Here is a 144,179-nt window from a genome sequence, read left to right on the forward strand (position 1 = left end):
ATCCCTCTACTGTTTGCGCGGCGCTTCCCTCTAGCTGGGCTTTAAGATAGTTAAACTTTTGGATTGGCGTTAATGTGTCGTTGTATTGTATAGATGACTCGAAACAATCCCAAAATGTCTGCCACTTGAAAATTTCTCCATTAAGATACGGAGTCTAACTTTGGAAGCCTATGGGAATTAGTTTTTGAAGATCTCGGTTCTGACGGGACTTGAAACATGACATTCTCTGACGGACGGGTATGCACTGCAGGGGCGTGAATGGAATACTGCTGGTTCATAGAATCTATTGCACATGTGTTCATATCAACTCTAGCTTCGGGTGTGAAATTATATGCGTCTGGGTTAAGTCTGCTCGTTGAAGGACCAACAGTATCATGCGAAATTATAGTATTTGTTTCAAAGGACATAATAAATTTCCGAATTCGTCTAATTTTGCAATCAAGTTCGTATACTCATCTGAATCGGTGGTTTCCTGCTCCAGATTTTCCTCCGATGTCTGTTCCAAAAGTCTGTTATTCAGGTCAATCAATGTTTTCTGTTTCTGCGTGACACATCATCAAGGGCTTTCACTTCGTCAACTTCTGTGTCTGTTTTTGACTTTAACTCGTCGAATTTCACCAGTAGCTTCTTGACGGCTCCTTTGTGTCCAGCACGAACTGACTTCAGCTTTGAATCCATATATATCCAAAGGTTACGGCACCATTTAATGTTGAAATATCTTAATAAACCATGCGTTGTGTTTTCTATACGTTTAATCGTCGTGATAGCTAATGCATATAATATAACGTCACAGAGTAAAGCGTTATTGTAACAACGTTGTCATAGCGTAATGTTTGTACTTCGCGTATTTTCCGACAATGTCCCATGTTAGTTTGCGTTTCATAGGTTCAGTACGAGTTGGCTGACGTACGAGTTGAGATGTATCGTGTGACATATTGTAGAACGATTTAATTCTTGACTTTTTAAACTTCTTGGTATGTAAAACTTCTTGATATGTAAAACTTCTTGATTTGTAAAACTTCTTGATTTTGTAAAACTTCTTTATAGGTAAAACTTTAGGTTGATTTTTAACTTGCAGTTGTTATACACAAAAAAAACATTTCGTATTGGCTGGCACATTCTCCAAACACGCGACTCAAACAAAGAAATCACACTTCACAAATTATGAAATGTAGAGTGTTATGTAACGAACGGAGAAAATACGTTAACAAAATAATTAAAACAATTTCAAAATTTCACATGGGCAATGTTAGAATACAGGGTTGAAAATTCAAAAGTATGTAAGAATTAGTTTCACAAAATAAAATGACCAAATATCCAGCCTTATGTAGACTTATGAGACACTTATGTACAAACATTTCTAAAATCTAAAAGTTACAAGAATTCACTAAACAAGTCTATATGTGTAAACTTCAAATTCAAAAAATCTAAAAAAGATTTAAAAAGATTTACAAAAATTTAGTTATCATCACACTGAGCTTTAAAAATAAGAAATAGAAATAGAAATATTAGTTATTACAGTTAAACTTACATAAAAGTTAAATGCTTATAAAAATGACTAAGTTATTTGAGTTAAAATCACTGTTTATAAATATAAATAGAAAAACATTGAATATTATTGCTTGATAAATTCTCATGTGCTAAATAGTTTTCGTCTCTGAAAAGATTTTAAAATTGCATATGACAAAGAAGTTTGTATATCTTCACAAGACATTATTCCGATAAATTTACTGTCCATATCAAGAGTATCAAAACCATCAATTAAAGTTCTAGCTTTGGCAAACAAGTTAAATCTAATATCGTCATATAATGGGTAAAACAACAAAAAATATTTTCACTTTCAACATCGTTCCTATTACATAGTCGGCATAGTCTTTCATCGGTCGGGCATATCGTCCTGTCTCGATCGCCAACGGTAGAGACCCGCTACGGAACATAATGATAGTTGATAAGTATACAAATAAATTAATGTACTGTGCAACCATGTACTGTTATATCGGCTGATATATACTTTACTTATTACTTATAACCTTTATTGCTAACAAAAAATGAGTTTCACTAAATTACTTAAATGATAGAAGAAAATAGTCAGTTTGTAAGCAACGTTACTGTTGTAGATGTGCTTAATCAATTTTTCAGAAAAAGACATACTATAGATTAATTATTTTCGCGGGTACTAATTTTCGTGGATTAAGAAAAAATCGAGGATAAGAGTTCTCGGATATTTAATTTCAATTCGTGGTTTTCCAAATTCTGTGTTAAAATCTATAGAAAAATATGACATTCGTTGAACATTTAATTTCATGGTTCACTTGTTCCAACGAAATCCACGAATATTGGTTGCAACAAATAATAATCAATCACGGATTCATTATCATTTGTTGCAACCAGTTTTCGTGGATTACGTGTTTTCTTTTATCCACAATATCACACAAATTGTACATCATTGTTTTTATTATCATATTCGATAAAATGAAATAAAATTATATACATAATCCGAAAATATATTTTTTTTTTCAGTGGCCCTGACAGCTCATCGTTCATCCAGTAAAATGATACAAGGCATTATAAAGTTTGACGACATCAAGTTTAGTGTTGGCATCAACAATCTACCAACATTTAAAAGTACCGGGAAGTTTGTGGTGGAGAAGGAGGGACTATACATAATAGCAGTTTCAATCTACTCCAAAACCAATAATGCTCACTACCACATTTACCTGAATGGAAATACGATATCGTCCACAAGGATTGCTTATTCCAGTAATTCTCCTACTTTAATGGAACATACCGGTACTGTTGTTCTAGTACGACAGTTACATCCTTATGATAGTATGTGGGTATACTATCCTAAAAACTATTATATACAAGGCGGGACTTATTCAACACTTACCATTGTAAAAATCAAATGAAACAATCACTAACATCCTTAATAAGCAAAATAATGTCCGTGTTTACAGACATAAAATAGATTGTAATTCTTAAATCACATTTATATGACTTTCAACACTAAAATTATAACCATCGCTATATAGAACTAGAAAGGGTGTTACAATGAAATACATGTAGTTGAAATTATGACATATATATCATGCTATATAGAATTATAGAGTTCGTGAAATATATTTCTGAATTAGGTTAAAAAAAAAGACAAAATTAATGTGAATTTTGTTATATTTATGTAGTTGAAGATCATGGCCATATGTTAACTTTTTTATGTATTTTGAATATGTTGTTTCGTTGGGTTGCTTTTTTGGGGCACAAATTCTCTCACTTTCTTTTGTTGATTAATCATATTATTTTTAAAAACTATACCTTGATTTCGTTTTCGCAAGGTAAAGATGATCCCAAATTCCGGTCATAGGTTTGTAAATACAGTTGTACTTCAAGAAATGAAGTTGCAGAAAAAGGCTGACATGGTTAACCAAAACAGGAAAATATGCTTTCTTCTCGAAGACGCAATACATTCAGTGCTGATCGTATAAATATTTTAATCATTGGGAGATTTGGGAAATTTGCTGTATTACTGCTTTTCGGAAAATTCAAGAATATTTTTTTAAATTTTGTGTCAACATCGCCAGCTTTGATTTAAATGTAAGCAAGACAACAATTAAACATGAGAGGACAATGTCAAACATGAGAGGACAATGTAAAGCACGATATGTCAATGTCAAACATGATTGGACAATGTCAAACAGGATAGATCTATATCAAACATGATAAGATATGTCAAACATGATTGAACAGTTTTAAGAAAATACAAGCTGATTCACGGAGTTCCAGTAAAACCTTCAATTTTGTTCATATTTTTTTCCATTTAGAAAAGAGGGACGAAAGATACCAGAGGGACAGTCAAACTCATAGATTGAAAATAAACTGACAACGCCATGGCTAAAAATAAAATGACAAACAGACAAATAATAGTATACAGAATACACAACATAGAAAACTAAAGACTAAGAAACACGAACCCCATCAAAAACTGGGGCTGTTCTCAGAAGCTCCGGAAGGGTAAGCAGATCCTGCTCCACATGTGAGGGCCCTCATGGGGTTTTTGATTATGTGATTACTTGGCGGTTTTTTTAATGATTATTTGATTATTAAGCCAAATATTTCATGATTATTTGATTACCTAGAACTGTATTTTTAGTTTATGATTATTTGATTACTAAAGATAAGCAAATATCTAATGATTATGTGATTATATTGGCAAAAAAATGGTGATTATGTGATTACTAGGACCCCCCCATGAGGGGCCTCACATGTGGCACATGTCGTGTTGCTTATGTTATAACTTATTAACTTATTATAAATGTGGTAAATAGGATAATTCGATAGGTCAAATTCGTGAAAAGGGAATGGTATTGTAGTAACGACATAAGGAACATATCCAATATCATCTGTGAAATGGTTATTCCATAACGGTCAACCAACTCATGATGGCGTCCGTAAAATTTACGAAGGGATGATTTCAACTTAACCATTTGGAACTCTTGGTTAAATACTGTAACTTTCTTGTAATACCGCAGTCCCACTAGGCCACGATCGCACTACGATCTGTGAAAAAAATGCAAATTTTGACGATCATAGTGCGATCGTGTAGATCGCAGTAAGGTCGTAATACGGTCGTGGTGAGGTCTTCAAGATCGTGATGAGCGTGGCCAACTTTGAACATGTTCAAAACAATCGTGATGCGGTCGTGGCGAAATGAGGTCGTAGTAGAAGCGTAGTGAGAGCACAGTAAGGTCGTTGTAAGACCGCGAAGGTCGCTGTACCATCGTAGCGGGAGCGTAGCGAAAGCGTGTTTCTATTCGTAGAGACCGCGCTACGATCTCACAGCCACGTTACAACGACCTCACTACGACCATCACGTTCTCACTGCGACCCATCTACGCTTCTACTACGACTATACCACGTTTACACCACGCTTTTCAAGACCATAGTACGATTCTAGCACGCCCATGCCGTCCTCCGCACGCTCTTCTTACGACCGGACTACGTTCATACTACGTCCATCATGCGCATTGTCTTTTTCACATGAAATTTATAAAAGCTTTCCATGTTTTGTTTGTCTGTATGTAATCTTTTTCTCCAACCGCTCAACCATGCTTGACACATCTGTGTCATCTTTGCTATCGTTTATTAAAACATCGTCATTTGAGCTTGATGGACCAGCAGTAGGTTGTGATTCAGGTTGCATTGGTTGGTTTGACATCTCTAGATCAGAATTCGTTACTATAAGAGCTCCCTCTGCCTCTACATCTACTCTTACCACCACGCCCACGTATTCTGGGAGATTTTGGTGGCATAACTGTGTTGTTTCCGAGAAATCTACGTATTAATCAGAAATATAAGGAATGGAACAGTATTTATATGGAACACGATGTTGACGTTATTGATGGGAACATAGTAAGATCGCGGTATGAATGTAGTATACTAGTGGTAAGAACGTGCTATAATCGCAGTAGAAGCGTGGTAAGATCGTGTTGCAATCGGATAACTCGTGGTATGGTCGTAGTAAGAACGTGATGAGCGCAGAAAGATCTTGATAAGCGTAGTGAGGTCGCAGAATAAGCGCGGTGAGAACGTAGTATAATCGTAGCGGGATCGGTGTAGAAGCGTAAAGCCTCGGTCACACCCTACCGGATAGCTCGAACGGACGCCTAATGCGGGGTTCACATATTGCCGATTATTGCTTCCGTTTGAGATCAGACAGCGATACGACACGAAAAGTGAAAAAGTCGGATTAGTGTCCTCAATTATCTGGAATGTCCTATTATTGTCTGAACGCAGTCGTTTTAGTTCGTACCAGATTCCTACTGGTCGGGAAGGGTCCGAATAGTTCGGCAAAGCACCCCGACAGTTAGGTGCGTCCCGTAACATTCGGGGAAACTCAACCGATTTTGTCTAGTCGGATTACAATCGTGCCTATGTCGTGACAGATTCTGCTGTATCGGATCGAATTCCTAACAATGTTCTGTGGATTCGGGACGGTGTCCTGTGGAACGGGAATGATCTGGAGAAATTTTTCATTGCTGTTTTTCTGCCGATTGAGTCCAGATTGCATCCAGATCTTGTCGATTGCGAACCGTTTTTGCCGAAACCGTTCCGAAACAGTCCCGTCAGAGTCCCGACAATTACAGAGTATAATATACAATACGACTGAGACCAGACAAACAGCCGTTTACAATGCGATAGAGCGGACCGTGATAGGATTACGTTCCGACACTACCTGATCATCCCGAGTATGCCGACAGTTTTCGAACGGATAACTTCCGTCAGCGTCGGTTCACTGTCTTGTCACTATCTGCTCTCTGTCGGATTTCATTCGGTAGAATCGGGACGCAGTCGTGATAGACTCGGTCGAATTTTACCTGGCGAAAGATACAAATCGGATTAGAAGCGGATTTAGAACGGGATTATCGGGATAAATTCGCTTGGAAACGGTTGAATATCGACGCTGAACCTGAACAATATCTGATTGTTGTCGTGATTAAATTATTTTTTTTTTACAAATTTTAATTAAAGTTTGAATTTTCATCCACGATTCATAGGATCTTGAACAGACTTTTAATAAATCTTAATCGGGAATGGTCCTGTCAAGGACGGCAGAAAAAATCGTGAATGTGTGACCCCAGCTTAAGGTGTGTTTGCCATGTGTTTTTTTGTTAATTCGATTACACGAAGAAATTGGAAGTTCAATATTCGTAGTATATTATTGCAATTTTAATCTTAATTAATACCAAATAAAGTGTATAAAATTCAAGATTCGTGGGCCTAATAACTGTATGAAATTCTTAATTTGCGATTGTTGAGATTTATTTTTATATGAATAGAAAAAAAAAGAATATGTCAATGAGACCACAACCTATCGACACAAACAATCTATTATATTTAGAGGTCACTATGTTGTCAAGTGTAAATAATACATGTATTTAAGGTGGTATGGATGTCTAAATTAAAAATGATAGAATTTGTTCATACTTTGCCAAAATGTAATTTTTATTGATATTTATTCAAAAATATAATAAAAATGATAGGTCACCGCGCATTTTCTCAAGCTACAGGTTGTGACAAAATTATACATTTTATATGAATTGTATACAGAAAGAAACATCATTATGTAATTAAAAGCTAACTAAATGATAGAATTGTAAAATAAAATACGAGAATATAGCTTTTGGTAATTGTTTTGGGAATATCAAAAGAAAAGATAGGGTCACCGTACGTTTTTTTCTGGCTACAATACAAAATAGCAAAATTTCATGCAGATTCCTACAGAAAATGCACTGTTTTAGAGGTACTTCCCCTGAAATGCCAATTTAAAAAAATCAAGTAAAAATAATATACACTTTTACCGATATTAATATTTAAAAGTTATAATCATAAACATTTGTTCTTTTAAATTAAAATTCACGTTAGATGTATGCATTCCTGGATCAAATTTTGCTAACATTTTTAAAAATCTGAACCCTAGGTTCTCTGTTCTTTACAATCCAAGATGGCGAAAGACAACCTTAAGGAATTACGGTAATACTACATTTCTTTCTATGAAGAAATAACATAAAAAGAAATGTGGTGCACACTAAATAACCCGCATAGAAGAGTATAATAGATTATTTCAGATTTGAGGTCTATAATATTCTTAAAAAATACTCAAAGAAAAAGAAAGTAAGGTACATATAAAACTGAATGCACGCTCAAAGGTACATAACCTTCCACATAATATATGGAATAATGGCAATCGTTCAGTTCGCTGTAATTCTCTTCTTTGAATTTGTTGACTTGGTTACCATCTTACACTCTGAATTTTGCTTGCCAATTTCCATTCCATTTTTGATAAACAGTAAAGCGTTTGGTATCTTTCAATGAGACATTCACCCAACGGGAAAAATTTAAAGGCGACCGAGAGGGCAAAATACAGTATGTAACAATATGCAGGTTTCTATAAAAAGCTTTAGCTCAAAATCGTTTCCGAGTCTATAAATGTGGTAAAAAGTAAAATCACAAAAATACTGAACTCAGAGGAAAATCAAATCAAATGACAAAACACATCAAAAACGAATGGACAACAACTGACCAACAACTGTAATATTCCTGATTTGGTACAGGCATTTTCAAATGTAGAAAATGGTGGATTAAACCTGGTTTTATAGCGCTAAACCTCCCAAATTAGATTTCCAATAACAAAAAAAAACATTAAGATAAAGCATACGTCAACTACGAAGAGATTCCAAAATGCGGACTTGTACATGCAAAAATTAATGTTGTTAGAATTGACTCAGTCTGACTACAATCATATCGTTCACTTTATTCCTTTAAGATATGTGTGTGTCTCTCGTGTTAGACAAGTTTAATAGATCTGAACATATTCCATTACGGGATCAGTAAGTAAGCATTCACTCAAATTTTTCCCATACAAAAAAAAATCGTTATTTTTACTAGTGACAGTTAAGAACATCCAAAATACAGCAACTTATAGTCCAGTAATTCGATATTCAAACTATTAAATTTCTTGAAGTGGCATAATTTTAGTCCTTACTGTAAACATTAAAAAAGATGGACAAAACAGTTTCATTAAATTGCATTCAAGTTCTATATTATATTTCGTACGTTGATAAAAAAAACATTTCATTCATTTATCACGTTGAAATTTTTATCCAATAGCGCTAAACTATGTATGAAAGGAAACCCAAACTCAATGATTGACTGATTTAAATTTGCATGAAGGTTAGTATACATAAATTATGTACGAGTATGGCCATTTATCCAGTTTTTATGGCCCCGCAACGAAGTTGTTGGTGCCATATAGTTTTACACTTGTCCGTCTTTCCGTCTTTCCGTCTTTCCGTAATTCCGTCATTCCGCAACAAACCATTATACGGAGTTTTTTTCTAAACACCTTCAGATATTGGGCTTATTTTTGGTATGTGAGTTCACTATGATAAGTTACAAATCAAGTTTTAGTTTCGTTCCGCTCCACTAATTTTTGCCGAAATTACGGGCTTTGGACTTTGAAAAATTGTTGAAAATCACAGTTATACAGACTTTTTTCTAAACGCTTCAGATATTGGGCTGATTTTTGGTATGTAAGTTAACCATGACGAGTTATAGGTCAAGCTTAAGTTTCGTTGCGCTCTGCTTATTTTTGCTGAAATTACGGGCTTTGGACTTTGATAAATTATTTAAAACCACAGTTATACGGATTTTTTCTCTATTCCCCTCCAGATTTTGAGCTGATTTTTTATATGTGAGACTACCATCATGTTTGTGTCCACATGTGTTTATATTGAAATTGCAGATTTTTCAACTTTTTGGGACGGGGCCATTCGTGTCGCTTTGACACATCTAGTTTCAGTTCTAATACGTGGTACAAATAATTCTGAAGGAGTAAGTATTTTCTATCAGACTGGGTCAAACTGAAATCGTATATAAAAGAACATACAAATAAATCAGTTAACTAAACAAAATGGTGCAAACACACAAAACTCAAGAATAAAAGTAATTACTTACAGCAAGCTCAAAGCATATCAAGTAAAAACGGTCAATTGGAATTTAAAACCACATCATCTTATTCTAATAGCAAAGAGCAAATTCCTACAGATTTCAGTTTCCCCAATTGTGAACTTTCTATTTAATGTAGCAACATTACAGTAGTGCATGCATATGGAGTATATATCCCAATATATACGATATTATGAGTTTGCGTTTCCTACTATGATTTATGGATATTGGTGTTTTCTGTGAGAAAACGATTATTTCAAAGACAAATTTAGGAAGTACAAAACACTTCATTTATATGTCATATCACAAATATTTCTTATGTTCTTTTATGATTTCAGAGGAGATGCGGCTCAATGAAATCGGTCTCTTCCTTTAGTAGTATAAAGACTAATAATAAAAAAGCAATGCATTTGCATTATATACAGGCTATATTCGTTTTGCTCTTCTCTAGGTAAACTCTAAAGCATTACATTAGGAAAAGTCTCCTTGCATTTCAACAAAAATATTTTTCTAAAATAACACTAGGTACAGTTCTTGGTGAGGATGAAAAGATGCAAAACAATAAGGTTTATTTGAATAAATACAACAAACCATATTCGCTAGCCAAGGGTTCCTCTCCACCCTTAGCTGATTAACACATTAAGCAAACATTAGTTATAACAATGTTGTGCCATCTATCGGTAGATTAAAGTCACGCCCATTCCGAATACATTATTCTTGACCAATGGTAGCACTTGAACTCTTCCATTTGGAGGTAAAACACGGTAGTATCTAGATTCTTCACACTTGGTAAAGCAGGAAACGAAAATATACGTTGACATTCATGCATTTGTGCAAGAAACATGCATAGAAACTTCAATTAGTCGATTAAAAACATTCAAATTGTCACTAAATATAGTCGTATGTTTCGGGATTTAAAGACTTGTTGCACAATAAGCACGTGGTAATTGTTTATATGCACATTTCTACATTTACACGTGATCATGTTCTAGGCATTTTTTGATTGGATGCATCGAGTTTCGACTGCAACCAATGAAAATCATTACCTTGTGTCTCCGAAATTCTATCTCAATCCGCCTGGAAAGGAGGGAAGTGGATCGTAACCCTTGGCTAGCAACGATGACAACACACATGCAGAAATAAGTTTTAAAAAGTGTATTCGCAAACCTGATATTATAACCGAATAGATAAAGGTGTCTGTCAACGCTGTGTTAACCTCAACAAATTCAAACTTTATATTTGATTCATAAATATTAGGACAATATACAAGCATATTCTACTAAAAATCCAACTTCCTCAAGAAAAAGCTTGAAAGGTATCACAGTTGCTAGGACTTTCATTGAAATCATGGATTCCTCGTTCACAGGTTTGATCAGTCATTATATGTAACGTACATGTATGAGCACCAATCAGCAAGGATGCGTACCCAAAGAAGTATTTAAATTTTAAACGGTGAAGAATGAGAAAAATATTTGCGTGGTTAATAACTATTCAACATTGATTTTAACTGACTTGTGCAAGAATGATAACACTATATATTCTTTCAATTTTAAAAGCAAACAAAAATTTAGCAACAATCTTTTGGTTATCAGTCAGCGGTCTTGTGTTCGCGTATTGCTTTATTTTTTAAAGAAAGCAACTTGTTTTTTGTTTTTTTTTATTAAATAAGTATTGTAGGAAACGAATACATAAAGGGAATCAACTGATCATAGATACCAAGCTTTAAAATGTGTACGATAGACACGAGTTTAATCCACGAAAGACTCATCAGGGACGCTCGAATTAAAACAAATACCAAATAAAGTACGTAGTTGAAAAGCATCGAGGATAAAAAAAAAAAAAATGCTAAAATAATAAATTCTTACGGATGTTAATGATGAAACGTTATCTTTTCGGAAATTTCCACAGTATTTCATTTCTCATTTATATCAAAGAACTGTTTCATCTCCTAGCCTTTAACACACCAACACCAACAAGTGCAATGCCCGCCCTTTCCCCCCAAAAAGATGCAATTTGTTCATTATATTAAGCTCAGATAACAACAGTTATATAAAATTAAACACAGAGACTGATTAAGGATGAGGGGGCGCGCCCTCTTTTTTGTACAAATTTGGTATCACTGAAGCATGACTGGAGCGGGTCCCTTCTCAGGCAGGCAATGTCATCAAAATCATCGCCGCAATATAGCCTTTTTTGTGCTAATGCGGCGTAAAGCAACCAACAATCAATCAATCAATCATCAAAATCAATTATGATTTTTAAAAAGAGTGATTACATGTACTTTTAATATTGAAGTAAGTCTAAAGCATCAATTTTGACAGTGTCATTTTTATGTGTCCATTGAGGAAATTTATATCCGGATTATTTGCGGTATTCGCGGTTTAATTTATTCAAAATCCGTTAAGAGTTAGGGGCGATCAGAAGATTAAATTGTATTATGGTACTCTTTGTTTGTCCATAATCAATGACCGTAGTTTATCTTTTGACGTCTTCTTTAAAAATAATTGTGGTGACGTTCAGTGGTTGTGGTTTTGTTGATGTGGTTCATAAGTATTTCTCGTAATTTTCATAGCGATAAGACCGTTGGTTTTCCTGTTTAAATGGCTTCATTTTCGGGGACCTTTCTAGCTTCCTGTTTAATGTTAGTATTGAAGCTCGTAACCCTAAGTTAGCACGCGGATTAAATTATTGATTTCAATTGCCTTTTTCTCTTTATGCTATTTAAAGACTGCAGGCAGTTACAAATGAAAATAAACCCCGATGAAACAGTAAACCAACAATATTTCTTTTATACCAATAAAATCAGACAAGTCCAAAGAATGTTAACATAAAATTCAGAACAGAAGTCCCTAATGAAATGGCAAAATCAAAAGTTCAAACGCATTAAACAAATGGATAACAGCTGTCATATTCCTGACTTGGTACCGGCATTTTCTTAATAAGTACAAAATGGTGGATTATACCTGTTTTTAAAGCTAGCTAAACTTCTCACTTGTATTACAGTTGCATCAAATTCTATTATATTGACAACAATGCGTGAACAAAACAAACAGACATAATAGGTAAAAATGTTAGATAAAATAATAAGTAGTGGGTTTTCCCAGGTTAAACCGTGTAGTTCTTTATTTGTTTTTACACCAAGTTGTTGTTTATATGATATTTTATTTAAGTAGTGACATGTTAATTCATTTGTATCATTAGTGTGGTACGCCTTCTTTGTAGTACGTATATTGTGTACTCATGCGCACCGACGCAAATGGTTATTTTATCACTAGATTATGAATTTGTTTATTAATGTAATAGGATAATTTGTTGCGCTTCTTTGTAAGTACGGTTTTCTTATTTATTGTTACAAACTTTTGTTTACATTTTAAACCAAATATGGAAGTAATACAAAGAATAGTTTTAAAAATTAATTTTATTTTTTCAAATAAGTTTACTAACAGAGACACATCAATTACTTTACGACTGCCTTACGGTCAATACACACCTAGATAAATGAAAAACCTCGATAGAGCCCGTTTATCAATTGTTAGACTTTTTATATTCAGTGTATACATATTTATCACACTTGTTCACTTTTCGTTATTGTGCATCACAGTAGGATTTGAGACACACTGTTTTAACATCTTTCATTCTGCATTTAGATAAATTGAGAAACATTCAATTACGTGTGTATGTATACACGTTCTTGTACACATTATTTTCATTTATTTCCACATTTTAAAAAAAGTTTGATTTTCTTAAAAACTTGTGTTCGACTAACCTGGACACTTTTTTGTGCAAGTGGTCGTAATTTATGTAAGATCCTCTCGTTATTTATGTGAGTGTGTATCAGTGAAAAGGTGCCTCCTTCTTTAGTTTTTATTGATCTCTGTACGTTTACCACCTAAGCCCTCCTTGTTTTTCTAATAGTTGAAAGTATTTTTTGTATTTCACTGCATTGCTTGTCATTTCAGTCACCTTTGTTATTCTGTTTATAACCCATCGATTCCGTTCAGCAGGGTTGTCCATTTAATGCTTATTTTTTTCAACCGGAAATATGGATAGTTCATTTAGTCGAGCTGCTTGACTTTTCTTTAAATCATTTAGTTTTATTATCAAACTTGGACTGTATTACAGTGTTACATTTATGTCAGGTTTTAAAATGTGGTAACTAAGAAAACGTTAAAAAAAGGAAGGTTACATTATATTTCCAATTTTTTTTTTATACTGTTGGAGTTCTTGTGTATCAATAATTTTCGATGAAGTTAATATTTACATAATTTGTATTAATGATTCACGATGTGACCGCTACGAAGAGTAAACAAGTGATGCGTCATGTGACATTTTTTACATATTAATGTCTTCTGATTAATGTTAATTAATGAGTGTTTTATTTCGCATGGTGGTAGGATTGTAAGACATACAGTTACATGTAACCACTGCGGTTATTTTTATGATATATATATAAATACAAATTATTACGTAACAGTTGTGGGTTATATTCCGCCTAAAATATATGAAAAACCACAATTCTATTGTTATATTAATAAAATTATAATACGATGAAATTCTTCCGCCACGTACATAAATATATTTATTTTCTAAATTCTCTTCGTTCAAACAAACATAAATTATTTATGTACTAGACTATATAATTTCTATATACCTCGGCCCAATCTGTTTCTCATCTCATTCATAATAGAAATAACTAAAACTTGACACTAGTTTTAGAACTTGTCAGGCACGATGAACATTCTCTTTTATATAATAACAAATAATTGCAATACATGTTTATCAAATGATAACAAATAACAAAGGTTTGTAATTGTGTAAATACAGTCCACTTCACAGAATAAGTGAATAAGGTTGCACTCAAAAATCTACAAAAAACAAACAGAAAATGTTACAACAAGTATTTAATACTGTTTTCGAATATATATGTGCTTAAGTATACTAGTAACTAACAAAGACTACGTGTGAACATGCGAATGGTCAACGCTCTTATCGATAATTTCAAATCGAGTCCACCGTATTTAAATCCACTCAGGTTTATAAACCGGTTACAATTCTATTGTTATTGTTTTCGAATATATATGCGCTTAAGTATAACTAACAAAAACTACGTGTGAACATGCGAATGGTCAACGCTCTTATCGATAATTTCAAATCGAGTCCACCGTACTTAAATCCACTCAGGTTTATAATATAAATATATTCTTTATATCTCAGCCCAATCTGTTTCTTATCTCATTCATAATAGAAATAACTAAAACTTGAGTGGCACGATGACCATTCTCGATTGTACAAAGAAAGAAATTGCAGTAATAAATGATATAAACCTAAAGATTTTGAAACTAATAAGCGTTTTTTTTCAAATTGTCGCTTATGTAACTGTCTTTCGCAATATAAGATTTCCACCTTCCGTGAATCTTCAGTAATCTGTCAGAGACACCAGAGTTACTAGCGGCTGAGCAACCGCCTGCCCTAAAACTATGTGTACCAAAAATTCTTGCGTTTAAACCTATTTCCGATAGAGCCCTTTCACAATCTCTTTAGTCCTAGTATAAGATAGTTGTATATTCTTTTTTTCTCAGCTTACAGTTGTTTGTACTTTTACAATACGATAAATCTCTGAACACAAAATCATCTGAGGACCTGTCTATTTTAGCTTTATCTAAATAATCACTTAAAATTTTAACAGGACAGTGTGCTTGATCAAATTTAGCTATCAAAACGGTTTTTCCTTTTTTTATAACAATCGGTTTTGCTGCTTTTAATATAGATATCAATATGATCGTTTCCGAATGTAATGTTCTTAGCTCTAATCTGGCATAATTCACTGTACCTTAAAAATCCTGAATATAAGCCAGAAAACACATATAGCTAATAATCTTAAGATTTTTTAACGAACTATTTGTACCGCCAAATTTCTTTAAAAAACTGAGCATGATGTTTGCATTCATCGGTTCTTTTTTTCTGAATAGGCCTATTAAGCTTCCTTTTAGATGCCTCCACAATACATTTTACTATATCCGAGACGCATGGGTCTTCAATCCCAGCTAAACTGTGAGCCCATTTTATAGCGTAACATGCAGCTTCTATAGTACTGTAGTGTTTAGCAATTTGCATTAGATATTGAAGATATAAACTGACATAAATGTCATTGGCAGGAAGGACAGACTTGATTTCTGTATACTTATCAGACCACACTACAAAACGCTTAAAACTGTATGCATATTTAACAGTTGTTTTTTCTGGCTTTTCAATAACTGAATTCTTCATTTTTATGAACAAAATCTTAAGTTCTGTGTGCTTTACTTGTGTGTCATTTTTCCAAAATCCTGTTGAAAATATTTTCTGTAAAATAATCATAAATTAATCAAATATTTACCTTGAAATATGCGTAACTGCTCAGCATACAACAAACAGAAAAAAACAGGTCCAGTTAACATTACTATACCCAGTATACTTGGTATCTACAGGCCAAGTGGCCCCAAAACTATCGTCAAGTGACACACTTTATACACCAATCGGCTTCTGTAAGCCAACATCTCTGAATAGAAAACCTCCGGCGAGTAAAATCTGCAAACAATAATAAAAAGTTATCACAAATATCAATCAGTAGTAGCTTTCAAACGAACAGATAAAATTCTACCCTTGAATTTTCCGTTCACAAAAATAGAATTTAAATTGTTTCCAGAAAGTAAAATTTTGTCTACCTCGTTAAATTCGAGCACGTCTAACACGTAAGATCTGTACTCTGCATTTTCATCAAAAATTAATGACCAGTAAGGAGATGACGGCCAACTCGGAACTACCAGTGTTCCCTCTGCTTTGCATCTAACCAAGTGGTTTATGCACTTACAAACTGAAGACACAGGCGGTACTAAACGATTGTTTTGTTGTGCTCAGTGGCACGAGAAAGCGTCTACTGCTGAGGAACCAGGGTTCCAGTACAACGAACTAAATTTAACTTCTTTCTTATTGTCCATATTGTAGTCATTGTCGTTAAAAATAAACTCGTCACAAAGAAAATCCGACCGTGCAAGACCATCATGGGTAGTCAATGTCGTTAAAAAATAAACTCGTCACAAAGAAAATCCGACCGTGCAAGACCCTCATGGGTAGAGTCAATGTCGTTAAAAATAACTCGTCACAAAAAAAATCCGACCGTTCAAGACCCTCATGAGTAGTCAATGTCCTAAAAGCCTTTCCCCTTTTACTCTCGTAAAAGTTTAAGTGATAGGACCTTTTTATTTTTATTTTATTTAAATTTTTAGTTTTAAAGATTTTATTTAAGAGACAGTTTTATTTATTTTTTCTCTGTGTTTTACTGGTTAAATTTCTACCTTATGTTTTCTCTTAGACAAGTGAATAAATCCTTTAATGCAAATTTTTATAGAGGGTATTCATTGTGATATATATTTCCCCTTTAAATGCTCTTAATTTACATCATTATTCTATTTAATTTCTGTTTTATTCTTATGTTCACATATATATATATATATATATAATTGCTATTATTGTATGCATTGTGATATATATTTTCCTTCAATTTTATATGTTAAGCGCTTAGAGTATTATGTTATTAGATAGGCGCTATATAAAAGCTATGTAATAATAATAATAATAATAATAATAATAATAATGTCCACAGGCACTCGTCTCAGACAAAAATAATCCTATACTAGTATACCTTTTTTATATAAAGGTATATAGGACTATTTTTTTCTGAGACGAGTGCCTGTGTCAATGTCGTTAAGGTTTATGACCCCCTCTGTAGCCATGCGAATTTCGAAATTTTCAAACTGCAATAGTATCAAAACAGCAAAGATAATGAATAGTAGAGATAGGTCATTTTGTACATATACCGAGGGGAAACGTCCTGCAAAGCTTGAGTTTTTATCGTTTAGTTGCATTTAATAGATCTTAATAGTAAATTGTGTTTTTGTGGCAAATACATCCAAGATTTTTGTAGAAAATCCACAGCCTTTCCTCTTTTAATTTAAGATATATTGTAATTCAATTTTATGTACTTTTCATCTATATGTTTATAACACACCAGATAATATTCTATTAATTGGACGGTAGTGACGTAAATGTAACTTAAATAACAGTAAAATTGCATAACGAAATGACATCCTGCATTCTTATGTATGTATAAGCTGTATCTATCGTAACCAAGTACATGTACATATAACTGATATGAGGGTCTAATTGGGGAAAGGTGAAGACAGTGACTAATATTACACAAGTTCTATAGTAAATTTAGGAAGAAATTGTGAGAGAAAAATATTATAAAGAATAATGGGCAAAGTAATGAATATGGAATATAGATCGTAAGAATTTATAAGGGTTCAAATATGAAGACCCCTTATCAAGTTCCTCTATATGAATAATACAGCTGTAGACATTTATATTTTAATTGATATAAAAATGTATTAATCTTCATAGCGCCAATACATGAACTTTTGGTTTTTACCACAGTCATTATCACTAAATGGAGTATTCAGTATAAATCTAACAAGTGTAATTGTTTTGAATTATACTCATATTAATAGAAAAGTTTTCTAACGCAATATATATAGAAAGAAAGTAAGCCATTGTCAGTGTCGGATCCCGAAGTTTTCATAAGTGCATGGGGACCCACTAACTGCCTAAGAGGGACCGGATTCAGTCATGCTTCAGTGATTCTCTATATAATCTACCACATTTGTCGCACAAAAAGGGGACGGGTCCCCTAACCACCTCAGTCTTAAATTCGCCTCTCATTGTAATCCTTCACTAAAATGGAGAAATAAACGTTTCTAGGGAAAATGACAGATATATAGTAGAATTATCGAAACATCTATTATAGACAAATATATTTTAAAAGTAGGTCTGACCTAACCTTAGTATACCTATTACAAAAAAAAACAAAAAAAAAACAGCCGTAGTCTTGACAAAAATCATACAGACACGTGACATGTGTGATACACACTTTTTCAGAGGATCTCAAGAAAGTGTCCTCTTTTTTTCGGCATAAGAATAGCAACTCCAAAGTAATGACCTCATATGGAACTTCCTTTTTCATTTGATTCAGTTGAAAACTAAGGCTTTTCTACCTCAAAATCATACAGACACGTGACATATGTGATATACACTTTTTCAGAGGATCTCAAGAAAGTGTTCTCTTTTTTTCGGCATAAGAATAGCAACTCCAAATCATGACCTCATATGGAACTTTCTTTTTCATTTGATTCAGTTGAAAACTAAGGCTTTTCTACCTCAGGAATAGATTACCTTAGCTGTATTTGGCAAAACTTTTAGAAGATTTGTATCCTCAATGCTCTTCAGCTTCGTACTTTATTTGGCCTTTTATAACATTTTTAATTCGAGCGTCACTGATGAGTCTTTTGTAGACGAAACGCGCGTGTAGCGTAAATATCAAATTTTATTCCTGGTATCTATGATGAGTTTATTTGACTGAATGATTGGTCAGAACTGTTTAAATATGCTTCTCACAGATTTACAATGTTTCAATTTACTTGAACAAGAAATTTGAAACATGACATTAATTGAGTTGATAGATTGGTTATTAGTTGACACCAATGAATCCACTTTGACAACAAATTGCAAAATCAAATGTTATACAAGTATGTTCGGTATTTTTTCAACGTAATTTATTTGTTTTAATCTTCAATGAACCTATATAATCTACCGTAGTGACGCAGTGTTCGCCCTTTTTTAATGTATATAGCAGCTAGCTGATTCAAAGAAGACTTGCGTTTCTTTATTGGTAAATTTTTATGCTGCGTCAATGTGACAAGTGTTTATCGGTCGAGGAAATCATACGTCCGTATTACAAAGCTGTCAAACTAAGTCAATTAAGATCGTAGTCAGTGGCGGATCTAGGTGGGGAAGATTTCCGAGGGTTCCAATGATGAAACAACTTTTTTTCACGATCAATACATTTGCATGGGGCATATATTTTGGTCCCTCCTATCTCCTAAGTAATTGAACCCCCTGAATTCGTCCATGGTAGACGAACCCACTTTGTCGTAGCCTCGAGGTCATAGCAGTTCTCCGAGATCACACATCTTAATGATACCATGGATACGAAAATGTTTGTAAAAGAAAGTCAAAAAAATTCTATGTAGATCATTGTGCATTTTGTTTAAGCCATTTTCGTCATTATTATCATGTCCAAAGCCAATTACATTTTCAGAATTTCATGTGACCTCTGATGCAAAGAACAAATAAGCACGTGACTACTGGGATCCATCATTTTTTATTGATATCGATTATCTAATATGATGAATTGGTCATAATTGTTATGATTGTCCGGAGGCGAAAACAAATCATTTGATAATTAAGGAAGTAAGGAACGAGATGTCATTCATCGTATCATATGAATAATAAGAGAAATTCAATGTTAATTCATAATTGTTGTCTGATTGATGCAGCAACCAAACAAAAAAAGTAAAGACATCTAAACAAAAGTGGTCTATACAGGGTTAGAAACAAATAACAACAAATGAAAGTTTTTAACGACCTTGACTGGCTATACAGCACTTGCACAATCGGTAAAGAAACAAATGTAAATCAGTTGGAGCCTTTTATAGCTGAGCTTTGTTCATTATTGAAGGCCTTACAGTGACCTATAGTTGTTAATTCCTGTACCATATTGTATCTTGTGGAGAGTTGTCTCATTGACAGTCTACCACATCTTCTTTTTTTCATATACATAAAAATAAAAAATAAAAGTCCCAAAAATCGAAACTTTAGAAACACTTGTAAACAGATATATATATATATATATATGCATCCTTTACTTGACAGATGCTTATACTTTGCTATGCTTAGCGGGTTACCATGGTTACCTGTGCAATACTTTGATTTGACAAACATTTATATCATTTTATAGGACTTCCGACACCATTCAATTATTGTGTTACGTAATTAGATGACATGAAATTACTTCTCTAATTCAAAATATTACAGAATACTAGACCTTCTTATCTCTATTGAAACTCTCGTGACGTCATGTACTTTTGAATAGATTTGGAGCTAGATTATTCTAAAATGGCATCGGACATTATTTATATATGGTTCAACTATTGATTCATCTGGCGTAAACTATGTATTTGTACCAATGCGATTAATATTCTTTTTTAAAACATTATTTTTGAGTTCATGTAATTGATTAATTGTTGGTTGCTTAACGTCCAGTGGCAAATATTTTATGCATGGTCAGGGCGATTGTTCAAGCAACAATAATGGTGAGCAGTTTAAAAAGTAAAATCACAAAAATACTGAACTCAGAGGAAAATCTAATCGGAAAGTCCATAATCACATGGCAAAATCAAATGACAAACAACATCAAAAACGAATGGACAAGAACTGTCATTCTCCTGACTTGGTACAGGACACTTAAGTGTCATTAATGGTGCGAAGGTTACGGCCAACATTTTTCTATCAATTACATGAACATCCGCCGCTTTAATTGGTCAGATGGGGTATACAAATATGACCTCTCGTGCTGATTGGTTACATAGGGTATACACATATAACCCCTCGTGCTGCCTTTTGTTCAGATACCGACCGTGCAAGGGCTGTATAGCCAATCAAGGTCGTTAAAAACTTTCATTTGTTGCTGTTTAGGTGGGAAATAAAAAAAATGCATGACACTTCGTGCTGATACGTATTTATTTTCTCTTTGATAAATGTCAACATTTTAATTGCACGTTAACCCGATATTTTTTTCTTACCTTTGTTTCTGCCAGAAATTATACGATTGTTCAGAATAAGTTTCTTAACTGAAGTTTCTATTCATTATGGAACCGATCACATTTATTTCATGCACTTAACCAAAGGAGTCTCCCTAGCTTGAACATTAAACTAACGATTTACAGTCTTCTTTTAGTTCGTCAAAGTTACCCGATTCTTCATAAACGTCTATTTATATTATGTATGTCGTATAATAGCCAATGAGACAACTCTCCATCCAAGTCACAGTTTGTTAAAGAAAAACCATTATAGATCAAAGTACGATCCAGAGGCGGATTTAGGGGGGGGGGGGCAGGGGGCCCGGGCCCCCCTTTTTTGGGAAAAAATTTGGTTGCTTATATAGGGAATCACTGAAACGTGACTGGAGCGGGCCCCCTCTTAGGTCAGTCAGTGGGCCCCCCACTTATGAACATTTCTGGATCCGCCACTGCGGTCTTTAACATTGCACATTGGCTCACAGCGAACAGTAAGCTATAAAGGGCCCGAAAAATTACTAGTGTAAAACCATAGCCTGGTTCTGTTAAGTCCATGTTAACATCCGGGGTGTAACCATGAAATAGTTGCCACTAAAAATTGAATAATCTACAATGAAGCAATTCAGTCGTTCCCTATCCCTGATCTATTCACTGTAGCGTAATCATCTACAAAGGTCGGACCCAGGATTTTTCAAAGGAGGGGCGAAATATTAAAAACTCGCCGAGCGGAGCGATTCGAAAAATCTTTTGGGACCTTTTAAGGCTAAAAACCCTTAAATAAGTGTAAAATGCACTTCTTCAACCGGCGGTTACTTACGTGGGGCTTGTATATTTTATTGTTCCTGTAAAGTGTAAGGGTGGGACTTTTTTATGCTGTATTCTCCCTATTAATTGTCTATCATATAATGATAGTATGGATCCAAAGGCATGTACTGATATATTTGATGTGGGACTTGTCAGTAAAAAATAGACATGGAAAATTTTCGTTTGTTGTATGTTAAGTTAGAATAATCTCACAGATTTCTTGTTGTAAACAAGATCAACGTCGGGCTATTAAATGAAATTTAGAATGCGACCGACACGATTAAATAAAGACAAACAAGCAATTGTTATCCAAATGTTTAGTTGATATGTTCCACCGAACAAAAATAAGGGAAGTGAGGGGTTCCAGATCAGCCAAAGGCTTATACGAATGCAGGTTGCAGTCTTGTCTTGAAAAAGTATAATAAACTGTATTTAATATATCAATTCGCAATTTCGGCATATGAAACAGACAGTCACGTGCTGCGTGCACATTCCGGTCAGACATGCAAACCCCTGCCCCTCCAAAAAAAAAAAAATACACCCGTTTTTTAATCATCATGTTCATTTAATGCTTCATAATTCTGTTGGAAATTTTCGTTTCTAATAGCAAAAAGGGGACAAGATTATTGTTTTCAATCCAGATACGGCCAGAATTTTAATTTAAGGCAACAATCAAAGTCCGTTTAACTTTTTTGACAAACTGGTCAACTCCACCGTAGCGAATTTTATGACTTTGACAAAATCAGTTTAAATACCAGCGAAAACTATCATTATAAGTAAAGAATTGTGAGTTCACGAAGTCTAGTCTGATTAATCATTTTACAAAAAAAAGGTCCACTGAAGCAGAGAGGGGCGTACGCCTTCTACTTTCCCTCTGGATCCGTCACTGCTACATGTACATGTATTGACTGTAGCATAATTAGATCTTTCTCTTCCTTTCAATCGAACTGGAAGTAGTAAGATAGCTTGTTAGGAGATCGAAAGTTTCATCCAGAACAATTCAAATCTGGGAACAGTATATCTATATATATGCTCCTGGTAAACCAAAAACTTTAAACAGATTTCTTAAAGTTTCTTCTTCACTGTCGAGTAATAAGGAGTAGAAACTTGAAGAAATATGGTCAACTGCAATAAAAGAAAAATGTCAAATGACGAAATACTTTATCTCTCTTTTGACTGTTATCGCATGAATTAGCAAGTTTACAGTTCGACTACATGGGGGCGTCAATATCATGATTACAAAGCATTGTTGATATTTATATCATATAATCATGTTCTTGTCCAGAATGTACATGTATTGGTCATATATACTATGTGTTTCTATAATCTTAAACACAGGTAACACTAATAGATACTTTAGTATCAAAATCGAGGTACTTCGCATGTTAAAAGCATTGGTCATAATTAGCCTTAGGCCAGCCTATATTACATGTTTTGACATTCTTCGTATGTAACATTCATGGCCTACATTATGTAACACGACATATAATTAATACAGAAAAAAAAAGAATATATAATGTACTAAATGTACCAGGATAACAATATTATAAATACAGAGCTTAAATAAAACTTTTAAGAAAAAAAACTAAATATAGTATACTAATAGTACCAGGATAACCATATAAATACAGGGTTTTATTTAATCGTTGAAATATATACTTTCATACTGTGCGTATTGATATGTGTTCTTTATTCTACATTGGCTAGAAGTATAGGGAGGGTTGAGATCTCACATAGCATGTTTAACCCGTCGCATTTTTGCGCTTGTCCCAGGTCAGGAGGATCTGGTCTTTGTTAGTCTTTTATGTTTTTCGATGTAAGCTCAGTTTTATTCAGGTGCCAGCTGTTGGCCACCTCCGGGTGCGTTGAAGACCAACTTGTGGCCTTCTGCTGTTGTCTGATCTATGGTCGGGTTGCTTTCTCTTTGACATATTCCTCATTTCCATTTTCAATTTTATTTATATTTCATACTGCCAGAAGAAATACCTGTGTCAGTGGTTGTCCTTTTGTTGATGGGGTTCTGAAGAGTTTCTCGTTTCTCTATCGTTTTTATATAATACATTAGACGTTGGTTTTCCTGTTTGAATTCATTCATACCAGTAATTTCGGGGCCCTTTATAGATTGCTGTTTGTGCAAGCGAAAGCTCCGTATTGAAGGCCGCTGTTTACTTTTTACACATTGTGACTTGCATTTGGATGGAAAGTTGTCTCATTGGCACTCATACCTCAATTTCTATAAATTATACATAATTATGGAGCGTTAATTACTAAAACTTTCAAGACAGAAACAACAATACTGGTAGTGCCAGGATAACTGTATCACAAAATAATGACTTTTTTGTCGAACGTCAAACAAGCAACCATTAATCATTCTTTATTGTCAAATACACACGTGCGTTTGTCATAATATTTTATTTGTTGTCATTTCTGTTTGTCATAGACCGATTCTCATTGAAAACAAAACTATTGTTTTTTACAAGTCGGTTCTCGTTTCCATTTTATCACATTCAATTATGCTATGATTGTTTTAACTCATTACCTTTATGAAAAGATCCATCTAAGCAGCTAATAAGTTTTTGTAACATAATATATATAACCTTTCGACATTTACCTTTGCAATATGTTAATTTAACAAAAACAGGTAAATCCTTTACGACTTCCGACATCACTAAATTCTTTTATATTATATAATGAGATGACATGAAATTACGGGCCTGTGACAAAAACAAATGTTGTATTCGGAAACAACAATGATATGCACAATGCATTCGTCACAACTCGGCCAATTCCGTATCTCAATCTAACGATGTATGGAGGAAGCGGAGTCACCCGAAGTCTGCCGATTGATGCACACTGATGCTATTTTTTTCTATTTATTAAACTGACTCTCCATTGCCGAGTTAAAACAAGACATGTATCATTGTCCCGCGTAGTAATGTATTGCCGACTATATAATATGGGTCGTACGGTTATAGTTTCTTACATGAACTTTGTTTAAATGTTGGTGAATAGTTGCCTCATTAGCAACCATACACAATCTTCTTATTTGTAAATCAAATATCTGTTCCTGATATTTATAGTACACCTGTTCGCTATCTAATCCAATCCGCAGAAGGAGCCTCGGTGGCCTAGTGATCTAAGTAGACTAGTTACTACTGTTATCACTAATCCGTCGACACTGAGGTTGTGAGTTCGAACCCCGCTTAAAGGTCGGTGGTTTTTCCCCGGCACTCTGGCATCCTCCACAAATAAAATCTGGCCGCCACGAAATAGCACAAAAGCGGAGCTTAAAAGTGGCGTTAAAACACTAAAAAATCAATCCGGATAAGTTCTGGACAACTTTATCATCCGGTTGAAGCTATACGGGGCCCTGTTTCAGCAATATGTTTTAAATGCATAAAACTTTGAAAAGAAGCCTGTATAAACTATCGTTAACACTTCAAACAACACATTTTTTTGATCGTATTTTGTGTTTTAATGGATTATATTCTATCAATGTTTGTTGCTTAACTTTTCCTCCCTCAGCTCGTAACTAATGACCTTTGTTTTTTAAACACTTGCCCCATACAGGAGTTGTCCAAGTATAAAAAAAAGATGTGATGTGATTACCAGTGAGACAACTCTTTACAACACACCTAATGACATAAAAAAAAACTATGGTCATCGTACGGCCTATATTCCTCCACCGATCCCACCCCACCCCACCCCCATCCCTTTCATTAAAACGTGTTTACCATAGAATTTAAGGCACACATTCCGATCGGACGATGCCTGTCATTAATGCACCCCTTACAAAAAAAATCGGAACACACCTCTTTACCATAGTGATTTCACGATTATCTTGTCTTGACTAGGAAGCTTTCATTTTTCGTTGTACAAAAAGTATAGAAACCTTTAATACAGATCCATCTGTTTTTCTTATTGAATATGCTATTTAAAAATTACTGTACTAAGTAGGAAACTTAATAGAAATTTCTGTTTCTTGTGGGTTAAATACACTTTTACACTTATTGAAACTGGAATCTTTGATGAGTTTGATTGGACCAATACCGATCAACGTTTCGTTTGCGTACCCGACGGCATCACCAGCCAAACATTTGAAGTGTTCTGGTGTTGATGACAGCGGTATCATCCTTTTCTATACACTTACCGTTCATTAGGCGTTATAGCTTTTCTAAGCTAAGGTTTCTCCACTTTAAGTTAAGCTATACTTTGGCACAGCATTTTGTATGTTTTTAATTTTTCAATGCTGTTCAATTTTGGAATTGGTTTTGTTTTGTTTGATTCGAGCGCAATTGACGAGTCTTGTGAAAAGAAACTCAAGTCGGACGTATAAATTTTATGCCCCGTGTTCTTTTGTCTTTTTAGTTCTTACTTTATTATTACATATACTAGTATAGTAAAGTTGTAGCGTTAAGCATCATCAAGGTCGCTTACACAACCTGACATTTGTCAAAAGTTATAGCGTTTAAAATAAATTGTTTTGCTATATAAAGAACTGTGTTGTTAAGTCAACGCCCGACCTTCTTGTCAGTGATACTACTTTTAACTGTAAAAAGGTCCTACGGACTTTAAAACGCTACATATTTCTGGTTTTGAAATGTTTAATGCTTTGAAAGTTCTCGAATAAAATCTGTAGTTTAATCTTTGATACCTTAGAACTGATTTTATGATACTATGGCACTAGAGGATCTGTACTTGTTAGGATAAATCTGCAATCAGTACTCACACAAGTTTTATACAACACTGAATATTTATGAATGCTGTTGAACGTCTGTCGTAATATATAATACATTTTTAATAATACATGTACTAAGAAGTGATAATATATTGTGCCGTAAACCGGGTATTGCAAAAATCATATTTCATAGTCTTGTAAATAACCAAATAGGACGATTGAAATTCGCCGTTTCAGAATCTAATGCATCCTGGGTAACGTGACGTTGTTTTCATTTTTGGGTACGAACAGTGAAATTACCCATGATGCTTTAGATTCTGAAATGGCCAATTGGAATAATTTTTTAAAGTAATAAAAGCATACAAGTAAGTTGAAGATGGGAGTAATAATACTGAGGAGTTGAATCAGTGCAAATAATAAATTGATTGGAAATAAGAAAATGTGGAATGAGTGCCAATGAGATAAACTCCATCCAAGTCACAAAGTGTAAAGAAGTAAACAATTATAGGTCAAAGTATGGTCTTCAACGCGGATCCTTGGCTTAAACAGAACAACAAGTTATAAAGGACCCCAAAAATTAATAGTGTAAAATAAATTCAAACAGGAAAACCAACGGTCTTATCTATATTTAAATACGAGAAACGAGAAACACTGATGAATAGCATGACCATACAACAACCACAGAACAACAGGTTCCCTGAAAAAGGAAAATATTTTAAAACGCGTTATTAAAAGTTTCATTTATTATTCTGACTGTTCGTCTATAGGATGAAGATATGTGATTTTAAGGACGTTTACTGCTCTTTGTATTGGTTTTTTTTTATTGGTCTTTGTTTGTTTTTCAGATGGCAATTTTAAATGAAGGAAACATAGAGAGAAGCGTTTCCCGCAAAATTTCAAAGGCTTATCTATACATGTACTATTAAACGAGAAGACCTCATTTTGTGTGTCGCTTCTTATCCTTCTACAATAAATGAATCATCATGCCTCTGTGTGTTCTTCAAGTAACATGCATAGTCGCATTTGTCATCCATTCTTATGATTATTCAGTTTGAGTTATTATGGAGAAAAACGACAAAATAGGTGTCCGGATATTGTTTCCGTAATCAGACTGACTTTTAGTCATAGATAAGACTTCCGGTTTTAAACATGCACAAGAACAACCAATCGTATGATAGATTACAAAAATGAAAAATAAAAAGGCCAATCAGAGCGTTCTCCATATGATGGTTTTTAGATCGCAAGAACCAAAACTATTATACCTCCTTAGAGACAATTATGTTTTCGCGTTTATCCACTATAATATACAGAGACTCTCTGTATTCTGTCTATTTTTTTCTGAAATAGTTACTATCTAAGGGGTCATACCAGTTGCATATATATTGAAATAAGTAAAACATATGTGGAAACAAGAATGTGTCAATAGTATACGGATGCCACATCGGCACTATCATTTACTATGTTTAGTGGACCGTGAAATGGGGTAAAATCTCTTATTTGGCATTAAAATTAGAAAGATCATATCATAGGGAACATATTTACTAAGTTTTGAGTTGGTTGGACTTCAACTTCATCAAAAACTACCTCGACAAAAACTTTAACCTGAAGCTGGACAGTCGAACGGACGAACGAACAAACGAACGAACAGATTAGAAAACATAATTCCCATAAATGGGGCATAAAAATTTATTGTTCAAAGTGAAAGTAGTGATTTGGCCAAAATGAAAATAGGGTACTACTAGAGATTAGACGGAGACAGGACTTATTCGGGACGTCGAGATCGGGTGTTTTTAAGCTCGGGATTTCGGGATTGATCTCTATGGGATGCGGGAATATTTTTTTTTTTTAATTTCGTGATGTCGTGATATGAATTTCGTTGAAATACGCACCTCGGGATATCATGTTTTTACGCCAGGAATTTCGGAATCAGGGCCCCTCAGACCACCCCTCAAATGAGCCTTAGTCATTTATACGATATTCCAATCCTACCATTGGCATGTTAATAGGGCTCTCAAAAGGAAAAGCACTGATGGATTGTCCTAGAACATGTAGAAGCACATTTTATTAGAATAATAATGGTCTATAAGCAGTTTCATTTATTTCATGTTGAAGCGGTGCAAATTTTAAAATTTAATTTGACTTTTACCAAAAAATGCATTGTAGCACAGGGGAAGAATAATTGTGGTAGAAGGCCAGAAACACGGGAAAAAAATGAATTTAACGGAAACTCAAAGGAAACACATAACGGACTTTGGAAAAAAGGGAGAGAGCTTTTGATACCTTATATGAAATTCTCCAGTCATAATATCTTTTACAAAAAATCATCCTACAACAGTTTACAAGCTGTTTATGCCCGCGATTTCGCGGGTGTGTTCTAGTATCCCTAAAATAAGTACACGGACCATATTTTTTTCCTGCTATTTTAGTTCCTTTATTTATATAGTTACATACTATCAATTTACAACAGTGTTTTAAATAGCCTGTTATTTTGAAAAATAGTAGCAAACATCCTTAAAACGAATAAAGATGTTTGCAATCATCCATTTTAGGATACAAATATAAGTATACTTATAAAAACCTCAAGTTTCGAGGTTGGTCTAAATAATCTCAGGCAAACGTTTGTTTTAATGATGTCGATGATATTTACACATTTCGCGGAATTTCGTTTCTTTTTACTCTAGTACACATTGTGTGTGGTTTAGTTACATTGTCGGTTATCTAAATATTGCTTAGGAATCAACCATTTCACTCCAGGGTGTTCTGTTTTTAGCTCACCTGGCCCGAAGGGCCAAGTGAGCTTTTCCCATCACTTTGCGTCCGGCGTCCGTCGTCCGTCGTCCGTCGTCCGTCGTCGTCCGTCGTCGTTAACTTTTACAAAAATCTTCTCTGAAACTACTGGGCCAAATTAAACCAAACGTGGCCACAATCATCATTGGGGTATCTAGTTTAAAAAATATGTGGCGTGACCCGGCCAACCAACCAAGATGGCCGCCATGGCTAAAAATAGAACATAGGGGTAAAATGCAGTTTTTGGCTTATAACTCAAAAACCAAAGCATTTAGAGCAAATCTGACGGGGTAAAATTCTTAATCAGGTCAAGATCTATCTGCCCTGAAATTTTCAGATGAATCGGACAACCTGTTGTTGGGTTGCTGCCCCTGAATTGATAATTTTAAGGAAATTTTGCTGTTTTTGGTTATTATCTTGAATATTATTATAGATAGAGATAAACTGTAAACAGCAATAATGTTCAGCAAAGTAAGATTTACATTCAAGTCAACGTGACCGAAATGGTCAGTTGACCCCTTTAGGAGTTATTGCCCTTTTTAGTCCATTTTTAACCATTTTTCGTAAATCTTAGTTATATTTTACAAAAATCTTCTCCTCTGAAACTACTGGGACAAATAAATCCAAACTTGGCCACAATCATCATTGGGGTATCTAGTTTAAAAAATGTGTGGCGTGACCCGGCCAACCAACCAAGATGGCCACCATGGCTAAAAATATATCATAGGGGTAAAATGCAGTTTTTGGCTTATAACTCAAAAAGCAAAGCATTTAGAGCAAATCTGACATGGGGTAAATTTGTTTACAGGTCAAGATCTATTTGCCCTGAAATTGTCAGATGAATCGAACAGCCCGTTGTTGGGTTGCTGCCCCTGAATTGATAATTTTAAGGAAATGTTGCTGTTTTTGGTTATTTTTTTTAATATTATTATAGATAGAGATAAACTGTAAACAGCAATAATGTTCAGCAAAGTAAGATCGACAAATAAGTCAGCATGACCAAAATGGTCAGTTGACCACTTTAGGAGTTATAGTCAATTTTTAACCATTTTTCGTAAATCTTAGTAATCTTTTAGAAAAATCTTCTTCTCTGAATCTACTGGGCCAAATTTAACTAAACTTGGCCATAATCATCATTGGGGTATCTAGTTTAAAAAATGTGTCCGGTGATCCTGCCAACCAACCGAGATGGCCGCCATGGCTAAAAATAGAACATGGGGGTAAAATGCAGTTTTTGGCTTATAACTCAAAAACCAAAGCATTAAGAGCAAATCTGACAGGAAGTAAAATTGTTGATCAGGTCAAGATCTATCTGCCCTGGAATTTTCAGATGAATCGGATAATCGGTTGTTAGGTTGCTGCCCCTGAATTGGTAATTTTGAGGAAATTTTGCTGTTTTTTTTGTTATCTTGAATATTATTATAGATAGAGATAAACTGTAAACAGCAATAATGTACAGCAAAGTAAGAACTAAAAATAAGTCACTGTGACCAAAATAGTCAATTGACCCCCCTAAGGAGTTATTGCCCTTCATAGTCAATTTTTAACAATTTTCTTAAAATTTGAAGATTTTCAATAACATTTTCCACAGAAAGTACTGTTATAGATAGAGATAATTGTAAGCAGCAATAATGTTTAGTAAAGTAAGATCTACAAACACATCACCATCACCAAAACACAATTTTGTCATGAATCCATCTGTGTCCATTGTTTAATATTCACATAGACCAAGGTGAGCGACACAGGCTCTTTAGAGCCTCTAGTTTGTCTGAGTCACAATTAACACTATAAAGTAAAGGGGAAATCTGGATAAAGAAATTCCTCAATTTGGGAATCAGAATATGTTGGGTTTTTTTTATGAAAATACCATACCCCCCTCTATCCCTTACTAAACAACATAGCTGTCAGATTTTAAATTCTTAAATTTAGAGTACATATATGTGTTTTAGAAGGAATATGTGGTCGTTTCCATTGACCAATCCATGTCTGTTTTTATGCATTAAATTTTCACACTTTTAAACACAAAGATAAAAACATTCATGCATGACTCATTAAACAGACTTCAAGTTGTTCAACCTTTTTATCTAAGGGTGTTACCATTTGATTTTTTATGGGATGTTGGGGGGGGGGATTGAAATTTGACAAGATGGCATGACAGGATTTTTTTTCATTAGAAAAAAGGATGAAGCACTTGGCAAACATAAATGCAGGATGATAATTTATTTTTAAAAAAAGTTAGAATTATTTTTTAAAAGAAGGCAGTACCGTAAAGAGTGAAAATAAAAAGGTAGGACAGAGATTACAACTAAAAAAATTGCAGGAAAAAAATGTACATCATAACGCGCCACCCCCACCCCTACCCCAACAATCCAATGGTGGCTCCCTAAAAACGACACATACTCATTAAACATTTAGTTTGAACCACATATAGATATATGACATACGTATGACTTATCTTTAGTACTTTACATTCCTAATAAAGATTTAAAAGAAAATCTTGAACAAGTGAATATAACACTTTATAAATATTAGGCGCACCTAGCGGAGCTTTTCTGGGTTTATCTTCATTAGGAACATTCAAAGCTGACTGTTGGAAACCATAATATGTATGTTAAAAATTTGCCCTGCATTTCTTTTTTTGTTGTTGTAATATCTGTACTGCCTTTTTGTTTTTTAACTCTATTCGGTCCTGACTTCTTTTTACATAAATTGTCAAGCTTTTTTTTTTTTGTTTTTTGGCAAAGTTGCTCATCCTGGCCTCACGATCATAAAACTTTTGAGCAAGATTTTTGTTATCAGACTCGAGAATCAACCAATCAAAATACAGGATTTAGTGTTTCGAGCATGATTTGTATGCTCCAAGCACTGAGCAAAGTTTTATGACTTCAACCCCAGTCCTCTTTTACTTGAAACTCCTGTCATTCCTTGTTTTCAAATTCCATCATACCCTCCCCACCCCTATAAAGATCAAATGAAAGCTTCTTAATACACTAGACGAGTGTTTCTTGTAATTCTAATTTGTTACCTGTTCGTTTTGTAATTGATGATCTTACAAGTTAAATTCATCTTCATTTAACTTTTGCCCTTTCATATTTTGATATTCTAACATTTTACCTACATACCTGTCACATTCTTAACCTTGTAAAGTATATATCAAAACATAAATCAAATTAATCATACATAGTTTGTTTAGTATTATTACATATTAATTCCAGATGGCTCTGATTGGTGATGTTTAATGTGAATATAATGTTATGCTGCATGAACTATTTGGATTATCAGAAGATATTTGATTGGTAAGACTATAGAACTTCTATGTAAATGTGACACGATAGTATTTCATGGTCCATAAGGGATAATGATAGCCTTTTTAGAATTTTCACCACTTTCTAACACTGCAAAAAAATCTACATTCACAGTTAACTGTTTTTCAAATGGTTTTGAATGTGTATCATGACCGTTTACTTTTTGTGCTATTTTTAAAAATCTAAGGCCACTTCATAATTTTCTACACCTGATTCATCCCTCAGTTTTGGAAAGTTTGTTCACTTGATACTCTACCTTTTGTCCAATCACACTGTTCAGATACTTTCATTGACTTAGGTACACAAAGAGCAACCTAAATTCTGGAATGCAAATACTACCGTGCTACCTAAATGCTCGCACACTTGTACGTCGATAAAATAAAAAAAAATATACTTGGTACAAGAATTTATACATCAAAATAATAACATACCTCTTAAGCATTTAACCTCAACCATGGTACAAATATGGAAAGGAATTTTATGTAATTAAACCAGAAAACACCGAGAGAAAATCAAAAACGGAAATTTCCTAATCAAATGGAAAAATCAAAAGCTCAGACAAATTAAACGTATAGATAACAACTATCTTATTCCTGACTTGGTACATGCATTTTCTTGTGTAGAAAATGGAATTAGTACTTCTATGTAAATGCTCGCACACTTGAATGTCGATAAAATATGAAAATATAACTGGAAGAGGAATTGATACATCAAAATAATAACATATCTCACAAGCAATTAATCTCAACCATGGTTCAAATATGGACAGAAATTTTATGTCATTAAACCAGAAACACACAGATTTTAAATTTCGAACAATCACACAAAAAAGTAAAATTATAAAAATACCGAGCTCCAAGGTAAATTTAAACCGGAAAATCGCCAATCAAATGGCAAAGTCAAAAGCTTAATATAAGCACATCAAACGAATAAATAACAACTGTCATATTCCTGACTTGGAACAGGTATTTTCTTATGTAGAAAATGGTAAATTAAGCCAGGTTTTACAGCTAACCAAACCTCTGATTTGTATGTCAGTCGCATAAAATAACATTATTTTGACACCGATGTGTGACCAAAACAAACGAACATAAAAGGTAAAAATGTCTAAATAGTGGTACAACTGTCCACAAGTTTTGTAATCAATTCACCTTTATTGATATATGAACTTTCACTAACTTATTCACTTATACATGTTATTCTCTGAAGCAGAAATTATTTTAGTTATATTAGATTAAAGACATAATATGTAAAAAGTAAAATCACAAAAATACTGAACTTCGAGGAAAATTCAAAAACGGGAAGTCCCTAACCAAATGGCAAAATGAAATGACAAAACACATCAAACGAATGGACAGCAACTATCCTATTCCTTACTTGGTCCAGGCAATTTCAAATATAGAAAATGGTGGATTGAACCTGGTTTTATAGCGCTAAACCTCACACTTGAATGCCAGTCGCATAAAATAACATTATTCTGACAACAATGTGTGAACAAAACAAACAGACAAGGTTGTCGTTTGTTTATGTGTTACATATTTGTTTTTAGTTCATTTTGTTATATAAATAAGGCTGTTAGTTTCCTCGTTTGAAATGTTTTACATTTTCATTTCGGGGCCTTTTATAGCTAACTATGCGGTATGGGCTTTGTTCATTATTAAAGGCCCGGTACGGTGCCCTATAGTTGTTTATTTCTGTGTCATTTGGTCTCTTGTGGACAGTTGTCTCATTGGCAATCATACCAAATAAAGTAGGTACAAAGGTCTAAATAGGGGTACAACAGTCAACATTGTGTCCTAATCTTAATCCCCACCAAAACAAACAAATATGTTACAAAGAAACACAAAAAGGCATATAGACAACGCACATAAAACCCCACATAGAAGTGCACACATTTTGTAATCAATTTACTTTTTTTGTTATATGAACTTTCATTAACTTATTCACTTCTATATGTTCTTTTCTTCTTTTGTTCATTTCATTTGGCGAACAAATTAACTATAAAAAAAAAATACATTTGTATTTATACATATATGACACGGAAACAGCAAGAAAAGCTAAGAATTTAAAAATAAACACTAAATGTACGCTACAGACAATAAGATTGTTAAAATTTAAAACAAATGTTGAAAGATTACAAAGATTAACGTAGAATCCGATCTCAAAAAATCGTAGAGAGACCGAGAAAATTATGATAAAACAAAAAAAAAAACTATGAAAAGATAAACACCAGTCGACAAAACAATGCATAGAAATTTAGACGAAGCAACACGAACCCTATAAAAAAACGGTGATGATATTAGACTAGATTAGAAGGAATATCCTGTACCCATCTAAAGCCTGTCGTTTTGGATTGAACTACGCACTTTTTCCGTAAAATCTAATTTTGTTTCGGGTATTCATGATGGTTTAATAATTCCTGTTCTACATGCAGCACCCTTTTAAATACTCAATGACATATTGTCTGTACATGAAAATAATATAAAGTTGTGAATCTAGTCACGATATACATTTGTCAAGTTGGGAATCTAATTAAGAATTGAATGCTCTTTTTTGTAAATTTATTGGGGTGTAAAAGCGTTGACCGAAGTACATTTTGTATGAAGCGGCGCTTCATACTAAAAATGTGCGCACGGTCAACGCTTTTACAACCCTATAAAGTTACAAAAAAAAAGCATTCAATACTTATAATTACATTTTTACCTATAGGATCATGAAAACACGCCTTTTATCAAGTTTTTATTTCATTTACCTGTGCACTTTATTGTGGGACCTCGTGTCATCATGAATGAAAAGTTGCATTGTGTAATGCAATTGATTAAGGAATATCACGAGATTGGTAGATAGCCAATCAGAATAACGTATTATAATGAAACATACATTTAATGTAATTATTTGACTATGAACATTTTCCAAGTAGAGAACCTACTGACTGTATACATATATTTTGGTCAGAAAAGTAGTTGGACGTTCGAAGTACTCATAATGTCTTTAACATTAACCGATTTTCTATTTTAGAGTACAATAAAGTTTTTAAAATAATGCTGGTCCATGATCATAAGCCTACATTAGCTGAAAGTAAGTTTAAATAATGACCAAAAAATTCTTTCTTCAAGGGCTGACGGTATTGACTTTGCCTGACGGAATCATTTGTGCCTGACGGATTTACAACATTTATTTTACTTGTTTAACTGAAAGTATCTTGTTTTATAGATTCGTTTTATTCATGGAAGTTCGTTGACTTAATTTTGTTTGATTGTTATATCATTGACACCCCACGTGATCAAACAATTTATTTTGCTTCAATATCAAAATAAGTTTGAAATGTGGTAATAGTAAGGGGGTTATAATTACCACCAGTCTCGAACAAACAGAAAACACAAAAATATTTGCCCAAGAAAACATGCCGTGGAAGAGGTTTACATTTTAATGTTTATATATAAATGTAAGTAAATACGGACTATGGAGATGCATTGGACATCTGTTTTTCATTGAATGTATTGCAATTTATCAAGTCGCAAAACTTTCTACTAGTATGATATAAAGAAGTATAACAACAATACCAAACTCCAAGGAAAATCAAAAAAGGGGAAATAAGTAAAACTGACACATTGCAAGCGGTATCAATTGACCGTACAAGTGAAAAACAACATCTATATGCCTGACTGGGTACAGGCATTTTCGAAGAAATTGGTGAAACTAGCCTGGTTTTATATCTTAGACTAGCTAAACCTCCTGCTTGTTCGACTGTTGTTTATAAATTCCGTTATACTGACAAAATTAGGTACCGTAATTGCAATCATAACACCTCAATTTATTCTATATTGATATATAAAATGTTTTTATTTCTGTTGTCAAAACCTGTCATAATATGACATAATATTTTATTGCGACGAAAAAAATTTAGAACGTTGAAATTTAAAGATGATATTTTATGTACATGTATTATTTTGTCCTTGAATGTACATGGTATTATTGCACATTTATGTTTTGTGCAAATAGCAAAACTATTTTTTATTTAAACCTTCATGTACTATTCTCATCATCAAACCATTTCGCTCAATTTTTACACCATGTTTTTAATACATCACATGTTTCTTTCAGTCTATGGTTATGGTATCTTAGCTAATGCAATATGTTGCGTATGTTCTATTGGTGGAGCAGTGATTCTGCCATGCGCAAAACGTTTCTCAAATGCATACCACGTGTTTTTGTCTGTTTTTATGGGGTTGGCTGTAGGGACATTATTTACGGGAGCAGTAGTACATTTGATCCCTGAGGTATGTCAGTTAATTTGCAAAATTAACTAATTAAAGCAGTTCATTGTTTTCAAACTAAGTTTGGTTTCCTCCGTAAAATAACCAATATCCCTTCTTAATATACATATAATAAGACTTTCAAGAACGGCCGGGTACCAGTCTAATTCAAACTAAACTCGTATTGGCGCAAGAAGATAACTTTACATTACGAAAAATAGTCCCAGTGCCTCGTGTTAATTTTAATTTACATTACACATTTGACATAAAGAAGTATATGCGGAAAACTGTCGGCAATTATGATTATTTTATAGACATTTGAGGGATAGCATTTATTATATATACTAATTCAGGATGTGAAGAATATTCGAATTTTAAAATTGCTGAGATATAAGATAGAAATATTCAAATACAAAAAGTCCAATTAGATATTGTTCACATTGTTGGCACTCATACTACATCTTCCTATATCAACGAAAGTCCACTTGGATTGCAGACAAGAGTTTCAACTTCAATTTGAAAAGGAGGGCGACAAAATTTCGGTATTCAACACGAAAGTTCCGGGTATGGTCCCTCAAGAATTGCTACAAGGGGTTTTGACGTATGGATATCGAGGCACTTGATTTACATGAGGCATTTGTTTTACGTTCACATCCTTGTCGCTGTAGCATAAATATACACCCATAATAGTCAAAAGTAGCACGCCTCTCCTAAAAATTGATTTCAATTACCATTTTGGAAAACTTCAGATATTATTTATCTTTATACCCAAGTTATGACCATCAATTAAAAATGATTGGTATTGTAGGCTTTAGGAATGCACAGCCACGGTGCACACGAGCACGAGCACGGACACAACGAAACAGAAATCCACCATGAGGAGAACCATCACAAGGAGTACCATGTGGAGGACTATATATGGTACTGTATGGTGATCTTGTTGGGTAAGTTGTAATTTAAAATGGACATTACACATCTCTCTGCGTGCGCACAATACAAACGAGTAAAGGCAATTGCATTTGAAAAATGATGTACTGGTAAGACAACGAGACGACTCAAAAGAAGTTGTAAAAATTAAATAATGTTTCATATAAAAATAATCCTCGGAATTATAGGCAATTTGTTCAATATTGTGTTTGCGACACAATACAAACGGATAATCATGTACAATTTGTTGATTAATATAAATTCCGAAATTATAACGTGCATTTATTATTGCGATTTTTAAAGAAAGAACAAAAATATGGACTATCTGAATACAGATATAGGAATCATATATATTAGAATGCGAGTTTTTATTATTGCGGTACTAACCAAGTAACATTATTTGCATTAATAAAACATCTCGCAATAATTTCAAAATTTACAATATACGAAATGATGCCATCAATTATTTAGAAAATAATTGGATATATTAGATATGGGACAAAGTTGCATTCAAGTGTAGGCAAATTATATTTCATTGTATGTTCTGTGATTTTTCTTTCAGGAACGTATTCATTTTATCTTCTTGAAACAGCGATGTCTATCATAAAAAGGAAAAAGGTAATATATCAATTCATCATTGACTGGAGAACTGTAAATAAAAAAAAGTACTTTTATTTATTATTATATGACTTTGTTGAATTGTATTTTTACATGTTCGGGTTTCGTATGTTCGGTTTTCAGCGTTACAGCTGAAGTTCAATCCAAAAAAAACGCTCGAAACTTATAGCGTGTTATTTTCATTTTCGACCTCTACATTAATACCTTTCGCGGTGGAAATTGAACTAAGTATCCATGGAAACCATCATCCCAGCTGACACCGTCTTCCCGCGTATTCAATTAAAGAGAAAGAACATATGTATCGACTCATGCCAAAAAATCACATATTTTTATTTGAAAATCCTAAGTTAAGAAACGGAGCAATAACACAAACGTGTTTTTAATTAAGAAATGCAAAAACGTCATCACCATGGAGCAAAGACTGCCACTTTCCTGCATGTTCATGACGGCCCTTTTAGCTCTGGTTTTGGTACATTTTGAGAACTGTCGGTATTAAACATTTGTAAAATGTGACATAACGAAGAATTCATTCAATTGAATCTAAATCTAAGTAAGGATATCATCTAATGCCAAACCATTGTTATTATGATTATCATTAAAGGGACACAAGCTACGAGATATAAACAAAGTTAAAGTATGATTTTGTTTCGTTCAATCATTTATAAAAGTTAAATACTGAAATATTAATTCGGTTTTATCAGCCAATTTAGTTATGTTTTGTCAAAATAAGCAAAAAAATATCGCTGCTGAATTATTCTCTTGCAAGTGAATAACTCGACCTCATTCATCCGTATGCATGTGACCTTCTATTTGACCCATGAAAGGGACACAAAAACATAAAAAATTCTTATCCATGTAAAAACGTTAATTAATTTATTTCTTAACCTATTACATAAAATTAAACAGACTTGTAAAAATCAAATTGCACGAGGTCTTGATAAATCTACATCTATGTTATGATATGTCAGGTTATATGACTGTCGGGAGTATATGGAGGTCATCTCTGCAGTTCACTAGAAGTCGTCTAGACTAAATAACACAAGAAATTCTGATATTTATTTTCGAGAAAATGCTTTAACTGTTCATTTCAAACTTATTGTAATTTGGATATGCGTTTAAGTATCATATTAATTAAATGTGAGAATGTGCGTAAAATCGGCGAACATGAATTTGACAGCTAGTGCCCCTTTGAAATAAGTTAAAGAAGAATACTAGTATAAAAGCTCTATTGACATTTGGGATTAAGACTAGGGTATAACATTTGTTTAAAACATGTTTTTTTCAAAAGTAAAATGATATTGGATTATACCGCAAATTATTATGCTTTTGCATGATTTGTAAAACAAGGATATTTTAATTTACAGTTAATAAGTTTATTTACGTATGTGATTTCATTTCTCAAATGTGAGTAATGCAAAATTGAATTGAGAACATTCAAACTGTGGAACGAAAGAAAACCCAACTATCGACCAACTAATTTTACGAAAATATGTTTGTGTAATTTTCAAATACTCGAAACTAATCACCAAGTATATATTTGCATTATGATATGACAACTGGTTTACTTATTCATCATTTATTCTATAGGGCATTGTAGCAGACCCTGACCCAACACCAGAACCAGTTGTAATGACAGTTAACAAACCAAATGGGGATTTCCATAAAATGGAGGAGGTACTAGTAATAAAAATGTGTTTGTTAAATTGTTTTTAATCACATTTATTTGCTTTTTTTTGTAGTTTAGTGTTTCTGTTGTTCTGTTGTCGTGCTCTTATATTAGAGGGACGAAAGATACCAAAGGGAGAGTCAAACTCATAAATTTAAAATGAACTGACAACGCCATGGCTAAAAATGAAAAAGACAAACAATAGTACACATAACACAACATAGAAAACTAAAGAATAAGCAACACGAATCCCATAGTAATGTGTTTCCCTCGGTTAAAGTTTGTTTTCGCACGCATTTGTCTTTTCTGAATCAAACAGCAGTATACTGGTGTTGCCTGTTATTATCTTCATGCAAACAAATAATAAATTAATATTCATTGTACAATATCAGCACAACAGACAATCAACAGCACACAAACTACTATATATATGTATAACTAAAGACTGAGTAACACGAACCCCACCAGACACTGTAGGTGATCTCAAGTGCTCCAAAAGGGTTCGTAGTAGATCTTCTTCCCCTGTGGTACCCGTCGTAGGGCTTATATTAGTACAAACCAACAGATAAGTCTAATTCCGTTGTTCACATGCGTGGAAAAGTTGACGGGACGACATTTTGAACATATCCTTGTCATCTGTGAAACATATTTTCCATAGTGGTCAACCAACTCGTAATGGCGTCTAAATAATTTTAAAAAGTATACAAACATACAGTTGAATATGCTAAAAATATTATGACTCAACATCTAGAAATTGACAAAGAGTATCAGTTGAAACCTTTACGACACAAAAATGATTTCAACTTTCAAATAGTAAATTTTCTTTTTCTATGTAACACAATGTCGGCAGTGCCTGCATACACCTTATTCATCACTTACCTGATGTATAAAGCTTACGTTCATAATCATGATTCCCTTTAAAGCGTTTTGCTGATTAGAGGTTTGCGGACACCACTACGAATTGTTTGACTGATACGATATGTGTGTATCTCAACTCACTAGCGAAATGTTTCGACGTCTTAAATCTTTAAAATAGTCACTAGGTCTGTATACCGATGTATGTCCTATTCACGCTTGTGATATTTTTCCTTATTGTTTATTCGCATGGCGATTGATGCATGCCTAACAGGATACGCATCGTTATCGTTCCCTTTGGATTGCATGCGATTTCTTCTATTTGTTTTGTTACCTTGATATGGCTTCTATATGATATTTAAACATCGATAAACTACTGTTACCCTCCTTTTTTTTGTGTATTTTCAGTTGGTCAGTTACTTGTCTATTCTTCTCCTTATTGTTTTTAATATATTTAATTGTCTTCTTGATACATGTAACTTCTGTCTGATTTGCAAAAATAACATTATATTTGTTTTAAAACAGAGTTCAAGTTCTCATTTGATAAAACCTGTCTTATACAATGGAATATATATTAAAACAAATGTATCAAATTACCCCCTTTTCCTCACAAAGTATAAAATCTTAAAATTTCACAAAACGAAACAAGAGTTATTTAAAAATCTTTTTTGATTATGTGTGTCTCAATATGTAGAATATATAAATTTAAAAATGTTTTAAATTACCCCTGTTCTTCATTTAGATAAGTTCGAGCGACTCAAAAAGTATGAAGTCTACAAATTCACAAAAAGAATCAGGTAAGCTAGATTACATTTGTATGCCTCGTGGTTTGTTTTTTTTTTTTAATTCAGAATAGTTGATAGAGAATTCGATCATAGAAATGAACTCTACGAACGCATCAAATTTAAAGATGGTTAATTTTGTTTTACAAATGTTGAATGACTTTATACATTTATGGCTCTTTACGTTAAAGTCAAAGAACTAGATTGTTAAAAATTGCCTATCCACGTGAATGGAGACATGAATTAATGTGGATACTTATCAATTCCAAACATCAACTAGCAGACATTTGCTATAGTACTTTAAATGTAAGTCTTAGTATGAACACATTTGAATTATTCACCCGTTACACTAGAATTCCTCATTCAAAACTTTAATGAAGATTGAAAGACCAAGTCGAACTGTGTTTCAATAAAAATGAAATGGGCAACATAGATAATCATATATTGTATGAGGAAGGGGTAAATCATGCTTCGTAAAACATTATGTTTCAAGCAAACGCAATATCACCAAGATGATTGAATTGTATTTGATAACGTTTGGAAGACGTAAATTTTAACAAAGAACCTGCATTCCTATTCTATTAAGGAATAAATCATAAAAAAAACGATGATGTCGGCACGTTCACATGACATACTTATGGAGATGCTAGATAAAATACTTTCATCCAATCAGAAGACGTGTTACATCCAATAATTGAATTATAATGAATTAATAATACCGTATAGCGGGTTATTTTCGCGGTTGTAAAATTTCGCGATTTTCATTAAAAAAGGTACAGTTGTATACGAAATATTTTGGCGGTTATTATTTTGGCGGATTCAAAACTGTTATCAATACCTTTGCATGTGCACTTCAAAATTCGCGGAATTTATTTTTACGATTTTGTTCTTTTCGCAAATAAAATAAGCGAACATTTACACCCCTCGAAAATAACCCTCTTTACTGTATGTTTTCTGTCTATAGAAAATAACATTAAACGTTTGAATAAAACACTACGTGGATTATTCAGTGAGCACCACATTGTTTATATTATTTCTTCATAGACAGAAAAAAATAATTCATTCCTTAAATAAATTAATAACAGTACGTTTTTCCATCGTTTTATTTTTGGACTGCGGTAAATCAAAATAAAATAAAAAGTCCACGGTATACCTAAATGTCTTCCATAAAAAAAACATAGGTGCACGACAGAATTACATTACTGTGTCGCTTGAAGAGGGGTGAAAGATACCAGAGGGACAGTCAAAATCATAGATCAAAATAAACTGACAACGCCATTGCTAAAAAAAGAAAAAGACAAACAGACAAATATTAAGACACAAGACAAAACATAGAAAACTAAAGACTAAGCAACACGAACCCCACCAAAAACTGGTGGTGATAAATAGCCTCAACTTTATAACTGTGTCGCTAATACACCTCACTCAAATATGACGAATTATTTGTAAAAATAAGAATATTTATATTTTCATTTTGTTTGAATTTGTAGGCAATACATCTTTAGCCCTTATGATTATAATTGGTGATGCAATACACAACGTTACCGATGGTCTTGCTTTAGGAGCAGCCTTTTCCAGTAGTATAGGAGAGGGAATTTCCCTCACCATCGCAATATTTTGTCATGAACTGCCACAAGAGTTAGGTAAGACTTTTTTGTAATCCTTGTTTCGTAAAAAAAAAAACACTAGAGAGCAACCATTTAACTTTCAAAGGGGGACGGGTTATGGGTTTTTTTTTGTCATACTCAGAATTGTTTTTTTCTGGTTTTTCGACGCAATCTATTTTTGTTTTAATTAAACACTATAAGGTATGGGGAAATCTGAATTCAGAATATTCTTTTTGTCATCTGGTGGACAACAAAATTTTTGATTCATCAAATTTTAGATCAGAGATTTTGAAAACATAAAGTTTAATGGTCGCTCCGTTTTCAAAATGCCTGCGTACAGAAACAGGATCCTCTAAAAAAAATGATGAATTCTAATATTGGAAAAAAAATGAAACTTGTATTATCTTTGACATTACTTTGTTTTGAAAAGAAGATGCCTCGCACCTGTAAATTACCTCAGATTATAAAATATGCTATTTTATCTACTTATTGATTTCCCGTGATATAAAAACTGGGGATTTTCATACACAAAATTCTTGAGATGAACTGTTTTCTACGTCCTTTCCAAAATTGAAAAGATAAATAAATCAATACACGTGCTATGAATTAGTCGAGAAATTAGTGTCATCGTGAAAAAGATGGTTCATAGAATCTTTTAACATAAAAATAAGAAAATGTGGTATGATTGCCAATGAGACAACTGTCCACCAGACACCAAATGACATACAACTTAACAACTATATGCCACCTTACGGCTTTCAACAATAAACAAAACCCATACCGCATTGTTAGTACATATAATCTGTTAAAATAGACATGGAAATTCTGAGTTTGGATGTTTTTTTAATTCATGTCTTAACGAAAACCACTTTAAGGTCATTTTAAGCTGCCATCATTTATCTATGAAGGACTTGCACTTTTTCTTTGTAGGTGATTTTGCCATTTTGCTGAACAGTGGAATGTCATTTTGCAAGGCAATATTAGCGAATTTATTTGCGTCACTGTCAGCTTTTATTGGATTTTTTGTTGGTGTACAAGTAGCAACAGACGAAACAGCAGTAAAGTGGATTTTTGCTTTTACAGCTGGGAACTTTTTATACATATCTTTAGTAGACATGGTAAGAAATATACACTACAAGTGAGAGGTTTGGTTAGCTATAAAACCAGGTTAAATTCACCATTTTCGACGGAACCTGCCAGACAGAAGAGACATGAAATTCAATTCAGAACAGTAATAGACATCGGATCATCGATTAATTTCTTCCCCCAATACATGCAATATTTGCCTTAAGTGTTTCTCAACATTTTTGCATAACCGACTTGCAGATTGAAATATTGAGTTTAGCATCCCAATTCCATATCTTTGATATTTTCTATACAGTGAGAATGTTATTAATTTTGTTTCTTCTGGTCTATCAACTTCGTCAATTTCGGAGTTTTTGGTTCTCAATGCTCTTCAACTTCGTACTTTATTTGTTTTGTCTAAGCGTAACTTTTGAGTCTTTTTTAAGAAACGTGCGTCTAGTGTAAACAATTATAATCTTAATATATTCAATGAAGTTGTTTTATATAATGTATTTAAATAGACTGAACGGCCGTGGTGTATTAAAACAAAACAATCGAACTAAATAATTAACTTTCAATCTTCAATGATATGGAGTCACCAAAATCATACTCTATCTTCTGCATCTCTCCAATTATATTTAAATCTTTCTTTTTTCTATTTTTGTTAAAGCACGAAACAACTTGTGATAAAATACCAATACAGTAGATTAAACGTACACGATATTATAAAAAAATCAGTTCATCAAAGGTCCTCAGTTCCATTAGGAATTTAGTTGGTACAGCTTGAAACAATGTGCTGGGTTATATGTTGATAGGTGAATCTCATAATTTTAGTAGTTTGAGATCCCACTTTTCACAAATAATTGTTGGTTAAATTTAAATCTTGTTCACAACGACGGAAGAAATGAAATTCCTAATCAATTCAGCATTTGGTAAACAAAACCAAACTTTTTTGCATCAGCTATTCGTTCTTTATAAATACAATGGAATATGTTTTTACATTCTATCTTGCTTAAATTGTATCCAGGGTCCGTTTGTTTTTAATGATACTGAGAAAATAGTTGTTTACATACATACATGAACAAAGACTGCTTACAAGAAAACATTCATATGTTTTGCAAATAGATGTAGACAAATACATAAACAGATCTGAAACTGATACTCAAAAAAGAATTGTTTACCCTTGATGAAAAAAAAATGGTGTTTATAATTGGTTTCCTCTTGATTTATTTACTCGTAAACAAATAGTATTTCAATAATTATTAACTGTGTGTTATCATTTATGAAACTTATCTTATTCCATTTATGTTTCAGTTACCAGAGCTAGTCAGGCACGGAAGTGGAAGTATAAAGACAATTTGTTATCACAACATTGGGATGATATTTGGGGCCTTTATTCTTGTTGTTATAGCAGTTTTCGAAGAGCATATAGATGTTCATTGATATTGAGATAATGATTTAAACTGGTACATTCGGATCTTAAAACTATACAGTTCATTGTAATAGCAAATTTTTCAATGCATTTAAATTTGTTGTAAATACTATTCTTTTATTTTACTTGTCTCATTTATCGTCGTTCGTAAACAACATTTTTTTCGTGTTTTCCCCCTGAAATACAATAATCTGTCAGATTTTGTGGATTAACGAAAATACAAATATGACAACTTCAGCGCATACAGCAAGCGTTTTGTAAATAACTTTATCAGGTGCGATTGAAATTGAAAGTTAAGGGTCCTAAACAGAGGAGGTCCCTTATGTGACTGACAACTTAAGTTTGGTTATAATCATTTAGTTAATAAAAGGAACCATTTATGATAAGATGTAATAAAGAGTTGACAAATTGATGGTAGATGTTGATAAACAAAACATATAAGACGAAGGTATGATCTTAGTTTGTTTTTGTTTATTTACTGTTGGAGTTAATTTTAGTTATGTTTATATGTAATCACTTTCAGGTTAAACTTTCATTATTGTCTTTAACTCAAAACAATAAGTGTATTAAATTGATGTTTTGTTTTGTTTTTATGTTTATTGCAGTTTTTTGTTTAAAATCAGAATTGCTTAAATGATTAAAAGATGATATTTTTTCCAATAGAAAAATGTTTTGCTATCAAATTTCGATTCATTCATTCGATTTATTTTAATTTTTGAGGACACAAAAATGCTTATTGCAAATGTCTCCTTTCACATCGAGTTGTAATATGAGCTATTAGTCAGATTAAAGAATAATGTCAAGAAATCCCCATCATACAATTGAAAACAGTTCTTACCCAGCCATTTAGAAATGTATGAATATATGTTTGCTCGATTTTATTTTAAGTTGTTTGTTCTCTGTCTCTGGTAACGTCCGATTTCTGCAACTGTCTATCTTCATTTTTACAATAAATTTGTTTACATACAAGTCCTTTTGTTTGCTATTTATTTCGATGCAACAAAACTATTTTAAAGCAGAATCTGCAAGCAATCATTCAATATACAACAACGGAGAGTTGTCTTATTGGCACTCATACCACATGTTCCTATATCCATATATGCAACATCCAACATCCTATCATATATACTTATGTACGTTAACGTTAACCCAACTATTTTAGTAAAAGCGAGACTGAAAATTTTCAAACTTATAATTCGAAGTCCAACTGATTAACGGCTTGGCAAAAAACATACATTAACACACAACAAAGAGTGCCAAAGAAAGAGCAAATCAACCCTACAAAACACCGCGTTGATATCGAGTGCTTCGTGGATTACTAATCCTGTTCCATGTGTGTAGCCCTTTATGTTGCTTGTGTTGGTACAAATTGGAACATATCCGTCGTCATCTGTGTATTTTAACAAAGGTGAAAAAATTCAAAAATGGCCGATTAACTCATGATGAAAGCATACTGAAATGATTGCAAACCAATTTGTGGTTTAATAAAACTAAATTAAACCCAACACTATCATTCGAAATTGTTTCTTTCCTAGTGGGAATTACTTTTTATTGGAGAATTATTTCTAAGACGATTTTGTTTTAGTCAAAAATATGAAAAACGTTTAAGGACCTCCTTTCATAAATTTTATTTTTAGTCATAAATATATATATATAAAAAAAAAACAAAAAAAAAAAGCCTGTTTAATGACCTTCTTAAATCAAAATAATGATTATGATGGCACCTTTTCATATCAACGGATTAAGCTTTCCAACTGTGTTGTTCCTTCGACATAGATTGTATTGGATTATATATCTTCCAGTTGCTATGATATAACAGACCTTGTGGATCGTCGATTGCACTTCATTATTCCATTGTGTTATACTGCAAAGAGCTCACTACCAGTTGACTTTATTTATCGAATCCAGGAATAACCTTATATTTCGTGCAATATCACGTGACGTTATTTCTCTTCAAAGTTTGAGAATTGTTAAGAATGGAAAACCTCTACCTTTCACAGTTTCTAATAAGCCTCCTACAGAACAGCTTACCATTTGTTGACATTGACATGATATTGCAGAAAAACGTACAAACAACAATATCGAACTCAAATTCAATTCAAAAACGGCAAATCTAATAAAACTGACAAAATTAAATGTAAACGTTATGAAAATTTAACGTTAACGTAAGCCGGCACATACCCAACAGTGATGATAGTGTAATATGCTTATTTAACTGCATCTACTTTTGTTAAGAATGACGTTTATTTCAAACATTAATTTTGAAAGCTATCAAAATTGCATAACAGATGTTTACACTAGATTCTTATGGAAAATAATGTTGTTAACCTGTAACCATACAAATTTCGACTTTAGAATTGTAAGTTTACGTAAACGAACTCGACGGTATGAATCAAGGAATCATTTATTTATTTCTATAATATTATTGATACAGAGATATTATGATATTCAATAAATATTATTTAACATGATCAGACATATTACATAGTTCAATTTAATACATCAACATTTTATCATCGATAATACAGTGATGGAAAACCCCTTAATGTAGCCTAATGACTAACAAGGATGAAACAAAATGTGACAAAAATCGTTCTGCAGCATAAATTTAATGCATTTGTCGAATTGGATGTTTGCTTTATTAGTACAAAAGTGTATTTCATCCTGGTACCTTTGATAACTACTTTAAACGTTTCTTCCCACAATTTGTTTTGAATATTTAATCACCACAGATATGATCTTAAGCAAGCATTTTTTAAATTCTTAGTAGATTAATTAGTAGCTTATTTAGAAATGACAGGCAATTTTTACGTGTTTAGATCGCATACATCATTGTTTTTTTCATATGTTTTGATTGAATGGTTCTGATGAAGATAGATTTAGAAAAGCGCTTGGGACGTATAAAAGATATCTCAAAAGCACATCAAAAATATATGTTAATAAACATGCGAATAAATTATGTACCTCTTCAATCATGAAATATGTCTATTAAAGGGGGTCATGTTGAAAAGATATAGTACAATAAAATAATTTTTTTGTTTTTCATTATTGTGAATTATAGATAAGATACTATATGCAAAATCTACACAAATGACACAACAGCACAAAATATACATGAAGTGTTTTAAAATTAGATCTTCAACAATTTACAAGTGAGTTTATTCTATCAAGACCAGTATTATTAAGTGAAGTTGTTTGTACATAAATAGCGATTGTAAAAAGAATTCATATTAAAATAAGAGACTACAAAGATACCAAAGAGACATACAAACTCGTTCGTCGAAAAAGAACTTACAATTTCATGGCAAAACAAATTAACACGACCTTAACGCAAACAGCAGTGTACTAAACACAACATAGAAAGCTGAACACTGAACAACACGAACCCCACCAAAAAAAGACCCTAGTGGATCTTAGGTGCACTGAGAGTAAAGTGATCCTGACCCAAATGAGGCATCCACCGAGTTGTTCATGTAAGTACATACCCAGTGATAAGTCACAATCGAAAAAGGGAAGAGGTGTTTGGGTTACGACATTTGTTTTCAACCTGCTTGTAAGTGCAACAACACTTTATTAAAGAAATCATGATAGGAAATAACATTTTTAATCCTAGTAATTATAATTAGTGTTGTAAAATCGTACACTTTTGCCTAACCGGTTACTCGGATAATCGTTCGACAGATTAACCGGTTAACCGGTATAGCTTAAATTGGGGTTTGAAAGCCTTATCATCAGTACCCTACACATAGATTTAAGATGTGGTATGAGTGTCAATTTGACAACCTTTCATCAAAGTCATAAATTTACGCTTTTAGAATTGATTATTGTCCTTTGGAATTATAAGGCTTGCCTTTGAGGATTCCTGGCGAAGTTTGACTTTTAATAATCAAATACACCGTATCAACTATTGTAGCGTCTGTCATAACTTCAGATTGAAAAAAAAACAAGACTTCTTGATCTCGTAGAATTGAATATGTCTGAAACAGATTATTCTTTCCTTTTCTCTTGTTGTCTCCGAAAATAATGTGGAGTGTTTCAATTTGAAATGATTAATTATCAAAAGAAGATGTGGTATGATTGCCAATGAGACAAATCTCCACAAGAGACCAAAATGACACAGCAATTAACAACTATAGGTCACCGTACGACCTTTTTTTGCTTTGTTTGCTTGTTTCGTTAAGCATGTTACTCGTACTATCACGTATACATTGAGTACATTCACATTGGTTTGCATTACACAATTTTTTAGTTAGCATTTCGTTTAAAGTAAGACTAAGCCTTGCACGACGGCGGTTGCACATTTAGATGTAGATCTAAAAATTAGATAAAAAACGAACTAATGAAGTAAATTGTAAAATTTAATGGCATTACTGATTTAAAGTTACTGTTAAAAAACATGTATACTAATTATGTTTCTTTAAGATCCTGCCCCAAGCTGAGAGACAGGTTCTAATTTATTTTATGTTTTCAGGATTAACAATACCAATCAATATACTGGACAATTGATCTGTCTAATAAATTATCAAGACGACACATTCATTTATAAATAAAACATATCTTTTTAATGATTTCAAAACAAATTTATAACAAATCTACCAATATTAAAAAAAAGTCCGGTTAACCGGTTAGCAATTTTGGTATTCGGTATTCAGTCGTTCGTTATTATAATAAGTTTGTGTATCTCATAAGCAGACGCTTCAGACATGTTGCTTCTTAAAAATGAAAAGATCGCATTTGAGAAGCTGCAATCCTACATTGTGTCGTAAACTTTTGTTCACAACTGACACATGTTGTCACTTTCTAGATGTTTTGTCAAACTATGAAGCAGAAGTATCTGTTGTGTCCTATATATTAGGTTCAATGGCATAGACTAATTTTGATAGAGGACACCATCTATATAAAGGCAACAGCAGTATAACACTGTTCAAATGTCATAAATCGAAAGGGCATCCGGGTTACAAAGTAAAATCGAAGGAAACGCATCAACTTTAAGGGGAAAACAAATGAACGAAAGGCACACTAAAGTGCAACAAAAACAAACGCCAAAATACATAGAAACGAACTATTAGATAACAATTGCAATCTTTCTGACTTGGTACAGGATATTGTAAGAAAAATGGTGAACCTGTTTTCTGGCTAGCCAGACTTTCCCTTTATATGGTAATGTTAAATGTAAAAATTATCGCTAAAACTACGTGACAGAAACATAATACAAAAACACGCAAGAATATATAGCTGAATATAAAGTTGACGGATAGTGCTAGCTTTTTTTTCCAAAACAAAATACTGACTGTTGAAAAAGAGGTCTTGTTTTCGTCAATAGTACGTTTAGTTTCTTTTGACGTTGTTTAACATGCTTAAAATTAAAAAGATGTGTCATGATGGTTAGTGAAACAATAGGAACATACAGTGTCTGTGATTATCTGTGAAACATATAGATAACTGTAAAACCCGTGATGCCGTCCGTACATTTTTTCGAAGGAATAATTTCTACATTAGAAAATGCTAGTACCAATAGTTACCAAAGGTACCAGGATTATAATTTTGTACGCCAGACGCGCGTTTCGTCTACATAAGACTCATCAGTGACGCTCATATCAAAATATTTATAAAGCCAAACAAGTACAAAGTTGAAGAGCGTTGAGGATCCAAAATTCCAAAAAGTTGTGCCAAATACGGCTAATGTAATCTATGCCTGGGATAAGAAATTCCAATTCCAAGTCAGGTACAAAATGTAAATGACAGTTGTTATTCATTCGTTTAATGTGTTTGAGATATGATTTTGCCTTTTCATTACAGACTTTCCGTTTTGAATTTTCTAGGAGTTCAGTATTTTTGTGATTTTAATTTCTTCAAATTTTCCAATTGCAACCCCCCCCCCCCCCCCCAATGATAAGATAGCTTTATAAGTGGCCCTGCCATGACAAATATAAAACAAATAAACCATACGGTTTGATTTTTGTATCCTACAGTAAACAAAAAACAAATATGATGTACAACAACAAACTACTAAATAACAGGCATATTTATACATGTTATATTTTATGTTAATAATCTAAATAAAAATTCAAACGTATTATACAAAAACTTATTGTGGTAACAAACTAGATACGTCTAGGTCTAAGACATAACAAATCTTTATATTGAGTTCTCGTTTATTTAATGTTCCCAAGATGTAATCATGCGAACGACACAGTTAAAAGGTTATAAATGACGATTTAACAAAGAATATGTGTTGTGTATGTAGAAACGAGTTGTATTTTTTGGCACAGGCTCCTAAAAAGTTAAACCCTTAAGGGGTGTGTTAGTAATTTGGAACTTCAAAATTTATGTTTTAGATAATTGTAATAATCCTTTAATGCACCCCATTCATCAAACAGGATGCGATGAAATTATTCAAAATAGGATCCAGATCTGACATTACGTAAACTATTTTCTCATTTTCTCCTATACTAGAAAGGGTAAGTATTATTTGTTAATGTTATATTTCATGGCTGAGGGTTCTGCAATGTGAGTTTGCTTTTTCTACACAAAATATACTCTCAAAGTTGCGAAAGGAATGTTTCAAGTAAAAAAGCTTGTACATTTTCGTTCTTAATTCTGTATATAAATTCTAATTAAATTAGTTAATGTGATGTTATTTAGAATCGAACAATTAGCCTAACACTTATCACTCTTTAAACGAAAATAATACTTAATGCCTTTACCAAGTAAGGAATATGACGGTTGTTATCCATTCAATTGATGTGTTTGAGCTTTTGAATTTGTCATTTGATGATGGAATTCCCGTTCTGTATTTTCCTCGGATTTGGATATTTTTTTTATTTTACCCTTTTTATATACATGTATTTTATGCAGAAGGATGAAGTTTTATTCCATATCCTAGATATCCATGACCTATATTCAAATAATATTTTGTCATAAATTCACAGATCGTCAGCATTTACGTTTGCAAGTGAAAGAGTGAAACAGATAATTCAAATCATTTAGTATCCAATGAAATTATTTGAAAATTCTTAAAGTATGCCTAACATTTGTAACAAATAAAAATGAAAATAATTTCTTCCCAAACTATGATTTAATATTTTGATAAGGCAGCCTCACACTTGCATTGATTTATTTATTTGCCTGTTAAATGTGACGTAGTTTCTAAGTTCGGTGTTAATTGTATCTGTTATAATTTTGTCCATCTTGTTGTACTTGGAGTTTTTTTCAATTTAAAAAAGAGATTTTTTTCGAATTTATTTACCTTAAACCTAGTTCTCTAGAATGGTTACAAGATAAAACTTATGCGTTAATTAATTTCAAATTATATATCATAATGTTTCCATTACAGGACACTACTTTCACATACTACATTACCTCATTACAAACACATTGTTGAAAGTTTACTTTTCCTAGGTCTTGTTTTGAATCAGGAAGTGTTGACATTTAATGATCAACTACCTTTACCTCTGTTTTTGAAGTAGATCGTGTAGTTTAGTTTAAGTAAATATTTTCTGTTAAGGTTTTGGTGAACTGTTGCTTGTTTTTCGTCGATTATTTTTAGCCATTGTTGTCGGTTTATATTCGACTTATGTTTTTTTATTGTTTTCTTTTTTTCCTAGTATATTATATTCGATTCGTATCCCTTGATGCAAAATATTGAATTCAATGGTTAATACAGGCTAGTAAGATAGTAAAATTCAAACGACTTTATTTTCTTATTTTTTGATAGCAATGATTCATTGAAAACAGACGGTTTGAAATTTTTTTTTCCTCAAATGATATCTTTATTACACTTTTCTTTGCTGTTTTGACAAATTACTCGACCGACAGCAGTTGGCCGAGTATCCCTGTGAATTAGTCACTGGATAACCAGGGAATTTATTCAGTGAATTCATATCTATAGGTAGTTTGTTAGTTTTATTATTCATAGTTATTACATACATTTTGCAAAAATATATTGTTTTATGATTACGGAAAGTGTACAGTTTTGTCCGGTTCTGTTTCTAAAGATTAAAACTTTGTGATCATTGACCTTAACGTTTTTGTTTGATTGATTTCAGCCGTAAATGCGCATGTTTTATCACCGAAAAGAATTTCGTACATGACAGGCGAATGCATATTTACCTGTGGTAATCTTTAATCAACAAAGCATTATCAGTCTATGTGCATTTATTTATGCAACCAGTATTATATACGACGCAGTGCACTTTACCTGTGAAGTGTTGTATCACCAATTACGCAACCATAAAATACATTACCTTAAAATGTGTGCCTTGTACATTATGTTAATGAAACAGTTTGTCAATATTGATATTTTGCTATCAAAATCTTTTAATTTAACAACGTAATTTGTTTTGCCCGCAATTGAACTTGTTCAACAAGTACATATGTCAGATTGAGGTATTTTATTCTTCAAATTGATGCACTTCTTTAATGCATGATGGAAAAAAATCGATTCTAATAGGAAAAATTAGAAAAAAAAATTCAAATCGGACTAATAATACGCGTTCAAAAGGCATTCATTTTGATTTGATGAAGCCAAAACATTAAAGAAAATCAACCGTTTCACGATAAACAAATGAACAGATACATGTAAACTTACTTCGAGAAAGATTTTATTCCATTTTCTAGCAAGAAACATCAAAATAAATGTCCGTTATTATTTATGGCGTTGTTTAAAACACAGCCACCATTGCAATTCGCCTTTCCAGAATCTATGGGTATTCTCATTGTTCGTACACCAAATTGAAAATAACGTTACGTCATTGGATGGATTTCCATGATTTAGAACGTTTCAAACCAATCACAACGTTTTGGTGTACGCTTTTGAAAATATTACCCATACTGCATTAGATTCTGAAACGGCGAATTTCAATGGTAAAGTCAATTACTTACAGCCTATTTATAAATTGGAATTAAAACATGGCCTTGTTTTCAAAGCCAAAGAAATCGTGATATTAAGATATATATTTTGATATCCAATTAAATGAATAATGAGGGTTGTCGTGGCCATGTGAGAGATCCAGCTAGCTATATAAAACCAGGTTGAGTCCACACTTTTCTACATAGGAAAATGCCTGTACCAAGGATGAAATATGAAAGTTGTTATCCATTCGTTGGATGTATTTGAACTTTTTTTGATTTTTTCATATGATGAGATACTTTCTGTTTACAATTTTACTCAGAGATCGGTAGTTCTGGGTTTTTTTTCACCTTTTAGGCAGTATCCTAAAATTATATATATTTTGCTCTCAACACGAGTCACCCCATTATCGTCCCCTGCCGACGGACTATTATCGTTTCGCAAGACTTTGCTCGTACACGGTGTCAGGGGAGAGCCGAAAATTCAGTCTCTGAAATTTTCTCCACGGAACGAGGATCAACAAGGAACCTTTGTCTTTGAAGTCCGATGCGTTAACCACTAAATATCAGTTTTCCTCAGTTACAAGTATTTACGAGTTCTTATATAATCTTGCAGCGTTTATACCTTTTCCCAATTATTACCATCATGTTATATGAGTTAACTGTTCTTATACATTTTATTATGTTTATAAAGTTAAAATCGTTTGAAACACTGTGCTCTCGTTTTATTTGTTTGCTGGTGTATATTTATTTAGCAGCAATCGAAGTTTATAAATTGTTAACAATATAATGGAATAAATATGATTGTCATACAGGTCAAATGTTTAGCTTGCTATAAACCAAATTAAATCTACACTTTCCAACGTGACGGAATGGCTGCACTAAATCATGAATATAACAGGTATTATCCATTCGTTTAATGTGTCTGAGTTTTGATTTCCAGTTTTGAATTTTCCGTCGATTTCGTTGTTAATGATATTTTACCTTTTACCTGAATAACCCCAATTAAGTTGTATGTAATGTACTATAATATTACTTCTCGCTTACTTATGGGTACAATTCTCGTGTATAGGAAAAATAAATTCGTAGTTCAGACGCGCACAAGTTTTATGTGAAGTCATGATTAGTATAGCCATGATAACATCTTTATATGACACGACTTTAAATGTTCACACGAGCTAAGATTTTTCTATTCCCGAACAGCCTTATCCGGTTTTGCTCATATTTTGGAACGTTTGCTCCTTAACTTCGTAATTAATTTGTTCCCAAGTATTTTGTATTTGAGAGCAACTTGTATAAAGAAAACTACGGAAGCCGATAAGGGTAATTCGAAAAAAATAATGTATGTCGTAATTACGACATCACTTTGTCATAACAACGACATCACTATGTCGTAATCACGACATCATTATGTCTTAATAACGACATCCTTATGTCGTAATTATGACATTACTACATATAAAAAAAAGAATATGTAGTATGGTTGCCAAGAGACTGCCATGACACAGAATTTAACAACTATAGGTCATCATAATACCTTTATTTATTAGCAAAGCCCCCGCGTAGTAAGCTATAAAATGCCCGAAATGACAAATGTTACACAATGTAATTCAAACGGGAAAACTAACGGCTTTACTAATATGCAAGATATGAATGAAAAACAAACAATGTAACACACCAACTAACGACAACAATTGAATTACAAGCTCCTAATCCCTATGTCATAATTAAGACAACCTTAGCGTTGTCACTTTTTGAGGCAATAGGAAATTCAAAATGGTCGTTAGTGAGGGCAAAGTTTGTATGTTAAACAAATTCATCTTCCTTTTGGTAATAATGAACACTAAATACAATCAAAGTTAAAGTAAAACTTAAAGTTATTAACATGCACATAATAGAACTTTATTTTATTATCAAGTCAATGAAACCCGGTTGAACAAGGGAGAATTTGGCCTCCTTCGAGCCTCTAGTTGTATTTGGCATGTACAAATTTGTGTAAAATATGACAGCATTTCCATTGCAGGTTTTGAAGAAGATGAATTTTAAGCTTTTCTCAATAAAGACTATGTTAAACTTTGGACTCCCAGTGCTCAGACCCATGGACCTCTGTACCTGCATTTGTACACAATTGAATGTTAATGACCTACTGATGCTTGATACAAATTATAACTACATTGCAACTGTTGGTTCGCAATGCGACTTTTAAAACGTCCTCGCCATTTAAGCCTTTAATAAAACTCTGAACCCCATCCTTATTATATAAGGATAATCCATTCTCTAAGATTGGTCAAATATGGTCTGGAAGTTCTTAAGGAGAAGATTTTCAATATGTTCAAAGCTTTTTCCATTGGAGCCTAAGTTTAACTTTGGGCCCTAAAAGGAAGTTGTGTCTTGTACCCGAAATGGTATGCGAGCGACTGCTATCGCTTGTTGTCCGTTCTTTGAGTTCGATTTTTCCTTTTTAAATGTTTCATTCACAAAAGCCGTGCTTCGATTTTTAGCTCTTTAAAAATACAGCCGCTGTTAATAAGAATAGGACATAATGGTCACAAATTAGTTTTTTGATAATATAAAGAGAACTGTTCATTTATCCCAAATCTGTCGATGGTTTATCATGATAAATTGGACCTATGCCGAAAATTCCAGAAAATCAGTTTGACCCATATCTGAGTTGTGTCATTTAAACGAACTATTTGACTGTCAAATTCCTAAATTGGTACAGGACATTTTAAGAAAAATAGTAGATTAAATATAAAAAGGAAGATGTGGTATGATTTCCAATGAGACAACTATCCACAAAAGACCAAAATGACACAGACATTAACAACTATAGGTCACCGTACGGCCTTCAACAATGAGCAAAGCCCATACCGCATAGTCAGCTATAAGAGGCCCCGATAAGACAATGTAAAACAATTTAAACGAGAAAACAAACGGCCTTATTTATGTAAAAAACATGAACGAAAATCAAATATGTAACACATGAACAAACGACAACCACTGAATTACAGGCTCCTGACTTGGGACAGGCACATACATAAATAATGTGGCGGGGTTAAACATGTTAGCGGGATCCCAACCCTCCCCCTAACCTGGGACAGTGGTATAACAGTACAACATAAGAACGAACTATAAAAATCAGTTGAAAAAGGCTTAAACCTGGTTTAATGGCTAGCCAAACCTCCCGCTTCATGGCAATGGTAAAAAGATATCGCTGAAATGATAACACTACGTGAAAGAAATACAGCACAAAAACACTCAAGAGCATTCATCAAAGAGAAACGCACAAACAAATAATATAATAGTTATAGTCGCAAAACATGTAAAATGCAAAACAATAACGAACATATTTCATCAACGACTAACACTACAGGATACCAAAAAAACAGTGACGCGCTTACGTGACTCACATAAAATTTCCAACTTTATAAATTATTTTCAAAAACTATACAAATAGACCATATTGCGAAATAACAGATTTTTGTCTCGCCTGCAACGAAGGTAATAAATAGCGAAACGCAGGAATTGATTGTTTGGCGTCGGCGTTTAAATTTATATCAACATTTTGTGATTTTTGTAATCTTTTACAGACGACGACAGACGAAAAACAATTGCAATAGCACACATAACCTTACGCGTACTAGACACATCTTCTTGATGTGATCTACATACATGCCAAATATAAATAGAGTCTCAAAGGAACCTGAATCGTTCACCTTTTCAACTAGGTCTCATTAGACTTGATTATGAAATAAAGTTCTATTATGTGCAGACATAAAGAGTAAATAACATTATTATTAATTAAGCTTGATTAAATTCAGTGTTTATCATTTTCAAAAAGAAAATGAACATGTTTGTGATAGGGTTTTGCCCTCGATGACGCCCATATTGAACTATTGATCAGCTCAATACGTAACAATTCTTTTTAAGGATCTGGATACCAGGTATATTTATACTAAGTTTGAATTCAGTTGTAATTACGATATAGCAGTGTCTTACGACATAGCGATGTTGTTATTTCCACATAATATGTCGTTATTTCGACAAAGCGATGTCGTTATTTCCACATAATATGTCGTTATTACGACATAGCGATGTCGTTATTTCCACATAATATGTCGTTATTACGACATAGCGATGTCGTTATTTTCACATACTATGTCGTTATTACGACATACTCTGTCGTAATTACGACATAGATAATTGTTTTTGAATGACCCTTATCGGCTTCCGTAGAAAACAATGGTCTTTAATTAGGTCTTTCCACTTTTATGTGGAAAGACCTATTGTTTTTCTTCTGATTATTTTTTTTTTCTTCTGCCAAATTTTGTTCTTGCGATAAACATTTGTTTCGCAATATGTCGCTTAGATATTTGGTATATGATATCGAACAGTTTATGCGCTTTTGAAATTTACCCTGCGTAACCGAATACTTTTCTTTGTAGGAGTTATTTCCCCAAACACTGTTTTCCTTGTGATCACAACTCCTTCGCAACCGTAAAAGATTACGACAAATTTATTTTACAAAATTGCTCATTATATCCTTCGCATGATTTGTCCAATTTCGACCGAAGCAATATGAACGCTCCATATGAGAGTTATTTCCCTTTTTGTATTTGAAATTTTGAAATGTATCTTAAACTGGAACACCATAAGTGATAGAGACCTAGGATCTTTTGATTTGAGGTCCTTGGTCCAAAAAAATGAAAATTAGGTCAAGGTCAAAGGTCAAGGTCATGTTCTAAATTTTGATTTTTGCTTATTTTCACTGATTTTCAAATACTGTATGACATATCGACAAATAATTTTTCATAATTTGTTAGTTGCGACATGTCATTACTTGTATATTTTGGTTGAAAGGGTGCGCAGACAATAAATGGGAGTTTTTGCCCATCTTACTTTAGAATTACGCGTAAAGTGATATTACTCTTTAACCAAACATATTATAGACCTATGTCTTTTGATTTAAGGTCATTGGTTTGTGACCTTGCAATTCAGGTCAAGGTCATAGGTTAATAAGACGTTCTAGATTTTGACTTTTGTTTTAAATTCATATTAATACATCATAAAGCCTTGGAACTTACATTTTAAACTGATTTTTGATATTTCAATATCAAAATAGATCTTTACTAGTGGAAAGACCTTCAATTGTTCTCTGAACAATTGGTTTTTAATTATATTAATAATCCTTGTATCTGTTTTTAAACTTTCATCAAACTATATTCACGATATAAATAAATACGAAAGCCTTCTGTTAGAAATACAATATATTTTAAATACATTTATATCGCTGACTTTATGAAATTTGGTAGCAGTGCTAATTGGAACCGGGTACTAATTTTAACGGTCAGATATTTAAAGTTTTGAGTTTACACATTTGGTGAAACGAAACTTCCTGTTTGAATTTACTATAAATATATTGTTTACAGGGTAAAAGTTTATAAATAGATTTGTCAAATTTTGTTTATGGTATACCGTTATATCTACGCAGTGTTTCACTATATAACAATACCGATCTTGCGAGAACCACATGAGTGGTCAAGGTCGTTTAACACCCCCTAAAGGTAGTATATAAACAAAAATTCGGAACACTTTTTCCCCAAAAAATAAGATTTAGAATTAATATATACAATAAAAGCGCTACTTACCATATTATCAATAACGGTTGAACAGGTAAGTAATATGTTATCTTAAAACAATTTGTAAATGAATAAATTAAAGGATGTGTGGAGCGACATCAAAGTAAAATGATAAAAAAAAATTGGCGAAATCTGTTTTTAACCTTTACAATACATCACAGGAATTAATGTATAATTAGTATCCTATGATTATCTTAAAAGAACTTTCAAATATATATTTTCAAGATTCATTCTTTTTTCATAATATTATATATTTTGACGCTTACATAACTAATATAATTTTATACGGTTGAACGAAGTTGAATAAGAGTAAAAAAAATGTCTCTTGTCTTTTCATGATGTATATAGGTGTCGTACCTATCGTGTGGTCAGTTTCTCGCTGAAACAGGGGTTTCGGTCATTCAGCACGACAGCGCCAAAACGATCGGTCCTCCTTTAAACATTTGGTAAATTTTAATTTATTCCCGTAGTCCCTCTTTTTTTTTAATTATCTATACGATATATTGGATTAATAGGACTGGAGGGATGTTTTTTTTTTCTTTTTGGTATCATATTGTGTGAAGTATATAGTTGTGTATATTATATGGGTTCGAATCCCGGCGAGGGAAGAACAAAAAATTTGCGAAAGCAAATTTACAGATCTAACATTGTTGGATTGATGTTTAGACGTTCATGTGTAACATATATTTAATAAACATAGCAGCGGCGTTGTCGTGTAGCTTTGCACTTTAATTATGAGTTTTGTATTCTTTATACTTTCACAGTAAAGGTTTTTCAAAGGCATACATCATCATAGGGTAACGTACATGAGACTAGTATTATGTGGTGAAGTTTAATACAGAATGAAGGTTGTTACAAGAGAACTATATACATTTTGTGTCAATATATCTAATATTTTAAAAAAAAATATATGAATTTATAGATAACTACATATTTCTTCGTTTATTAATGAAGATATACTGATAATCTCATGACATTCGTTACCAATTATTACAGTATTTTTGTATTAGCAGCTTTATATAATAAAAAGCGGAGAATTCAAAACGAAATTGATTTTTTTTAATAATGCAATCTTTTCAATATAACAAATTTAACACCAGCTAGTTTAGATAAATTAAGAATTTTAAATGTCCCATTGTTATCTTCTGCCACTTGAAAAATTTCATTTAAACAACAAAAATAGTAACATAATAATTTCGCTTTTACATGTAACCGAAAGTATGAGGGGTTTGTTATATTTCTTAATCTTCAATTTGAAGTTCTTTGTGATCCAAAACATACCGTCTGTTTACCTTTTGAAACCTATTTCAAGTCGAGAATCTCAAACTATTACACACCAACCATTTATGTTTCTCTGTGCAGTTTGGTTTCACAACAACTTTTAAATTAGAGTTATAGAACATTCTATGCCGTAACAGTTCTTTTATGGAATTGGTTCAGTGTAGGATTGACGTTTTCGTTACTTTATCGACACTTTCTCCAAATAAGGATTAACATATATTCATATGTGTTCAAGGACCTTGTAGAATAAGTCTCTTTAATTATAAATTAACTGGTTACAAAACTTTGATTGTTTGAAGTATTAAGGCTTTTCTACCCCAGTATATAGATTACCTAAGCTGTATTTGGCAAAACTTTTAGGAATGATTGGTCTTCAGTGCTCCTCATTTTCGTACTTTATTTGACCTTCTTAACATTTTTTTAGAGTCACCAATGACTTTGCGTCTGGCACAAATATAAAATTTCAATCATGATATCTATGATGAGCATTATTCAACGCAACGCAGAGACTTATACACGCTTACCATTTACAATATATATATATATAAACGAGTCTAAATTGAAAACTACGTTCAAACCTATGATTGCATTGGATAAAAACCGCAATTTTTATACGTGTGCATGTAAAACAAATTTCGTTGTAGAAGGGTCTAAATACAGCACAAACAACATTTTCCAAAAGACCAAAAAAGTGAAAAAGTATATTTAAACAAAACGCATTTGACTAACAGGTCGAACAACTGATGTTCTTAAACCCTGCTGACTGCCATTGGCGATTGCCAAATAAAATTGATCACAAGATGTAACAAAATGGATCTTAATATAAGTTTAATACTAAACAGAAAAAAAATGTTTAACTTGTGGCCACGATGTTATGCCACAAACATACGGTGTCAATATTTTTTTAGTACACCAGATCCGGATTTCGACAATAAATGTCTCTTCAGTGATGTTAGGGATTGAAACGGTATTTGGAAGGCCATATAAAAAGTACCCTCCTTTTTAGATAGACTCTTGAATTTTAATATATATATATATATAGCAAGAGTGTAGTACACGATAGATTAAAATGATCTCTCTTGGCTATAACTTGTGCAATTCTGATTGTTCTCAAACCTATGTTTGACGGTTTAGGCCTGGAAGTATCCTTTATTAATGAATAGTATGATATTTTATGCGACAGTCATACAAGTGACAGGTTTAGTTAGCTATAAAACCAGTTTGCACAAACGGGAATGTCCGGACCATGTCACGAATATGAGAGTTGTTATCAAAAGCTAAAACACATCTATAATGAATGGATAACAATTGTCATACTCCTGACTTAGAACAGACATTTTCTTATGTAGAAAATGGTGGAAAAACCTGGTTTTTATCTATTGAAACATCTCACTTGTTGACAGTCGCATCAAAAACCATTATATTGACAACAATGTGTGAACAAACATAATAGGTAAAAATGTCAAAAACATGTGTACAGCAGTCAACATTGTGTTATAATCTTAATAACTATGAAAACAAACAAATGTGTAACAAAGAAACAAAAAATAGCATTTAGACCAAGACGAGGATGAAAAGCACTGCGAGTTATTCCTAAAAAGATGTTTTAAATACGGTCAAGCGATACATGCCTGGGGTGGAAAACCCTTGGTGCTACGAATAATTCACTATTTTATAACTATTGAATTTACAAAAAAATAACGGATCAATGATAGTTCATGTTAACAAGTGCACACCACATCTAATCAATTAGATATATATGATATCATTTTCAGTTTAACCAGGATATCAATTATTTCGGTCAGGTATTTAAGTTCGTGTTTATATAACATGTTGTGCTAAAAGACACGTCCTCGCTTTTTTGTCAATAGGAATGTATTGTTGACAGGGTATAAAACTAACACCCTTTGGACTTTTCAATAATTTTACGCATTTGTGCATATATTTAAACATAAATAATGTTTAAAATACTTTATATATTTTTATTTGTATTAAAAAATTTTAAAAATGGACTAAAATTATATCCAATTAGTAAACAACAAGGTTCGAACGGTTCCGCTTTCTGTTAAACAATAAATGTGGTTTGTAAGATAAGGGGTGAAAAGGTAAGAAAATGTCTTTGAATATTTTTTACATATCTATCATCAAAAATTGACTTGTTATTCATAATAATTTAATCATAATGAGACCTTAATCAAAGACGATTAAACATTTTATAGTCTTTTTCATATTTGATATAACAGATATATCAAATAGCATGTTTTAAATGTTCACAGAACATATCTCGTGTGGTCTTTAAAACTAGTATATTTTTTTCAAATAGTGTCAAACGTGTTGACTTGATAGATGCTTAAACAAAATAAAACCCTCATTAATACATTTCTATTGATATCTAAAATATATAATTTAGTAATCTATTGAAAGTTTGGTAGATATCAAATCTTACCAGTTTCCTTTTTAATAGAGATAAAAAGGGGTGAAGATTATATATTAAAAATAATATTTACAGTTTTATGTTCACAAAAGTAGGCCCTAGTCACATGTTTAGTAATTGTCATATTAATGTCCGAGAATCTGGTAAAAGTTGTTTGTATAACAACGAATGTACACTAGAAAGGAAAGATAAAATTGTAAAGTCTTTATGCCATAACCATTTAGGAACTTTTATAATGGATGCCACATGTGGAGAAGAATTCGTTTACCGTTTCAGAGCACCTTAGATCAAATATGGTGGAGTTCTTGTTGCTCTGTCATCAGTTCTCTATGTTTTGTAATATTATTGTCAGTGTGTTAATGACTTGTAAAATCGAATATCCCAAATTTTGTGTCGTTTAATGTGGATCAGTGTCTGCTTACCCTTCCGGAGCACCTGACATCCTCCCCCAGTTGTTGATGGGGTTCGTGGGTTTAGTCTTAAGGTTTCTATGTTGTTTCCTGTGTACTATTATTTGTCCGTTTATCTTATTTCTTTTTTAGCCATGGTTTTGTCAGTTTATTTTCGAACTATGCGTTTGATTATCCCTCTGATATATTTCGCCACTCTTTTGATAAAATTAAATGACGTCAGTTTATGTTTCATCGATCCAAGCAATTGTCAACCTAAATAAAGGCAACAGTAGTATACCGCTGCTCGAAATTCATAAACTGATTGAGAAAAAGACAAATCAAACACAACCGTAAACACGCGATTGTTTTCTATTAAAATTATTTTATAAGATAATTTGCGTTAAACTAATAGCAAAAAAGAGCATGGAATACGATTAGAATTTTATCTTTTCTTCAATACCGCATTTTATGCTTGTATGACACTTTTTAGTTTTGTTGTATTATTGGGTTTCTATCTTGCTGCTTTTAACCAATGTATGGATTTCCAAAGTGTGAGATGTACATTCAATAAAAGTGTTACTGCATTACTATTTGTGAATGTTTCCTAAATATTTCGAATTGTTGAATCTTGCTGAATTGTATTGTAATTGAACCATAAAGAAGAATAAATAATAATTGTTTTATTGGTTTCAGTAATGATAAAGTAGAAGAATGCCTACTACAGCTGAAAGTAAGTTTATTTAACCTATTGATAGTCATGTTCAGTAGATACATTTATAGGCAAAATAACCACTACAAAATTTGCATAGTTGCAATTAATAATAACGGCGCTTTACTCTTCTTGGTCAAATGATTTTACTAGTTTGAACATGTTAAACAAACTTTCATTATCTGTTATGTTCCTTTATTGTATTTCATGTTTTGTTTTATTTGCTTTAAAATTGTGCAATAATAAACTTTCAGACTTATTTAAGGGGGTAGACCTTGGTTCAGGGAGATAACTCTTGAAATCATCAGTACGTTTGTGTCAACCATTTTCATAAATATATTCTAAGCTTCTATGTTACATAGATTATTTCCAATCTGTTTCAGGTAAATACTTAAAACACATTGATGAAACTTGACTTTAACAAACACATAACTGATTTAAAGAGTTATCTCCCTGAACCGAGGTCTACCACCTTAAGAAGGAATGTTTGGTTCATTTTACTTACTCGTAATCACGGTTAATTTGTTTCTAATTTTTAATTTTCAAGACAGAGTTGTTTCGAAAAAAAGAAATGCCAATACAAAATGCTTATTAACACTCTCGTTCTGTTGTGGTTACATTAATTTTAAAAACATATTTTGGTTGAATATTCAAACGTTATGTCTTTCAAGCTTATAAAATATTGGGAAAATATCAATGGGAGAAAACAAAACACAATAAGTTAGGGAAAGACAAGCAAGAAGAGATAGCCTACCATAATAAGTTTTAGAAAGAAGTAAGGGTAGATAACAAACAAATAAATGGCAAAAAGACAAATAAGAAGAGATAACAAAACACATCAAGTCGAAAATAGACAAACAGGAAGAGATAACAAAACACAATTAATCAAAAAAAGGATGACAAATGGGAGAAAACAAATCAGAGTGATCATGAGTCGAACAGATACAATTAATGAAAGAAAGACAATCATTGTGAGATAACAAACACAATGGGTCGAAAAAAACAAATAAGGAGAGATGGCAGATCACAATAAGTCGAAAAGGAAACACCAAACGGAGATAACAAAACACAATAGTTTAAGGTAGATCATAAGTAAATGTTTTTTGAGACAGAATTTTCTTATATTTTGCTAAAATGAAGATTTTACTATGTTTTTTTCAAAAATATAATAAAAAGTATGGGTCACCGTGCTATTTTTCAAGCTATCAGTCGTTAAAAATTGCCTAAATTTGGTTAGTTTGTTCATGAAAAAACACATAAGAGTGCATAAAAAAAATTCTATGAGACAGAATTTTGAAATAAACTGTGAGAAGAAAGGTTTCATAATATGTTTTAAGAAAATAAAAAGAAAAGATGGTGTCACCGAACTTGTTTTCTTGCCACAAGTAAAAATAAAAAAATTTCCCTATTAGCCCAATATAAATTTTATTTAGGAGTTACCTCCCCTTAAATGGCTCATTTGAAAAAAATGATTTTTAAAACTAAAATGTTTGATATTTGTTAAAATATTTTGAATAATATAATAAATTAACATTTTTTCCTCATATAAATAAACAGTCTAACCATTAAATTGCAAATCTGTTTCCAAATTTACTGATTTGGGCAAATAACTAGACCGATTTTTTACTGGGATTGTACAATCCAAGATGGCGGTATACCATGAATCTACCTTAAAGAAAGACGATCAAAAGAGAGATAACAACTTAATATGTCAAAACATTACAACCAAGGGGACAAAACATTGCACAAGAGGTCACAGAAAGACAGCAGTAGAGAGATAACAAACTAAATAAGACAAAAATTACAACTGATGGGAGGTAAAGTACACAGTTAGCCAACAAAAGACAACCAAATGAGAAAAGACGTAAAAATAAAAGTCCGCAAAAAACTACTTAAACCAAAAATGAAGTACTTCATTTTGGGAACAACAAATGAAACAAAACGATTATCTTACTCCTCAGGGGGTCCTGAATTTACTCCAGAATTTGTGCAGGGTTGATATTGCTCATTCTTGATTGGTAGTGCTAAGTTTTTGCATTTGGAGTTTGTCTTTTCGTCTTTTTTCGTCTTGTCAAGCGTTATTGGAATTGTGGTTTTTATTGCCCCCTTGGTGTCTTTCCTGTTTTTACAAATAAAATAGTTGATGACCGATGTTTAAAATGTTTAAAATGTAAAAATCAGTAAAAAAAAGTACAAAATAAACCTCAGGGATCTACAGGAATCCCAAACGGAGTGATATGTTTAGTATCCCTGCTTCGCATTCGTCTCCCGCCTTACGAATCTATACTATTAATACAGAGCATGATGGCGCCGGTAACATAAAGATAGCTAAAGATTTACCGCCGAAAACATTTAATTCAATTACCCCAAAAGATAGATGCTATCTTTCTGCAAAGAAATCATGCTTTTGATTGTCTTGGGACACATAACAAATGGCAATTTTCTTATACAATAATAGCAGAGACTCGTTTAAACATAAAAAAACGCCATGCAAACAACATTTACTTACTTGATATCATCATCGAATTTCATTGTGGATATAACTGCATCTCTTTACATTTTACTTATAAAAAATATGTTAATACTTTTCATGTATGTATTTTAGTTTATGGTTATGGTATCTTAGCTAATGCAATATGTTGCGTATGTTCTATTTGTGGAGCAGCCATTTTGCCATGTGCTAAGCGGTTCTCAAATGCATACCACGTGTTTTTGTCCATTTTTATGGGATTAGCTGTCGGAACTCTGTTTACAGGGGCAGTGGTTCATCTTATTCCCGAGGTGAGCTCAATATTTTATCTATCCACAAAGATGAAAATAAACATGTAAAGGTATGTATAAAAAAGAAGATGTGGTATGAATGGAAATGAGACAACTCTACAAGAGACCAAAATGACACAGAAATGAACAACTTCACATGTTCATTTTTTTCATTTCATTTTAAAATATTTCAGAATAATGATGTATTTAAACAACAGCATCATTATGGGAACATAAATTACATTTGAATACATTGTACTTTCAAAACCTATATTTTACATGTTCATTTTCATGCAGTTGTGTGTGTCTTGGAATTAGTATACAGAATAGATTTTATGTTTAAGATAGCATTAACATTTTTTTTTTTAAATTTTACATGAAATACTAGGACCTGTTAAATTAATTTGTGAACCTTCACCTTCCACTTCAGTTGTAAATAAATAACATTAAATGGAGAGCAATTACTTTGACCTGTAATGGTTCATATTTTACACATTGTGACTCGGATTTAGACTTGTCTCATTGGCACTCATACCACATCTTCTTGTTTCCAATTAAACTCAACTTAGCTGTTTCATTTATGATGAAACAGTGCCACTCTCTGAATTCCTAGGACCAATTGTTTGAATAACGTTCGATATTCCTGTATCGAGAGGATAAAACAGGTACATGTTGTTGTTCTTTTGATCCTTTTGTTATCTGCAGTCTTTAGAGGTCCACATTTTAATTTTGATTACTTTTCATTGTTGTCCCCATTTGTTTTTATCTATATTTTTTAATTTATTATAGGCTCTAGGGGTCCATGGACATTCAGATCATGAGCATGAACACGAGGACAACCGTACAGAACACGACCATGACGATCACGAAGCAGGAATTCATGTTGAAAATTACATATGGTATACAATGGTTGTATTACTGGGTAAGTGTTGTTTAGAAACCAATATAAAACAAGATGGTATCCGAAAGTATTATTATAACTATGAATAAGGACTCCGGATCACCACAGAACCTTTTCAAGGGTGGAGCTTACACAGTATTTATTTAACTGTTGACCGTTTATCAAACTATCATATAATCAAATCGAAATCCAAGAGTAGTGCCTAAAATTGGAGTGCAACCCCTTGTGTCTTTTTTACTGTGTGTATATTGTCCAGAAAGGAGATGCGAAAGATACCAAAAAGGAACAGTCGAATCACAAGTCGAAAACAAACTGACAATGCGATGGCAAAAAAAAACTAAAAGTCATACAACAGCTCCCATAACACAACATGTAAAACCAAAATACTTAGCAAGACTTACCCTTAAAAAATCGAAGTGATTACATGTGCTCTTGTAGAGTAAGTAGATCCTGCTCCATATATGGCACCCTTCGTGATGATTATGCTAGTACCATAAAAACAGGTGAAATGAATGAATTGTGCCTTTTTTCTTCTTTGATAGGAACATACGCCTTTTATCTTCTGGAAATGATAATGACTTTTCTGAAAAAGAGAAAGGTAATTTATCGATAATATAAAATTTTGTAAAAATAAAACATTTTTATAGCCTATAAGATTTTAAGAAAAAACAACCATAATATGTTACCGAATAGATGGTTTTACAATCAATATAGTTGTTACGACACATGGTACTTCTTCAAGTGGGCTAAAATGATTGTCCGTTATCAAGTTGGCTAGGACGGAAAATATGCATATTATATTAAAATGATGTCACCATACCAGTGAATTGTAAAGGTAAAAAGTTTTACATTATATGTATGTGGGTTGTATTGTACCTTCATCCGTTGTCTATCTTAAAACATCTTTTTTGGGAAACACTTTTGTATAAATTCCAAGTCGGATATTCACTAGGATTATGTTTCTGGAATAGCACATAAGTGTGAAGAAGAAATGCACTAAACTTAAAAGTCTTTAAAAGCTTTGGAATTTTTTTGTATGTTTGTGTTTTTTTAGTTTTTTTTTATTTGTTTCAATTCAAGAATGATTGCCAATAAGATAAAACTCCAAAAGGGATATCAATAACAACATGAACTAAAGGTCACCGTACGGCCCCGAAATGACAAATATAAAACAGTTTAAAAAAAAAAGTAAACGGCCTGATTTATGTACAAAATAATGAACGAAAAACGAATATGATATGCTACAATAAGCGACAACCACTAAATTACAGAGTCTGACGTCGGACAGACATATATACAAAATGTGACGGGGTTAAACTAGTATGAAGGCACAGTCCCTCCAATAACCCGGGACTTTGAGGTAACAGTACAACATAAGGACAAACTTTAAAAGTATGTTGAAAGGTGTTTCACTCATCAAAAAAATACAATGCAGAAGGTTTATTTACAAATTAAATAACTGCACTTTTTTACATGAAAATAACAACATTAAATGGCAGTTAAACATTTATAACTATTTACAGGGACTCATATCAGAAGTAGCCACATCAACTGAACCAGGAGCAGAGAACCTCGGACAACTTGATAGTGATTCCAAAAGTTCGAAAGATTTTTACAATGTATGTACGCGTTTTTTTGTCATTTTTGTCTCAGCATCACCTCCACTGTTACAAATATCGACATAAACACTTGTTGCTTCCGGACGTCGTCGTTAAAGTAAAACTTTTCTCATAATACCACGGCCGACACTCGGCTAACCGAGATATTGGTCGGTTAATCTATATTGAGTATGCGGCTATATTGGCGGTTGTCTGTTAATCGGGTTGGCTAAAGTCTGTTAATCAGGTGTTATCGAGAAAATCATTGAAAGTTCAGCATGTTTCATTGTATAACTTTCTAAATATATTTTCATCATAAAAAGTATTCATGTCTAACAAAACAATTCAATGTACTGAATTCAGTGGTGTAATTATTATTTTTCTGGCTTCGATGTACGATCTATAAAATGAAAAGGCGGGTTACTCATCAATAAATTTATACACATTTTACACACATAAAATGTACACAAAATGACACATTGATTAAATTTACTTGCATTCAATATTTTGAACATCGAAAAAAGAAAGGCATTATGTTTGTTAACCATATTGATATCATTGTGTGAAAAATCTACACGAAAATCTGTATTTTGGTGACATAAGTCAATCTTTATTTAAAACCTGGTCTGTTTATGGGTCGGATGTATAAAACACGGTCTGTTAATTGGTCTGTTAAGAGTTATGAATGGCAATAAAAATACTTTTATTGCTATTTCGAATGTTATCGGATCAAATGAGTAGGCTCAAGACGAGCGGCTAAAATATACGAAAACAACACATAAGCAATGAAACATAACATATACGGAAACAACACATGAAATTGAAAATTGATAAAAATGGTTTCAAAAAGTGTAATATTAAAGTAATATTAATTTCATCCAAGAATGATCGCATATATCATGTTGATTCTGTTTAATTGTCATGAATGACACAAATGTGTCATCTACACTGGTAACCAGTATATACATCCGAGATAAACGTCATAATGTAACTAAACATCAGTAAGTAAATAAACTCATCATAGATACCAGGACTAAATTTAATATATACGCCAGACGCGCGTTTCGTCTACAAAAGACTCATCAGTGACGTTCGAATCCAAAAAAGTTTAAAAGGCCAAATAAAGTATGACGTTGAAGAGCATTGAGGACCAAAATTCCTAAAAGTTTTTGCCAAATACAGCTAAGGTAATCTATGCCTGAGGTAGAAAAGCCTTAGTATTTCAAAAAATTCAATATTTTGTAAACAGTAAATTTATAAATATAACCATATCAATGACAATTCATGTCAGCACAAAAAGTGCTGACTACTGGGCTTGTGATACCCTCGGAGAAATAAATAAAATATATTGGGATGACAAAATATGAAAAATAAAGAAAGAATAATGAGTAAGATAAATAAAATGTAGAAAAAAATGACATAACAATTTAAAGAATACAGAAATAAACAATACCCCCAATCCGGACCCTCATGGTATACACGAGAATCTGGATGGAAACGCAGAATATAGAATAATATATAAGGACAGAAGAGAGTGATACATTGCTAAAAACGAGAAAATAATACTTGTTTAAGAATACACACATGAAACACCGATGGCTGTTGAAACAGTACCGGATTGCGATGTACTTATATTGGTGACAAATTCTAGACGTTTACATGCGGACAACTATGGTGGCAGGTTAATGCCATTTTGCGTTTTAGCGCTTTAGCGTTTTCGCCTTATATATTCTATATGGCGAAATTGCGAAATCGAAAACGCGAAAACGATTTCTCGTTTTCGACTTCGCGTTTTCGACTTCGAGATTTCGTCCTATATAATATGAAAGGTGAAAACGCGAAATGGACTTCACCGGCCACCATAGACAACTGTAGTTCTCCTCTGCACTTCTGTAGAAAGGAACTAAACGGAATAAAATGAATTGAAACTTAAAATAACCAAATGTAGCTGCATTAGCTCCTTTCCGTTTACTTCTTTAGAGTGATTTGTAAACAACATATGATTAAGTATGTGAACGAGAACACGTTATATGTACCCTGTGTTGTATTAGAAAGACACTTTCAATCGGAACAGAGAACGTGCTACTTCGAACAGACACAAAAATTAAGGCTGATTGAAAACGTCAATAAAAAATTCATACATATTCCAGAGGCCAATCCATATCACGCTATATTAAAGTGACACACCCTTCAATAAAATGCAAAGAAAGTCAAAATAAAAATTCTCTTTCTAGGATACTGTGGCACCATATTGTCATTTTTGTTTACTCAGGAACATCTCATTCTTAAATTTTCAAGGGGAAAATATAAAGATAGCAAATTATTGTCGTGGCTAAAATGATAACTCTTAACTGACACAATTTCAATTGTCCAACCCATTAACAGACTTTATTCCCAGAATTTTCACTAAAACGTGATATTATTCACGTTATTTTACAATTATGAAATATTTACTAATGTCAATTTATTTTTTAGAACCACAGTACTATTTTTTATCCTTTAAATGATATCTAAATTTGTTTGTTTCGCCTTTTATTAAAAAAATTGCTATGTGTATAAGCATAAATACTTCATACTTGCGCGACGCCTTTTAGTTTTACTGAAAACTGCGCAGACTAAGAAATGTTTTTACAAGTGAAAAATGTTCTATGATAGATATCATTTTGTCAGACACTTTTCTTTTTTTGATTTGGTTCTGATAACATGCCAAAAATCTGTATATTTAATAGAGTTTAACATTGAATTAAGCGTTTTACTCTTAACAGACGTATAACCAACCCGATTAACAGACCAATCGCCCATATAGCCGCATACTCAATATAGATTAACCGACCAATCTCTCGGTTAGCCGAGTGTCGGCCGTGAATACGTTAAATAAACTTTATAACAAAAGAAAAGATTATAAGATCATGTGATGTGATATGATTGAAAAGGAGACAAATATCCAACATGTCCCAAAAAGAAGGACGCTCCAGTTTGGATATTGTACAGTTTCAATATGTATGTAGCAGTGCAAGTATGTATAAATAAACGAAAATATGCGGACAGTTCGATGAAGAAATGACATGATTCTACAAGAAAACAAGACAATAAAAAGCAGTAACCCAGTCATGTATCTAAAGCAGCGTATTAAACTTAGACTTCTATCATAAGTGCCTACATTTACGGGAATAGTTGATGCTAGCCTAAACTGCATCAAAAGCTATACTTAGGAGATACATTTCAATCCTGTTTAGTTTACTTTTATTAAGTATGGTACATATCCGTCATACTTCAGATACGTTTGTACAATGAAATGTTATATATTTGAGGTTTTTCTCTGGTAGAAGGGAGGGAACTTATTGTGAGTTATGTTTCGTTGCCCATGACAAAATGCATGCTTAAATCGTAAAAACACATCACATTTTTTTGGTCTTCTAAACTGAACGTTTAAACTATATATATACATATCTTTTTTTCTAATACAGGTCAATTCAAATGGTCAAATTAATTTAGGATCAGAAGACTCGAAAAAAGAAAAGGGTAAATTTTAATGATATGATATATATCATTATCATACACTTAGATGGGACATCTTATAACTTTTGAATGATAATAGCATTAATTGTATTCGATATTTTCCGAAATGTTTTCAATAGAAAACGAATTTCTAACCTTAAACAAACCTTTATTTATCGTCAATTATCCGGCTAAACATTAAGTTACATAGCAAGCAATATATATATATAGCCGGATAAGAAGATGTGGTATGACTGCCAATGAGACAACTCTCCACAAGAGACCAAATGACACAGAAATTAGCAACTATAGGTCGCCGTTTTGCCTTCAACAATGAGCAAAGCCCATACCGCAGCCATAAGTCAGCTATAAAAGGCCCCGAAATTTTATCTTTTTTTTTTTATTTTTTTTCATATCTTTTTTTTTTTATTTCAAAAAGTTGATACTTAAGTTAACGATTATGTGTAATGTGTTTAATCCAAATTGAATCTATTTGAATATATACATATAGGTATCGCCCCACTAGCATACATGATAATAATTGGAGATGCTATACACAACACTACCGATGGTCTCGTGCTGGGAGCAGCGTTCTCGAGCGATATAGCGGATGGGATTGGTCTTACTATAGCTATATTCTGTCACGAATTACCACAGGAATTAGGTAATTATAATGCTAGACTTAGTCATAAATTTCTTTCCTTAGTTGTTTATTCTGCAACCATGTTTCATTATCCTGAAATCAAACAGTACTGGACTTCAATTTTTCCCAGAATTTTTTTTCGAAAGAACGTATTTTACCGAGTGCATAGAACGCACCCCTTTTCACCCTTAAAATTTGAGAAAAAAGTTTCTTTTCATGCTTTACACGCAAGGACTTTCTGGAAATATCCAAAATTAAAACTCGGTAAAATACGTCTCTTTGAAAAAAAAATCCTGAGACAAATAATCTAATATACTATTCATTTGCTATCTAAAATAAATTTTGTTTTGCATGTAATTTATTGAATAATATACATGTCTTTAACTAGATTATATTTGTTTATATTGCTTCGTACGTTATTCCTATAAAATGTATTTTAGCATTCAACTCTTATAAATCAGGCAATAAACCAATATAAATAAATATACTGTAACCGTTCTAAGCACTGTGAAATAAACACCTATGGATATACTTTACCGATGTGGATCTCTCATGACAATAAAACACCACTTTCTAACCGTGCTACTACCAGTTACCGCTGTGTATCTCTCATGACAATATAATACCACTTTCTAACTGTGCTACTTCCAGTTTGCTTACCTTATGAAGAACCATCAAACGCAGACCCTTGGAGACATGGATGGATTAATACTCTGATTACAAAAGTTAAGATACAGAAAAAAATGTAATTTTGGCTTATAGAAAACCGATCATACTTGTCCTGACTACTTTGTTTTATAGAACTTATCTTATTTTTGTAGGTGACTTTGCTGTACTAATAACAAGTGGTTTGTCTTTCTGTCAGGCAATATGGTTCAATTTGTTCTCCTCATTGACAGCCTTTATTGGTTTCTTTGTTGGTGTACAGGTGGCGTCGTATGGAACTGCCGTCAACTGGATTTATGCGGTAACAGCAGGAAATTTTCTGTACATAGCTCTGGTTGACATGGTAAGATATAAATTAAAAAACAACAAAAACTGTCTTTTCTGTTGGGTGTTTTGTTTTTTTTGTCTAAGAAGACACCAGAATCTTACTGAGGAAGGATATCTCAGGTTATCCGAAATATTTATAAAAATTAATTACATTTTTAGTTACCTTTTCATGTTTTTGGTGTTGTTGTGTACACTTTTTTAGGCGTTTACATAATTTATTTATTGTGTACATGTATCGTTACTCGTAACGATCCAGCGCCCTCGTGGGGAAAATCGTTGACTATTATTCAGACGTTTAATACTAGTGTGAAGCTAGCCGTCGATAGCAGCCGGCGTTAATATACATGAGCCGTCAATAATATTCATGAGATGACTTGCGTTCGAAGAAGTGTTGTTAGAAACTATGAACGATCATTATGATTAAATAACGTTCCTGTTTATATTTGATATTGCTTCAAACAGGCATGTCAATGGGGGTCTTCTTCGAGGTCCGCGTTTACTTAATCAACTTTGGGTCTTCTGCAAGGTCTGTGTCTTTAAACAACATTGTGAATGTAATAAAAACAATGTTAAAGCTTCCATAAATATAAAACAAAGAAATGGTCTATTAACATTCTGTGATAAGAGAAATAATGTTAACCGAAACAACAACAAATTAAAATAAATATGATTAAATATAGCGGGACATTACAACAAACAAATAAAGAAAAGAACAGTTCTTATTAAAGTTTTGTGATTATTGAATCAATGTGAACTACAATAAATAAAAAAGATGATTAAATATAGAAATTTAGTCCAATCATGAAACAAAAACATACAATACATACGATAGTATTTTCAATTTAAACAGATCAGAAAAACAAGAAACATAGCTAATTGAAGAAATAAAAACAGATAGATAGATAGATAGTTTATTAACGTCTCACCATTAATATACACAATATAATATTTACATATATCATAAAACATAAATATATATTAATGCCATTCTAAAAAGAATTATGAGAGACAAAAAGTAAAATTTCATCAAACAATAAAAGGACTTTATAAAACTATGTACATGCACTTATTAAAATTTCTAAAACAAATTACAAAAATTTAACAGTCTAAAAAATTTATCGATATAAAAAACGTCTCCTTCTGTCTAAAATAGATTTGCAGGTTTTGGCACATTTGTAAATAACATTAACGTTAAAACAACAGAAAAATAAAAACTGTTAATTACTAATTCAATAACATATAATTCTTCAAAATTACGGAGACCAATCAGAGTCATTAATCTTCATATTATTGCCTCTAAAATGGACCATAGCACTTATCCCCTAGACCCGTACGAGTAAGTCAGGAAAGGGTAAGGTGGGTACCCTGGTATATATCTAATCTAATAAATTATTCATGAAAATTGTGTGGTTCAAATTTAAAAACTTCTTTATTTGGCAACAGGTCAAAGTAAATATTCTTTTTTAAAAAGTAAACTAGCCAAATCTTTTTGAGTCAAAGTGTTGGTTACCCATGCACTTAATGAAATATGATATAAATAAGTAAGAAGTCTATCTTATTATTTCAGTTACCAGAGCTAATGAAGTTGGGATCTAAAAGTTGGAAGACTTTTTGTTATCACAATATCGGAATTGTGACTGGAGCCCTTATATTAGTTGTAGTAGCAGTTTTTGAGGAGCACATAGAAGTATAATACCGATAGACCGTGAATTACAAATTAATTATCACTCGAGATTTCAACGAGACTTGAATAAAAAGTCATCCTTAAGTAGTATACAAAACTAGACATGGTATTTATTTTTTGTATCTATATTATTCTGTTATTTGTATAGCATATTTAAGTACGTCTATTTCCTTTTTTAGCTCAAAGGGCCGTGAGAGATTTTGCTATTACTTTGCGTCCGCCGTTCGTCCGTCAGCTGTCTGTCGTCCATCGTCCGTACACCTTTCGTTACAAAATCTTTTCCTCTGATACTTCTAAAAGACTTGAAAACAGAATTTGTATGCTTCATCTATTGGATGTCAACTATATATTTTGTGATTTTCGTCCAAGTTGATCAACAAATATGACTGCCGTGTCTGAAAATTTATTTCGTAGTGCATTTCTTTTAGACAATAAATACAAATTAAAAAAATCCCATCTGCACTTTCTCAATAATATTTCAACAGTGTGTTATACTACTTTTGGGAACAATTATATCAAATTCATCGGCTCTAACTCAAAATATGGACAATTGTATTTTAAACTGGTCTTGAAATCTTTTGACAGCTTCGGAAATGCTTATTTTTCATCTTTTTTAGCTGCAGCAAATTACTACTTGACTTTCAAATTCATGACCCAAACAGTTTTACAGTTTAATTTCACCCCCTACTTGCAATTTGAGGCATAAAACATGAAAAAAAAATTGGAAGCGGTATTAAATAAAATTGGCAAGTACCGCACTGTCCACACTAGGGCCTTTATTTGTAAATCAAAGGGACAACGAAAATCAAAGGACGATAACTGAATACTCGGACCATTACGACCAGAACCTGACATTACAGACAAACTATAGCCATCAGAGAAGCACCGATATTACTGACAAACTGTAGCCATCAGAGAAGTACTGACATTACTGACAAACTATAGCCATCAGAGAAGCACTGACATAGTACAAACTATAGCCATCAGAGAAGCACTGACATAGTACAAACTATAGCCATCAGAGAAGCACTGACATAGTACAAACTATAGCCATCAGAGAAGCACTGACATAGTACAAACTATAGCCATCAGAGAAGCACTGACATAGTACAAACTATAGCCATCAGAGAAGCACTGACATTACTGACAAACTATAGTCATCTGACAGAGAAGCACTGACAAAGTACAAATGTAAGGACAAAAATTTCTCTTTAAATATTGATTTTTTTTTCTAAAAATCTTTGAATCATTGGGTTGTACTGTTTTTGTAGTTTTGGCTGTTATCTAAAACCTCTTAGTACCCAGTTTAAACATGACTATTGCCAAATTATAAAAAAAAACAAAGAGTAACTATATTATGTGCAAAAAAATATTCTACTTAATAAACTGACGATTGTTTCCATAGATGAGCGATGTACATTGTAAGCACATCTGTGCATATGGTTATATACTTTTAAAGATATTTTATCAAATAGGGTATTTTGTGTATTCATACTGTTTATCGTTTACTTATATGTTATTCCTTGATTGATTTATTATATATATATAGGAAAGTCTGTATGAAATTATCATCTTTCTTGTATTCTTAAATGATATGTACCATTTAATGTGTCATGTATATTTTAGCACCACATTATACCCAATTCCTTATTGTTATGTCCTATTTTTGCACATCCTTTTGTGTTGGCCTTTTTATATCTTTTCTCAATTATTCAATTTATAGCCAGGCAGTCACACTTATTAGTATATATTAGTGGTGTTTTAAGCTTAACATCACAGTAGAAATATGTTCCGCTTAACACGATTTATAGTATGAAGTAGTGTGTTTCTTGTGCTGGATTTATGTGCAGATCTTACTTTTTAACTGACAGCAAAAACCAATTACAACAGACAGTTTTTCATGCATTTCGATATAAATTAACCGATTAGTTCTTAGTTATATTTCATGTTTTTTTAATGTATTTATTTAACACGTGTTTTTTTAAATAAAGTTGTGCCTTTACATTTTGTTTGTGTTTTCGTTTCTGATTTGCTGATTGGGTGACCTAACACATGTTGTCTAAAAATAAAACTTTTATAATGATTACATTGATTAACCAATAGTGGTTTTTTGTCGTATACAAGTTGCAATTTTGTACATGTTATAACATCATTATTGAACTTGACCTCTAATTTGCCATCAGTAAAAACATATAAAAATTTCAAAAGCTTTGGTTGAATGGTTCATGAGAAAATGCACGGACACGACTGGAAACACCATTTTTCAATCTTTCAAGAACCATAACTCCTGAACGGTAAAAGTCAAAATCGTCATTATTGAACTTGACCTCTATTTTGTCATCAGTAACAACATATTAAAATTTGGGAAGCTTTGGTAAAACAGTTCATGCGTAAATGCACGGACACGACTGGAAACACAATTTTTCAATCTTTCAAGAACCATAACTCCTGAACAATAAAAGTCAAAATCGTCATTATTGAACTTGACCTCCATTTTGTCATCAGTAACAACATATTAAAATTTGGGAAGCTTAGGTAGAACAGTTCATGCGTAAATGCACGGACACGACTGGAAACTCCATTTTTCAATCTTTCAAGAACCATAACTCCTGAACGGTAAAAGTCAAAATCGCCATTATTGAACTTGACCTCCATTTTGTCATCAGTAACAACATGTTAAAATTTGGGAAGCTTAGGTAGAATAGTTCATGCGTAAATGCACGGACACGACTGGAAACGCCATTATTGAACTTGACCTTCATTTAGTTGTCAGTAACAACATATTAAAATTTTAAAAGCTTTGGTTGAACGGTTCATGAGTTAATGCACGGACAACATTTGATTGCCGCCCGCCCGCCGTATATCCCCAAATCAATAACCGACATTTTTTGTCACAAAAATCCGGTTAAAAATGGTTTTAACTTGTACAAGTTTGTATTATTGCAACAGATGCTATTAATATCAATAATGTTTGCATCATTTTTTTTTTCCATTCATGCTAGTGTGTTTTGTCCTTTTTGATACAGTCAAAGACCAGATGAATAGTTTTAATAATTTTTGTATACCTTTTAACACACAAATACAGGCGAAAACACTACTCAGTATTTTAATCTGATTGATTGATTGTTGGTTGCTTAACGTCCTATTTTAATCTGATGAATTATAATTGAGATTTTCCACTTTGAAGGCAATTGTAGAATACTTTCATACTAGTTGACACTTAAGACGCAAGAGGATAGCCAGGATAGATTTTACAATGAAATCCTTGATTTGTCGAGAAAATTTCTCTACAAACAATACCCTGTTTTTAAAATAGAGGATTGATATATCAAAATGACTTTCGCCTCATGCAATGATCTTATTTGTGAAGAGTAGATTCAATAACTCCAAATATATTATCCAAGTATATTCAAAATTAAGAGTGGTCAAATGAAAACAATTTCCTCACTCATGCTTTTACAGAGTATGCATATGAGAATTGCTTTATTTTTTGCATGTTAAGATACTTCAATTATAATTGTGGCCAAGTTTGGTTAAATTGGCCCAGTACTTACTATAGTACATTGATGAAGTTTTTGTAACAGTTAACGACGACTGACGACGGACGACAAGTGATGAGATTAAAGCTCACTTGGCCCTTTGGGCCAGGTAAGCTAAAAAGAGGGAGAGGAATATTTTCCAAAATTTTATGACATTGTTCTTAAAAATATCAGATGCACCAGTTATCTACTTTGTTGTCATTGAGGAAATGTATGCTATTATTAAACTGTGTCACAATGATAAAGGATAATACATTAAATTGCATGAAAACACATATACCAACATAAGGCAAGCCATGAAGCAAATGTGATCACAGTACAAGTACTGAATAGCATATTTGAAAAAATTGCAACGGTAGTTGTTTATTTCACCTCAAACGAGCTAGTTCGTGAAATCAGTTCATGTGAGTTTCATGTGCAGTGGCGGATTTAGAGGGGGCGTAGAAGGCGTACCCTTTGCTCGGACTTTTTTTTTTTTTTTTTTTTGGAAAATGAATCAGACTAGACTTCTTGAACTTTGCCATTTCCGGTGTATTTAATTTATATACTTTTATATATTCTTTACTTATAAATATATTTTTCGCTGGTATTTACTGATTGTCAAAGTCATGTTATTTTCTATGGTGGAGTTGACCAGTGCGTCGAAAAAATGTCACTAAGTCATTTTGCAATTCAAATTACAGTAACACATTGCTTAGGATAAAGATGACGCCTTCAAAGCGACACAGGATTGAGCAAGAACGTATTGATTTCTATTTCACTCTTCTACCAAACAGAAAGTAAAACTCTATAGACTATTCCACTCTCATGAAAACAAAGTTCCACAATATCATTTACCTACGAAAACATGTTTAACCCCAAACGCCCTAGCCTATTTTATAAATAACAAGTTACATAGTTGAATAATGATCCCCAGTCAGTATTAGCTCTAGAAATATTTAAAGTCTAAGGTGCGAACCATTTGAATTGAGGAAGCAGTCTGAGATATTTGAGAGAAAAAAAATTTATCTGGATTGAAAACAATAGTCTTGTCCACATTTTTGCTATTAGAAATAAAAATTTCCATCAAAACTATTTAGCATTAAATGAAAATGATGAATAAAAACGGGCGTATTTTTTTTGTAGCCAGGGTTTGCATGTCTGACCGGAATATTTGTTTCGCCGGATAAAATAAAATACATGTGCCACTTTTATACGGATGAATATAATATATACGGAAACACAATAACTTTAATCGTATCATTTGTGCACCTGAATGAATTCAGTGAAGGCATGTTGTTGTGATAAATTGAAATGTTACATCGGCGAAGATTATTTATTTTGCATGTGTGGAACTAAATAATTCTCGTTTGAATTGATTTACATTGTCATTTCGGGGCCTTTTATAGCTGATTATGCGATATTGGCTTTGCTCAATATTAAAAGCCGTACGGTGACCTATAGTTGTTAATTTCTGTGTCATTGTGGTCTCTTGTAGAGAGTTGTCTCATTTGCAATCATACCACATCTTCTTTTTTAAATATAAATGTACTGTTTTCGATTTTAAATGGATGAACATTTATCTTTAAATTTAATTTTATACTGTAAGAATAGAACTGAATAACATTGTTGAACTATCCGCTAAAGTATATGTAGTATGTTTTCGTATTTAAAATGAAATACAAAACGAAAAGTGCACATGTATGATAAACTGATAAACAAAATATTTAAGGATGACTAAATGCATGTACAAGAAGAAACTCACCTTTTATCAATACATTTACATGATTTAATAATTACATTAGATGTATGTTTCATTACTATACGTTATTCTGATTGGCTAACGGCACATCATGTGTTATTCCTTAAGCTGTTGTATCACTCATTAAAACTTCTCATTCATGATGACACGAGGTCCCACAATAACGTGCACAGGTAAATGAAATAAAAACTCAATAAAAGGCGTGTTTTCATGATCCTATAGGTAAAAATGTAATTATAAGTATTGAATGCTTTTTTTGTAACTTTATAGGGTTGTAAAAGCGTTGACCGTGCGCACATTTTAAGTATGAAGCGCTTCCGCGCTTCATACAAAATGTACTTCGGTCAACGCTTTTACACCCCAATAAATTTACAAAAAAGAGCATTCAATTCTTAAATGAATAAACACTTTTTTAAAAACTGTTTGTTCCTATTTACATAGATATAGGAAGATGTGGTGTGAGTGCCAATGGGACAAATCTCCATCCAAATAACAATTTATAAAAGTAAACCATTAAAGGTCAATGTACGGCTTTCAACACGGAGCCTTGGCTCACACTAAACAACAAGCTATAAAGGGCCCCAAAATTACTAGACAGTGTAAAACCATTCAAACGGGGAAACCAACGGTCTAATATTTACAATATATAATTTACGTTCGTTTTTCAACCGAGAATAGCAAAACCTCATGAAGTATATCGTTGGAGTTTATAAACTACGTTTAATCATCCCCTGTGCCATGATTGGCCATCTCCGTTTTTTCTTAACAAAGCATGGTTGGTTACATGTTATGAATTTACTTACAATTTCGGGATTTTTTTTTTCTTCAAGTAAACAGAATCAGAAAAAAATGTGAATTGAGTTTTTTTTTTTATCCTACATTGAACTTTTGATGTCGCCCCTTGATCTAGAGGAGACATTTAAATTGAATATTTAGATGTGCAAACTGTTAAGATTTTAAAGTGTAAACTTTACTACCAATTGCAGAAAATTATAAAACCACTGAATTTCACATGCACATTTATAAAAGCTAGAATTGTGATTGGAATCATACGGAAGCCGATAAGGGCCATTAAAAAAAAAAAATATGTCGTAATTACGACATAGCATGTCGTAATTTCGACATAACATGTCGTTATTACGACATCGCTATGTCGTAATTTCGACAAAATATGTCGTTATAACGACATCGCTAAGTCGTAATTTCGACATAACATGTCGTAATAACGACATCACTATGTCGTTATAACTACATCGCTATACATATAAAACTTTAAAGAATATGTATTATGATTGCCAATAGACTAAATGACACAGAAATTAATAAATATAGGTCATTATAATGCCCCAAATAATAAGAAAAGCCCCCCGCATAGTCAGTTTTAAAAGAGGGACGAAAGATACCAGAGAGAGACTCAGAGTCCCCGAAATGCTGTGTGGCAGACAGTGTTATTAATTAATTATTAGCTCCCTTGGTAAAACTCCAAATTTCATATTTAATGTATTTCATTGTTAAATAATTTATATTAAGCTTAATAAGTAAATATTTGTTAATTGCATAGCTTTGCTATTTGAATTCATTGCTTAAAGATATTTATTTATATTGTAAAGTTTAATATTTGCATCGTCGCAAAATCTTTGGTTACCTCCTTTGGTTACCTTCTGTGAGAAACATATATATTTTATAGATCCCATTGAAGTTTAAGTAAAAGTTAACGACTTGTAATTGAAATGATTAAATGGATACACGCCATAGTTCCGACAGCCCATCAGTCCGACAGCCTATTAATCCGACAAACCATTAGTCCGACAACACAATTCTCCGACAACCTATTGCTACGACAGCCCAATACTCCGACAACCCATACGTACGACACTTATCAAGTATCAGGTAAAATAAATGTTTGTCTGTCTGTATTATTACGTTAATGTAACAACATATTTTAAGAAACAACTCCGTATATATTACACAAGACTAAGGTAGTTCGAATACTTTCTATATACTCAACTCAAAATCACGATAAAGCCGACTTCAATAAACCCTGACACCAAATTTCAGAAATCCTTATAATGTTGTTTATAAAAAAAATGCAACGAAAATATTCACGTGAATGACGGACGAACTGACGGACGGACGGACGGTCAGACGGAGGTTTAATGCTTGGGTCAACATTAAGACATTACAATTACTAATACATTGTATATACTTTCTATCTTTATTTCACCATAAGCCTCAGTCACAAAATAGGAAAAAAAAAGAACTAACACTTTGATATCAAACAACAGTCAGTATCAAGACCTGCACTACATGCATAAATCAAATGAACTAACAATAAAATCATAATTGTTCCCATAGTAGTAAAGTGTTCTTGTGTTAACATCGAAGATTAATGAGTCATGTTTATCTATCTTTATCTAAGTTTTTAAAGTTCTGACAAGTGCTAGAAATTAATATGCTGAAAGAGTTCATCAATTATTATGAAGGGAGCATTCGATTGAAAAATGACGCTCATCCTCAACTTTATCAGCTGTACAATACGTGTTTTTTTTAGTATCTGGCAGTTTCAATTCCTAATGTAATGCATGGGTTCTTAATTAACATTTGAACTACCTTTCTTAAAATCAATTACATCTAATTATTGTTCTCCTTGGAACGATCTTAAAATGAAGAAATAAGTGTCAAGTATGCCACAAAACACATAATGTACTAAGTTTTTACAATTAGATAATTTGACAAAGACACAAGCGTGACAAGAATGTCACACATTGCCTTAGAATGTTTACTCGTTGTTATTGGCTTTTTTACTGCACCCGTTCTATTTTTAAAAGCATTCACAGTGCGTTGACTGTATGTTTCTTTGTCATATACAGACCCAGTCACTGTCGCGATATCACTTTTCCTCATAAATAATCAAATAGAAGTTGCAGAAATGTTCATGCCCGTCATATTTGTTTTTCGTAATAAGTTTTGTTGTAAATCATAAGTCCTGCACCATAATAAACGAGGCATATCTTTCTAAATTTTAAAATAACCTCGGGATGTAAAATTAGTATCCCTACAAATACATTGGGCCATTCCAGTTAATGTCTGTTAAAGGGAGATGGGTGGTCCTTTCTGAGGGGTGTTAAATTTATACATCTTAGGGGGGGGGGGGGGTTTTGGCTTTTTCATCTGACACATACACTTATACGCAAAAACATTTTTAGGGGCTTGCAGCAGAAATGAATTTAAAATAATGAAATCTTAGGGGTTACAAAAATGCCTTTGTCAGATCTTAGGGGTGCTTTGGAATGTAGACAGTTTGGTATAATGAATTATCTTATATTTCCACCTATTTTTCTTCCAACAATTGCAAGTATATATCGACCTTCTTACAGACTTCCTGCGGTCGTTCACATGATAATCTGATAGGGATCTATAAAATGTATAAGTTTCTCACAGAAGACAACCAAAGAAGGTATCGAACGATTTTGCGACGATGCAAATGTTAAACATTACAATATAGATAAATATCTTTAACAAATGAATTCAAATAGCAAAAGCTATGCAATTAACAAATATATATATACTTATTAAGCTTCATGAAATTATTTAACAACGAAATACGTTAAATATAAAATTTGGAGTATTACCAAGGGAGCTAATAATTAATTAATAACACTCTCTGCCACACAGCATATCGGGACTCTCCCTCTTTCGTCCCTCTTTTATAGCAGACTATGTGGGGGCTTTTCTAATTTTGGGGGGCATTATGATGACCTATATTTGTTAATTTCGGTGTCATTTAGTCTCTTGGTAATCATAATACATATTCTTTATATATATAGCGATGTCTTATTACGACATAGCTATGTTGTTATAACGACATAGTGATGTCGTTATTACGACATGTTATGTCGAAATTACGACATAGCGATGTCGTTATATAACGACATTTTTTGTCGAAATAACGACATAGCGATGTCGAAGTTACGACATGCTACATGTATGTCGTTATTACGACATATATTTTTTTTTTTTGAATGGCCCTTATCGGCTTCCGTAGAATCATGTATGTACTTATTCTCTGGTGGTAACAACGTGTTCTTAGAGATGAAATAACCCTATTAGCGCGTATGTACCCGTTCCAGCGCTATGATAATACCCTGTTACTTATGTGTTACTTATTCGCTTTTAATACGCGGGGTATACGTTGCACCTTGTAATAAATCGATTTTCAACGTATAACAAACGTATTATAAGCGAATAAGTAACAGGGTATTATCCGAGCGCTGGAACGGGAACATACGCGCTAATATGGTCATTTTATCTCTAAGAACACATTGTTACCACCAGAGACATGAACACAATTGAAAATCGATATATTTCAAGGTGAAACGTATACCACGCGTATTAAAAGCGAATAAGGAACGAATAAGTAACAGGGTATCAGTCGAGCGCTGAAACGGATACATATGTTCTATTAGGGTTATTTAACCTGTAAGAAAAGACTGTTACCACCAGAGACACAATAATATTTCGTTTTTAAAGTGCAACACATAACACACGTTTTATAAGCGAATAAGGCCGTGTTCACATTGACCTAAACTCGGCGTTGTAACACACATAAACTAAACATAAACGTTCCCATTGATAAAACTCAATGTTTACATGTAGTTTAAATCATGTTTTGTCTACATGCAGTCGATAGTCGATGTAGACCTTGTTTAGGTTAAGTGTACACAAAACTAGGGATTCAGAACTTTAATTTTCCTATGTATATTTAAAAAAGAAACGATTTTTATATAAAATTAATACTTATAAAACTTATTAATAAAGTTCTTTACCGAAATATTTATCCAAACTTGATATATTTATTTGTTATACAAACACTTTACGTAGCCTTATTAACTCCTTACCAAGACTCATCCATCATCATTGCCGAACACATAATTCATTTGAAAAGGTCTTCCCGAATCGACTGGACGTACAATGTACCCACTAACAGAAATATTTGCCACTGGTCTTTACTTAAACAACGATTCACTCATAAGTGCATTACTGAAAAAGGATGAGGTTAATTGTTTGTTTGTGTAGTATCTCAGATCCGTTAAAATACAATTAGAAATAAAAAATAAAAAATATTACACACTCCCTTTCCAAATACTCCTTGGAGAAAAAATACCATTTGAAAAAAACAGAAAAGATAGAAATGTAGTGATCCTGACCATCGCAATTCTTTTTCTTCGTCTGTTAGCACGCTGATGGCGATCCTACATTTTTAATGCGTAATCGAGACATCTTTAAACTACTGCAAATCATCCAAAATGACTTTCTTAAAGGAGCAACCACTTTACTTCAAAAAAAAAGGGGGGGTTCAGAATTTTTTTTCTCCCGCGAAAGTTTATATTTAGGTTTTTTTTCGATGGTACCATTTCAATATGTAACACTATAATATATGGGAAAACTTGGATTCAGAATATTTGTTCATTCTAATCATCTGTATGACCCGATCTTTTTTTTAATCAATTTCTTTTAATCAAACTGTGGAAAAATCCATCCCCCTTTATTTTAAAGTCAAATAGTCGTTCCCTAACTGCTAGAAAGGTTGTTCGAAAATTTGGTTCTTCTTAATGAACATTTAAATGACATATAGATTACAAGTGTGAACAAATCTTATGTACAGGTAGCTAAACAAGGTGTATAGATGTGAACAAATTTAATGTGAAACTAGTGCACATTACATTAAACCAAATGTAAACATGTTTACTGTACACGGCGTTTGGTGTGAACACGGCCTAAGAAACGAATAAGTAACAGGGTATAAGTTTACTGCTGAAACGAGTACATATGTGCTAATAGGGTTTTTTTCACATCAGAGAACACATTATTACTCTAGAGACATGAAAGCAATCGATAATCGATTTATTTCAAGGTGCAACGTATACCACGCGTATTAAAAGCGAATATTACATCCCAGCTCCTTTGTTCTAACAGGGGTGATCTGAGCCGGATCACCCCTGCCAGATCACCCTAGTTTGAGTTTCTTTGTTATGCATGCTTTCCTTTGTTCTGTAACATTTTGGCGGGAATGTCAAATCCACTATAAAACTTATAATTAATTTTACGGAAAAGACTAGCTTCTATCAAAATTCACGTAGAAAAAATCCAGTAGATATGCTGGGATTCGAACTCAAGACCTTTAGCATATCAAGCCACGACACATACCACTACACCAGGACGACTTGATACGAAATAATAGTAATTTGACATACTTAAAGGAAGCAAGATATTTTTATTAGTGGGGCGAGTTGTCAAACCTTTATTCAGTGGGGTTTTAACCTTATACGTTAATTTGTGAGTTTTCAGACTGATTGTTCAATTTGATTTTACACTTTTTCAAAGTGGGGCAAGTCGGTAAACAAGATTGGGACGATATTTTTATAAAGTGGCGATATAGCGTGGGCCGATTGGCAAGTGGGGCGAGTTGACAATGTTTGATATCTACTCATCGTGTTTGGGGATCAAAAAGGGTATACATCATATAGTAATATATAAAGTATATTGTTATGGTTGTGTGGCGTTCTAAACTAGATTTTATGAATTGTAAATGGTTTTTCGTCTAATCTAAAACAGCTGGGATGTAAAATAGTTATCCCAGTCGGACTTGGTGTGTCAGTGTTAGATCACCCTCTGGCCTCCGGCCATCGGGGTGATCTTACACTGACACACAGCGTCCTTATGGGATAACTATTAAAGAAACGAATAAGTAACAGGGTATCAGTCGAGGGCTAAAACGGGTACATATTTTCTATTAGGGTTATTTCACCTCTAAGAACCGACTGTTACCACCAGAGACACAACAATATTATTTTTTTTAAAGTGCAACGCATAACACACGTTTTATAAGGGAATAAGGAACGAATAAGTAACAGGGTATCAGTCGAGCGCTGAAACGGGAACATATGCGCTTATAGGATTTTTTCAACTCAGAGAACACATAATTACCACCAGAGACATGAAAACAATCGATAATCCATTTATTTCAAGGTGCAACGTATACCCCGCGTATTAAAAGAGAATAAGGAACGAATAAGTAACAGGGTATTATCCGAGTGCTGGAACGGTAAGTACGCGCTAATAGGGTTATTTCATCTTTAAGAACATTAGTACCACCAGAGACATGAACACTATTGAAAATCCTTTTCTAAATGGTGCAACGTACAACAAACATATTATAAGCGAATAAGTAACACATAAGTAACAGAGTATTATCATAGTGCTGGAACGGGTACATACGCGTTAATAGGGTTATTTCATCTCTAAGAACACATTGTTACCACCAGCGACATGAAAACAATTGAAAAACGATATATTTCAAGTGCAACGTATACCACGCGTATTAAAAGCGAATAAGTAACAGGGTATTATCCGAGCGCTGAAACGGAAACATACGCGCTAATATGGTCATTTAACTCTAAGAACACATTGTTACCACCAGAGACATGAATACAATTGAAAATCGATTTATTTCAAGGTGAAACGTATACCACGCGTATTAAAAGCGAATAAGGAACGAATAAGTAACAGGGTATCAGTCGAGCGCTGAAACGGGTAAATATGTTCTATTAGGGTTATTTCACCTCTGAGAACCGACAGTAAGCACCAGAGACAAAAATATTTCTTTTTTAAAGTGCAACGCATAACACACGTTTTATAAGCGAATAAGGAACGAATAAGTAACAGGATAACAGTGTAGCGCTGAATCGGGTACATAGGCGCTAATAGGGTTTTTTCCCCTCTTAGAACACAAATTTACCACCAGTGACAAGAAAACAATTAAAATTCATTTTTTAAAGAATGTGCAACGTATAACACACACGTATGTATTATTCGCGAATAAGGAACGACTGAGTAACAGGGTATCAGTCGAGCGCTGAAACTGCTACATAAGCGCTGATATGGTTATATCACCTCTTAGAAACGAAATCTACCACTAGAAACAAGAAAACAATTTAAATCCTTTTTTAAAAGGTACAACGTATACCACGCGTATTATTCGCGAATAAGGAACGAATAAGTAACAGGGTATCAGTCGAGCGCTGAAACGGGTACATATGTTCTATTAGGGTTGTTTCACCTCTAAGAAGAACCGGCAGTAACCACCAGAGACACGAAATATTTCTTTTTAAAATTGGAACGTATAACACACGTTTTATAAGTGAATAAGGAACGAATAAGTAACAGGATAACAGTGTAGCGCTGAAACGGGTATATAGGCGCTAATAGGGTTTTTTCCCCTCTTAGAACACATAGGTATATTGTACCACCAGAGACAAGAAAACAATTGAAAATCATTTTCTAAAAGATGCAACGTATAACAAGCGCATGAGACGCGAATAAGAAACGAATAAGTAGCAGTGTAACAGTCGAGCGATGAAACGGGTACATACGCGCTTATAGGGTTAAATCACCCCTTAGAACCCAAATGTACCACCAGTGACAAGAAAACAATTGAAAATCATTTTTTATTAATGTGCAACGTATAACACACGTATTATACGCGAATAAGGAACGAATAAGTAACAGGGTATCAGTCGAGCGCTGAAACTGCTACATACGCGCTGATAGGGTTATATCACCACTTAGAAACGAAATCTATACCGCTAGAAAAAAGAAAACAATTTAAATCCTTTTTTTAAAAGGTGCAACGTATACCACGCGTATTACAAGCGATTAAGGAACGAATAAGTAACAGGGTATAAACCGAGCGCTGGAACGGGTACATATGCGCTAATAGGGTTATTCTATCTCTAAGAACACATAGTTACCGCCAGAGACAAGAACACAATTGAAAATCATTTTCTAAAAGGTGCAACGTATAATACGCGTGTTATAAACAAGGCATTAGTCAAGCTCCGAAACGATGTACACCCCGCTAACATGTTTTATAGCTGACCATGTGGTATGGGCTTTGCTTCTTGTTGAAGGCCGTATCGTGACCTATAGTTGTTAATTTCTGTGTCATTTTGGTCTATTGTAGGGAGTTGTCTCATTGGCGATCATACCACATCTTCATTTTTATACAAGCGCTAAACGATGATTTCACCTCTTCGAACCAAGAACCAGATTTTCAAACATACGAATATAAAACATTTACAAAGGTAGAACGTATAAAAATCATATAAGAAACAAATAAGTATCGAACATAAAGCAACATGATCGATTGAGCACAAACACATATAAATAGGTCATAAAAAGGTCATTTTAACTCAACAAATTTAGAACTATAACCAGAGATAAGAATATAAACAATTAAAAAGGTGGAAGGATATCAAAAATCGAATAAGTAACGAATAAGGAATAAGTAATAAGTAACGAATAGGTAACGAATAGGTAATAAGGAATAAGTAACGAATAAGGAATAAGTAACGAATAGGTAACGAATAGGGAATAGGGAATAAGTAAGGAATAGGTAACGAATAGGGAATCTAGGGAATAAGTAAGGAATAGGTAACGAATAGGGAATAGGGAATAAGTAAGGAATAAGGAATAAGTAACGAATAAGGAATATGTAACCAACTTGACGTCCATAAATGTAGCTACATTGTACATTGTTGTACTACTTCATTTTCCAAATGTTTTTTTCTTTCTTCAATATGCATGATGTGTCCTTTATTTCAATAAATTTGAAAATAGGTGTAGCTTGAAGGATACTGGGTTTATTTGGTTTATTGGTTTGTTTGGGGTTGGGGGGGGGGGGGGGGGGGGGGCTGCGGGGGTAGTATATATGTTTAGTTATAACAACTTTAACTAATGTTGTGAATCTTAAAATCTTAATCACTGTGTAGAGTGATCTTCTTTTTTTTTTACATGCATCACTTCAACCAGTGATTTTTTTTACTTTAGCTTCAAAATGCCACAGATCAACTTGATCATCATGATGATGTTGTACAAATGCTTTTTGAATGTATCAGGTTGGGGGGGGGGGGGGGGTATTTGAGTGCACATAAAAGGTCTTTCTGAAAATTATACCACAAAGCGTTGACGCCAGAAGAAGACGATATATACATGATATATATAATAGAGCTTTTGAGCATATTTTGTGGTATTTGTGATTATTGTTACTCCTTGAATGTTTTAGTTTATAAGAAATATTTATAGCACACAAGGTATTTATAGCCAATTGACCTTGTCAGTGATCATGGTGATTATTACCAACTAATCCAAACACTTTTACAGTGATGATAATGACTTCTTCTTTCCCTGAATTCATTATGATTTATCTGGATAAATTAATTTATCATGGTTATAGGACTAACAAAACACTTTAATAGAAAAATAGCTAATATTTTGTCATCTTATTAAAAGGAAACAAGTGAAAATACATCCAGATTCTTCAAAAGAATGTTTGTTATATATTTGTTTAGGGGCCAGCTGAAGGACGCCTCCGGGTGCGGGAATTTCTCGCTACATTGAAGACCTGTTGGTGACCCTCTGCTGTTGTTTTTTATTTGGGCGGGTTGTTGTCTCTTTGACACATTCCCCATTTCCATTCTCAATTTTATTCCCTTTATAGAAACAATTAGGATATCATAACAAAACAAATTTCCTCTAATAGAAAATTTAAATCCCACTGATGTCATGGTTGTCATTCAAATGATAAAAAAATATTTTGAACTTTTATTATTTGGGTCAGATATTTTCTCTGTGATTTAAATATTTACTGATAAGTTGAATCAGGTAAGGACATGTCCTAAATAACTTCCTGGTTGGTTGACATTGAACAAACGGTGAAAGAGAAGTAAACTTTTGTCATAACAACAGCAACAGGTATTTGGTTAAAATATTAGTTATTCTATTTAATGACTAGGTATAAAATGCAGAGTAATGTGTATGTAAAATAATCTATATTCATATATTGTTAAAAAAAAATGGCAGTGGCTATTTGACCGGCACCGGCAAAATAGCAAATTTGCTATTTAGCCGGCACTGATTAAATTATATCTCAATAATCTCACTGGCATTAAAATGTAAGATTAATAATTAAATATCATTTATTTTAATTCAAAACCTTTTGTTACTGTTGCTATATATAAACACTTAAACTTCTTATCTAAAAACATTTAAAAAAAACTATGTTGCGTACACATGGAAAAGGAGTAGGTCCGGTAAGGGCCGATTTCGGCCTCAATTTTCAAGTTCATCTAACGAAAGATTTCATACACTTTTTAAACACTTAAGTGCCTATTTCAATTGATTCAATTACTTTATGTGAAAGATTTTAACTGATTAAGTCATTAAAAACGCTCTTATTCAAGCTTAAATATGAAAAATCTATTAAATATGCCAAAAAGCGTCACTTTTCAGATGGTTTTTGTCAAAAATGAAAGTGGCCGCATCCGTGTTCATCCTCAACCTTTATATATATTATGTATTATCATCAAATACAACTTACATTTCAATATTATGAATGAACACGAATGCGGCCACTTTCATTTAAGACGGAAACCGTCTAAAATTTAACTAAAATGCTAAAATTGTGAAGATTTCAGTAATTTAGCATGACTTAAGGATGCTAGTACCCGATATACGTGCATTGTATTGTCAAAAACAGCCCACATTTATGTAGCAGAAGCATTCTACTTTTCATTAAATATCTTAACGATTACATTTTCACAATTTTCTAAAACTGCTATATTTTGGGGCCAAAAAGGGGTCTTACTGAACCTACTCCTTTGAAAAAAAAATAAAAATATGGTGAATCTATTAATAGAAGTGAAGTAAAAAAATGTAATGAGATAATTTAAAAGTAAAAAATACAAATATGATAAAAGCCACTTTGTAGCTATACTACATTCTGGAAACTAGTGTACTCTTTTCATTTACGGAACCAGCATTGTGATTGTGTTGCCGATGCAAGGGCAGAATGGTCTTAGCTGTCAGTACCATGAGAAGACTTGAGAAATACAATTATAATCGCTTGGTTTGGTCTTTTGAACATAAACCGTGAACAAATAAAAATTTCATCAGACGCATTTTTTATACGCCCGTCAAAATTTTGACGTATTATGGTATACAAATGTCCTGCGTCCGTACGTCTGTCTGTCCGTCTGTCAGGCGTAAACATGTCGCACTGTAACTTAAGAACGACTTATCCAAATTTCATGAAACTTATTATAGTTGTTTCTTATGATGGTCAAATGATCTGTATACTTTTTGATGAAAGTAGGATCACATTTTTTTGAGTTACTGCACTTTGTAACTAAAACAGGGGTGTGTTTTTTTCACATGTCGCACTGTATCTGAAAAACGATTTTTGATTATTGCTTAAAACTTTACACACTTCTTAGTTATATTAATCTTAAGATCTGTATACTTTTTGGTGATGATTCAAAATTTCATTTTTGAGTTATTGAGTATTTTGTAAAAATGGGGAAGTTTTTTTTTCATGTCGCGCCGTATCTCAAAAACGATTAATGATTATTGCTGAAAACTTTACACACTTCCTTGTTATATTAATCTGAAGATCTGTATACTTTTTGGTGATAATTCAAAATTTTATTTTTGAGTAATTACGTATTTTATATAAAAAAAAAAAGGGGTGGAGGTTTATTTTACATGTCACACCGTATCTCAAAAACAATTTATGATTATTGCTTAAAACTTTACACACTTCTTTGTTATATTAATCTAAAGATCTGTATAGTTTTTGGTTTTGATTAAAAATTTATTTTAGTGATATTTAGTTTTTTGTTAAAAAAGGGGGGGAGTCACATGTCCCGCCGTATCTCAAAAACAATATATGGTTATTGCTTAAAACTTTCTCAGAAACTATTTATGATTATTGCTACATTCATGACAACAGGGTAATGCATGATAATCAAATACAATAGGCAGCAACAAAAGGCAATCATTGAAGAATCCAACACGTGGTTGTCCTAAGTCCACTGGTGGTAAGCGGATGGTCGTAAAAGTTACGACCATCTGAATATGGGAGACAACTCTAGGGATAAGTTTTTCTTTTCCGATTTTCGTGCAGTAAAAGGTTCATTTGAGTCAACCCGCTTGTTTCATATACACATATCGTGAGTGCATTCTTATTGAAACCAAATTTGACATATAAAATCATTCCAATTTTCGTAAAATAGTCATTCAAAAATTCGAGCATGATGGTCGTAACTTTAACTTGCGATGATCGTAATGTCAACTATAGTATTTTGGATGATGGTCGTAACCGACACAAGATGGTCGTAACTTTGAAAGATGATCGTAACTCAAGTATTTAGACGAACTTTTATCAAGCTATTTTAAAAGTACTGTGCACATGCATAACCATGTTAATAAACTCAGTTGTTATATAAAGTTTACTGCAAAAATATTATTTCATTTGTTACTCTCATAATGGTTATGCAGAAATTAAGTTAAAGAATTATCAATCATACATTTTTGATATGTTACAAACGACCATCATGTAGGAGAAACAGTGAAAACTAATCAACTCGCATTAAGCCAAATAGTATGTTAGGGTTGAGTATTACTATATTTTTACTGTACGTTAAGGCATAAAATTGTTGAATATTTGCTTTCAGATTTTTTTTTATTTACGACTTTTTATTTCCTGCAATCATGTCGGCAGATGAAATTATTGAACGTACAACTTGAACAATCTTTAATTTTTAATCAGCTATTGCAGTTTTTATAAACCATTGGCTCTCAAATATTCGGATTTTGGTGAATCAAGATTAATGAAAATCCACAAATGCCTGGTGTTTTTATCGTGTTGTCTTTATTTTTTATCGATTGCATGACAATCTTGCGGTATATCATTGATAATTATTCTAAGTATTGGTTCAGAATAAAAACTAAATCCATGGTGTCGCAATGAACATTGTGTTAACCTAGAATGTATGAATAAGGTTGAGATATTTTACAATGCTACACGCGTTGAATTTAAGAGTAAGATCAAATATCAGTAGCTTGTAGACAGGCTTGTAGCCAGGATAATATTACAAGGTAGAACTAAATGTACTGCGGCAAATATTACATACATATATGCAGGTATATATTTTACAATGATACACGCTTTGAATTTAAGAGTAAGATCAAATATTAGTAGTTTATAGCCAGCCTTGTAGCTAAGATAATATTACAAGGTAGAACTAAATGTAAAAAACAAAATACAGAGTGAATCTACCGAGTTAAGAAAGATTGGTAAAATGTGTTTCTCTTTTGGTAACACCAAGTAAATGTTTACAAAATTCAATGCGTAGTCTTTCTGAAAGAATCTTAGGATAAGCCTGATCTACATTTGTAGTCATTTTTTTTAAAGGGTTGAAATATCCCCAAATTTTAGGTTTTATTGTATGCTCAAAATCATGAAGGCTGTTTTTAAACTTGGATTCAGTGACGGAAAGTCCTTGCGTAGCTTATGGTAGGCTTTAACGCCTGTTACTGAAATAAAAATCATATTTGATATGTCTGCCTGTCTGTTTAAATACTATGGCGTGGATTTATTGGGATTAATTTTCAAAAACCGATTTTAATCCATCAAGTTTACTTTGCAGTCCTTTTGCTGAAGTTGATAAAATGGCAAGATCATCATCATATGTAAAGTAAAGAATAGGCTGGTCGTGAACAAACAACAGCTGGATCAGGGGAACTTTTAACACAATCAGGAAGTTCATTTATAAAAAATTTAAACAAATTTGGACTCAAATTGTCTCCCTGTTTTACTCCAACTTTAGGTCTAAAGAGATCTCTTACCATATTCTCTAACTATATTCAATAGCTTAAGTTTTATCCCTGGGAGAATGACAGTATCAAAAGCCTTCTGGAAATCAACAAAGCAGGCAAACATTCTACCTTCTTTTGTATTACAATACTTACAGTTTTAGAATGAACATATGGTCAGATGGTCGTGGTTTTTTTTTTGTTTTTTTTTTTTGGTAAACCCAAATTGGCTCTCATCAATGATATGATATTTATCTAAGGATTTACAAAGACGTGTATCAAGTATCTTATTAAAAAGGCTTCCCCAATGAATCAATAATTGTAATTCCTCGATAGTTATTAAGATCGGATGCATCATTCCCTTTATGAATTGGGAATAAAAAAAACGTGTGGTCAAGGGTTCATGGTATTTTCCATAAGAAAGACAAAGATGTATAACGGATAGCATGGTACTAATAGGCGTATTCAGAATTTTCTAAAACCACGGGTAATAATTATACCTGAACTTCGAATTTGCACCTTATAATCAGCTTGACTATATACCAAATGACAATACGACTTCTCAAAATCCAGACTAAGAATAAGATGTATGTTGTTTAATTCGATTACAGACTTGCGAATTTGCGGATATGGTCTTGTCTCGATAACGATCCCATAACATTATTTTGACTCCTTACTTATGCTCTTTCGACTTAGAGTATAAAATTGAGAATGGAAATGGGGAATGTGCCAAAGAGACAACAACTCGACCATAGAAAAAAAACAACAACAGAAGGTCACCAACGGGTCTTCAATGTAGCGAGAAATTCCCTCAACCGTATCAATTTTAAATTGTAGATTTTTCTTTTAACTTCCACATAGTAGGTACATACTAGTTTTTAAAAAGTTGATCTTTTTAATACATGCAAAATATAAAGAAAATAAATCAGGATACTGTTATTTCATGTGATGTCAAATTTGTTAAAATCGCCTTTTCTTAATTCGTAACTAAGAATGATCATAACCAGAGCTGTGTGTTAAAATGAATTCTCCACTTTTGAGAATTTATATTGTTATTAAACTTAACAGCTTATAATTAGTTGCCTCTTGGTTGATTTTATACATTATATCTTAAGTAACAGTGACTGGTCATTTCTTTTTGTATTGGTGTTTTTTTCGATTCGTTTCAATTTTCTTTCGCACTTTACAGGTATCACTCTCTTCACCTCTTTTAGTGTTTATCATTTAGTGAAATCAACTTCACAAATATATCATATAATATATTCATATAACAAAAGACACGTTTAAAACTATTGACTTGTCTTATTAGGTCCTACTTAATAAAAAGTTACGACCATCCTGAACATTTTTGTTTTTTTAGTTACGACCATCATGCTAAAATTATTGAATGATCATTTTACGAAAATTGGAATGTTTTTATGTATCAAATTTTGTTTCAATATCAACGCACTGACGATTAGTATATATGAGACAAGCGGTTTTACTGAAACATTTTTTTACTGCACGAAAATCGGAAAATAAAAATGTATCCCTAGAGTTGTCTCCCATCTTCGGATGGTCGTAACTTTAAGTTACGACCATCCGCTTACCACCAGTGTAAGTCAGGAGCCTGTCATTCAGTGACTGTAGTTTGTTGTACATTATATTTGCTTTCATTCATTGTCTTGTTCAACACATGATAAATTATTTTGTTAATTTTCTCCTTTGAATGTTTTACATTTTTCATTTCTGGCCAAGTATCACCATCCATTCACCATTAACTATTTGGACCTCGACGATAAAGCGATATAACTTTAACTTGACTATTTCCAGGTCATGGCATCCAGTAAACCTATTCCATGTAGACCATGTATAGAAGTAAAAGTAAACACTAAAGCTGACATCTGGTGTTACAACTGTGATGAAGGATTGTGTTCAACATGTTCTGGTCACCATAAAAGATCCAAAGGAACACGTGATCATAAGATTATTGGTATCAAAAGTTATAAACCATCTGTCCAAGTTATTGAAACACAATGTGACAAACATGGTCAACAACTCAACTTGTATTGTCCCAGTCATTTAATGCCTTGCTGTGATCAATGTATTTCCAGAAGTCATTCAAAGTGTACCGGAATAAAAAGTTTAGCTAGCGTTGTTGAGAAAACCAAGATTGAAAAATCTAAAGAATCTGTAGAGAAAGAAATTAACTCCATCTTACAACTCTTAGGTAAAATTGTAAATGACAAATCACAAAACATTAAAAGAGGAGAACAAGAATATGAAAGCATTAAAGAATTCATTGTGAAAATACGCAATGAAATAGATAAACATTTAATCCACCTAGAGAAGAAGATATGCAATGAGGCAGATACCATCCTGAATGAAGAAAAATCAAAGGCAACAGATTTAATCACTGAAATTGAAGAAAAACAGAAAAACTTAAAGAAAATGCAAGACCAGTTACATTCAGTCATACCACATGCCTCAAAACTCCAATCATTTTTAGGTGTACATCAGATTGAACAAAAAGTACATCAATGTCAACGATACATAGATGATCTTGACAAAGACGACAGGGCAAAAGAATTTACCATCAAAATGAAGGAAAATAATGAAGTAGAAAAGATAATAAAAAAGTTAGGATCCTTAGGAAAATTAACTGTTGTTAAAACGGATATGGATTTGAAGAAAGAGACAAGTGTGAGAAGGGAAGCACAAGTAGAATCACAAGAACAATCAAACATAAACAACATGACCATCAACATTGAGAATAAGATACAGATCAACATTCGGGAGATAAGTGATATGATTTGTCTGATGGATGGACGACTTATAATAGTGGAATTTTTTGACAAAGTTAACCTTCTTACTCCTGATGGGAAACTACTGAAAAAGTTACCTATTAATGGTCAAGTCTGGAGTGTTACACAGATCAATCAGGACACTATAGCCATAACTTATCCTAATGAGAAAGCCATTAAGATCTTCAATATGGAGAATGAAACAGTAACCAAAGTTATCACATTAGACAAAGTTTGCTTGGGATTATCATCATCAGATAATTCTCTTGTTGTAGGTTTGATTGATGGTGTAATCCGTATTATAGACTTAGAAGGAAATACACTGAAGTCAATACAAGCTGAGTGTAAATCACCCCTGTGGCACCTGGTTTACTGTAACGACAGAGTAATCTATAGTGACTATAGAGGTAAAGCAGTATACTGTGTTGATCAATCAGGTAAACAGATGTGGCAATATACACAGGATTTATCAGGACCATATGGACTTTGTACAGATACTTATGGTAACATTTTTGTAGCAGACCAGAACTCTCATAGAATAATAGTAATATCAAAAGATGGAAAGGAGAGTAAAGTACTACTTAGTGATGGACTGAAGTATCCTAGATGTATTTGTTTGAAACAAAATGAGTCTTCAGGTTTTATTTTTGATGGCAGTGGCAAAAACTTGACAAAATTCAATTTATCTTCTGGATAAAATATACACTAAGGAGTCACATGATTTTACCCGACTTTGATACATGTACTACAACTAACAACCTTCTATGTCTATTTATTTAGTATCATACAGAATCAGTAAACTTATTTGTTTTTTGTTAAAGTTTTACATAAATTAGGCCCTAGTTTTCTCGTTTGAATTATTTTAAATTGTCATTTCGTGGCCTTTTATAGCTGACTATGCGGTATGTGCTTTTTTTCATTGTTGAAGGCCGTATGGTGACCTATAGTTGTTAATTTCTGTGTTATTTTGGTCTCTTGTGGAGAGTTGTCTCATTGGCAATCATCTATTTTTTTTTTATATAAGTTGAGTCTGGTATCAATTATTTTGGAACATATCCTGTGTTAGATCACTCAATCATGTTCATAATTTTAAACATCTATACTTCTATAATATTGAGGTACAATTTGATAGCTAGTATGATGTTAAAACAGAGAATCAAAGGATTCAATAATAATGTAGGACAATTAAAAATAACACCACTCCCGTCCACATTTTTTTTTATTATTTTCCACATTTGACCCCTAGTTGGAAAATTGACCAGGTTCAAATTTTAGGGAGTTCAATTTTCTATATGTCACCAATAGTTTACATGGTATATGTCACATGAAGTTTTCAGTTGTAGTTAGAAAACCAGGATGGATTCAAAATAAATAGTTTGAAAGCATAGAAAACTGTGCACCTTACAATTTAATTGCATTCATGACTGCATCAGATGATAATACGAATACATAAAAAATCTAGGCTAAAACACCCAAGTACTTCTTATCCTCAAGGTTTAAACAAGTTTGCACACCCTGAAATGTCTTATTAAATTAAGGAGATGTGGTATGATATAATGAGACAATTATCAATCAAAGTTGCCAGCTTTTTATCAAAATCAAGTAATAATGAGGGGGTGAAGGTCAAGTGAACAGTGTCATACAGACATACCGTATAAACATTCCATTCAACAAATATAGTTGACCTATTGCTATAATTACCTGGAAATATAACAAAAGTATGAAAAAAGCATTGAGCATTGAAAATGAGGTCCAGGTCATAAGCATTCTGCCAGACAGACATGTAGATCTAATAATTCCATACACCAAATATAGTTGACCAATTGCTTAAACTACCTGAAAAACTGAAAAATAAGATATGAAAACAAAACTGAAAAAAAAAATAATGACAAACAAACCATGAAAACGAGGTCAAGGTCATATAAACCCTGCTAGACAGAGATTTACACTTAACAATTGTTGTATACACAAGATATTGTTTACCTACTGCTTATAGTATCTGATTAACTGAGAAAATAATGAAAACTGAAAATTGACCAATGATCCATGAAAATGAGGTCAAGGTCAGATGAACCCTTCCTGGCAGACAAGCAGAAATTAAAAAAAAAATTGTACACCAAATATATATGACCAATTCCTTAATATATCTGATAAACTGGGGGAAAAAAACATGAAAAAAGTAACATTTACCACTGAACAATAAAAATGAGGTCAAGGTCATATGAAACCTGCCAGACATACATGTACATCTAACAATAATTCCATTGCTTGAAGTACACTAGAAAAAGACCAAGCCGCAAAAACTAAACATTGTTCAAAGAACCATGAAATAAAGGTTAAGGTCAGATAAAACCAGTGTGTTAGACATTTTGCACATTACAATCTGTCTATATGCAAACTATATTTAACCTATTGCCTAAAGTATCTGAAAGTCGCATCACAAAAAATATATTTTTTCAAGCCATTACTGAACCATGAAAATGAGGTGAAGGGCAATGGACAAATGACAAGACACTTTATAACTTATGGTATCTGCATACACGGTATGAAGCATCTATGTCTTCTACCATATGAAATATAAAGCTTTATACAACCAGATGCTGCACAGGGCGCAGCTTTATACGATCGCAGAGGTCAAACCCTGAACAGTTGGGGCAAGTATGGACACAACATTTAAGCTTGATATAGCTCTGAATTTAGATTGTGATTAAAAAGTTGACACAATATAGGTTTCTGACACAGAATGAATGTGTTCTAAGAACTTAAACTTAAAAACTTAAAAATTTTAAATTGAACATTTACCTATTATGGTCCAATATCCAAAATCTAAATACATGGCTAGATTCAGCATATCATAGAACCCCAAGAATTCAATTTTTGATGAAATCAAATAATGTTCAATTTTAGACCCTTTAGACCTCAATGTGGACCAATTTGATAACCAGGCCCAAATATTAAAAATCTAAATACATGGTTAGATTCAGCATATTGGAGAACCCCATATATTCAATTTTTGTTGAAATCAAACAAAGTTTAATATTTGACCCTTTGGACTTTAATGTACACCAATTTGAAAACGGGACAATAAATACTGTACAATTGAAAATTTCTTGCTATTGCGCAATATTGTCCAATTAGATATTTCTTGCTATTGCACAATACTGGGCAATTGAAAATTTCTTGCTATTGCACAAAACTGTGCGATTGGTATTGCACAATACTTGATATAATAATTTTGGACCCCGATTTGAACCAACTTGAAAACTGGGCCCATAATCAACCAGATGCTTTGCGGGGCGTAGCTTTATACGACCGCATAGGTCGAACCCTGAACGGTTTGGGCTAGTATGGACACAACATTCAAACTGGATACAGCTCTGAATTTAGATTGTGATTAAATAGTTGACATAGCATAGGTTTCTAACACAGAATGAATGTGGTCTAATGAACTAAAATGTTTTTTGTTTGCTTTTGAGCGATTCACTATGCTGTTGATTATTAATCCTTTGATATTTGAAGAAATTTTCTTTTTCATTTCTGAAATCTGAAATAAGAAAAATTGAACCCCACCAATTTTTTTCACCTCCCCCTTTCCCTTATTCCAAAAATGATCTCAATTTAAATTTCTAATGGAGTTTTCAACAAAAACTACTCATTTAAATACATCATAAAATATAAAATGTCATACAGTCATGATTTAAGTTGATTTGACTACTATTCTGGACAAAGAAAGATAACTCCAATGCAACATTTTATATTTGCAAATTTCCAATGAAGTTCATTAAACTAAAGTTGTTTGGAAAATTTCCAATGGAATTGATTAATAACAAAGGTTTTGGCAAATTTTCAATATACATAATTTAAGAGCAGTTTAGGTGAGCTATTAAAATGCGTTTCAATTACCAACCTTATACTGTTTTTATGTTTTGTACTTAAGTAATTGTCCATTAACCTGGAAACCCTTTTTCCCCTTTTTTGCACCTTATTCCTTAATGGTTTGAGCCACAACTCCCAACGACAATTCCTACCATCCCTTTGTGGTATTCCAGTATCCAAAATCTAAATATACATGGTTAGATTCATCATATCAAGGTACCCCAAGAATTCAATTTTTAATGAAATCAAATTAAGTTCAATTTTGATTTGACTGAAGAGACATGTATTGTCGAAATGTGCATCTGGTTCAGGAAAATTGGTACTGTTAATGTTATTGGACCCTTTAGACCTCAATGTGGACCAATTTGATAACCGGTTCTAAATATTAAAAATCTAAATACATGGTTAGATTCAGCATATTGAAGAACCTCATATATTGAATTTTTGTTGAAATCAAACAAAGTTTAATTTTGGACCCCGATTTAGACCAACTTGCAAACTTGGTCCATAATATAAAAAAAAAACTAAGTACATGTTTAGATTCAGCAAAACAAAGAACCCCAAGAATTCAATTTTTCTTAAAATCAAGCTTGATTTTGAACCCTTTCGACCTTAATGAAGACCAATTTGAAAACGGGACCAAAAATTGAGAATCTAAATACACGGTTAGATGTGGTATATCAAAGAACCTCAATAGTTCAATTTTTGATGAAATCAAACAAAGTTTAATTTTGGACCCTTTTGGCCCCTAATTCGTTGGGACCAAAACTCCAAAAATCAATCCAAACCTTCCTTTTGTGGTCATAACCCGTGTGTTAAAATTTCATAGATTTCTATTAATTTATACTAAAGTTATTGTGCAAAAACCATTTAAAATGCTTATTTGGGCCCTTTTTGGCCCCTAATTCCTTAACTGTTGGGACTAAAACCCCGAAAATCAATACCAACCTTCTTTTTATGGTCCTAAACCTTGTGTTTAAATTTCATAGATTTCTATTTACTTTTACTAAAGTTAGAGTGCAAAAACCAAATGTCTTCGGACGACGATGATGATGGCTAAGGACAACGACGACTAAGGACGACAACATCGACGCCAACGTGATACCAATATACCACCAACCTTTTTTTTATTTTTTGAGGTCGTATAAAAATGACCACATTATTGATATTCATGTCATCAAAAACTTGATCTAAATATATCCCCATCTATATTCTACAATGAAGAATCAAGGAGTATTTAAATATTAAATGGTAACATCACAAATAGCAGCTAATTTCTTTTTAACATCAGGTTCGTGAAGTGTACCAATGAGAAATAAAGTGACAGTAGAACTTATGATGTTCTATTTTTTTCTACCATAATCTATGGAGTTCCCTTTTTGAGAACTAAACCACCTCGCTGAAGTACGTCCATTATTCATAGTTCATTATTCATTATTCAATAATGAATAATGAAATAGTTCACTAATCACTATTCACTATTGAAAAATGAATAATGAATAATGAAATGGTTTATGTTTCATTATTCAAATTGAAGCGGTGAATAGTGAAAAAAATATAGAAAAAAATTGACTGTGACACAATAGCTATATTTTGATTCGAAATGACCATAAGAGGGTTTACGGAGGACCTAAATGCCACAAAATGCATAAAAATGAGGAAATTTAAAAAAGAAGATGTGGTATGATTGCCAATGAGACAAATATCCAGAAAGACCACAATGACACAGACATTAACAACTATAGCTCACCGTACAGCCTTCAACAATGAGCAAAGCCCATACCGCATAGTCAGCTATTAAAGGTTCCGCAACGAATATTAGAAGTCCTAAATGCCGAAATACGCGTGAAAATCAAGAAATAGCCAATTTTGAATAATGAAATGGATATTTTGAATAATGGAATGGAGTGCGGCGACCCTTTAGCCCCCAATTATAGATAAACCTTATACCTCATTCGAAAGCTGATTACAAGACGAACAAAATGTATATAGTCAATATGTTCCGCAACGAATATTTGAAGACCTAAATGCCGAAATACGCATGAAAATTAAGAAATAGCCAATTTTGAATAATGAAATGGATATTTCGAATAATGGAATGGACTGCGGCGACCCTTTAGCCCCTAATTATAGATAAATCTTATACCTCATTCGAAAGCTGATTACAAGACGAACAAAATGTATATAGTCAACATGTTCCGCAACGAATATTTGAAGACCTAAATGCCGAAATACGCGTGAAAATTAAGAAATAGCCAATTTTGAATAATGAAATGGATATTTTGAATAATGGAATGGAGTGCAGCGACACTTTAGACCCTAATTATAGATAAACCTTATAACTCATTCGAAAGCTGATTACAAGACGAAGAAAATGTATATACTCAATATGTTCCGCAACGAATATTAGAAGACCTAAATGCCAAAATACGCGTGAAGATTAAGAAACAGCCAATTTTGAATAATGAAATGGATATTTTGAATAATGGAATGGACTGTGGCGACCCTTTAGCCCCTATTATAGATAAACCTTATACCTCATTCGAAAGCTGATTACAAGACGAACAAAATGTATATAGTCAATATGTTCCGCAACGAATATTAGAAGACCTAAATGCCTAATTACGCGTGAAAATTAAGAAATAGTCAATTTTGAATAATGAAATGGATATTTTGAATAATGGAATGGAGTGCGGCGACCCTTTAGACCCCAATTATAGATAAACTTTATACCTCATTCGAAAGCTGATTACAAGACGAAGAAAATGTATATAGTCAATATGTTCCGCAACGAATATTAGAAGACCTAAATGCCTAATTACGCGTGAAATTAAGAAATAGTCAATTTTGAATAATGAAATGGATATTTTGAATAATGGAATGGAGTGCGGCGACCCTTTAGACCCCAATTATAGATAAACTTTATACCTCATTCGAAAGCTGATTACAAGACGAAGAAAATGTATATAGTCAATATGTTCCGCAACGAATATTAGAAGACCTAAATGCCTAATTACGCGTGAAAATTAAGAAATAGTCAATTTTGAATAATGAAATGGATATTTTGAATAATGGAATGGACTGTGGCGACCCTTTAGCCCCTAATTATAGATAAACCTTATACCTCATTCGAAAGGTGATTACAAGACGAACAAAATGTATATAGTCAATATGTTCCGCAACGAATATTAGAAGACCTAAATGCCAAAATACGCGTGAAGATTAAGAAACAGCCAATTTTGAATAATGAAATGGATATTTTGAATAATGGAATGGACTGTGGCGACCCTTTAGCCCTATTATAGATAAACCTTATACCTCATTCGAAAGCTGATTACAAGACGAACAAAATGTATATAGTTAATATGTTCCGCAACGAATATTTGAAGACCTAAATGCCGAAATACGCATGAAAATTAAGAAATGGCCAATTTTGAATAATGAAATGGATATTTCGAATAATGGAATGGACTGCGGCGACCTTTTAGCCCCTAATTATAGATAAATCTTATACCTCATTCGAAAGCTGATTACAAGACGAACAAAATGTATATAGTCAACATGCTCCGCAACGAATATTTGAAGACCTAAATGCCGAAATACGCGTGAAAATTAAGAAATAGCCAATTTTGAATAATGAAATGGATATTTTGAATATGGAATGGAGTGCGGCGACCCTTTAGACCCTAATTATAGATAAACCTTATACCTCATTCGAAAGGTGATTACAAGACGAACAAAATGTATATAGTCAATATGTTCCGCAACGAATATTAGAAGACCTTAATGCCAAAATACGCGTGAAAATTAAGAAATAGCCAATTTTGAATAATGAAATGGATATTTTGAATATGGAATGGAGTGCGGCGACCCTTTAGACCCTAATTATAGATAAACCTTATACCTCATTCGAAAGGTGATTACAAGACGAACAAAATGTATATAGTCAATATGTTCCGCAACGAATATTAGAAGACCTTAATGCCAAAATACGCGTGAAAATTAAGAAATAGCCAATTTTGAATAATGAAATGGATATTTTGAATAATGGAATGGAGTGCAGCGACCCTTTAGACCCTAATTATAGATAAACCTTATACCTCATTCGAAAGGTGATTACAAGACGAACAAAATGTATATAGTCAATATGTTCCGCAACGAATATTAGAAGACCTAAATGCCGAAATACGCATGAAAATTAAGAAATGGCCAATTTTGAATAATGAAATGGATATTTCGAATAATGGAATGGACTGCGGCGACCCTTTAGCCCCTAATTATAGATAAACCTTATACCTCATTCGAAAGCTGATTACAAGACGAACAAAATGTATATAGTCAATATGTTCCGCAACGAATATTAGAAGACCTAAATGCCTGATTACGCGTGAAAATTAAGAAATAGTCAATTTTGAATAATGAAATGGATATTTTGAATAATGGAATGGAGTGCGGCGACCCTTTAGACCCCAATTATAGATAAACTTTATACCTCATTCGAAAGCTGATTACAAGACGAACAAAATGTATATAGTCAATATGTTCCGCAACGAATATTAGAAGACCTAAATGCCTAATTACGCGTGAAAATTAAGAAATAGTCAATTTTGAATAATGAAATGGATATTTTGAATAATGGAATGGAGTGCGGCGACCCTTTAGACCCCAATTATAGATAAACTTTATACCTCATTCGAAAGCTGATTACAAGACGAAGAAAATGTATATAGTCAATATGTTCCGCAACGAATATTAGAAGACCTAAATGCCTAATTACGCGTGAAAATTAAGAAATAGTCAATTTTGAATAATGAAATGGATATTTTGAATAATGGAATGGACTGTGGCGACCCTTTAGCCCCTAATTATAGATAAACCTTATACCTCATTCGAAAGGTGATTACAAGACGAACAAAATGTATATAGTCAATATGTTCCGCAACGAATATTAGAAGACCTAAATGCCAAAATACGCGTGAAGATTAAGAAACAGCCAATTTTGAATAATGAAATGGATATTTTGAATAATGGAATGGACTGTGGCGACCCTTTAGCCCTATTATAGATAAACCTTATACCTCATTCGAAAGCTGATTACAAGACGAACAAAATGTATATAGTTAATATGTTCCGCAACGAATATTTGAAGACCTAAATGCCGAAATACGCATGAAAATTAAGAAATGGCCAATTTTGAATAATGAAATGGATATTTCGAATAATGGAATGGACTGCGGCGACCTTTTAGCCCCTAATTATAGATAAATCTTATACCTCATTCGAAAGCTGATTACAAGACGAACAAAATGTATATAGTCAACATGCTCCGCAAGGAATATTTGAAGACCTAAATGCCGAAATACGCGTGAAAATTAAGAAATAGCCAATTTTGAATAATGAAATGGATATTTTGAATATGGAATGGAGTGCGGCGACCCTTTAGACCCTAATTATAGATAAACCTTATACCTCATTCGAAAGGTGATTACAAGACGAACAAAATGTATATAGTCAATATGTTCCGCAACGAATATTAGAAGACCTTAATGCCAAAATACGCGTGAAAATTAAGAAATAGCCAATTTTGAATAATGAAATGGATATTTTGAATAATGGAATGGAGTGCAGCGACCCTTTAGACCCTAATTATAGATAAACCTTATACCTCATTCGAAAGGTGATTACAAGACGAACAAAATGTATATAGTCAATATGTTCCGCAACGAATATTAGAAGACCTAAATGCCGAAACAGCATGAAAATTAAGAAATGGCCAATTTTGAATAATGAAATGGATATTTCGAATAATGGAATGGACTGCGGCGACCCTTTAGCCCCTAATTATAGATAAATCTTATACCTCATTCGAAAGCTGATTACAAGACGAACAAAATGTATATAGTCAACATGTTCTGCAACGAATATTTGAAGAGCTAAATGCCGAAATACGCGTGAAAATTAAGAAATAGCCAATTTTGAATAATGACATGGATATTTTGAATAATTGAATGGACTGTGGCGACCCTTTAGCCCCTAATTATAGATAAACCTTATACCTCATTCGAAAGCTGATTACAAGACGAACAAAATGTATATAGTCAATATGTTCCGCAACGAATATTAGAAGACCTAAATGCCTGATTACGCGTGAAAATTAAGAAATAGTCAATTTTGAATAATGAAATGGATATTTTGAATAATGGAATGGACTGTGGTGACCCTTTAGCCCCTAATTATAGATAAACCTTCTACCTCATTCGAAAGCTGATTACAAGACGAACAAAATGTATATAGTCAATATGTTCTGCAACGAATATTAAAAGACCTAAATGCCAAAATACGCATGAAGATTAAGAAACAGCCAATTTTGAATAATGAAATGGATATTTTGAATAATGGAATGGACTGTGGCGACCCTTTAGCCCCTAATATAGATAAATCTTATACCTCATTCGAAAGCTGATTACAAGACGAACAAAATGTATATAGTCAACATGTTCTGCAACGAATATTTGAAGAGCTAAATGCCGAAATACGCGTGAAAATTAAGAAATAGCCAATTTTGAATAATGACATGGATATTTTGAATAATTGAATGGACTGTGGCGACCCTTTAGCCCCTAATTATAGATAAACCTTATACCTCATTCGAAAGCTGATTACAAGACGAACAAAATGTATATAGTCAATATGTTCCGCAACGAATATTAGAAGACCTAAATGCCTGATTACGCGTGAAAATTAAGAAATAGTCAATTTTGAATAATGAAATGGATATTTTGAATAATGGAATGGACTGTGGTGACCCTTTAGCCCCTAATTATAGATAAACCTTATACCTCATTCGAAAGCTGATTACAAGACGAACAAAATGTATATAGTCAATATGTTCTGCAACGAATATTAAAAGACCTAAATGCCAAAATACGCATGAAGATTAAGAAACAGCCAATTTTGAATAATGAAATGGATATTTTGAATAATGGAATGGACTGTGGCGACCCTTTAGCCCCTAATATAGATAAACCTTATACCTCATTCGAAAGCTGATTACAAGACGAACAAAATGTATATAGCCAACATGCTCCGCAACGAATATTTGAAGACCTAAATGCCGAAATACGCGTGAAAATTAAGAAATAGCCAATTTTGAATAATGAAATGGATATTTTGAATAATGGAATAGACTGTGGCGACCCTTTAGCCCCTATTATAGATAAACCTTATACCTCATTCGAAAGCTGATTACAAGACGAACAAAATGTATATAGTCAATATGTTCCGCAACGAATATTTGAAGACCTAAATGCCGAATTACGCATGAAAATTAAGAAATAGCCAATTTTGAATAATGAAATGGATATTTTGAATAATGGAATGGAGTGCTGCGACCCTTTAGACCCTAATTATAGATAAACCTTATACCTCATTCGAAAGGTGATTACAAGAGGAACAACATGCTTATAGTCAACATGTTCCGCAACGAATATTAGAAGACCTAAATGCCAAAATACGCGTGACAATTAAGAAATAGTCAATTTTGAATAATGAAATGGATATTTTGAATAATGGAATGGACTGTGGCGACCCTTTAGCCCCTAATTATAGATAAACCTTATACCTCATTCGAAAGCTGATTACAAGACGAACAAAATGTATATAGTCAATATGTTCCGCAACGAATATTAGAAGACCTAAATGCCAAAATACGCGTGAAGATTAAGAAACAGCCAATTTTGAATAATGAAATGGATATTTTGAATAATGGAATGGACTGTGGCGACCCGTTAGCCCCTATTATAGATAAACCTTATACCTCATTCGAAAGCTGATTACAAGACGAACAAAATGTATATAGTCAATATGTTCCGCAACGAATATTTGAAGACCTAAATGCCGAAATACGCATGAAAATTAAGAAATGGCCAATTTTGAATAATGAAATGGATATTTCGAATAATGGAATGGACTGCGGCGACCCTTTAGCCCCTAATTATAGATAAATCTGATACCTCATTCGAAAGCTGATTACAAGACGAACAAAATGTATCTAGTCAACATGTTCCGCAACGAATATTTGAAGACCTAAATGCCGAAATACGCGTGAAAATTAAGAAATAACCAATTTTGAATAATGAAATGGATATTTTGAATAATGGAATGGAGTGCGGCGACCCTTTAGCCCCTATTATAGATAAACCTTATACCTCATTCGAAAGCTGATTACAAGACGAACAAAATGTATATAGTCAATATGTTCCGCAACGAATATTTGAAGACCTAAATGCCGAAATACGCATGAAAATAAAGAAATGGCCAATTTTGAATAATGAAATGGATATTTCGAATAATGGAATGGACTGCGGCGACCCTTTAGCCCCTAATTATAGATAAATCTTATACCTCATTCGAAAGCTAATTACAAGACGAACAAAATGTATATAGTCAACATGTTCCGCAACGAATATTTGAAGACCTAAATGCCGAAATACGCGTGAAAATTAAGAAATAGCCAATTTTGAATAATGAAATGGATATTTTGAATAATTGAATGGACTGTGGCGACCCTTTAGACCCTAATTATAGATAAACCTTATACCTCATTCGAAAGGTGATTACAATTGGAACAACATGCTTATAGTCAACATGTTCCGCAACGAATATTAGAAGACCTAAATGCCAAAATACGCGTGAAAATTAAGAAATAGTCAATTTTGAATAATGAAATGGATATTTTGAATAATGGAATGGACTGTGGCGACCCTTTAGCCCCTAATTATAGATAAACCTTATACCTCATTCGAAAGCTGTAACAAGACGAACAAAATGTATATAGTCAATATGTTCCGCAACGAATATTAGAAGACCTAAATGCCTAATTACGCGTGAAAATTAAGAAATAGTCAATTTTGAATAATGAAATGGATATTTTGAATAATGGAATGGACTGTGGCGACCCTTTAGCCCCTAATTATAGATAAACCTTATACCTCATTCGAAAGGTGATTACAAGACGAACAAAATGAATATATTGTCAATATGTTCCGCAACGAATATTAGAAGACCTTAATGCCAAAATACGCGTCAAAATTAAGAAATAGCCAATTTTGAATAATGAAATGGATATTTTGAATAATGGAATGGAGTGCGGCGACCCTTTAGACCCTAATTATAGATAAACCTTATACCTCATTCGAAAGCTGATTACAAGACGAACAAAATGTATATAGTCAATATGTTCCGCAACGAATATTAGAAGACCTAAATGCCTAATTACGCGTGAAAATTAAGAAATAGTCAATTTTGAATAATGAAATGGATATTTTGAATAATGGAATGGACTGTGGCGACCCTTTAGCCCCTAATTATAGATAAACCTTATACCTCATTCGAAAGGTGATTACAAGACGAACAAAATGAATATATTGTCAATATGTTCCGCAACGAATATTAGAAGACCTTAATGCCAAAATACGCGTCAAAATTAAGAAATAGCCAATTTTGAATAATGAAATGGATATTTTGAATAATGGAATGGAGTGCGGCGACCCTTTAGACCCTAATTATAGATAAACCTTATACCTCATTCGAAAGCTGATTACAAGACGAACAAAATGTATATAGTCAACATGTTCCGCAACGAATATTAGAAGACCTAAATGCCTAATTACGCGTGAAAATTAAGAAATAGTCAATTTTGAATAATGAAATGGATATTTTGAATAATGGAATGGAGTGCGGCGACCCTTTAGACCCTAATTATAGATAAACCTTATACCTCATTCGAAAGCTTATTACAAGACGAACAAAATGTATATAGTCAATATGTTCCGCAACGAATATTAGAAGACCTAAATGCCTAATTACGTGTGAAAATTAAGAAATAGTCAATTTTGAATAATGAAATGGATATTTTGAATAATGACATGGATATTTTGAATAATTGAATGGACTGTGGCGACCCTTTAGCCCCTAATTATAGATAAACCTTATACCTCATTCGAAAGCTGATTACAAGACGAACAAAATGTATATAGTCAATATGTTCCGCAACGAATATTAGAAGACCTAAATGCCTGATTACGCGTGAAAATTAAGAAATAGTCAATTTTGAATAATGAAATGGATATTTTGAATAATGGAATGGACTGTGGTGACCCTTTAGCCCCTAATTATAGATAAACCTTATACCTCATTCGAAAGCTGATTACAAGACGAACAAAATGTATATAGTCAATATGTTCTGCAACGAATATTAAAAGACCTAAATGCCAAAATACGCATGAAGATTAAGAAACAGCCAATTTTGAATAATGAAATGGATATTTTGAATAATGGAATGGACTGTGGCGACCCTTTAGCCCCTAATATAGATAAACCTTATACCTCATTCGAAAGCTGATTACAAGACGAACAAAATGTATATAGCCAACATGCTCCGCAACGAATATTTGAAGACCTAAATGCCGAAATACGCGTGAAAATTAAGAAATAGCCAATTTTGAATAATGAAATGGATATTTTGAATAATGGAATAGACTGTGGCGACCCTTTAGCCCCTATTATAGATAAACCTTATACCTCATTCGAAAGCTGATTACAAGACGAACAAAATGTATATAGTCAATATGTTCCGCAACGAATATTTGAAGACCTAAATGCCGAATTACGCATGAAAATTAAGAAATAGCCAATTTTGAATAATGAAATGGATATTTTGAATAATGGAATGGAGTGCTGCGACCCTTTAGACCCTAATTATAGATAAACCTTATACCTCATTCGAAAGGTGATTACAAGAGGAACAACATGCTTATAGTCAACATGTTCCGCAACGAATATTAGAAGACCTAAATGCCAAAATACGCGTGACAATTAAGAAATAGTCAATTTTGAATAATGAAATGGATATTTTGAATAATGGAATGGACTGTGGCGACCCTTTAGCCCCTAATTATAGATAAACCTTATACCTCATTCGAAAGCTGATTACAAGACGAACAAAATGTATATAGTCAATATGTTCCGCAACGAATATTAGAAGACCTAAATGCCAAAATACGCGTGAAGATTAAGAAACAGCCAATTTTGAATAATGAAATGGATATTTTGAATAATGGAATGGACTGTGGCGACCCGTTAGCCCCTATTATAGATAAACCTTATACCTCATTCGAAAGCTGATTACAAGACGAACAAAATGTATATAGTCAATATGTTCCGCAACGAATATTTGAAGACCTAAATGCCGAAATACGCATGAAAATTAAGAAATGGCCAATTTTGAATAATGAAATGGATATTTCGAATAATGGAATGGACTGCGGCGACCCTTTAGCCCCTAATTATAGATAAATCTGATACCTCATTCGAAAGCTGATTACAAGACGAACAAAATGTATCTAGTCAACATGTTCCGCAACGAATATTTGAAGACCTAAATGCCGAAATACGCGTGAAAATTAAGAAATAACCAATTTTGAATAATGAAATGGATATTTTGAATAATGGAATGGAGTGCGGCGACCCTTTAGCCCCTATTATAGATAAACCTTATACCTCATTCGAAAGCTGATTACAAGACGAACAAAATGTATATAGTCAATATGTTCCGCAACGAATATTTGAAGACCTAAATGCCGAAATACGCATGAAAATAAAGAAATGGCCAATTTTGAATAATGAAATGGATATTTCGAATAATGGAATGGACTGCGGCGACCCTTTAGCCCCTAATTATAGATAAATCTTATACCTCATTCGAAAGCTAATTACAAGACGAACAAAATGTATATAGTCAACATGTTCCGCAACGAATATTTGAAGACCTAAATGCCGAAATACGCGTGAAAATTAAGAAATAGCCAATTTTGAATAATGAAATGGATATTTTGAATAATTGAATGGACTGTGGCGACCCTTTAGACCCTAATTATAGATAAACCTTATACCTCATTCGAAAGGTGATTACAATTGGAACAACATGCTTATAGTCAACATGTTCCGCAACGAATATTAGAAGACCTAAATGCCAAAATACGCGTGAAAATTAAGAAATAGTCAATTTTGAATAATGAAATGGATATTTTGAATAATGGAATGGACTGTGGCGACCCTTTAGCCCCTAATTATAGATAAACCTTATACCTCATTCGAAAGCTGTAACAAGACGAACAAAATGTATATAGTCAATATGTTCCGCAACGAATATTAGAAGACCTAAATGCCTAATTACGCGTGAAAATTAAGAAATAGTCAATTTTGAATAATGAAATGGATATTTTGAATAATGGAATGGACTGTGGCGACCCTTTAGCCCCTAATTATAGATAAACCTTATACCTCATTCGAAAGGTGATTACAAGACGAACAAAATGAATATATTGTCAATATGTTCCGCAACGAATATTAGAAGACCTTAATGCCAAAATACGCGTCAAAATTAAGAAATAGCCAATTTTGAATAATGAAATGGATATTTTGAATAATGGAATGGAGTGCGGCGACCCTTTAGACCCTAATTATAGATAAACCTTATACCTCATTCGAAAGCTGATTACAAGACGAACAAAATGTATATAGTCAATATGTTCCGCAACGAATATTAGAAGACCTAAATGCCTAATTACGCGTGAAAATTAAGAAATAGTCAATTTTGAATAATGAAATGGATATTTTGAATAATGGAATGGACTGTGGCGACCCTTTAGCCCCTAATTATAGATAAACCTTATACCTCATTCGAAAGGTGATTACAAGACGAACAAAATGAATATATTGTCAATATGTTCCGCAACGAATATTAGAAGACCTTAATGCCAAAATACGCGTCAAAATTAAGAAATAGCCAATTTTGAATAATGAAATGGATATTTTGAATAATGGAATGGAGTGCGGCGACCCTTTAGACCCTAATTATAGATAAACCTTATACCTCATTCGAAAGCTGATTACAAGACGAACAAAATGTATATAGTCAACATGTTCCGCAACGAATATTAGAAGACCTAAATGCCTAATTACGCGTGAAAATTAAGAAATAGTCAATTTTGAATAATGAAATGGATATTTTGAATAATGGAATGGAGTGCGGCGACCCTTTAGACCCTAATTATAGATAAACCTTATACCTCATTCGAAAGCTTATTACAAGACGAACAAAATGTATATAGTCAATATGTTCCGCAACGAATATTAGAAGACCTAAATGCCTAATTACGTGTGAAAATTAAGAAATAGTCAATTTTGAATAATGAAATGGATATTTTGAATAATGGAATGGACTGGCAGGACCCTTCAGCCCCTAATTACAGATATATGTTGTACCTCAATCGAAAGTTTATCAAGAGAGGAACAAAAGGTTTTTAGTCAATTTGTTCCGCAACGCATATTAGAGGAGTAACAAAGGACTTAAAGATCGAATTACGCGTGAACATTGAGAAATCGGCAATTTTGAATAATGAAATGGATATTTTGAATAATGGAATGGACTGGCAGGACCCTTCAGTCCCTAATTACAGATATATATTATACCTTGATCGAAAGCTTATTAATAGTGGAACAAAATGTATATAGTCAATATGTTCCGCAACGCATATTAGAGGAGAAACGAAGGACTCAACTATCGAAATACGCGTGAACATTGATAAAAAGCCAATTTTGAATAATGGAAGGGACTGGCAGGACCATTCAGCTCCTAATTACAGATATATATTATACCTCGATCGAAAGCTTATTAATAGAGGAACAAAATGTATATAGTCAATATGTTCCGCCCTATTAGAGGAGTAACGAATGACTTAAATATCGAAATACGCGTCAACATTGAGAAACAGCCAATTTTGAATAATGAAATGGAAATTTTGAATAATGGAATGGACTGGCAGGACCCTTCAGCCCCTAATTATAGATATATATTATACCTCAATCGAAAGCTTATCAAGAAAGGAACAACGGGATATAGTCAATATGTTCCGTAACGCATATTAGAGGAGAAATGAAGGACTTAAATATCGAAATACGCGTGACATTGAGAAATAGCCAAATTTGAATAATGAAATGGAAATTTTGAATAATGGAATGGACTGGGAGGACCCTTCAGCCCCTAATTACAGATATATATTATAACTCGATCGAAAGCTTATTAATAGAGGAACAGAATGTATATAGTCAATATGTTCTGCAACGCATATTAGAGAAGTAACGAAGGACTTAAATATCGAACTACGCGTGAACATCGAGAAATAGCCAATTTTGAATAATGGAAGGAGGGACTAGCAGGACCCTTCAGCCCCTAATTACAGATATATAATATACCTCAATCGAAAGCTTATCAAAAGAAGAACAAAATGTATCAAGTCGATATGTTCCGCAACGCATATTAGAGGAGTAAGGAAGGACTTAAATATCGAAATACGCGTGAACATTGAGAAATCGGCAATTTTGAATAATGAAATGGAAATTTTGAATAATGGAATGGACTGGCAGGACCCTTCAGCTCTTGATTACAAATATATATTATACCTCGATCGAAAGCTTATCAATAGAGGAACAAAATGTATATAGTCAATATGTTCCGCCCTATTAGAGGAGAAACGAATGACTTAAATATCGAAATACGCGTCAACATTGAGAAACAGCCAATTTTGAATAATGATATGGAAATTTTGAATAATGGAATGGACTGGCAGGACCCTTCAGCCCCTAATTATAGATATATATTATACCTCAATCGAAAGCTTATCAAGAAAGGAACAAACGGTATATAGTCAATATGTTCCGTAACGCATATTAGAGGAGAAATGAAGGACTTAAATATCGAAATACGCGTGAGCATTGAGAAATAGCCAAATTTGAATAATGAAATGGAAATTTGAATAATGGAATGGACTGACAGGACCCTTCAGCCCCTAATTACAGATATATATTATAACTAGATCGAAAGCTTATAAATAGAGGAACAGAATGTATATAGTCAATATGTTCTGCAACGCATATTAGAGGAGTAACGAAGGACTTAAATATCGAACTACGCGTGAACATCGAGAAATAGCCAATTTTGAATAATGAAATGGATATTTTGAATAATGAAATGGTTATTTTGAATAATGGAATGGACTGCTATGACCCTTTAGCCCCTAATTACAGATATATATTATACCTCAATCGAAAGCTTATCAAGAGAGGAACAAAAGGTATATAGTCAATATGTTCCGCAACGAATTTTACAGGAGTAACAAAGGACTTAAATTTCGAAATACGCGTGAACATTGAAAAATAACTTATTTTGAATAATGTAATGGACTGCTGCAACCCTTCAGTCCCCAATCAAGGCAAAATTTATACACTAAATTAAAGCTTATTGATAGAGGAATAAACTGAGTATAAACGATATGTGCCGCAATGACCATTAGAGGGTTTACGGAGGATCAAATGCCAAAATACGCGTGAAAATTAAGAAATAGCCAATTTTGAATAATGAAATAGATATTTTGAATAATGTAATGGAATGCTGTGACCCTTTAGCCCTTAATAATAGATAAACCTTACACCTCATTAGAAAGCTTATTACGAGAGGAACAAAATGTATATAGTCAACATGTTCAGCAACACATATTAGAGGAGTAACGAAGGACCTAAATATTAAAATACGCTTGAACATTAAGAAATAGCTTATTTTGAATAATGGAGTGGACTGCTGCAATCATTCGATCCCTAATCAAGACATTCTTTGTGGAAGAAAGAAACACACACACAAAAAAAAAACAAGAGTGCACACGCTGAAATGTCTCGCCTTCTTTACTAATCATTGATATTATTTTGATAGTCTTAAATATAAAGCTTTATTACAACTGTCACATAAACTCAACATAAACCAAGAAAATGAAACATTGATCAATTAACCATGAAAATAAGGTCAAGGTCAGATGAACCATGCCAGGTAGACATGTACATCTAACAATTCTTCAATACAACAAATATAGTTGACCTATTGCTTATAAATTAAGAAAAACCGACCAAAACACAAACACATAGCACTTAGCAATGAACCGTGATTATGAGGTCAATCAAATAAAACCTGCGCGACTGACATAATTTTATTATAGATAAGTATGTAAATAATTTCCATACACCAAATATAGTTGACTAAATGCATATAGTATTAGAAAATAGACCAAAACTCAAAAACTTAACTTTGACCACTGAACCATGAAAATGAGGTCAGGGTCAGATGACACCTGTCAGCTAGACATGTACACCTAATAATCAATCCATACACCAAATATAGTAAACATATTGCATATAGTATGAGAAAAATAGACCAAAATTCAAAAACTTAACTTTGACCACTGAACCATGAAAATGAGGTCAAGGTCAGATGACACCTGTCAGCTAGATATGTACACCTTACAATCATTCCATACACCAAATATAGTAGACCTTTTGTATATAGTATAAGAAAAACAGACCAAAACACAAAAAACTTAACTATAACCATGAAAATGAGGTCAAGGTCAGATGACACCTGCCAGTTGGACATGTACACCTTACAGTCCTTCCATACACGAAATATACTAGACCTATTGCTTATAGTATCTGAGATATAGACTTGAACACCAAAACTTAAACCTTGTTCACCGATCCATGAAATAAGGTCGAGGTCAAGTGAAAACTGTCTGACGGACATGAGGACCTTGCAAGGTATGCACATACCAAATATAGTTATCTTATTACTAATAATAAGTGAGAATTTAACATTACAAAAAATCTTAACTTTTTTTCAAGTAGTCACTGAACCATGAAAATGAGGTCAATGACATTGGACATGTGGCTGACGGAAAGTTCGTAACATGAGGCATCTATATATAAAGTTTGAAGCATCCAGATCTTCTACCTTCTAAAATATAAAGTTTTTAAAAAGTAATCTAACACCGCCGCCGCCGCCGCCGCCGCCGGATCACTATCCCTATGTCGAGCTTTCTGCAACAAAAGATGCAGGCTCGACAATAAAAATTCAAAATAGAATAAACACAATGGATTTTACGATTAAAAATATGTCTGATCAGAGATAGAATACGGCGAAAGAGGTATAAATTCTGAAAAAAAAGTGGACGCTGTTAAGGCCAATCGAGAACAGCGCTGCAATGACGAGGAAATTCTCAAATGGCAAGGATTAAGGCCGGACTCTACATGGATTGTCAAAGACATTAAAGATGTTGACACGAAGTAAAAGTCTGCAAAATTGTAACCTTGTGCTCGAAAGGGGAAACTATTCGCACATGGGAATGTGAGAGATTAAACAAGCAGCTTTCTACCGTCTTGGCAAAGAGAGAGACCGATGGAGCTGTGCAATTTTTGAGCTATGGGATTAAAAAATCCAGACACACCGGGTACGTTTCACGACTTTCTGATTTTTCATAAGGATGTAGGATCGAGAGTGTTAGGATAGGTTTTGTAGGTCCCAAAACTGGGTCTGAAAAACAGTGAACTGGGGATGGTGTTTTTGGGGTGACCTAAATTGATTTTTTTATTGTTAGGATAAAGACATGAATCCAATAGTGAACATGGAGTTAGTAGTTGAAAACGTGAAAGCCCTGAGAGGTATAGTCAAAATGAACCACCTTCGAGGGTATTCCCGGTTGAGGAAAGATCAGTTGGTTGAGAGGTGATAGAAACGAAGACAAATCTTAAATTTCATCGTCGTCCCAAACCCCACACGAGGAAGGAGATTATCACCCAGACAAAACAACTTGGGTTGAAAGGGGTTAGCAGGCTGTCGATAGATCGACTGCTAAAGAAGGTGCAGGAAAAGATTTGGGAAGATAGGAAGGCCACTGGGGATAACATTGAGGTACATTTGCCGTAGAAAGCCTTTAAAGATGTATTTACAACCTGGAATATGACCCCATCATGGCATGGATGTGCAGACCCCCCTTGAGGTCTCTCGGGTGTCACGTGGGGAACTTATAGAATATGGGCATTGTAAGGGGCAAACCAATGTGATCATGCACTGTACCTTTGAAAAGATTAATCCAACAGGTAAGGCGGATGATGAGAACGAGAGATACTTTCACTCAGGAAACTAGATTTTCAACGCGGCCAAGGACTTGGTTGAAACCCTTGAGAAGATAGATGAAAAGATCGTAGAAAAGATTGCCCGGTTGACCTCTGACAAAACTAGGGAAATGGTGAATACTTCCTCGGTCCAGTGGGGGGTGTAATTCTATTAGCTATAAATGGTTTTTGTATTTTTGACGAATACAACCAACTCAGAACGATTTGGCTATCACACCAAAATGTAATTTCTGTAATTCCTAAAATATTTGACACATGTTTAGCTAATTTCGCTCCAACTACGGCGCCCATCAACTCCAATCGCGGCAAAGTAATTACTTTAAGCGGTGCAACTCTGTTTTTAGCCATAACTAATTGCGAATGTTTTCCTTGTACAATGTAGGCGCATGCTCCATAAGCTTGTTTGTTAGCATCGGTAAAAATGTGTAATCTTGCTGTTTGTGGCGATAATCCATCGTTGTTAAGTAGTCTGGTAAATTCAACTGATTTTGTATCTTTAAGATCTGTAGATAAAGTAGTCCATTGCGTAGTTACATCTTCAGGTAAGCGTTCGTCCCATCCAAAATTAAGTTTCCATAGTGACTGCATTAGTATCTTAGCTTTCACTGTCACGGGACTAAGTATGCCAAGCGGATCAAAGATTTTAGACGACTGTCGTAATATTTCTCTTTTGGTTACATCTACCATGGTTGAATCTATGTCTACTTCGGCAAATAAAAGTTTGTCGTCCGCAACATTCCAGCGCATTCCAAGTATGTTGACCTCGTTACTGGAATCTAGTACGTTTTCTGTTTCAGCAAGTTCTCGTAGTCTGTTAGAATTAGAGTTCCATGATCTGAGGTTAAAGCCTCCTTTCTGTAATAAACATCTGGAATCACGGTAAAATTGCATTAAGTCGTCTTCGGCAGTAAAACTAGTTAAAACATTATCTACAAACAAGTCTTGTGTAATTCTTGAAGCTGTTGGACTAGGATTCTCTTCAAAGTGTTTTAATAAAGTTGCATTCAGTATAAATGGTGAGCATGTAGCTCCGAATAAGACTGACTTGAAACGATATGTTGTAAACGGACTGGTTGAATCTGTTGGGTCACTTAACCAAAAAAAGCGAGTTACATCACGGTCAGATTTATGAAGTCCAACTTGCAGAAATGCCTTTTTGATATTTGTTGTCACTGCAAACTTCGTGACAGCGGCTCTATTTCAAGCTCGAATACACTTGATTCTCGACGAATCCATCTTTTATCCTGGTCACGGCACCAATCTCGTGATCGTATAATTGTAGTTTGCGTTGTGTTGTATGAATAGAGAAAAAGACGTCTATACAAATGGATGATTTAATGCTGGAATACAATGACGTTTATATATAGCAACCATGACGTTACATATAGAGAGCGGTAACGCGTATAAGTACATGTATGAATCCCGCGTAATGTGATTGTCTCTATTTATCCTCGACAGGGGTGTATCCCTTCTCGAATGTACCTTTCATCTTGGTGATTCGGAAAATCGCGGTGGTTTAATGGGAGGTATGCTGCCATAAAGGTTCCAATACAACTTGTTTTCATTCTCCTTATGACTTGCGGCAACAGGGAACATCTTGATAGCGGTGCTTGGTGGTATTGCACTGGCGATCAAGATCGTCCAGGACATCGATATAGGTGCGTGTGGAGTTGGCTGAAAAGTATTTGAACATTTTCTCTTTCATGGTGCGGTTTCAACGTTTGACAATACTCGATTTATCTTCGTTCCCGGTGGAGTAGAGATCGATACCATGCATTTGAAGCAGCTGATTTACATGTGTGTTGTAAAATTCAGTGCCTTTGTCTGTACATAGCTTCTTGGGCACACCGCTTGGAAGGCATCCCGCACCATCAGCCCCTTCCTGTTCTTGAGTGGTATCAGCCAGTCATATTTCGAGAAGACATCGATAATGCTCAGGATAAATTTATTTCCCTTGATGTCCCTAGAGAAGTCACTCATATCAATGAGGTCGGCCGCCCAGGTCTCATCCACACCACCCACCGCTACACAGCGTTTATGAAACTAACGTCAAACTGGTTTGTGCAACTCCTCAGCTAGCTCATCAGTCCAGCGAACAGTTTTTTAACACCTAGACGGAATCGAACTTTGGTACCGATGACTAGTCCGACGATACTGCAGTCCAAGCGTTCGTGTGTGGTACAGTTGGGAATGGTGTTAAGCGAGGCTAGCATAGCTTCGTCACATATGGTGTTGCGTGCGGTTGCATCCTTGTGCTGGGCATAACAGAGATCGTGGAGATATTTGGTCAACTTGAATAATGGGTTTTGACCAAGCCTTCGGGTGCCATCGGGAAGTAGTAGCTTTCTAAGTCTAGTCCCTCGCCCGGTGAAGTTGTGTCCGGGTACATGCAATTCCATGGGTAATCGGTTGATTAGTTTGTTCATGAACCCTGTACCGGTTGTGGCAACGAACTGAGACTTCTTGGCATCGCACACCTTGTAGTTGCCAACCTTTCTTCGTCGCCCGTTGCTGGTCATTACCTCGCTAGCGCTTGTGTTAACTGTGTCCGTCTTTCTATGACTTTCACGCAGAAAATCATCTCTATGTTATTTTAATAAATGAACGTTGAAGACATTTCCTACAGTGCCAACGCCCCCGCGAGGAGTAATCACTACCTCCTACTTCAGCGATCGATAAGTCAGTTGATCATTGGGAAATCGGACTGTGGTAAGACGACGCTGCTGAACAACCTATTCCAGCGCGATTGATGGCTCCGACTAAAATCGATTGTACGTCTACGGATAATCGCTTCAACAACCTATCTACCAGCAGTTGGAGCAAGCGCTGGAAAAAAATCTTCCCTAAAGAAGATATCGAGACCTACTACAATGCAAAGGCAAGTCACCCTACTCGTTGATCGATGTGGTCAACACCTTATCACCACCACGACACCCGAGTGGTATCGATACTTTTTTCGATCAAGGAAGCGATGTACCAAACCCCCGAGAACTTGATCCCAGCCGTAAGAACCTCATGGTGAACCTCATGGTGTTCGACGACTTGATGCTGAGAAAACAGAACACGTGTAAAGACAACGTCGATTGTTTCTACCTGTGCCAGAACTACTTCACACTGCCCCGCCAGTCGATCCGGGAGAATGCCAACTTCCCCTGCCTCTTTCAGCAGAATGCTAAGAATATCGACCACATCCGACACGATCACTGCAACGATCTCACCAAGGAACAGTACAGTTTGACGCTCTGTGTAAGCATTGCTGGTCCAAGCCCTATGGATTTGTAACCATCGATTTTACAAGCACCAAGGCAAATGGAAAATATGCAAATTAAATGAGTTCTTTGAGGTATAAGATAATATAAATAGATAATATCTGGACACAGAGGAACCCCAGCCCTGCAAGTTCGAATGGCCCTGCAAATGCAATTTTGAGTGGGTTCCATGTTGAAAATGCAGTTGAGTGATCCTTCGACCGATCTACAGCGGTGGAGGTGATTTCAATGCATGGAACTCCACCATTATGGTAAGGTGTAGCGATTTTCTCAACCTCAATGCCCTGCCAAGACGCTTTGAGGCCACCAGTGCACATACCCATGACACTTGAATCTTTCGAAGAAAAGGGATCCGTATCAGCTGTGTAATACCTTCATGCGCAACTCATTGATTAGGGGCGTTCACACCAACGCTTAGGGGCGTTCAACAGCATTCGATCCTATTAAATAAATGACATTTGTCAAGATTATCGACCCTAAGCAGCGTCAGGCACTTGTCAGGGAGTTGCAAGACACCAAACGGAAGATTCAAGCCAGTAATATGCAACATCGCCTCTACAAGATTGAACTTAGCCGGGACCTTTACAAGGTGTTCAAGCCTGTGGTTGAGGCTTAGCGAGAGGCAGCTTCACAGATCACCAAAAAGATTGCAGACCTTCCTGCAACAGTGCCAGTACTCCCTCCTCCACCGCCCAAGTTTGCCGACCCACTACTAATTGCACCACCTACAGAAACAGTCCTTGGAGCTCGAGCACAGCAGCATTTGCAGCTCAGTATGACTACATCCGCCGACCACACCTTTTGATTGCGATCTGAAAACGATGGTATCTTCATCAGAAGCTGACCAGTTACTTTTGACGGCGATAATTTGTTCATGGATAGTGTAAAGTACAAAGGAACCCTTGGCCTCTGGGAAGTTATGGTGAAAAAGAAACCAGAATCGTTCGAGCACGACGACCTTGACGACTATGCAGAGATCCTGAAAAGTTCCGGTGATATGTATAAAGTAGGGATGGCAACGAGTAATCGAGTACTCGGGTACTCGCTCGGAAGGCCGAGTACTCGAGTACAGTTTTAGTACTCGGATACTCGTTTGCCTGTTATACATTTTGAGATATTTTCTCTTCACATTTCCACTCACTTTAGTTCCGTTGAAATATCCCCTTCGTAATATTAAATAAAATCAATTAAGATTATAGATATGATTATCATGAGGCTACTATTTGTTAAAGTAGTATCAGCAACGTCCTTTCCTTCCGAGGGAATGTTTTCATGTGCACTACTTGTAACAAAAAATAGAAAGTCAAACAGTCTTTCGTCTGAAATTGTTGACCAGATCATATTTCTAAATAAGAACAAAATCAAAGTGACCGGCGGTGAACCCTACGCAATAGATTAGGGACATTTTTAACGGTGTTTGTATACGGATCAACACTTTCATGGATTAATAATTAACTCGTCACAAGCCATAAAACTCACCTTTGTTTGTTAATCAAGACTTCTATGTAAACGTTATTGGTATGAGATGTACAATTAAATTAATTTAATCACTCTGTATTTTAAACTTAACTATAATTGTTTAATATTAAAAAAAAAACAAAAGTCGAAAATAAACTGACAACGTCATGGCTTTAAAAAAAAAGAAAATCAGATAAACGATGGTGCAAAAAGGGAAGACTAAGCAACACAAAACAGTTATTTGAAGTCCAATTTTATTGTGGCCAAATTAATGGACAAGTCCTATCATAAAAGATACCAACTCCTCATGAATAGATGATACATATATTGGCTACTTTGTCGGACTTTATATACAAATATTTTTGTTTTTTTTTATTGTAATTTGGTTCATGAACACGTACACAAACTGCTATTATGATAGGTTATTTGTAGAAAACGGCAGTCGGTAATTCATTGCTTAATTGACACAAAAACAGAGGAGCAATGTTTATAGTACGTTAGTTTTATATGTAACAAAACACTGCATCCCACCTTAAATCTCAACTTTTCAATAGACGTTTAAGATTCATCCGAGTACTCGAGTATCTTGACCGAGTATCCGAGTATTAAATTTCAGATCTTTTGACATCCCTAGTATAAAGGCAATTCCATCTTTTCAAGAACCCCGAAAGCGAGTAAGAATTACAAGTGGATGGGAATCGTGTCCCACATCTACCAGAAATATAAGTTTGGCAGTGAGCTGCAAACCGTGTTTTTTTCCAACTTCAAGCAGCTTCTAGTTCGCTTGGAACTGTGTGCTGCAGCATACCGAGCAGGAAATAATGGTGTGCGCAACGAAATTGTGTCGATTGTCCATGCTATGAAAAAGGGTAGATATATCAGCATCGAAGAATATATGGCGCTTCATCATAGTATCCTATAATAAATGTTGCAAATCAAGAAAGGTTACGCCTGAAAGTAGGCATACAGTGTTAGAGGACTGTTTGGCACAATTAACAGTTTGGCTGGACGCATGTTTACTTCCTCTGCCACCAAAACCATAGGAAGTAAGACCGTGAGTGCAAACACCAATGAAGCCTTGAGAGGTGTTGAAAAAGGGGCCCCAAAGCCGTCGACCATGTGGTTGATAAAGTGACCCGCCCCCGAAAATGCAGAATGTCCACTCAACAGTCCAATGGTCAACCAGCAAACCGCAGCAAATCCAGTTGAACAACCTGATCTCCGGTTCTGGCATTGCTACCAGCCACGACTTTGTGCAGCGCTATAAATAAATACATAATGTCCAACATCCTTATAATCACCGAAGGGTTGATCTACGACGTAAGTCTCCAAAAATATAAGGTTCACGAATACGAACCTCAAGCTGGTGCCAACCTGAATAATTCAGGTGAGATCCGAATCAACATCGAAACCCAAGACTTGTTCCTCCATCCCGCTGAAAGTTATCTCTTGGTAAAGGGGCGACTGTAAAAGAACCACGGTAGTTCATATGCTAATGCAGATCTAGTGTCTCTCATTCACAATGGAATCATGTTTCTCTTCAAGACTATCAGTTACAATTAATGCAAGCTCTCATGCCAGCTGATCGAACATATCAACGACCCAGTCGTTGGTATCACTATGCTGGGAATGTTGATTTATCCCAACAATTTCTCCAAATCCCAAGGCCTTAACTAGCTGTGGTACAAAGATTCATCTACCGAAGCCGAGGCCGAAAACACAGGCTTTGCAGCACGTCATGGGTATGTTATCACCAAGCCCGCCAATAAAAGGATCGTTTTCATTCACCACACTCCTGAGACATATTTTCGGCTTTGCAGACGATTACAACAAGATTGTGTATGGATTCAAGCACGAATTGTCACTCGTGCGCGACTTGGACGACAATGCCATCCTGCTGCTGCCGTCAACGACGTGGCGAAAATCATCCTGAGTAAGATCTCTTGGTTTGTTCCTCACGTCCTTCCTTCCTTCCGATAAAAAAAAACTGCGGTTGTAAAAGACCATCCAAAGCAAGAGTAAGATCGATTTTGGTTCCGAATACGACAGTGTGATTCTACAAGTGCTACCGAAACCTTACAGTTCCACTGGCGTTTGTCTGCCAAGAGCGGTCGGGAGAAACTGAGATACATCATCGTAGCCTTTCAGACCGGTAAAAGTACGATCGGACTTAAAATGAAGCCGTGTTCGATCACTGCCGGTTGCGAACTATCTACGTCACCCTCAACGCAGAACGCTACCTGGCGTTAGACTTCAATGCCAGTTTCACACAAACCAAGATCGCCAGAGAGTACAAGAATGTCGCAGAGTTCTAACTACTTCAACATTGACCGTTTTATCAGCAACTGCAACATTAACCCCTCCGATTTCAACGATCTGTATCTACTGTTTGCCATTGATGTGAGTCACCAGTCCATTTGAATCCGATAGTCAGAAGATGAACGTCGTGTACAAAAAGTACAAAAATGGATAAAATTCACCTACAAGTAACTCCTCTTTGCCAGCCGCTCTGCCGAAGTCTATGCGATCGTTGTGATCAACAACTGAGAAGTATGACGGTATCGAAGAGTGGAAGTAAAAATATGTGATAATGGTGTACCATAAATAAATGGATAACACATGGTTTCAGATATTGCTAAAATCACCAACCCCAAGCATGGGTTTTCCTTCATCGTTTCTGGAAACGATAGCCAAATTCTTTCCCGGTTCAACCTCCACTGCAACTCAAGGAATCAAAGACCTACGAGATGGCATTGGTAAATCTGAAAACCAATAATTCCACCCCTAACATTGATATGTATACAGGAAACCATTCAATCTGCTACTCTCCCGATGATGGTGCCAACTGGTTTTCCATCGCACTGAGCACAGGTTCCTATGACATCGAAGACATCAACAATGAAATCCAGCGACAGCTACGGCTCAACAAACACAAAACGAAGATCATCATCATTTGACCCTCGCCAAACTCTATCAAGTAGACTTCAAAGTTGTCAATAACATCAACACCGTCTTGGGATCCAAGTGGCAGATTTACACGTTCAGTATGATCACAAACGGTTATACAGAAGGGGAGCACATTGTAAATATCATCAGAATCAACAGCATTCTGGTGAATGGTGATATCAACCATGAAGTTATGTAAATGGTACACAACAGTCTTCAATCTACAGCTTTTTTTTCCCGCAGACGGTCCTGGTATGAAAATCATTCAAACCCCCAAGCACCTTTTGGTAGTATACTTGCTAGTGATCTTGCGAACCAGCAATCGCATGCAAACATATATCAACGATCAAGACGGTAGGCTCATCGATCTCAGAGGTGAACATCTCACTATCCGTTTTCATCTTGCGTTTACACAGTGAATCCCAGTGGCAACGGTCTCTACCTCAAATCCCCAAACGCCCGGATTACCTATGGGTATGGACTCTACTTGGAGCGTGGTCAGCAATTCCATGACGGAGCCGTTCTGATCTTATATTTAGATGCTTACAGTCCCTTCAAAAACATTGCCCTCCTCGGTATGGTCCTATAAAATAAATGAACGATTTAGATTCTTGGTACCGACAATGTGTGTCGAATCAACTCGATGCAGAAATTTGAAGGTATCAAACTACCTTGAATGCCTATAAACGTCTGGACAAAGCTGTATCTGTAGCACTGGGTGCTTGTTCTGTGGTTAGTTTGATGTTAACCAGCAGTACCCTGGGTTCAGCTTTGACCGGTACAGGTCTTATAGCCACCCTTCCTCTGGGGTTTCTAGCTTGCTTGAATGCTACCACCGTAATGGATCTCACACTAATTTCTAGGCATGTAACAAAAACAAAACCAAAAAAACACCACGATACCTTGCGATTGCCCCAGTCCAAAGAGTCCTTGGTTGAGCAATGTATCAGATCTGATTTAGCTAATGATGAACTGATTTATGATGCCGAGTTTGGGAAAGTCGTCACCTGCCTCAAAAACTCAATTCAATGGTTTTATACCCGATTTTCAGGCTTAAACAACATATCCTAACACTTCCAATTATACCGTCCTTATCAAAAATATAAAAGCCGTGGTAATCATAGCCGGTGTGCCTGGTTTTTTTTCCATCCCATAGCTCACGATTTGCAGAGCTCCATCGGTCTCTCTCTTTGCTCCGACGGTGGTCAGCTGATTGTTTAGTCTTTCACATCCCCGGATATTTTTCCCTTTCCAGCACAAGGTTATGATTTTTGCGAACCCACATTTCGTGTCAACTTCGTGTCAACATCTTTAATGTCTTTGACAATCCAGGGTGAGTACTGACTAACTTCTCGCCATTTGAGGGTTTCCTCAGCAGTATTTTCCAAAATTTTGACCTCTTGGGCCATATTCTCTCTCTGATCAGACATATTTGTAATCTCACAATCCATTGTGTTTATTATCTGTGGATTTTTCTTGGTGTGTTTTCTTTCTTCCACAAAGATACATTTTCCCACGACCCCAGCCCCCACTTTTTCTCCTCTTAACCTCGTCAACGAGCGTGCAAGATTTTCGAATTTTTCAGTCCGGTCCCAGCAGAACTCCCCTCAAAATGTTCACGCATATTTCGATATTTAAGTCCTTCGTTACTCCGCGGAATAAATTGACTATATACCATGTGTTCCTCTTTTTATAAGCTTCCGAATGAGGTATAAGGTAGATCTGTAATAAAGGGCTGAAGGGTCACAGTATTCCATTCCATTATTCAAAATATCCATTTCATTATGCAAATTGGCTATTTCTTAATTTTCACGCGTATTTTGGCATTTTAGTCCCCCGTAACCCCTAAAATGGTCATTGCGGTACATATTGGTTTTTTTCTCAATTTATTCACGTATTATTTCGACATTTAAGTCCGTCGTTACTCCTCTAATATGCGTTGCCAAACATATTGACTATATACCTTTTGTTCCTCTCGTAATAAGCTTTCGAATGAGGTATAAAGTATATCTATAATTAGGGGATAAATGGTCGCAGCATTCCATTCCATTATTCAAAATACCCAATCATTATTCAAAATTTGCTATTTCTTAATTTTCAAGCGTAATTTGGCATTTAGGTCCTCTGTAATCCCTGTAATGGTCATTGCGGCACATAATGTTTATTCTCAGTTTATTCTTCTATTAATAAGCTTTGATTTGGTGTAAAAAAATCCTGAATAAGAGGCGACGGGTTGCAGCAGTCCATTCCATTATTCAAAATATCCATTTCATTATTCAAAATTGGCTATTTCTCAATGTTCACGCGTAATTTGATCTTTAAGTCCTTCGTTACTCCTCTAATATGCGTTGCGGAACAAATTGACTATATACCTTTTGTTCCTCTTTTAATAAGGTTTCGATTGAGGTATAATATATATCTGTTATTACGGGATGAAGGGTCCTGCCAGTCCATTCCATTATTCAAAATACCCATTTCATTATTCAAAATTGGCTATTTCTTAATGTTCAGCTGTATTTCGATATTTAAGTCCTTCGTTACTCCTCTAATATGCGTTGCGGAACATATTGACTATATACCTTTTGTTCCTCTCTGAAAAAGCTTTTGATTGAGGTATAATATATATCTGTAATTAGGGCCTGAAGGGTCCTGCTAGTCCATTCCATTATTCAAAATATCCATTTCATTATTCAAAATTGCCTATTTCTTAATGTTCATGCGTTATTGGATCTTTAGGTCCTTCGTTACTTCTCTAATATGCGTTGCGGGACATATTGACTATATACCTTTTGTTCCTCTCTTGATAAGCTTTCGATTGAGGTATAATATATATCTGTAATTAGGGGCTGAAGGGTCTGCCAGTCCATTCCAATATTCAAAATATCCATTTCATTATTCAAAATTGGCTATTTCTTAATTTTCACGCGTATTTTGGTATTTAGCTCTTCTAATATTCGTTGCAGAACATATTGACTATAAGCATGTTGTTCCTCTTGTAATCAGCTTTCGAATGAGGTATAAGGTTTATCTATAATTAGGGACTAAAGGGTCGCCGCAGTCCATTCCATTATTCAAAATATCCATTTCATTATTCAAAATTGGCTATTTCTTAATTTTCACGCGTATTTTGGCAGTTAGCTCTTCTAATTTTCGTGAACATATTGACTTTATACATTTTGTTCCTCTTGTAATCAGCTTTAGAATGAGGTATAAGGTTTATCTATAATTAGGGGCTAAAGGGTCAGCGCACTCCATTCCATTATTCAAAATATCCATTTCATTATTCAAAATTGTCTTTTTCTTCATTTTCACGCGTTTTTTTGCTATTAGGTCTTCTAATATTCGTTGCGGAACATATTGACTATATATATTTTGTTTCTCTTGTAATCAGCTTTCGAATGAGGTATAAGGTTTATCTATAATTAGGGGCTAAACGGTCGCCGCACTCCATTCCATTATTCAAAATATCCATTTCATTATTCAAAATTGGCTATTCCTTAATTTTCACGCGTATTTTGGCATTTAGGTCTTCTTATATTCGTTGCGGAACATATTGACTATATACATTTTGTTCCTCTTGTAATCAGCTTTCGAATGAGGTATAAGGTTTATCTATAATAAGGGGCTAAAGGGTCGCAGCAGTCCATTCCATTATTCAAAATATTCATTTCATTATTCAAAATTGGCTATTTCTTAATTTTCACGTGTATTTTGGCAATCAGGTCTTCTAATATTCGTTGCAGAACATATTGACTATATACATTTTGTTTCTCTTGTAATCAGCTTTCGAATGAGGTATAATATTTATCTATAATAGGGGCTAAAGGGTCGCTGCAGTCCATTCCATTATTCAAAATATCCATTTCATTATTCAAAATTGACTTAATCTTAATTTTCACCCGTATTTTGGCAATTAGGTCTTCTAATATTCGTTGCGGAACATATTGACAATATACATTTTGTTCTTCTTGTAATCGGCTTTCTAATGAGGTATAATATTTCTCTATAATTAGGGGCTAAAAAGTCGCCGCAGTCCATTTCATTATTCAAAATTGACTTTTTCTTAATTTTCACGCGTATTTTGGCAATTAGGCCTTCTAATATTCGTTGCGGAACATATTGACTATATACATTTTGTTCCTCTTGTAATCACCTTTCGCATGAGGTATAAGATTTATCTATAATTAGGGACTAAAGGGTCGCCGCACTCCATTCCATTATTCAAAATATCCATTTCATTATTCAAAATTGACTTTTTCTTAATTTGCACGCGTATTTTGGCAATTAGGTCTTCTAATATTCGTTGCGGAACATATTGACTATATACATTTTGTTTCTCTTGTAATCAGCTTTCGACTGAGGTATAAGGTTTATCTATAATTAGGGGCTAAAGGGTCGCCGCACTCCATTCCATTATTCAAAATATCCATTTCATTATTCAAAATTGGCTATTTTTTAATTTTCACGCGTATTTTGACATTTAGGTCTTCTAATATTTGTTGCTGAACATATTGACTATATACATGTTGTTCCTCTTGTAATCAGCTTTCGAATGAAGTATAAAGTTTATCCATAATAGGGGCTTAAGGGTCGTCACAGTCCATTCCATTATTCAAAATATCCATTTCATTATTCAAAATAGACTTTTTCATAATTTTCACGCGCATTTTAGCAATCAAGTCTTCTAATATTCGTTGCGGAACATATTGACAATATACATTTTGTTCTTCTTGTAATCGGCTTTCTAATGAGGTATAAGATTTCTCTATAATTAGGGGTTAAAGGGTCGCCGCAGTCCATTTCATTATTCAAAATTGACTTTTTCTTTATTTTCACGCGTATTTTGGCAATTAGGCCTTCTAATATTCGTTGTGGAACATATTGACTATATACATTTTGTTCCTCTTGTAATCATATTTCGAATGAAGTATAAGATTTATCTATAATTAGGGGCTAAAGGGTCGCCACAGTCCATTCCATTATTCAAAATATCCATTTCATTATTCAAAATTGACTATTTCTTAATTTTCACGCGTAATTAGGCATTTAGGTCTTCTAATATTCGTTGCGGAACATATTGACTATATACATTTTGTTCGTCTTGTAATCAGCTTTCGAATGAGGTATAAGGTTTATCTATAATTTGGTTCTAAAGGGTCGCCGCACTCCATTCCATTATTCAAAATATCCATTTCATTATTCAAAATTGACTAGTTCTTAATTTTCACGCGTAATTAGGCATTTAGGTCTTCTAATATTCGTTGCGGAACAGATTGACTATATACATTTTGTTCGTCTTGTAATCAGCTTTCGAATGAGGTATAAGGTTTATCTATAATTAGGGTCTAAAGGGTCGCCGCACTCCATTCCATTATTCAAAATATCCATTTCATTATTCAAAATTGGCTATTTCTTAATTTTCACGCGTATTTTGGCATTTGGGTCTTCTAATATTCGTTGCGGAACATATTGACTATAAACATTTTGTTCGTCTTGTAATCAGCTTTCGAATGAGGTATAAGGTTTATCTATAATTAGGGTCTAAAGGGTCGCCGCACTCCATTCCATTATTCAAAATATCCATTTCATTATTCAAAATTGGCGATTTCTTAATTTTCACGCGTATTTTGGCATTTAGCTCTTCTAATTTTCGTTACGGAACATATTGACTATATACATGTTGTTCCTCTTGTAATCAGCTTTCGAATGAGGTATAAGGTTTATCTATAATTAGGGGCTAAAGGGTCGCAGCAGTCCATTCCATTATTCAAAATATCCATTTCATTATTCAATATTGGCTATTTCTTAATTTTCACGCGTATTTTGGCATTGATGTCTTCTAATATTCGTTGTGGAACATATTGACTATATACATTTTGTTCGTCTTGTAATCAGCTTTCGAATGAGGTAGAAGGTTTATCTATAATTTGGTTCTAAAGGGTCGCCGCACTCCATTCCATTATTCAAAATATCCATTTCATTATTCAAAATTGACTAGTTCTTAATTTTCACGCGTAATTAGGCATTTAGGTCTTCTAATATTCGTTGCGGAACAGATTGACTATATACATTTTGTTCGTCTTGTAATCAGCTTTCGAATGAGGTATAAGGTTTATCTATAATAGGGGCTAAAGGGTCGCCACAGTCCATTCCATTATTCAAAATATCCATTTCATTATTCAAAATTGGCTGTTTCTTAATCTTCACGCGTATTTTGGCATTTAGGTCTTCTAATATTCGTTGCGGAACATATTGACTATATACATTTTGTTCGTCTTGTAATCAGCTTTCGAATGAGGTAGAAGGTTTATCTAAAATTAGGGGCTAAAGGGTCGCCACAGTCCATTCCATTATTCAAAATATCCATTTCATTATTCAAAATTGACTATTTCTTAATTTTCACGCGTCATTAGGCATTTAGGTCTTCTAATATTCATTGCGGAACATATTGACTATATACATTTTGTTCGTCATGTAATCAGCTTTCGAATGAGGTATAAGGTTTATCTAGTATTAGGGTCTAAAGGGTTGCCGCACTCCATTCCATTATTCAAAATATCCATTTCATTATTCAAAATTGACTATTTCTTAATTTTCACGCGTAATTAGGCATTTAGGTCTTCTAATATTCGTTGCGGAACATATTGACTATATACATTTTGTTCGTCTTGTAATCAGCTTTCGAATGAGGTATAAGGTTTATCTATAGTAGGGGCTAAAGGGTCGCCACAGTCCATTCTATTATTCAAAATATCCATTTCATTATTCAAAATTGGCTGTTTCTTAATCTTCACGCGTATTTTGGCATTTAGGTCTTCTAATACTCGTTGCGGAACATATTGACTATATACGTTTTGTTTGTCTTGTAATCAGCTTTCGAATGAGGTATAAGGTTTATCTATAATTAGGGGCTAAAGGGTCGCCACAGTCCATTCCATTGTTCAAAATATCCATTTCATTATTCAAAATTGACTATTTCTTAATTTTCACGCGTAATTAGGCATTTAGGTCTTCTAATATTCGTTGCGGAACATATTGACTATATACATTTTGTTCCTCTTGTAATCAGATTTCAAATGAGGTATTAGATTTATCTATAATTAGGGGCTAAAGGGTCGCCACAGTCCATTCCATTATTCAAAATATTCATTTCATTATTCAAAATTGACTATTTCTTAATTTTCACGCGTAATTAGGCATTTAGGTCTTCTAATATTCGTTGCGGAACATATTGACTATATACATTTTGTTCGTCTTGTAATCAGCTTTCGAATGAGGTATAAGGTTTATCTATAATTTGGGTCTAAAGGGTCGCCGCACTCCGTTCCATTATTCAAAATATCCATTTCATTATTCAAAATTGACTAGTTCTTAATTTTCACGCGTAATTAGGCATTTAGGTCTTCTAATATTCGTTGCGGAACAGATTGACTATATACATTTTGTTCGTCTTGTAATCAGCTTTCGAATGAGGTATAAGGTTTATCTATAATAGGGGCTAAAGGGTCGCCACAGTCCATTCCATTATTCAAAATATCCATTTCATTATTCAAAATTGGCTGTTTCTTAATCTTCACGCGTATTTTGGCATTTAGGTCTTCTAATATTCGTTGTGGAACATATTGACTATATACATTTTGTTCGTCTTGTAATCAGCTTTCGAATGAGGTAGAAGGTTTATCTATAATTAGGGGCTAAATGGTCGCCACAGTCCATTCCATTATTCAAAATATCCATTTCATTATTCAAAATTGACTATTTCTTAATTTTCACGCGTCATTAGGCATTTAGGTCTTCTAATATTCATTGCGGAACATATTGACTATATACATTTTGTTCGTCATGTAATCAGCTTTCGCATGAGGTATAAGGTTTATCTAGTATTAGGGTCTAAAGGGTCGCCGCACTCCATTCCATTATTCAAAATATCCATTTCATTATTCAAAATTGACTATTTCTTAATTTTCACGCGTAATTAGGCATTTAGGTCTTCTAATATTCGTTGCGGAACAGATTGACTATATACATTTTGTTCGTCTTGTAATCAGCTATCGAATGAGGTATAAGGTTTATCTATAATAGGGGCTAAAGGGTCGCCACAGTCCATTCCATTATTCAAAATATCCATTTCATTATTCAAAATTGGCTGTTTCTTAATCTTCACGCGTATTTTGGCATTTAGGTCTTCTAATATTCGTTGCGGAACATATTGACTATATACATTTTGTTCGTCTTGTAATCAGCTTTCGAATGAGGTAGAAGGTTTATCTAAAATTAGGGGCTAAAGGGTCGCCACAGTCCATTCCATTATTCAAAATATCCATTTCATTATTCAAAATTGACTATTTCTTAATTTTCACGCGTCATTAGGCATTTAGGTCTTCTAATATTCATTGCGGAACATATTGACTATATACATTTTGTTCGTCATGTAATCAGCTTTCGAATGAGGTATAAGGTTTATCTAGTATTAGGGTCTAAAGGGTTGCCGCACTCCATTCCATTATTCAAAATATCCATTTCATTATTCAAAATTGACTATTTCTTAATCTTCACGCGTATTTTGGCATTTAGGTCTTCTAATACTCGTTGCGGAACATATTGACTATATACGTTTTGTTTGTCTTGTAATCAGCTTTCGAATGAGGTATAAGGTTTATCTATAATTAGGGGCTAAAGGGTCGCCACAGTCCATTCCATTGTTCAAAATATCCATTTCATTATTCAAAATTGACTATTTCTTAATTTTCACGCGTAATTAGGCATTTAGGTCTTCTAATATTCGTTGCGGAACATATTGACTATATACATTTTGTTCCTCTTGTAATCAGATTTCAAATGAGGTATTAGATTTATCTATAATTAGGGGCTAAAGGGTCGCCACAGTCCATTCCATTATTCAAAATATTCATTTCATTATTCAAAATTGACTATTTCTTAATTTTCACGCGTAATTAGGCATTTAGGTCTTCTAATATTCGTTGCGGAACATATTGACTATATACATTTTGTTCGTCTTGTAATCAGCTTTCGAATGAGGTATAAGGTTTATCTATAATTTGGGTCTAAAGGGTCGCCGCACTCCGTTCCATTATTCAAAATATCCATTTCATTATTCAAAATTGACTAGTTCTTAATTTTCACGCGTAATTAGGCATTTAGGTCTTCTAATATTCGTTGCGGAACAGATTGACTATATACATTTTGTTCGTCTTGTAATCAGCTTTCGAATGAGGTATAAGGTTTATCTATAATTAGGGTCCAAAGGGTCGCCGCACTCCATTCCATTATTCAAAATATCCATTTCATTATTCAAAATTGACTATTTCTTAATTTTCACGCGTAATTAGGCATTTAGGTCTTCTAATATTCGTTGCGGAACAGATTGACTATATACATTTTGTTCGTCTTGTAGTCAGCTTTCTAATGAGGTAGAAGGTTTATCTATAATTAGGGGCTAAAGGGTCGCCACAGTCCATTCCATTATTCAAAATATCCATTTCATTATTCAAAATTGACTATTTCTTAATTTTCACGCGTCATTAGGCATTTAGGTCTTCTAATATTCATTGCGGAACATATTGACTATATACATTTTGTTCGTCATGTAATCAGCTTTCGCATGAGGTATAAGGTTTATCTAGTATTAGGGTCTAAAGGGTCGCCGCACTCCATTCCATTATTCAAAATATCCATTTCATTATTCAAAATTGACTATTTCTTAATTTTCACGCGTAATTAGGCATTTAGGTCTTCTAATATTCGTTGCGGAACAGATTGACTATATACATTTTGTTCGTCTTGTAATCAGCTTTCGAATGAGGTATAAGGTTTATCTATAGTAGGGGCTAAAAGGTCGCCACAGTCCATTCTATTATTCAAAATATCCATTTCATTATTCAAAATTGGCTGTTTCTTAATCTTCACGCGTATTTTGGCATTTAGGTCTTCTAATATTCGTTGCGGAACATATTGACTATATACATTTTGTTCGTCTTGTAATCAGCTTTCGAATGAGGTATAAGGTTTATCTATAATTAGGGGCTAAAGGGTCGCCACAGTCCATTGCATTATTCAAAATATCCATTTCATTATTCAAAATTGACTATTTCTTAATTTTCACGCGTAATTAGGCATTTACGTCTTCTAATATTCATTGCGGAACATATTGACTATATTCATTTTGTTCGTCATGTAATGAGCTTTCGAATGAGGTATAAGGTTTATCTATAATTAGGGTCCAAAGGGTCGCCGCACTCCATTCCATTATTCAAAATATCCATTTCATTATTCAAAATTGACTATTTCTTAATTTTCACGCGTAATTAGGCATTTAGGTCTTCTAATATTCGTTGCGGAACAGATTGACTATATACATTTTGTTCGTCTTGTAGTCAGCTTTCTAATGAGGTATAAGGTTTATCTATAATAGGGGCTAAAGGGTCGCCACAGTCCATTCCATTATTCAAAATATCCATTTCATTATTCAAAATTGGCTGTTTCTTAATCTTGACGCGTATTTTGGCAATTAAGTCTTCTAGTATTCGTTGCGGAACATGTTGACTATAAGCCTGTTGTTCCTCTTGTAATCACCTTTCGAATGAGGTATAAGGTTTATCTATAATTAGGGTCTAAAGGGTCGCCGCACTCCATTCCATTATTCAAAATATCCATTTCATTATTCAAAATTGGCTATTTCTTAATTTTCACGCGTATTTTGGCATTTAGGTCTTGTAATATTCGTTGCGGAACATATTGACTATATACATTTTGTTCGTCTTGTAATCAGCTTTCGAATGAGGTATAAGGTTTATCTATAATTTGGGTCTAAAGGGTCGCCGCACTCCGTTCCATTATTCAAAATATCCATTTCATTATTCAAAATTGACTAGTTCTTAATTTTCACGCGTAATTAGGCATTTAGGTCTTCTAATATTCGTTGCGGAACAGATTGACTATATACATTTTGTTCGTCTTGTAATCAGCTTTCGAATGAGGTATAAGGTTTATCTATAATAGGGGCTAAAGGGTCGCCACAGTCCATTCCATTATTCAAAATATCCATTTCATTATTCAAAATTGGCTGTTTCTTAATCTTCACGCGTATTTTGGCATTTAGGTCTTCTAATATTCGTTGTGGAACATATTGACTATATACATTTTGTTCGTCTTGTAATCAGCTTTCGAATGAGGTAGAAGGTTTATCTATAATTAGGGGCTAAAGGGTCGCCACAGTCCATTCCATTATTCAAAATATCCATTTCATTATTCAAAATTGACTATTTCTTAATTTTCACGCGTCATTAGGCATTTAGGTCTTCTAATATTCATTGCGGAACATATTGACTATATACATTTTGTTCGTCATGTAATCAGCTTTCGCATGAGGTATAAGGTTTATCTAGTATTAGGGTCTAAAGGGTCGCCGCACTCCATTCCATTATTCAAAATATCCATTTCATTATTCAAAATTGACTATTTCTTAATTTTCACGCGTAATTAGGCATTTAGGTCTTCTAATATTCGTTGCGGAACAGATTGACTATATACATTTTGTTCGTCTTGTAATCAGCTTTCGAATGAGGTATAAGGTTTATCTATAGTAGGGGCTAAAAGGTCGCCACAGTCCATTCTATTATTCAAAATATCCATTTCATTATTCAAAATTGGCTGTTTCTTAATCTTCACGCGTATTTTGGCATTTAGGTCTTCTAATATTCGTTGCGGAACATATTGACTATATACATTTTGTTCGTCTTGTAATCAGCTTTCGAATGAGGTATAAGGTTTATCTATAATTAGGGGCTAAAGGGTCGCCACAGTCCATTGCATTATTCAAAATATCCATTTCATTATTCAAAATTGACTATTTCTTAATTTTCACGCGTAATTAGGCATTTAGGTCTTCTAATATTCATTGCGGAACATATTGACTATATTCATTTTGTTCGTCATGTAATGAGCTTTCGAATGAGGTATAAGGTTTATCTATAATTAGGGTCCAAAGGGTCGCCGCACTCCATTCCATTATTCAAAATATCCATTTCATTATTCAAAATTGACTATTTCTTAATTTTCACGCGTAATTAGGCATTTAGGTCTTCTAATATTCGTTGCGGAACAGATTGACTATATACATTTTGTTCGTCTTGTAGTCAGCTTTCTAATGAGGTAGAAGGTTTATCTATAATTAGGGGCTAAAGGGTCGCCACAGTCCATTCCATTATTCAAAATATCCATTTCATTATTCAAAATTGACTATTTCTTAATTTTCACGCGTCATTAGGCATTTAGGTCTTCTAATATTCATTGCGGAACATATTGACTATATACATTTTGTTCGTCATGTAATCAGCTTTCGCATGAGGTATAAGGTTTATCTAGTATTAGGGTCTAAAGGGTCGCCGCACTCCATTCCATTATTCAAAATATCCATTTCATTATTCAAAATTGACTATTTCTTAATTTTCACGCGTAATTAGGCATTTAGGTCTTCTAATATTCGTTGCGGAACAGATTGACTATATACATTTTGTTCGTCTTGTAATCAGCTTTCGAATGAGGTATAAGGTTTATCTATAGTAGGGGCTAAAAGGTCGCCACAGTCCATTCTATTATTCAAAATATCCATTTCATTATTCAAAATTGGCTGTTTCTTAATCTTCACGCGTATTTTGGCATTTAGGTCTTCTAATATTCGTTGCGGAACATATTGACTATATACATTTTGTTCGTCTTGTAATCAGCTTTCGAATGAGGTATAAGGTTTATCTATAATTAGGGGCTAAAGGGTCGCCACAGTCCATTGCATTATTCAAAATATCCATTTCATTATTCAAAATTGACTATTTCTTAATTTTCACGCGTAATTAGGCATTTACGTCTTCTAATATTCATTGCGGAACATATTGACTATATTCATTTTGTTCGTCATGTAATGAGCTTTCGAATGAGGTATAAGGTTTATCTATAATTAGGGTCCAAAGGGTCGCCGCACTCCATTCCATTATTCAAAATATCCATTTCATTATTCAAAATTGACTATTTCTTAATTTTCACGCGTAATTAGGCATTTAGGTCTTCTAATATTCGTTGCGGAACAGATTGACTATATACATTTTGTTCGTCTTGTAGTCAGCTTTCTAATGAGGTATAAGGTTTATCTATAATAGGGGCTAAAGGGTCGCCACAGTCCATTCCATTATTCAAAATATCCATTTCATTATTCAAAATTGGCTGTTTCTTAATCTTGACGCGTATTTTGGCAATTAAGTCTTCTAGTATTCGTTGCGGAACATGTTGACTATAAGCCTGTTGTTCCTCTTGTAATCACCTTTCGAATGAGGTATAAGGTTTATCTATAATTAGGGTCTAAAGGGTCGCCGCACTCCATTCCATTATTCAAAATATCCATTTCATTATTCAAAATTGGCTATTTCTTAATTTTCACGCGTATTTTGGCATTTAGGTCTTGTAATATTCGTTGCGGAACATATTGACTATATACATTTTGTTCGTCTTGTAATCACCTTTCGAATGAAGTATAAGGTTTATCTATAATTAGGGGCTAAAGGGTCGCCACAGTCCATTCCATTATTCAAAATATTCATTTCATTATTCAAAATTGACTATTTCTTAATTTTCACGCGTAATTAGGCATTTAGGTCTTCTAATATTCGTTGTGGAACATATTGACTATATACATTTTGTTCGTCTTGTAATCAGCTTTCGAATGAGGTATAAGGTTTATCTATAATTAGGGTCTAAAGGGTCGCCGCACTCCATTCCATTATTCAAAATATCCATTTCATTATTCAAAATTGACTATTTCTTAACTTTCACGCGTAATTATGCATTTAGGTCTTCTAATATTCGTTGCGGAACATATTGACTATATACATTTTGTTCGTCTTGTAATCAGCATTCGAATGAGGTATAAGGTTTATCTATAATAGGGGCTAAAGGGTCGCCACAGTCCATTCCATTATTCAAAATATCCATTTCATTATTCAAAATTGACTATTTCTTAATTTTCACGCGTAATTAGGCATTTAGGTCTTCTGATATTCATTGCGGAACATATTGACTATATTCATTTTGTTCGTCATGTAATCAGCTTTCGAATGAGGTATAAGGTTTATCTATAATTAGGGTCTAAAGGGTCGCCGCACTCCATTCCATTATTCAAAATATCCATTTCATTATTCAAAATTGACTATTTCTTAATTTTTACGCGTAAGTAGGCATTTAGGTCTTCTAATATTCGTTGCGGAACATATTGACTATATTCATTTTGTTCGTCTTGTAATCAGATTTCAAATGAGGTATTAGATTTATCTATAATAGGGGCTAAAGGGTCGCCACAGTCCATTCCATTATTCAAAAT

General features: G+C 33.6%; 4 protein-coding genes across 5 annotated transcripts; 3 read left to right on the top strand and 1 right to left on the bottom strand.

Moving 5' to 3' along the window:
• Window positions 1-12,708: 12,708 nt before the first annotated feature.
• LOC139527285 (zinc transporter ZIP12-like) lies at window positions 12,709-46,981 on the top strand. The gene is made up of 11 exons (XM_071322630.1): window positions 12,709-12,825; window positions 32,715-32,795; window positions 35,823-35,882; window positions 36,909-37,084; window positions 37,869-38,004; window positions 38,550-38,605; window positions 40,193-40,279; window positions 41,869-41,923; window positions 43,399-43,551; window positions 44,446-44,633; window positions 45,895-46,981. The coding sequence occupies exons 3-11, from the start codon at window positions 35,846-35,848 to the stop codon at window positions 46,021-46,023; spliced, it is 1,017 nt and encodes a 338-aa protein (XP_071178731.1). The 5' UTR covers window positions 12,709-12,825; window positions 32,715-32,795; window positions 35,823-35,845; the 3' UTR covers window positions 46,024-46,981.
• Window positions 46,982-52,368: 5,387 nt separating this feature from the next.
• LOC139527287 (zinc transporter ZIP12-like) lies at window positions 52,369-79,396 on the top strand. Of its 2 annotated transcripts, none has more exons than XM_071322632.1 (10): window positions 52,369-52,473; window positions 65,302-65,338; window positions 67,923-68,098; window positions 68,867-68,999; window positions 69,521-69,576; window positions 70,502-70,597; window positions 74,044-74,098; window positions 74,586-74,738; window positions 75,539-75,726; window positions 77,278-79,396. In XM_071322632.1, the coding sequence occupies exons 2-10, from the start codon at window positions 65,320-65,322 to the stop codon at window positions 77,401-77,403; spliced, it is 1,002 nt and encodes a 333-aa protein (XP_071178733.1). In that variant the 5' UTR covers window positions 52,369-52,473; window positions 65,302-65,319; the 3' UTR covers window positions 77,404-79,396. The 2 variants fall into 2 exon arrangements, with proteins under 2 accessions (XP_071178733.1, XP_071178732.1); XM_071322631.1 differs by lacking the exon at window positions 52,369-52,473 and adding an exon at window positions 60,423-60,535.
• A 13,980-nt stretch (window positions 79,397-93,376) lies between these two features.
• On the top strand, window positions 93,377-100,984 carry LOC139527288 (repetitive organellar protein-like). Its single transcript, XM_071322633.1, has 2 exons — window positions 93,377-93,486; window positions 99,199-100,984. Exon 2 carries the CDS (start codon window positions 99,202-99,204, stop codon window positions 100,864-100,866), a length of 1,665 nt encoding a protein of 554 aa, XP_071178734.1. The 5' UTR covers window positions 93,377-93,486; window positions 99,199-99,201; the 3' UTR covers window positions 100,867-100,984.
• A 21,238-nt stretch (window positions 100,985-122,222) lies between these two features.
• On the bottom strand, window positions 122,223-131,244 carry LOC139526250 (uncharacterized). Its single transcript, XM_071321381.1, has 2 exons — window positions 131,073-131,244; window positions 122,223-123,097 (listed from the first exon to the last, which is right to left on the bottom strand). Exons 1-2 carry the CDS (start codon window positions 131,242-131,244, stop codon window positions 122,223-122,225), a joined length of 1,047 nt encoding a protein of 348 aa, XP_071177482.1.
• Window positions 131,245-144,179: the final 12,935 nt, after the last annotated feature.

The sequence above is a fragment of the Mytilus edulis genome, chromosome 6 (assembly GCF_963676685.1).
Source record: "Mytilus edulis chromosome 6, xbMytEdul2.2, whole genome shotgun sequence".
NCBI classification, from domain to species: Eukaryota; Metazoa; Mollusca; class Bivalvia; order Mytilida; family Mytilidae; genus Mytilus; species Mytilus edulis.

What these genes read in the sequence shown, in the direction of transcription:
- LOC139527288 (XM_071322633.1), top strand. Translation starts at nt 99,202, where the DNA reads ATGGCATCCAGTAAACCTATTCCATGTAGACCATGTATAGAAGTAAAA.
- LOC139527285 (XM_071322630.1), top strand. Translation starts at nt 35,846, where the DNA reads ATGCTGGTCCATGATCATAAGCCTACATTAGCTGAAA. An exon ending in CTATCATAAAAAGGAAAAAG is followed by an intron (nt 38,606 to 40,192) that starts GTAATATATCAA and finishes TTTATTCTATAG; the next exon opens with GGCATTGTAGCAGACCCTGA. An exon ending in ACATATCTTTAGTAGACATG is followed by an intron (nt 44,634 to 45,894) that starts GTAAGAAATATA and finishes TTTATGTTTCAG; the next exon opens with TTACCAGAGCTAGTCAGGCA.
- LOC139526250 (XM_071321381.1), bottom strand. Translation starts at nt 131,244, where the DNA reads ATGGATTGTGAGATTACAAATATGTCTGATCAGAGAGAGAATATGGCC. An exon ending in GAAGTTGACACGAAATGTGG is followed by an intron (nt 123,098 to 131,072) that starts GTTCGCAAAAAT and finishes AACACTTTGAAG; the next exon opens with AGAATCCTAGTCCAACAGCT.
- LOC139527287 (XM_071322632.1), top strand. An exon ending in CGAATTACCACAGGAATTAG is followed by an intron (nt 74,739 to 75,538) that starts GTAATTATAATG and finishes TTATTTTTGTAG; the next exon opens with GTGACTTTGCTGTACTAATA. An exon ending in ACATAGCTCTGGTTGACATG is followed by an intron (nt 75,727 to 77,277) that starts GTAAGATATAAA and finishes TTATTATTTCAG; the next exon opens with TTACCAGAGCTAATGAAGTT.